The sequence below is a fragment of the Sceloporus occidentalis genome, unplaced genomic scaffold (genome assembly GCF_023333645.1).
Source record: "Sceloporus occidentalis isolate IW3139 unplaced genomic scaffold, rSceOcc1.0.p SCAF_4, whole genome shotgun sequence".
Classification (NCBI taxonomy): domain Eukaryota; kingdom Metazoa; phylum Chordata; class Lepidosauria; order Squamata; family Phrynosomatidae; genus Sceloporus; species Sceloporus occidentalis.
Window position 1 is genome coordinate 93,875,204 of NW_028316984.1, and position 119,660 is coordinate 93,994,863.

The following is a 119,660-nucleotide window of genomic DNA, read 5'->3' on the forward strand; positions in this document are numbered from 1 at the left end:
GGCCACATAGTCCAAAAAAACCCACAAAAAACTATGGATGCCGGCCATGAAAGCCTTCGACAATTGGCAATTTTGTTTCCTTAGTGGCATATAGCCTGTAGTTTCTCTAACAAAAGATGTGCCCAACCATATCTGCCCAGGAGGTCTGCCTTCTCTTGTCTTACTCCCAGTCACACCACAATACCATTATAAAAAAGAATGATTAGCATACCAGGCCAAAAGAGTCCATCTAGTGTTTACCTTGACTCTATGGAGAAGTGGGAAATCATGCATTCACTTGTTAGTGAATCCACACCTGTAGCCTGCTCAGTTCAGGAAATGCTTGATGACACAAAGATTTTGAGCAAAATTAGCTCAAATCAATGAGTCCTGTCAATAACTGACAGATGATTACATTTTACTTCCATCAAAGTGAGCAACAATTCACTAGGGAGTAGCAAAAATGCTGTATGAGAATTTTGGCTGCTTTGTTTTGTTTTGTTTTGCCTAAGTTAGTAAGTGTCAACAGGTTGAGACTTTACGATTCATCCTTTTCCAGTAATATGGAGCTCTGTTGGCAATATAATTGACTAGGTGATATGTGGTAAAAGTCCCAGTTTTTCTGAACTTCATTCTTTCAGACTAATATTTTGTGTAAGCATAATCCATCCAGTAAATTTTCCCAGAGTTGTGATTCATTACTTAGGATGTGATTGATGGCCTACACTTCACTATTATTAGGTACGGTACAAATCTTATTATTCTGCTGATTGCTGTACAATGAAAACATTATTTTTTGCACCTTGGGGAAAAAAGGGGGGGTGAGGTTTACTTTCTGTCACCTTCTCCCAGTCCAGACTGTTTCAACAACCATAAACTACTCTCTGTAAGCAAGCATATACTTTACAGGGGCTAGAGCTATTGAGTAAGTCAAAAAATTTATATAGCCAACGAGTGTAATGTCTCAGTGGGAAAACTAGCTAAAGGTTCTTAAAAGAAAAATGCTGGACTACAGACGAAAACCATCTGCATTGTTCCTAATACAATAAGACTTTCTTAAATAAGTTCCCATAAAAGGCATAGAGCTGATAAAATATTTCTGCTGTGTCATGTGGACTCCTAAAATTGTATGTGGAAAGAAGAAGTGAGGTGAGACACCCTTGAGTCAATCTCAACTCATGGTGACCCTGTGGATGAGATATCTCCAAGACTTCCTATCCTCAACTATGCCTCTTAGTTCTTGCAGATTCATACCCATGGCCTCCTTAATACAGTACATCCATCTAGTGAGTGGTTTTCCTCTTTCTGCTTCCCACCACTTTTTCTAGAATTACTGTCTTTTATAATGAGTCATGCCTTCTCATGACATGGCCAAAGTATGACAGCCTCAGTTTAATCACTTTGGCTTCCAGGGAGATTTCAGGCTCAATCTGTTCTAGGACCCATTTATTTATTAGGAAGATAGACATATACTATATACCAATATTTATGGAATACATTTATCACTTGGGTTATAGCGCAAGACTCATTTGCTGGAAATGATGAATGGAATGGAATACTAAGTGGAAATGTGAATGTTTAAGTAGGTAGAATTGTTATGTCTTCTACAGAGGAATGTTATCCCTAATACGTAACAACCATTCCTTGGAACGGGCAAGTTTTCTTCATGCTTTGCCTTCTATCACATCAAGAATCATGAAGGTACAAAGCAAGGCCTTTTGAATTGTGGAAGTTATTCTGTGATGCTCCCCATCAACAAAGGTATAACTGCTCTCCCTCCACCCCATCCCTTGTAGTTTTCAGCTTACTTGAAAAAACTCCACTTCTCTGCAGAGATATTTCTCACTATGGCTTGTGTCAGTAAAACAGCTTAATTTCTCTTTTAGATGTCAAGTGAATGGCAGTTTCACCACTCTTGATTAGTTAGGAAATTTGATGCAGATTTTTTTTAAAAAAAAATAGACTTCTTTTCTTTCTGTAGCATTTACATATCTAGGGGTGGCAAATCTACTCAGGATTTTATTGCCACTCTTCCTTTATCTGCTCCAAGTTAAACAGGAGCTCTGACATTTCCAAACTAGGGTCCAGCACTGGAAACTCAAAGTACCTGAGGGAGGAGCAGCAGTGAAATCCAGAGAGGATCTGACTATCCTGGAAATTATCATGGTCCTCCACAAGCAAAGAAAGCAACAAATATTTTCAAAAAAGATGGAAGTCTTAAATATGGAAGGTGCCATTCCCTACTCTGAAAAGGTTTTAGAAATATAATGTAAGTCTGCAATGCTCACCACACATCCCACCCTTCCCCCTGGAAGATCATTGAACTGCATCTACATCTTCTCAAAAAATAAAATAAAATAAAAGGAGGGGAACAAAATTAGCCATTGGGGGACAGATGTCATGGTTGCTTGTTCCTTCAAAGTTCCTTTAATAAGGAAAAAAGCGTAAAAATTAATACTCTCCCTAAATGCAAATATACTTGCCCAGCCCCTAACTGAGTAGAAGAGCATCATCTATTTACCTGTGTACCTGCTAAAGTTTCTGAGGCCCCACCTCTCTGGGAACTTGTGAAACAAACTGGGAACTGAGCCAAAATCCACACTCCTGCTATATAAGAGTCATCAAAAGACAGGTGCCTCCTCAGAAGCCTGTCGTTCGGTACATGCTGCCGAATTCCAGCCAAGATGGGGACAGGCAGGGGGGCACGGATACCACTATGGATACCAATTCTAGTGATTGCTTTAACATACAGCAAAGGTAGGAGTCTGTTAACAGAACTTCATTTCCTGACTGCAGCTTGTACCTGGCTTCTCCAAGATCCCAATGACTTTGCGGTGGTTTGCTTTGCTTTGCCTCATTAAATCTAATCAGGACTTAAAACACACACTGGTCCTGCATTTTCGTATCACCAGTGAGCCATTTGTCTCTCAGTGTGCTCATTTTTATTGTTGCAGTGCTCAGTAGAAATTTGATAATGTTTTTTATTCAGATAGATGGTGAGATGAGCAGACTCAACATAAAAAAGAATCAAAAATTGTTCCATTATATTCCAGGTCGCCACACCTTGGGTTGGTATAAACGAGATTTACAAAAAAATGTGCATTGAAGGTTACGAGCATGATGGGTTTGTAAGGCAAATAAAGCAAAGCAATGTGTAGATTGCTTGTGATACCATCAAACTGCAGTCAATGGCAAATCTCATGCTGACTTCAGTGAACTGAAATTCCAGCCTACATTCAGCTGAATTTATGTCCATTGCTCATAAGTGTAATAGCACCCAAATAGGAGCCCTGTGCCAACTGGGCTTCTGTTATATAGCCCTCAAAGTATACTAATATAAGAGACTTGTCCATTGTAATTTATGAAGATTATGGTAGTTGTTCTGGAAAAATGAAACAACATTTTTACTAAAGGTAGCCCCTAAAATTAGCCAGCTATAGCAGCTTCATATACAAAACTGATCCTTTTCATTTATTAGCCACTCTTATAGAGATTCATTTCAAGAGGATTTTGAACACTATATTTACAAGGTTGGTCAAATGGGTTTAAGAGGGTGTGAAGAAGAAATAAATAGATAGTGTGTTAAAATTAGCTATTCAAGACTAAACACAACCAAACCCTAATTATTCTATCAGCATTATGTGTATGTGTTTGTGTGTATTTTTGTGAATGTGTGTGTGTATTGTTCTTTGATAAATAGTTTCTTTCTCCCCACTATAAACATAATCAGCTTCCATCTGCAAATATCATGGATAGCATTTTCACAGCTGAGCACATGATGCAGCTTACATGCAATGCAGTGCATTGCTATCTTTCATTCCAAACCTGCCATAAGATACCATCTCCTGCATATTTGTACAGGAGAAGTAGCATAGAATTCGACACAGCTATTCCAGAGTGAGCTGTAAATGCTCATACAGATATAGATGTATATGAAAAAATTATAAAAATTTCCAAGGGTCCTAACCCTGGCTTCTGTTTTAACATTATTCTGCTTAAACATGACAACAGAAAGAAAAGCTTTCCTGAGAAAAATATACATGCAAATAGTTTTTAGTTTTTCATCTTTTGATTTATTGACCTTTTAGCCAGGAGTTTGTAAAAAGGTAGTGATGCAATCCAGATCCTATCAAAACCACCATCCACTGGCTTGGTAGCTCAGTGAAAATGTCAGCTCCAGATGCAGCAGCAATGAAAAAAACAACAACACTGTCATAAGGTTTATTAAGGAACAGATTAGGATGAAAATGACCCTAGATAGTATCATAATGTCTTTATATAAATCTATAATGCAGTGGCATTGCACATACTATTCTGACCCCCCCCCCCCCCCCCCCCCAATTCTCAAGGACCAGGGGAAAAGGAAAGAAAATTATTGGCAAGTTGGACCATCTTTCTGAGAAAAATCTAAGGTGGTTGAAACTTTTCAATGGGAGGTGCAAGTAAATGATGAGTGGCAGAAATAAAGAGTCCTATGGCACCTTTAAGACTTTGTTTTGTGCCATGTGAGCTCCAACTTATTGTGACACTATATAGGGTTTTCTTGGCAAGATTTCTTCAGAAGATCTATCTGTCATTGCTTTTCTTTAAGACAGAGAATCTGACTTGCTCAAGGTCATTCAGTGATTTTTTATGGCTGAGTAGAGATTTGATCACTGCTCTCCCAGAATCTTTGTCCAGCACTCGGACCATAGTATCACACTAGCAATACCATTTTAAGACTATCCAATATATTATTTCATGAGCTTTCATGGACTGTAGCCTACTTCATCTAGTAGGGAGATGGGCTGTAGTCTATGACTAGATTTAGTACTCTTTCAAGAGTCACAGGGCTCTGTTGTTTTTCTGTAAAACAGCTGAAATGCTAAGTGACAACCTTTTGTAGAGAGAGATGTTTTCTCCTCCTTTCATACTAGAAAAGGGACGTACCCTGTGAAATTCACAGGGAGTGTATTGAGGGCATACAAAAAAATGTATTTCTTTGCACAACGTATAAGTATGAATTTTGATGGTACTAGGATGGTACTCTTCCTGCAGTTGTATTAAAAGTGAAATTGAATGATAATGATGATGATGGTGATGATGATGATGATGATGATGATGATGATGATGATGATGATGATGATGATTTGGGGTATGTCTACATATGACTGGATGTAACCTGTGTGTGTGTGTGCCTGCACACCCAGAACAAGCCACTGCATACACCATTTATATATTCTTTCCAGATTGCAGAGTATGTGTATTGAGCAAAGAGTCAGAAAACAACAGTTGCCAGCACTAAATGGGAAGAGATATAGCTGTTGTACAGTATGCGCACTACATGTAAAAAGTCCCAAGTATACCTATAAGAGCAGGAAACGTTCTTTCTTTCCCCCTCTCTAGAGAATCATATACCCACTGTAAGTCCAATGCACACCCCAATTTATTGTGACAGATGACCTTTTAAAATGGAGAGAATCCCAGATAGTCCTGGTGGCATGAGATCAAATCAGACTATTGTTTGCCAGCTGCATGCCTCCAGGGTCTGAAGGAAGGATAGAGGCTTTTAATAAAGACACCTAAACTCTGGAATATCTTCACCCCAGAATTTGTTGTTTGTGGTCTTCGGGTTCTGTTAAGTCAAATGAGTAGGAAAGGTCAAAATATTTTAATTAATTCACAAATAAAAGTCTGGTGGGTGTTGGAAGCTCATGAAATGGTTGCAGATGAACTTCTTAATGAAGTCCTTAATAATTCTTTCACAGTACAAGCCCAATTTGAACAGAAGTCCCAGTATGAAGATCAACAATCCCAGTATGAAGACCAACAGTCCCAGTATGAAGACCAACAATCCCAGTATGAGGATCAGCAATCCCAGTATGAAGACCAGCAATCCCAGCAATCTAATTATGATTACCTTTTGTCTGTGCAGCCGACACAGGACTGTAAGTGTTTCTTCCCCAATTTATTTAGGTAGAAAATGGAGAAGTAAGACAGGATCATAGCAAATTGTTTCTGGTCTCCCTGGGAAGGGAGCCAAATTTTTGAGTTAATCTTTTTCTCTGTCTCTGAAGTAGGCAGAAGCAAAAGGGTGTGGCCATAATTTCTTTTATACTGAGGTGGGCATATCACAGACTTGTCGATGAGGATACATACCAGTTCAAGCACTAACTTCATTCTCGGAGGAAGCAATGAGTATTTTTTTTCCATTTGTGAGAAACTTTTCAAACACTGCAGTCTTCTAACACTATTTGTAGTTTGGGATTTATTCTGTACAAAATTCAGACACTGTTCTTGCACAAAAAACAGCTGTTTCTGTGCATGAAACATCATTTTTGCCACAGACTTTGTGCAAAGAAATTATACATGTGAACTGCAAAGATATGATTCATTCCCAGTTTCTTTTTGGCAGGGTTTCCTAACACTTCAGAAACAAATTTCCCTCCCATTTTTTGGAATATTTTTGAATATTCTTTCCATTCCTAATTGTCATTGTGGCTTCTATGGCAATAGTATGGCGAATCCACACTGGCCCCATGACATGGGAGGCATCAGCCACCACAGCATTACAGAAACCATCCTGCCATGGCTTGGCACTGAATGAGGTAGTGATAATAGAATCAAGAAGGCAGAAGTTAAGATTTTCTAGTCTTTTAGTCCACCTACCTACCAATACAGGAACGCAATACCCAAAGATAGGTAGCTTTCCATACTCTGCTTAAATATTTCTGACGAAGGAGAGTCTGCCATCTTCTGAGACAGTCTGTTCCACTGTCATATAAATCATACCACTAGGAAGATTTTCCAGAAACTTATTCAAAATCCCCTGTTCCCCCTATTGAAATCCATTATCTTTGTTCTGTGGTGGAAAAGAAAATGTAATATGCTCCATCATCAATGTGACAATCTAATACTATGTGGGTTTCGAATAGGTGTATGATTTGGAAGACTGGCAATGTGTTGTAGTGGTTTAGCATTGGACTATTACTCTGTAGGCTGGAGTTTGAATCCCCACTTGGCCATGGAAACCCACTGGGTGATCTTGGGCAAGTCAAATCTCTCAGCCTCAAAGGAAAGGTAATGGCAAACATTCTTTGAACAAATCTTGCGAAGAAAACCATATAAATTGTATAGATTTACCTTAGGGTTGCCATAAATTGGAGATGACTAGAAAGCACACTATTGCCATTATTATTCAGTATGTGAAAGAGAAAACTCATAGGTATACTGGACAGCTTTAACATAGGAATGGAGAACAAAGCAACAGCCTGTAGTAGTAACAGCTTTCAGAGTTTCAACCCCAACCTCCTATGGTCCCCAGCTAGGCAATGCCAAGTTCAAGCTTCATTGAGAAAAAGCTTACTTGATTATGATAGAGTTTCACTCTGTGTGTCTAGTGCTTGCAGGATATGTTTGCAACATCAGTTGGCCAAACCTAAGCACTCCTGCTTTCTCCATCTTCTTATGGTTTTTCATCCCAGCCACTGTGCAACCAGACTGGACAGAATTTGCTCACTTTCTATTGAATTTAGTTCATGAAGGAGCTAATGTGCATTCTGCATTTGTACTTTTCTGTTTTATAATGAATGCTGAGCCTTAGATGTTACTAACTTGGTTGCTCAAGAAAACATATAAGGTGTTACGTATCAGGTTCTCGGGTGGTGAATAGCAGATTAAATTCTATTTACATTGAGATTATATTCAATTTCATCAGTTAAGGGGTGTGCAAACACCCATACACTGTGGTATTTAATCTAGAACTATATTTGCACATTACAGATATACAAATATCTGTGAGTGCGAGTATGGGTGTACAAGTGATACGCCCATGATAGGCAGTAATATAATACAGCCTTTTGCTTTTATGCAGTTTCCGTCCCTCCCAAAGGGCTGGGGGAAATTCAGTATATGCGTAAGGTAATTTTATCACTTTGAAATGTTATAATGTGCCCCTGACTAATTAGATAAAGCTCTTTACTTTGCCTTTAAGCAGTACCACTGTTCTTGCCCCAATGCAATATGGATATGGGTGTGGGTGTGCATGTGCACTTCAAAAATTGATCCTTTTAGCAAACGTAAGAATAACAGTTTTGTTAAATATGACAGGGGAAAATCAGAGCTAAAGATATTCAAACAGGAACAAAGTATGATCCAGAGAAAGTTAAAAAAATTAAAGTTCCTTTGAATTATCTGGAAAATAACTAAACATATGCTGCACTGTGTCCTCATAATTACCAGCCCGGATAATCTACACTGGGATTCTTTCTTGCTTAAAGACTCAATATTGTATTAATTGAACTTCACAGTTTATTAGAACAGTTTATTAGAACACCATACTGTTAATCTAAATCCAAATTTCTTTAGCATATGCAACACAATATATAATCAAAATGGGCCTTAATGAGAGCTGGGGTATACATTTCTTATAATCTATTTACTGTAGGAGCAGGAAATAGTAAAAAAAACCATAATAAATTTAATCCTTTTAGGTATATGGTTCTAAATCTAATTGGTAGTCCGGGTAAAATAAATCCATTGACTCAACATCTGAAGGGTAATGCAACAATGGTTTAATGGGATTATCTTAGCTGGGACTACCAGCTGGATTTAAGGCATAAAGTCTATTTTTTTCTTTTACGTTTTGTGTCCAACATTTTTAGCAGACTGTTCATGTGTCTTATAACATTTTTCTTTCAGAAAACACAAAAAATTGGAGCTCCCTTTGAAAGGTGTATAATCTATTGGTTTTGTAGCAAACCTCTGTTTAATAATAATAAATAATAGTAATAGGATTTATTTATATGCCGCCCAATCACTGGAAATCCGGGCGGCTTACAACAGAGTTTTCGGGGGGGAGGATGCAAGGAAAGGATAGTGAAACACACAGAAGAGCACATTAAGGTTGTTCAGCATGAGTCTTTAAAAAATAGTATGAATGGACCTATTCATGTATTTTTCATCCTGATTTCTTCATCATAGAGCCAAGCTATGCCCATTCAGTTGTTGCCTTCCTCACTTGAAAAGCAACACATCTGCTGTTCCTGTTGGTATGGACGGCTTTCATATGAACATGGACTACTGATTTACAGACACTTTCTATAGAATTAAAGTGATGATATAGGAAGTGGGACTCAGCAATCTTCTATTCACACCAAGAAGAAATCCAAGTGAATAACAAGTGAATAAAATGCTTCAAATGGCAAGCATTCTTCCATAGAAAAGACCTATGCATATGACTGGGATTTTATGCACTAGTCATATACATTGGTGGTTTCCAGGAGTCAGTCAAACCTATAGGATGCTCTGCAAAGAGGAAGAAAGGATCTTTCTTCGACTGTGTAGTGCCTGATGCGTCAATACAGGTATGGCCTCATGTTACAGGGGAAGGCGAGATCGATGCTTAATATCTATCTCTCCTTCCAGCCACTCTCCTAACCAAAGAGATCTGAGGGTCAATCCAACCGTACCACAAACCCTGTCTCTGCTCCTGTGCAATGCCAGGTCCATTAAAAACAAGACCCACATTGTACACGACCTGCTGGAGGATAACAACTTTGACCTGGCTTGCATTACTGAGACCTGGCTTGGGCCTGAAGGGGAAGCTGTGTGGGCTCAGGCCCTCCCTGCCGGGTACTCAGTTAAGGACCAGTCCAGGTTAGGTGGGCAGGGGGGGGGTGTTGCCTTGATCCATAAGACCACCCTTTCCTTATCCAGGAACCATGTCCGGCAGACTACCTATATCGAGTGTATCTACTTGACCCTGAAGGCTAGAGACAGTCTGGGGATTCTGTTGGTCTATCAGCCACCTCGTGCGCTAACAGACTCCCTGGCCGAGCTGACACAGCTGGTCTCAGAGCTGATATTGGAGTCTCCCAAGCTTCTTGTCCTGGGGGACCTCAATGTCCCCTTCGTGACCAGCCAAAGTCCAACAGGTGTGGCTCGGGAGTTCATGGATACCATGGCCGCCATGGGCCTGTCTCAATTAGTCACAGGGCCAATGCATTCTGCTGGTAATACGCTCGATATGGTTTTCTGCACGGACATGGAAAGTCCGTGGGCGGAGGTTACTAATATCTCCGCCTTGTCATGGACGGACCATTTCCTGGTAGATGCGAAGATCAAGGTATCTACCCAACTCCCCCCCGGGGGTGGCGGACCTATTAGAATGGTCCACCCTCGAAGGCTGATGGAACCCATACGGTTCCAAGAAGCCCTAGAGGGGTATATGGTTGGATGTGACAGCGTTTCTGTTGATACCCTGACAAACACCTGGGACACCGATCTCTCCAGGGCTATACACAGTATCGCTCCCAAGAGCCCTCTCAGGACGGCTTCCAAAAAGAAGCCCTGGTATACAGAAGATCTTTGGGCAAGGAAGCGAGTTCTGCGACGACTAGAGCACAAATGGCGGAGACACCAGCGCTTAGCCGACAAGGCACTCCTAGCTTCCCTCTTGAAGGACTACGGAGTGGCGATAGATGCAGCAAAGAACTTGTTCTATGCTGCACGTATCGCGTCCGCGGAGTTGCGTCCAGCAGAGCTGTTCAGGGTAGTGAGGGAACTTACGCAGCTTCCCTCCTCCCTGAACCCTATTTTGGAACCATCCAAGGCCTGCTGTGACCAATTTAACAACTTCTTCGCGGATAAAACCTCTCGGATAAGGGCTGATCTCGACGCCATTGTTGGGTCAGAAACCAGTGTAGAGGTCTCCAGAGCTTCCGTGGACTCAATTAGACTGGATCACTTTGAGTCTGTAAGTACCGAGGATGTGGACAAGATCCTTAGAAGTGTTAGGAGGACAACCTGCTCTCTCGATCTCTGCCCCTCATGGCTAGCGGCTCAGGGGGGATCGGTGGTAACTACTTTGTTGCGCCGAATAATAAATACATCATTCAGGGATGGGCAATTTCCATCCAATTTGAAAACGGCTATTGTAAAACCATTGTTAAAGAAGCCCTCCCTTGACCCTCTGATGCATAGTAATTATCAGCCGGTATCGCTATTGCCATTCTTAGGAAAGGTGATCGAGAGGGCGGTTGCCATCCAACTTCAATCGATCTTGGATGATACTGATTTTCTGGACCCATTTCAAACCGGCTTCTGGGCGGGCTAAGGGGTTGAGACCGCCATGGTTGCCTTGGTCGATGATCTCCGTCTGGGCATGGACGGGGTAGCGTGTCCCTGTTAGTGCTCTTAGACATCTCAGCGGCTTTCGATACCATTGACCATAGTATCCTTCTGGGACGCCTGAGAGAGCTGGGAATCGGGGGCACTGCGCTCCAGTGGTTCCATTCCTACCTCTCGGGTCGGTCCCAGATGGTGCAGCTGGGGGACGTGTGCTCCGATAGGAGGGCACTTACATCTGGTGTCCCTCAGGGAGCCATTCTGTCCCCCATGCTATTCAACATTTACATGAAACCCCTGGGTGAGATCATCCAGAGACACGGGGCGCGGTGTTATCAGTACGCTGATGACACCCAGATAGTCTTCTCTGTGCCTCCGACTGTTGCAGTGACCAGGGATGGCATCTCTCCTCTGGATGCCTGTCTGGAGTCGGTAATGGGCTGGATGAGGGAAAACAGACTCAGTTTGAATCCAGAGAAAACGGAAGTGCTCGTGATAGGCTCTCCTGGCCCAGGAATGGTTGTTTGTCCACCTGTCCTGAACGGGATCACGCTCCCCGTGAAGGACTCAGTTCACAGTCTGGGGGTGCTTCTGGACTCGTCGCTCCATCTTACATCTCAGTTGGATGCGACGGTCAGGAGCACTTGTTATCAGCTTAGGCTGATACGCCAGCTGCGACCCTACCTGGGCCGGGGGGACCTTGAAACAGTGGTACATGCTCTGGTAACCTCTCGTTTGGATTTCTGTAATGTGCTCTACATGGGGCAACCCTTGTACCATACTCGGAAGCTTCAGTTGGTTCAAAACATGGCAGCGAGACTGGTCACTGGCTTCTCCAGGACCAGTCACATAACACCTATTCTGAAAGATCTCCATTGGCTGCCTATTCGCTTCCGGGCACAATACAAGGTGTTGGTTATTACCTATAAAGCCCTATATGGCTTGGGCCCAGGGTACTTGGAGGACTGCCTCTCCCCATACATTCCGCCCCGCACACTCAGTTCTGCTGGGAAGCAATTGTTACGAGTTCCAGAGGTAAGATATTCTACCACCACTCAGAGGGCCTTCTCTACCTCGGCCCCCAACCTCTGGAACTCGCTTCCGGACGAGCTCCGCTCAGCCACCTCCCTGGACCAGTTTAAAAAGGGGCTTAAAACTTTTCTGTTCCAGCAGGCTTACCCCTAACATTCCAATGTAACCCCCTTCTCTCTCCTCATTGTTTTTGTAAATCTGTGCTAGTTGGATAATTTTTAGCTGTATTTTAACAGTTGTTATATTTTTGTATTTCTTGTATTTTTAATTTTTTTGTTTATTGATTGTATTGTGCTTTTTGCTGTTGTAACCCGCCTTGATCCCAGGAAAGGCGGGCTAAAAATAAAGTTTTTTTTATTATTTTTTATGTCAGGAAAGCAGAAAGTTATTCCTGAAACAAGGCTAGCTGAGAGTCAGATTGTAATAATGATGTGGGAATTAAAATAATGGTCCAAAACACACTGCAGAAACAATCCTTTTGAAACCGCTTTAACTGCCCTGGCTCAGTGCTAGGGAATCCCGCAAACCATACTTTATTGTGGCACCAAGGCTCTCTGACAGAGAAGGCTAAATGTCTCACAAAACTAAAATTCCTAGAATTCCCTAGCACTGAGCCAGGGCAGTTAAAGCGGTCTCAAACTGGATTATTTCTGCAGTGTGTTTTGGACCAATGTCTCTTTCCCCCTCACACCACATTTAGTGAGCTGACATCTCAGTCCAGGAGTTGTTATTAGAGAACTGGCTGTATGTTTTCCCCTATATTACATAATTCAGTCCAAAACACTCTAAGGGTGCATCTACACTATAGAAATAATGCAATTGGTCACCACTTTAACTGCTGTGGCTTAGTCCTACAGAATCATGAGATTTGTAGTTTTGTGAGGCACCAGCACTCTTTGGCAGAGAAGAGTAAAACTACAAATCCCAGGATTCCATAGGAGAGACTGAGTTACATTACAGTCAGCATCATTTGGGTAATGTTGATAATTTGACATTAAATTGTGAAATGTCCATTTTTATACAAAAGAGCTTGGGGCATTTCATTCCTGTGGGAAATAGTAATGGGGCATTATTATTATTATTATTATTATTATTATTAGTATAGCGCTGTAGATTTTCACAGCGGCATCAACATTTCCCGTTAATGAACATTTATTTGAAGTTTTTTAAAGTTGAATTTCTTTCCCTTTGCATCTGGGAATAAATATGCTTCTTTCCAAATAAATAGACAGGTGATTGGGCTATCTACATTCTTAAAGACCACTTTGACCAAAGCGCAAAGAGAAATATAACAATATTTAGCACTGTAGAGGACTTAGCATTACCCCTATCCAGCCTGTATTATCACATTACAGAAATATTTGTATTAACTATAGTCATCTTTTTCTCTCTTTTTACTACCTTAGCTCCTCAAAGCAAAGTGACCATCATCCCTCCAATGAAAACAACACTAGCTGTCAAGGGTAAGTTTGTCAAAGATTAGATTTGTGTGTTGACCATATCCCTCATCACATCAATGGCTTGGTTTTGTTTCTGTTCATTTCAATAGATCAGCAGCAGTACTCCAGAAAATAAAAATAGAGGCTGAAAACCTAATAAGTGTAGCATATTACTTAGAAAGGGAGGCAAATCAGAGAAATGGACACTATAGGTGAATGAGTAGGTATCTGAGGTGAAATAAGGGAATATTGCATCACTGTATATTATAAGAATAGTAACTGAGGAGACCAATTCAGTGGTTCCTGGTAGCTTCCATGGTAGCTTTATAAGCTTTAGTCCAAACTTTGAAAAACCTGTCCAAGATGCTGAAATTATTTTGGGACTAGGGTTCAGTACACTAGACAGCTCCTTTAAAGTTCAAACTAAAACCCGTAGTGTATTTCATGTCTCAGTGACATGTAAGACACCAGCCACTATTGGATCAATTGGGACTTTGGCTTTTGGATGAATGAATTGATGTGGAGGAATTAAAGTAGATTCTTTACATATTTCTTTGAACCTACAGCTAAAAACCCTGCTCACAACGGGAGAGTGTGTAGCACATGGGGCAACTTCCATTTCAAGACCTTTGATGGAGATATCTACAGGTTCCCTGGGCTCTGCAATTATGTCTTTGCATCACATTGCAAATCCTCCTATGAAGACTTCAACATCCAAATAAGGCGCAATGCGGCTCATAATGTTACCATCATTGGCCACATAAGCATAAAGCTTGATGGAATGGACATTGAACTGACCCCAAACACTATTATTGTTGGTGGAGAACCGTAAGTTTACAATTGTATCCCTTTATTATTTTACTGCAACAAATTGCAGTCATATAGGAAGGTGGAATTCATGAAAGATGTTGTTCTCTGAAAGCTGAAAGCTAGAGTATTATGAATGAAAGGTTTTATATTTCTCATTTTCAACGTCTGTTGAATTTTGATTTATCTTCAGGGTCCAGCTGCCTTACAGTCATTCAGGAGTCCTGATGGAGAGAATCTCAGGTTATGTGAAAATTGCTTCCAAGTTAGGCATTGTTGTTATGTGGAACCAAGAAGATGGCCTTCTGGTAAGAACCGGATGCAGATATTACAAATTGTGGTTAAGAGAAATAGTTTAGACTTTCACTTCTCATTTATATCTACTGAGCTTGTTGTGTTATTCACAACATTGTGTTTAATGACAAATATTACATGTACAAACAAACCAGTCTTATTCAAAAATTATGAAGCTGGTTTGTTGAAACCTAGTTAATAGGAATTAGAGTTTAAGGTTAACTTACTAAATTGTGATTTACTAAATTCAGAAGCATAAACTTTTAAACTCCACTTTGAGGCTGTGTCATAGGAAGACTGAGGAAAGATGATGAGCACTAGCCTAAGATCAACACTGATTTGTTCTCATTATAGTAGTTTAGCATGACATTCTAATACAACAATTACATTTGGTCACTGTGTCACAAATATCTAAAGAAAGATTCAAAATCAGTTAGGAAACAAAATTCTCCTGTCAGCCATTAAAAATCAAACCAGTTGGGTAGTTGTCAGCTTGACTGTGAATATTTGATCCATCTATAGTTGACTAGTTAATGAATGTCATGCACATCTTGACATCAAGTGTAATCTTCTGTCATAATACTCATTGCTCTAGATGTTCACTGTTACTTTTCTCTTGTTTTAGTTGGAACTGGATGAAAAATATATTAATCAGACTTGCGGTCTTTGTGGGGACTTCAATGGAATTTCAACATACAATGAGTTCATTTCAAATGGTAAGTAATAAAAAGAATGCATGCAGTTCTGTTTTTATTGCTTTTAAACATGGGATACTTATCAGTTTATTTGTTAAAAGACAATATTTATTTTGGCAAATATGCTGCTGAAAGACTTGATCTGACAGCTGTGCAGTATTTTAAAAGGATCAACACATGTTTGTTTGAATGATCTGTTAGAAATATTTTTAGCTTGTAGAGACTTTGTTTTGATTTGTTTTCTGCCTGCTGTTTGTTTGCTTGCTTGTAACTAATCATGTAGAAATGATATGCATTTTTGAAAAGAGGATTTCTTTCTGAAATGTAGGAAGCACCAAGTTCATTTGTTCGTTCATTCATTCATTCATTCATTCATTCATTGTATTTTAAATCTGCCCAATTAACACTATTCTTCTGGTACCTGACAAAAAGGTAAAAGAATGCAATGCAATATAATACTATCAAAAAAACACAAAATATATTTAAACACAGTCTTAATTTTTTTTAAAAAAAAAAATCTAAAATGCCTGAATGAATGCTTGTCTTCATTCACCTGGCACCAAAAAGAAAGCAGTCGGACCACCCAATAACCTTCCTTGGGGAGAGTATTCCATGAATGGATGCCATGATGCAAAGAAATCTGGGATGGAATTTGTTCCAAATGGGAAGAGCCTTGGATCTGTAATGGTGGGGTAGCAAGGAGCCTACATCAGATGTTTCTATCTTGTAGCCTTCATCAAGGTTGATCTTGTTTCCTTAGCCAGTGTCACAATATGGTAATGGACTTGGAAGGAGGGACCTGGCAGAGCAGGCCTTCAGAATGGGCCAAGTTCAGGAGTATTTCAAGAAAGCATATCCAAGACTTAACATTCTGGTTTCAGTCACAGGATTCTTGTTCCCTATAACATTATGTAACATTCACTGCAGGTGTCAAACTGAATCCTGTGCAGTTTGGAAACTTGCAAAAGATGGATGGACCCACAGAACAATGTCAGGATCCTCTTCCTTCAACTACAAGCAACTGCAGCCGTCAATTTGTAAGCAACTTTGTTTTTGCTCCTTCTGTCTAAAGGAAGGTTTTCCCCCTCTTTTCATTCATTCTTCAAGGTATGCAGAAGAAAATTAAAATAATGGACTCCTGAGAATAAATTATAAGTTATCAAGAGTGTCAGTTAACTTCAGCAGTAGTTCAATACTTTGCCAGTATTTTATAAAAAACATTGTCTTATATTTCCTATTTCCAGAATGCTATCTGTGAAACCATTTTGACTGGTGAAGCATTCCTGGGATGTAATGCATTAGTGGAAATGAAAGATTATGCTGATGCTTGCATACAAGACTTGTGCAACTGTGAGGAATCTGCAACTGATGTCTGTATTTGTGACACCTTTGCTGAATACTCCAGACAATGTGCTCATGCTGGTGGACAGCCCCTTGAATGGAGAACTGAAGATTTGTGCGGTGAGTATGTCTGAAAGGGATTTTTCACCTCTCTGCACAACTCTTTAATAAGAAAATCACACAATCATAAAATCATATTGCTGGAAGGACCATGTAGTCCAATTCCCTGTTCAGTGCAAGAAATTTAGAGCTAGAGTACCCTCTACAGAGGGATCCAACCACTAACTAGGGAAAGCATATCAGTCCCTATCTTAGTTTTTCCAGTGTCAAGTTCCATTCCCATTTCAAATTTTATCCTAATAGTGAAACAAATTTACTTGGCTGTAAAGCCAACTAGATATAGTTCTGCCCTCTTAGATTTCAGAGAGTAATCCTTTGTTCCCTTTTGTGTGACAGCTCTTCAGGTGATTGAAGAGTACACATCCCATCTTAGCTTTGTCTTCTTCAGATTGGACATATTCAGCTCCTTCAGTCTTTTCATCACAGAACTTGTTTTCCATACCCCTGTTTTATGAAAAATGAAGAGGGCTAGAACATGAACCACTAACTCATATTTCTGTTTAAGTCAGTTTCACCTCAATACACACATGCTTAAACACTCACCAGCACATGGTGGTTATATATCATCATTTATTTCTATTCCCAGCCAAGTCCTGTCCTTTCAATATGGAGCACAAAGAATGTGGATCCCCCTGTTCTGATTCCTGTACAAATCCTGAACGGTCCCAGCTCTGTGAAGATCACTGTACAGATGGCTGCTTTTGTCCCTCAGGTGGGTATACACTGATGTCCTTCTGTCCTTCCTTCCTTCCATCCTTCCTTCCTTTTTTGGCATTAGGTTAACTAGATTTTCTCTGGGATGGAAGATATAGCTTTCCAAAAAAACCCTAATACAGTGAGAAATGGAGTCATCATGATAGCCTTTATTCATGCTTCTTTGATAAAAACTCAGGGATACTTATGAAATTAACCCACATACAGGTGTATAGCAGGGGAATCATCATTAGGGGTGGGTGGGGGTGCAGCCCACACTGGGTTATACCCCAGAAGAGAGGTGACACCCAGTTGATTCCCCCACACCTTCTTGCCTCACGAGGAGAAAGGGGCTGCAGCAAGGAGCAAGGCTGAGTCCATGCCCCCACCTCCTTGCTGTGGCATTGTTCTCTTCAGGCAAAAGAACACTAAATAGGAAAAAATATTTTGATCCCTCTTGCTTTCGTTTCCTATCCCATATATTTTAATACAGCTTCTCTCTATCTGTGTTGTCTTCTTTTCCTGGGAAAGGAAGTGCTTACAGTAATATGTCAATGGAATGACATCATGTGCTCTGTCCTTCATAAAACTGATGAAATCTATGACAGTAACATAATACTGGATGTATTTTTTTCAGGTACTGTGTATGATGACATTAACAACTCCGGTTGCATTCCTCTTGAGGACTGTCACTGTACTTACAATGGAGATACCTATGCTCCTGGCGCTTCCTTTGCATCCCAGTGCACTTCATGGTAAGATGCTAACTGGTTCGTTCACACTGAGGTTTTTTCCCTCCAATACAGTATTTGATAGCATTACTTGCTGGGAATTTTTGGGTATCGTTACTTAAACCAAAGATGCCATGCTATTAAAGTAAACAAAATAAGGAAACCCTCAATAGCTGTGCTACTTTTTAAGCCTTATCCTGAGAAATTAAACTAGGTAGATGTCATCACGCCACAAATGAACTGTGCAAACCCTTTATTTCATGAGCATATTAATCATGTTGACTATTATTACCATTAAATGCTATGATAGAAATGCCATTATATGTCAGCTATCAAATACTAATCTAATGCTAAACAGTCTTGCATGCTAATGATCAGATATAGTGGGTCCTTCCCATCCGCAGGGATTTGACCAGCATTGCCCTTCTGTAAAGTGAGACCTGAATTCTATTGGTTAATCCCAACTAGAACATAACTGATGAACCAGTTGTTGAATGATGAGTCACTATACAGGCAAATCCCATTGATACAATGGCTCTACTTTAGTTGCGATTAACAATAGGGTTCAGGTCTGTCCTTCCACTTGTTGGTTTTCTAGGCAGACATGTAAAATTTGCTTGTCAGATGGTGTTGTGGAAAGTCTTTCTGAAGGCAGAAAATCATTACCATTATGTAATCCATTAACAAGAGTGTGAAATACTCAGTGACTTTGCCTACCAGCTATCAAATACTGCAAAAATATCAACAATTAGATATCAAATCCTGAAAGTACAGATAGCCAATATTCACTTAATGTTCACTGTAGATAAAGAACATGTGGAGAATCTTTGACATCAGAATTTACAAAGAATTTTGGGATAATTATGGGGATCAAATTAGTTTTAGCTCTAAGGGGGGAAATGCATTAAAAATCTTTTGTACAAATACCTCAAATAATTCACTTCTATACCAGACTTAATATAAAACCCTTGGTAATTGGAATAAATTATTGAGGAATGCAGGAGTTATTATTTCATATCTATGAATGTAGGTTTCTTCTCAAAAACTTTTCTATGGCTCCTTGGGAAATATTAAAATGTAATGGAATACCTGTAAAACAAGTCTGTAGCCTACATTGAAATAAATGGGACTGCTCATATTCATATAACCTATACAAAGGGCTCTTGTAGCACCTTTGAGACTAACTGTGCAAAAGAAGTTGTATTATAAGCTTTCACAGACTTGGTATGTTTCTTCAGAGTGAAGTATGATGATACTCTATACTAAAAAGATTATCACACTAGCTGCCTTTTCCCGTGCTGGACATGGGCTGAGATTGGGCTGGGACTGTGTTTTATTTCACAGCTCCATGCCCAGATCATTACCATCCTGTCCCTCTCCCGTCCTTAAATAAAAATGCTTCTTTTCCATATTCTGATCACGAATGGGATGGTAATGATCTGGGCACAGAGCTGTGCAACAACACATGTTTCCAGCCCGGTCTCAGCCCATGCCCAGATCAGAAAAAAGGCAATGCAATGATCTCCTAACAAAGCTGTGTCTCTGAATTCTACCCTCATATAATCTAGTCTTACACATTTTATTAATTGATTGTTTTATGGGTGTGTGTCTGTCCCTATCACCTGATTATCATTTCTGTCTTTTCTTCAGCCAATGTACTGGAGGCCAGTGGGCCTGTGTCAGCCATTCCTGCCCTGGCATGTGCTCCATTGAAGGAGGTTCCCACATCTCAACATTTGATGAGAAGCGTTATTCCTTCTTTGGTGACTGTAGTTATGTTCTTACTAAGGTAATTGAAATGGAGATTTTACCTCTCGAAGTAGGTTTTCAAATGGAAAGTCTCCCCACATGTGTTACTAAGAGGCATAGTAATTGCTTGGAAGCTGCAACATGATTGGAAATGATTGATACAGGAAGAAATTGAAGATTGAATTGAATTCAAAGATTAAATTCAAACCACTGACATCATCATGATTTTTATCACTGGAAATGATAAAATATGGGATCCTGGGACTTGTAGTTTGTTCTGACACAGAAGCTCTCTGACAGAGAAGGCTAAATATCTCACAAAACTACAAATCTAATGCCCGACCATATGTTTCATGTGCAGGAGAGCCAGTGTGGGTACACTCGCTTTCAAGTCCCTTCTCAGTCATAAAGCTTAATGGGGAAGGTGTTGAAAGATTTAAAAAGGACAAAGAATAAGCAATGTTAAAGCAGTCTATCCCTTAGTAATCCTAGTGATGTACCTTTGAACAGTATTTGAATTTTGTAGATGATGAAAAATTTTGTGGCTTACCTTTTAATTGGAAAAGGCATACTCAATTTGGACTGAATTGCATTACGTGTTTGCTCTTAGTTGTAATTCAGGGTACCATGCTCCCCCCCCCCCCTTTAAAGATTTGACTGGTATGAGTCTAACATAGCTAAGAGAGCACATTTCTCCCTTGAACCAAACTCTTCTCTCCATCCTTACACAGTACACAGCTTTAACAGTGTGGGCCTCTTCTCTATACAATGCTCTTGTATTGTATTGGTTTATTTATACCTCAAAGGTGGGACTCATGATGATTTTTACAAGAAAAAAAGAAATACAAGTAAAAACAAATGTAGATAAAAATACAAAAATGCTTAAAATGGCATTAAAACTGTCTATAGAATTGAAAAAATTTAATAGATATGAATTTAAAAGATTAACAAAAACATTTTGCTTATCTTTTATCAAATGTCATTTTCAATGTTTTGAGTTGTTTTAATTGAGAGAGTACCATTATTTTCAATAAGTAATACAATGGGCTCAGGAGTGTTGTGATCATGGATACATAAGCATTCAGACAATGCAAACTGCTAAGGTTCTGTTTCTTCACTTTCAGCTCTGTGACAGCAATCTCTTCACTGTTCTTGGAGAAATTCGAAAGTGTGGCTTGACAGACACTGAGACATGCATGAAAGGCATAGCCATCAGCATCGGTGGTGGAGAGACAGTAAGTGTGAAAAACAATGATGTTGAAATGCATGTTGTGAAGAAAGATAGCACACTGACTTACAGAAGTACAGTTTTCTCCACACAACAAAGTAGGAAATATATGACCCTGTACATTATATGAAGCAGTGTGATGTAGTCGGTTGAATGTTTGACTCTGACTGTGACAATCGGGGTTGAAATCCCGGCTTACCCATGGAAATACACTGGGTGACCATGGGCGAATCACGTTCTCTCAGCCCAGAGAATGGCAATGGCAAACATCCCCCCCCCCCCGGAGAAACTTGTCAAGAAAGGGCTGCCGTAAAGCAGAAGTGACTTGAAGGCATGCAACAACAACATAGTAGATTAAATCCAACATGGCCACTGGCATAATTAACACAATGGCTTGTGCAAACTGTATCACTATACTCTTAAAGTGCTACTATTCCACTTTGACTCCTCTAGCTGCCTCCTGTTGCATTGTGGGATTTGCAGTTTTAAGGAGGGGTATTTAGAATTCTCAGGCACAGAAGTTCTCTTCCTGAGAATTCTAAATACCCCTCCTTAAAACTGCAAATCCCAGAATGCAACAGGAGGCAGCTAGAGCAGTTAAAGTGGAATAGTAGCACTTTAAGAGTATAGTGTGATAAACATCAGAGTATGGGTTCTGATACTTTGCCAAGATGAAACCGAGGTAAAAGCTTTGTGTTAGTAGAATGACACCACTGGATACAATCCTGGAATGGCATTGCTCTCAGTTCATCTCCAGTCTCAGTTCCTTTTCCTAACCTTAATATTATACTAGAAACATGCATTAAAATAACTGACAATTCACGACATGAAATTAAATCTACTCTTGGCTATAGTTTCTCCTTTAAGGTTATTTGGCAATTAGCTTTCTGTGACAAAATTTCTCTACTTAAAAAATTACAGTTGGCCCTCCGTTTTTGCGGGGATCCATTCTGGACCCCCTCCCCATGAAAACAAAGGCTTGTACATATTCAAGCACCATAGGCATATTCAAGCCCCCGGACATGCGCGCCATTGAAAATAGCGGAGGTCACCCCTTTGCAAATATTTAACGTCTCAGATCCACGAGTTAGGAGGGGTGACTCTATAGCAACCCACAACCTCAGTTCCTCCACACTTCCATTCTCATATATTATTCCCTCTTTTTGCATCCCTATTTATTTGACCTTTCTACAAGTCTTTTTCTTTTTCATTTATTTTTTGTTAATTGATTAATTAATGTCCTATCTTCCTCCCAATATGGAACCCAAAATAGTTTACAATATAATTTAACTCTCAGGGTCCTATTTTTCAGTCCATTGCTTAACTTGGCTCTGACCTCCCACCCCTTATTTTCCTTATCTTCTTCCACTTCTCCTCATTCTTCAATCTGTGCCCCAAAGTAAGAGGACCTATGTGATGACATAGGGCATAATCCCACCTAGAAATCCCACCAGGATAGATGCAGGATTGAAAAGTCAAACACGGGTGTTGTCACACCCAGCCACAGCTGGGTGAGTGCAACCTGTCTGCAGCCGAGACCCCAGTCATGCGTATCCAGTGGCTTTTCAAAAATGGGAGCTTGTTGTTTTTGAAAAGCCACTGGATAAGTGTAGCTGGGGTCCAGGCTGCATATGGGTAGCACTTGTCCAGCTCCAGCTGCGTGCGATAACACCCGTATTTGATTTTTCAATCCCGTGTCTATCCCAGCAGGATTTCTAGGTGCAATAATCTCCTTAATCCTAGTAAAGTGTTGGTTGTCCCTTCCCACATAAAAATTGTTTCAAACATTATAAAATCTTTGTTTCCTGAACAGCTGGAATTCTCTTGAACAAGTCATTCCAGACTGAACCAGTTCATGTCAGAACGCAATGACAGCTGGTGGCTCTGCTGGAAATGGAGCAGTGAATCTATTCCAGGTTTTTCTTCAAAGTTCTAAGGATCTGTCTAATGTACTGAAACTAGTTTGGAAATAGGTTTCAATACCTTGGACATCTCACTTAAATTTGGACAAAAGATTGGAATGGATTCACTCCCCTGATGTCATTGCACCACCAGAAACGTTAGAAAATTCACTGCCATAGGGGCAGTGTGATGTGGATGTTTTGTATACCTGATATATCTATTTCAAAAAGTAGGGTAAAAAGGAAGAGAGAACACATATTTTCTAAGAAGTTTATCACACTAGCAAGTTTCTGTGGGAAAACTGGAGTTAAACGGGAGCTAAACTACATTTGAATTTAAAGAAGACTTGTAAATTTGGATAGTTTTTCACAGTGAAATAATGCAATGTGCAATAATGCAAAGTTAATCTGCAGTTAAAGTCGAGGAAACCAGCAGCTTTTCAAATTTGGAACTCAACCAAATTTAAAATGCTGCTGGTTTCCTCCACTTTAACTGCGGATTAACTTCATGTTATTTCCTGTTAACTACGATGTTGTGTGAAAAACCTTAGGCATTTCCAGGTTTCCTTCATGTTATGTTGCGTTTAAATCCTGTTTGCCCACGGGATCTCACTAGTGTGATAAACTTCTTTGTTGAGTTATGAAAACCAGTGTGGCACTGAAGATTGTATTATGGTAAAATGATGCCCACCTTGAGTTATTTTGCTGTTTCTCCTTTGCCAGATAATTGTCATCAAGTCTACTGGGGTTGTGTATGTGAATATGATCCTGACCCAGCTGCCCTTCTCAGCATGTAAGTTATTCTTTTATTACTCTACTCCTACAGTTTTCAGCAGGATATAAAGTATTTACTCTACCTTATATATAAAACATCAGTGTCTGTTCTCTTCAAGGAGTTTCTGAAAGGTATTTTCTACAGAAGCCTATATGAATTAACTTGTATGCTTAAATAGACTTTCCCAGTCCATTACATCTGAAAGAAATGATCTATGCACACATTTCTTGGTGAATATTCAACTGTTATATATAATATAAATCTTGAGGGTAGAGCAGTTTAATACCACTAGGCAACTGAGAGATTGGAAAGATGGCTTAATTCAGAATTCTGTATTTTATAGCTTTGCAAACACAGCTATCATTGAAAGGAATCAAATCTGAATTTAAAACTATCTCAAAGAATAACTTTTTCTTGATCAATGAAAATGGGAAACCAGGAAAGAAAAAAAAAAGATAAGATGAAGAAATATTCCAAGTGACCACAATACTGTGCTTTCATAATGAACATGGTTAATTACTGTTGTTGTTGTTGTTGTTAGAGGTATATTCAGCTTCTGGAGCCATATGAATCATACATTGACACTCAGCGAGATCTTTTATTCAGCATTAAATGCTGTTTCATTGTGATTTCCTTCTACAGCCAATGTCACCATCTTCAGGCCTTCATCATTCTTCATCATCGTAAACACACATTGGGGGCTCCAGTTAGAAATCCAGCTTGTACCTATCATGCAGCTCTTCATACGCTTGGACCCTGTTCACAAAGAGAAGACATGTGGTAAGTGAAACCGTAAATCACTTTTCAGAACAGTGAGTACTGTTGTTAACTGCCATCAAGCCAACTTTCATTTATGGTGACCCTCTCAATGAGAGACCTCCATGTCACCCAGCCTTCATCAGATCTGTGTCTTCCTTGATTGAGTCCATCCATCTAGAATGTAGTCTTCCTCTTCTCCTACTGCTTTCGATCTTACCAAGCATTAATGTCTTTTCTAGTGAGTAATGTCTTACCATATGGCCAAAGTATGACTGTTTCAGTTTAGTATCTTGGCTTCTAGGAAGAATTCAGGCTTGATTTGCTCTTTGTGTGTTGTTTGCCTTCAAGTCATTTCTGACAAGGCAGCCCCATCACAGGGTTTTCTTGGCAAGTTTCTTCAGAGGGGGCTTGCCATTGCTATCCTCTGAGGCTGAGAGACTATGAGTTGCCCAAGGTAGGACCCATTTGTTTGCCTATTTAGCAGTCCACGATATCCATAGAATTCTTCTCCAGCATAACATTTGAAATGAGATTAATTTCTTCCCATCAGATTTCTTCACTGTCTTTTCTTCATTGTTTCACAACCTTACATAGAAATGGGAAGTACGATGGCATGGACAATCCCAACTTTAATATTCAATGATATATCTTGACCCTTTGGGATCTTTTCTAGTTCCTCCATAACTACCCTTCCAAATCCTGTTCTTCTGATTTCATTAAGTCATATGTAGCCATTATCTTCATTTTCTTAATGTTCAACTTTAAACTTGTCTTTCCACTTTCTTTCTTGACCTTCTTCAGTAAAGGTTTCACGTCTTTGCTATTTTCTGCTAGTAGTACAGCCGGCCCTTCTTATACATGGATTTTTTATACACGGATTCAAAAAAGTTCCAAAAAAGTATAAATTTCAAATATCAAACCTTGATTTTCCATTTTTTATAAGGGACACCATTTTGCTATGTCATTATATTTAACGGGACTTGAGCATCCATGGATTTTGTTATACATGGGGGATCTTGGAACTAAACACCAGCATATAACAAGGGTCCACTGTACAATCCCATCTGCATATGTTCAATGTACAAGTTAAACAGATGGAGTGATAAAATATAACCTTGCTTGACCTCCTTGTCATTTTGAAAACATTTCATTTATCTGTATTGTATCTGATGGTAGCCTCCTGCCCTGAGTACAAGTTACGTATCAAGACAGCCAAATGTTGTGGTACACCCATTTTTTTTAAAGAGCAATCCCAAGTTTTTAATCATTTGGTGTGCTTCATTATCCAATGTATTGTGCAATATGACCCTAGTGCCTCTTCCTTTCCTAAAGGACATCTTGGACAGCTGGCATTTTTCACTCCATGTATAGTAAAAGTCTTTGTTGTAGAATTTTGAGCAACACTTTGCTCAGTTAATGAGCAATGGTTCTGTGGTTACTGCAAATCCTGGTGTTCTCTTTCTTGGGGATTGAAATGTATGTTGAGCATTCTTTTGTTTTCTACATTTGTTGACAGATCTTAGTTAAACTAGAGTAGATTCTATATCTGCAGCTTGAAGCAGCTCTATTTATATACCATATCTTCCTCATGATTTATTTCTCCCAAGCACTCAAAGTGCAGCTTCCACTTCACTTACTATAATTGGAAGTACATCTTCATATGGATCTTGCTTGAATCAATCTGTTACCTTGTCATCTCTTTTATAAGTTCTTCCATGTATTGTTTCCATCATCATTTTATTTCTGCTTAGTCATGAAATGTGTTTCCCTGTTGATTGTAGAGCATTCCCATTCTTGATTTAAATATCTCTGATTTTTTCATATCTTTTGAAAACTGTCTCTTGTTCTTCCTTTTTTGTTGTCATCTTTTATTTATCTGCATTGATTATTATAGCACTTCTCCTTATGCCTGCACAGAAGTTATTGCAAAGTTACATTCAGGGTTATGACCCTTTTCTTTTTGTTTCTCACCTGTCCTTAACTGCTTGAAGAGTTCCATATGTCATTCATTGAGGATTCTCTTTATTTTAGGCTGAAAGTAGTGCCTTTTTGCATTCCTCCATGACAATGTTCCTGGCTTCAGTTCAGAGTTCTTCATACTCCTGGCTAATTAGGCTTAATAGTGCAATCTATTTTTACATTATCTTCAAATTCTACAGAATTGTTTTTCAGGTTGTATTTTGGCACAATGGTTAGTATAGAGTCCTTCTTCAGCATTACCCTGCTTTTTTGATATTCCTGCAATATGTGTTGTGAAGCTTCAGACCTTCCTTTCACCTTTGAGCATCTTTCAGCTTGAGCCTACTTTCAGCATTAGCCAAAGTGCTACTTCTAGTTGTCATCTTCTGTAGCCAAGTAGCTTGTGAATGCTTTCCAACCTGGGAGTCCCATCTTCTGGCAGTATCTCTTGTTCATTTTGGATTGTCTCATCATAAGGTTTTTATGGCAAAAGGCATCCAAAAGGGGCTTCCCATGTCTTCTTCTACACGTTTGGCACATTTACTCTGGCTTCTCAGCAAAAGCCTGTCTGACATGGGAGACACTAACAGCAGCACTGCTGCCATCAATATAGTCTCTTGCTTCACAGGAGCACACAATCTCACCACCACAGGAAAGTAATGCCATTAGTGAACACTGAGGATACATCTGTAAAAATTGTTTGATACAATATGAAGAATTTTTGTTTTTTAAAAATCTGGTTTTGTTTCAGGTCTCTGTGGAAACTTCAACAGTGCTCAGGCAGATGACTTCAAAGCCATCAGTGGAGTTGTAGAAGGAACCTCAGCGGCTTTTGCCAATACCTGGAAAACACAGGCTGATTGCCCCAGTGTCAAGAACATATTTGAAAACCCATGCACTCTCAGCATAGAAAATGGTATGTGATTTGTGGAAAATATATTGCCACTTTTGTATATGAGGCTAAGGCCAATGAACTAGTTTTCCCCTCTCTTTGTATCATTCTTCATCTACTGTAAAATAGATTGGAAGACCATGACTTGGAAGGAATATATGCAGCAGCATATGTTGACCAGCCACCCATCCCCTAAAAAGCTTGAGGTTGAGCAAGGATTTGAAACTTGGGACAGGACCCATTACTGACCTTCTGTTAGCAGAAACCGTTTCTGTCAGCAGAACCAGGAAAGGGGCCTTTCTTCAGTCACCCCATGTGTTCCAAAAATCTGCTCTTGTGGGCTAGAAAACCCCCTGGAATGGATTTTAGCCATTATGGAGGGAAATAAGGAGGGGAAGTGGGTCCTGATGCTAGTGCCAGGGCAGCATTGGAGGGAGGCCATCTCCATTGAGCATGTCTCAGAACTGGTTCACTGGAAGGAGAAAAATGTAGTTACAACTGTATAGTGTAGCCTATGAGACTATAGAGTATAGGTTATAACCAGGACATTTATTATAGATTGCTTCACATCACAGAGATCCACAGCGCATTTTAGAGAATGGAATAATGCCAGAAGGGAGTCATAGATAATAGATATGATGCAATAAAAAAAACTTAACATGCTTTAACATGGAGAACACATGTATGAATATGTGATGCAGAGGGAAAAAGGAAAATATATAAACAATGTGATCTGATTCTAATATAATATTTTTTCTCACAAGAGCACTTTTGATGTTATTATTACAAATATGCATACATGCAGAAAGCAGTTGTGAAAGTATTTGGGGTATCTGGATTCTGCCTGAGAACTAATTTGGCAAAATTAGATTTTGGATTTCACTGGACCTCTGAATCAACATTAACACAATGGTACTGGGTTGGCTTCACCAAATTCATTAGGACTGTTACAAAATGTGCTTCAAAGAAAATATGTGTGAATAATGTGTCTTGTAAGCCACCTGTCACCTCATGACAACCCCATGATTTGCATGGGGTTTTCTTAGACAATGGGTACTTAGAGGTGGTTTGCCATTATGTTCCTCTGAAATATAGCCTACTACATACTACTTCCCAAAAATAAAAGGTAATACAATGTAATTGTGTTTTGTACTCACAGAAAAATATGCTTCACACTGGTGTGGACTGCTGACAGACAGCACAGGGCCATTCCAGGAATGCCACTCTGTAGTTGATTCAGCTATTTACCACACGGTACGTAACATTTATTTCCTCTTAAAATAACTAAAAGAGGGAGGAGGAATTGCTTGCCCAACTGGATGGGGCAATTCAAAGTTTTAATTCACTATTGCCAAATTTCCCAAGTGACTTTAATGTTCAGTAGTAATCCCCATATCTTGTAATCCAACATATACATTTCTCGCTCCACTACAAAATATAAACAGCTTCTCATTCTATTCTTTGAGCTTGGCTATATCATTTACCAATTTGAAAGAAAGAGGGTGACATTTGAATGCTAACACAAAATGTCTACTTTGGCATTCCTCCACAACTGTTAAACACTTGCCAGACTAGCTGTAATTTAAAGTAGCCAATAAAGCACAATGATGCTTTTTAAATACATGCAACAATAAGCAGTAAATGTGTGAATTCCAAGTAACAATTGCTTTATAACAATATTAGGACTTAGCTAGATATTATGGGAACTGGATGGTGATCACTAGATTGCATCACCCACACATCAAATTCTAGAGATACCTAAGAAACAAAATTATAGTCTTTGTTATCAATAGCCTAAATCTTGCTGATGGTCCAATTAGAGTAGACCCACTGAATCAGAGGGATTTACATAAGTGTTGACTCACCATTCAACAATTGACTCAATGGTTCTACACCAGCTGGGATTAAATAATGGATTTCAGCCAGTCTTACCTATCACCCTACAAGGGGCAGGTAAGGAATAGAAGTGTGGTTACTGAAAAACTAAGCATGATGACACCATCATGCTTTTGTTTTGTTAGATATCATTGGGACCATGGGGAATATGACAACCCACACATCTCTCACAATGCCTGGTGCAATTGTAGTTTAGTATGTGTATAGATTACAAGCAAATTTCCACTAGACTAGTTGATATGAATGAATTGCTTTCTGTATTCACAGAACTGTATGTTTGACACCTGTAACTGTGAAAGGAGTGAGGACTGCATGTGTGCTGCTCTGTCTTCCTATGTCCGAGCCTGTGCTGCTAAGGGGGTCAAGATAAGTGGATGGAGAACCAGCATCTGCAGTAAGTTTTTGAAATATTCAAGGGCCTTTACAAGACAAAAACGTATTAGGAGAAATTTTAGAACAGTTTCAAAGTTATTCTAGGTGAGACTGGGGAAAACTGAGATGTCTGTGGGCAGGTTTCTCATCAGTTTTCTTAACAAACCTACAGTAGTATCATAAAGTCCCCCCAGATCTTGACCACATGATGTGATGGGCCTGTGCAGATGAGATGAATGTGAACTGTGGAAAAGGCAAAAGGAAATAAAGGCCTTTTTTGCTACTAGATGGCAAAGCTCAACAAAATCCTACAGTAATACAGTAACAAAGAAATAGGAGCTGTTTTATTCTCCTCAGTCACTATAATGTTGACAGTATTCAGTAGGAAATGTTAGGTAAAAAGCAGATTTTCAAGATTAGGTGGAAACATAACGCAGTACAAAATAAATGTACATATGGAATTTGCGTGACACAGTGTCATCCATTTGTGAGCTATGTTTACATTGAAACTACTACAGCCATAAGACAGAATATACATCAGTGTTTTGAAGTATGAGTATACTCTGTCTAATGTAGTGCATTATAACCCATACACAGTAGTCCTTGCATAAAATGATTGTCCCACACTCTGGAATGATTTGTCCCCCTTTTCCTTCTCTCTAGCCAAATACCAAATATGTCCCAAAACCATGGCTTACCGTTATGTAATTGATTCCTGCCAACCCACCTGTCGCTCTCTGAGTGAGCCTGATGTCACCTGTAACATTCAATTTACTGCTGTGGATGGATGCACTTGTGAAGAAGGGACATTCATGGATGAAAGTGGCAAATGTGTACCTCCCACCAGTTGCCCATGTTATTACAAGGGGTCCCCCGTACCATCTGGAGATGTTGTTCGTGAAAATGGCATCATGTGGTAAGAGATTATTTGAAGGAAACATGGTTCTGTAATGACCAGAATACTGATAACCTACTGGAGAGAATTAGGAATTAAGGGAATTATTAGGAATTATAGGAATTAGGTGTTATCAAAGGAAAAAGCAGAATATAATAGGAAGTTAATGAATCAATCTATGAAAGATTATTTAGGAATTGCATGTTATCAAAAGAAGAGGCAGAATCAAAAGAAAATAATGAGATACCTCAGGGCACCCAAAGATGAAGGGCTCACTAGGCCATTAAAATCTTTAGCACAGGTACGATGAAGTGGTATTTATGTTCATAAACTGAACAAATTAAAAATCAAAACTGAATTTCTATCCATTTATTTTGAGATGTCTGCTAACAATCAGACCTTTTTTGCCCCAACAAACCAATCTTAGTAAAACTTTGTGGTTTCCCTAGCCGATATGGCCACCAGACATGCTGGTTTAGAGATTCTGAGGTTGTCATCAAAAAAAGTCTCTTTTTCCAAAGTGTACTCCAAACATGTACCAAATGATGCACAGAAGGGTGAGGGTTAATTTGTATCTTGTTTCTGAAAATAAGGTGGGAAGTCCAGTTTTGAATAAGATAACAACTCAAGAATCATTTTTGTCTAGGAAGCGAAAAGGCTTAATGGCAAAACAGAGAAAACTGGATAGAACTTTGACTATAAAAATGAATTAATAGGACTCTAGGAGAACATACATCTGCAACCCCTTTGCAAATTTGTAAAACTTCTCCTTGACAAGCATGATAAATTGAAGGAAGAAAATCCAGGTTTTGTTATACTGATTCAAATGTGATAACTAGCAGAACAACAGTTGGTTTTAGGAATTTACACTCTCCCCAATTCTGTATGAAAATACCTTAGACCAACACAGATCAGATCAATGTGAAACAACCCCACAAGAAAAACAGCTCAGGGCCTTATTGGAAAAGTAATCTTTTTCCTTTTGGCCACAAGGTGGCATTTCAGCATTGTGTGATTTCAATGATTTATTGTTGTTGCTGCTGCTGCCTTTAACTGAGCAAGACTATATTGTACTGTACTCTTGTGTGTCTTCACGTACTTTCTGACTTTGGTGATCCTAAGGTGAACCTATCATGGGGTTTTCTTGGAAGATTTATTGAGGGGATTTGCTTTTACCTCCCTCAGAGGCTGAGATAGTGTGACTTGCCTAAGGCCACCCAGTGGGTTTTCATGGCCATGTGGGGAGTTGAATCTTGATGTCTGGGTTCCTAGTGCAGCACCAAAACCACTACACAACAATGCCTCTCTAACCAGGCAAGAGCTTCTGCTTTGGATATGATTAGTTTGGAATTGTAATATGCAAACCTTCCTTACTCTCTTACAGCACTTGCACAAAAGGAAAGCTTCAGTGCATTGGAGAAGTGATTCCCCAGCCAGGTAAAAATACCATTTTTATTTCCATAGTTGTTAGGCTAGAGAATGTATGACAATATATCTTTTACTAAAATCATAAAATAAAGTACCTTAATTAGGCAAAGTAAATCTTTATGAAAAAGTAAGCATGCTACTACTCACCCCTTTATCCATATTTAGAGCACAATACTCATCTTTTAGTGGAGACAAAAACATGCATTACTAGCTGTATGTGTAGTTGTCATGCATTAATAGCTGTATGAGTTTGGAAGTAGACTGAGACCAGAGTAGTGTGGAACTAACTGACTGGCAACTCTTGGCATAGCACTTGATATTTTTGTTCTGAAATCTGGAACATATACACACACAAACACACACGGGCTGCCATTCTGTCAGTGACATATGCATGTGTAAGTTGTGCTATGCACTATGGGCAAATTATTTACCATAGCATAACAGACACAGTCTGCTGACAGCAGCAGAAGCAGTTACGCATATACCAAAGTTGCATATTGCAGTTGTTAAGTGCACATTTATCATTGTATTTTTGCATTGTGCATTGCTCATTGTGCTTTGTGCCTTGTGCCATTGGCATGTGTTGTGCAATGTTGCTCTTCTGCATGGGAGTTGCATTATTTTAGTGTAATGTAACTTTGCAGGCAGATACTTACATTGAACTTAAGGGCTATTGGACTGCAGTCCTGCATATATAATAGACTGAAGCAATCTTTGTTCAAATTGTTCAAAGTGACAAATTTTATTAATAAATTTTACCCCAAAATTGTTCATCAGTGACAAAACTGATGAACTTTAGATGCTTCACTTTCACTTCTGTCCAATATGTGCAGGGGGGCGGGGGGGGCGGGAGTAGGGAGAGTAATATAATTAAGAACTTTAAGATTTCCTAACACTTTTGAAACTAACTGAGCAAAAGAAATTGATACATTAGCTTTCATAGATTTAGGTCTAAAACACACTGCAGAAATAATCCAGTTTATGACTGCTTTAACTGCCCTGGCTCAGTGCTAGGGAGTCCTAGGAATTGTAGTTTATTGTGGCACCAGAGCTCTCTTACAGAGAAGGCTAAATGTCTCACAGTACTAGAGAATTCCCTAGTATTGAGCCAGCGAAGTTACAGTGGTCTCAAACTGGATTATTTTTGCAATGTGTTTTGGACCTTTTGTCTACTTCCTCAGATGCATGGGGTGAACTGATGCCCAGGAAAGACCTTTATAATCAGATTGTAGAACAGTGATAGAAATGGAAGGGTTGTGGGTATGGTGATGAGGTGACAAAATTCAGTTTTAACCAGTGGCATCACCAGGGGAGGATCGGGGGGTGCTGACTACACAAGGTGACACCCTAAGGGGAGGGGGTGACTCCACGGCTCCTCAAACACCTACCTTTTGGCAGAAATGACCTGTGGCATTCATCTGCTTCCCTTTAAAATGCTTTAAGAGATGGTGGGAGTGGAGTGAAACTCAGTGGGAGAAGAAGGCGAGGCCCCAGAAATTTTTAAATTGAAAAATCAAATTTCAAAATTTTAAATTTTATTTTTTTAAAAAAATGAGATTTTAATTTTTAAAATTATTTTTAAATTTTCTTTAAAAATAAAATTTTAACCAATTTTTCACTACACACACACACACACACACACACACACTGAAGGTTGTGCATATGATATTGTAATTTGAAGGTATAATTTTAATTTTGCTAGTTGTTTTTGTCACAACTATTAGCATTACTATGGCGGTTTACAGACCGCCCTTTTGGGGCAGCCTGTTCCCGCCCCTTTCCCTGCCAGATTGGGGCCTCAGCTGCCACAGCGCAGCCTCTGAGGCCCCGATCCAGTTCTTCCCCGCGGCCTGGAAAGGGGTGTCCTTGGGGCTTCATGCCCCAAGGACACCTGACAGTGGTGGGGGCAAAGAGAAAGGGGCCGCTCAGCCCCTTTCTCATTTGTGTCGCTGGCGCAGCCATGTAAAGGCTGCGCCCAGTGACACAAACCTGGAAGGAGCTCCATTTCGGAGCTCCTTCCGGCGCCATGGAAAGGGCACCCCAGGCGCCCTCGTGCAGCACCAGGTCGGCACTTCTGCGCTGCTCCGTTTGGAGGCGGTGCAGTTGTGACATCCCAATGGTGGCACCCATGTAGAATGGGTGTCGCCATTTTGTACATACTAGGTACGTGCTAGGGTTAGGGCGTCCGGAAAGGACACCCTTTCCTAACCCTAGTACATACATAGTATGTACTTTTTGCGCGTCTGGAACGCGCCATTGCGTGGTATATGGGAAATGCTACTTATGAGTAACATTACTGCAAAAAAAATTACTAAGGATTCTGTATGGTGTGAAATAGAAGGAGGTCAATGGTGGGGTGACACCATGAGTTACTGCATCAGATGACACCAACCCTAGTGATGCCACTGGCTTTAACTGTGGTCATTGATGGACAGAGGCAGGAGGAAAGATGTTGCTTAAGGCCAGGGTGGTTGGATGACCATATGAATGGTGAGGGGAGTTTTGGAATGTGTTGGTTTCCATCAAGCAGAAACAATGCCTTCCTGGCACACTACACATATCATAATACTAGTTAACACCCCAGCCTCATGAGGACACTCTTGGCTAGTTTATTACATCTCTTTTCTGGTTCCCAGCCTGAACACAGTATATTCCCAAACTCTCTCAACCATTCATATGGCCATCTACCCACTCTGGAAGATCGTGGATCTGAGCCAATTGTTCCAACAGAACTTGTAAAAGGGAAACAAATATTGAAACAAATTTTTATTGCAAACTCTGAAAATCAGTACAAATGAGTTGTTGTTTCTCAGCCTTTAGTAATATGAAACCAAAGTGACTGGTTATTCTGAACAATATTATCTGCTGCCATTTTTAGGCAATGAGAATGAAGACTAGGTTAATTTTTGAAAGAATCCTGAAAATCCAGCCTCTGACACAAATCCTAATCTCTTTAAAGTTTTCAAGGATTGCTTTTGATAATGGCATGCCCAAATTCACAAGTAATGAGATTACTCTGCAGTGACTAATATCAGATATCTGAGAAATTTCATCTACTTTTTCTTTCTATCAGTATGTGATTCCCCCATGATCTACTTTGACTGTGACAATGCCACAGTAGGTGTCACTGGAGCTGAGTGTCAGAAAAGCTGCCAGACCCTTGACATGGGATGTGTAAGTGTCGATACCTTATAACCTTTTCTTGTCTTAATAACCAGCTCAGCTTTTGTATTAATTATGTGATACTTGTAGAATTATCGCTGCATCCTAAATATATGAAACTGCTCACAGCACTTAGGATCTCACTTCTGGCAGATACTACAAAATGAGGATCAGGTAGTAAGAGATAAGAGACAATGATGAATGCTGACCCATTGAACAGATACATCAAGATCTCATCGACAGTTGTGGGAGCCTGGGCTTGGGAGAAGGAGGAGGAGGACCAGTTATGTTTAACCAACATATGTCATGATCATGATGCAGCATGTTAGGACTTCTATGGTTTACAGGAATGTGCTAATCTAGAAACATACTGGGATAAATGTAGACATATCTCAAGGAGTATTTTCTATATCGAAGTTCTCTTTTTAAAAAAGGAAACAATTTGCACACATTTAAAATGGCAGACCTGGCTCTCAGTGGAGACTTAGCATGAATTCACCTTAAATCTTAAATAAGCTGATAATTTGTATTCACCTGCCCAGTATTTTAGAATCCCAGTATCCCATGCTGTTGATTTGCCAAGTAACATTATCTTCTGCCCTTCCTTTATTACAGTATAGCACCCAGTGTGTGTCTGGTTGTGTATGTCCTAATGAACTGATATATGATGGCAAAGGTGGATGTGTGGCTGCTGAGGAATGTCCTTGCATTCACAATGAAGCCACATACAACCCAGGGGAAACCATCAAAGTGAAATGTAACACTTGGTATGTGCAAGTACAAGCTGATCTAAAAGTATTGACCTCTCCTATCTACCTAAGAAAAAGATGTGCTAAATTCAAGTATGTTTCTATCTATGTAGTACTTGTAAGAACAGAAAATGGGAATGTTCCAATGAACCTTGCCTAGAAACCTGCTCAGTCTACGGTGATGGTCATTATGTCACCTTTGATGGCAAACGCTACAGCTTCAGTGGAGACTGTGAATATACTCTGGTCCAGGTATTCAATATTTCCCTGAGCATTTTCACTTGTATAACTCCATGTGGCAAGTATTCTCACAAACACTAAATAATTCTCTTCTCTGCAGGATCATTGTGGCAAAAACAGTACAAAGGCAGGTACTTTCCGAGTTATTACAGAGAACATCCCCTGTGGTACCACTGGGACTACCTGCTCAAAAGCCATTAAAGTATTCCTGGGGGTGAGTAGCTTCCTTAAGGGTGCATGTTTAACACAGCATGTGAACCTAGACAAAATAATAAATAAATATAAATAAATAAATTGTGATAAGGGTAGCCTACTTACAATAAGGGAAGCATGAAACAGCTATATTAGAAAGGAGGCGTTAATAATACAATGCACAGCAAAGTAAATCCAAAGTTTGGGTTAAAATCATTTCTTAACATTTCATTGGTACAATGCTGAACCAAAGGGTCTCAGGCAACATTCTGCTGAGAAATCTTTAACATTTATTTTCTTTTTTGTTTTGCTTTCTTGGGAAAGGAAACCCATTGTGCAGAACTTTTTGTGGTGGCTGCTATGTTTTCCTTCCACACAGAGCCCCAAAGTTGTATGAGACTGCAGGCAGATGGAGAATAGTAACCAGACTGCAAGAAAATTGTTGATGCTTTCACTTACAAAAGCAGTGATGGGAATCAAAGAAACACAATTGGGAGGGGGGTGTTGAATAGAAACTATAATATTGAACTGATATACTAAGTACTGGGGGGAAATTTCATCTCCAACTTTTCTGCTCTCAGACAGAATGGCAAAGTTCAAAAGGTGAATTGTCCACAATAATAAACAGCAAACACTGCAATAAATTCTGTGACTGAGATCCTATTGGCTCTGCCATCATATTTATACAGCTGGAAGAGACAAAGGTGCCAGAACTTACTGATAATGGGAAATGCCCCCTTGAATAGTTCCCTTGTGGCTAACAGTACTGGCCTACATCTGTGACTTGTTTTTCATCTTTCAGAATTATGAGTTAATACTGACTGATGGGAAATTTGAAGTGATACAGAGACAGCCTGGTGATAGTGAAGTGCCATACAAGATCAGATACATGGGCATCTATATGGTGATTGACACCACAGCTGGACTTGTCTTGCTATGGGATAAGAAAACCAGTATCTTCATCAAACTTAATGCAGAATTTAAGGTGAGTTGTGGATATCAAAAACAGTACTAACCTTTCATTTTCTTCTGAAAAATGTTGTCAAAAGAGTTGTGTGTCTGTTTGGAAATTATCACATGAGCCCCATTCTTGCCCCAATCATGCTTGTTAAAGAAAACATAAACATATCAGTTTGTGAGTAACCATTGTCACACATCCGGTCAATTGTGTGACTGGGACTTCTTCTGCCATCATAACTCTCTACACTCCTCCTTAAGCCTACCTTCCTGCCCTGGGCCCTACCCAGCATACCTTTGGGGTTTATTTTATATTATTTTTATTTTCAGTTTTGAACAGAATTCTGGAGTTCTGCTAATGCAATTTAAGTTTTAAAAAAGAAAAAGAAATTAAACGAGGTTGAATATCAAGGTGGGAACAAGGGGAGAGGAAGAGATTGTGACTGCTAGTCTTGCAATTGCCACATCAGGATTAACTGGGACTGCTATGTGATTGATATCTTGTTGATGGGGTTACCCTGTCAATGAAAAGGGATAATAAAATAAAAATAATAAAAATTTTATTTCTATACCACCCTTCCTCAGATCAGGGCGGTGTACAACATTTACAAAAAATACAATACATATTAAAAACAAGACACAGCATTAAAACAGATTACCATAAAACAGCACAAAAAGCCCCGAGTTAGCTGGTCCCTTTGCTAGAGAGGAGGGAAGGAGGCACATAGGACTCTTAATCGGGGAATGCGCTAGTAAAAAGGAAGGTCTTTAAATCCTTTTTGAATTTGGCCAGGGAGGTGGCCGAGCGGAGCTCCGTGGGCAGCGTATTCCAAAGGGCCGGGGCGGCGGTGGAAAATGTCTTCCTGGAGGTGGAGACTAGCCTGGCCCCGGGAACCCTGAGTAGCTGCTGCCCAGATGTTCTGAGGGTGCGGGACGGATGCCCTACCTACGCATTGCAGACACAGAAGCTATGGATTGGAGCTAATGTCATGTGATCAGTATTGCCAAATATGCTATTTTATAACTATGAGGCTGTACAGACAGGCCAAAATAAAGCTGCTTCGAGTCACTTTGGAGATATGCTGTTTAAGCAATGCATATGTCCCAAGAGGCCAGAAGCCATGGTAAAGCTTCACTCCAGTCCTAAGGACTGGAGCACAGCTTTGGCACAGCTTCTGGCCTCTTAAAAAGCATACCTCCAAAGTGACCTGAGGCAGCTTTATTTTGCCCTGTCTGTATGGACCCTATAATAGCAGTTTAGAAGCCGTGTGTGATTATCTCTTAAGTAACTGAAGACATTTAAATGATTGAGTAAATTGATTCATCAAACAGATCCTGTTAACTCCTCACTTCACAGTCAATTTAACAAATGCTGTTTTGCTGTATGAAGAGCAATTGGTAACTATGGGAATTTTGTCATGCTAACATGAAAGCACAACTAACATCATGTTTTGAAGGAGAATAAATGCAATTACAGTAATGCCACTGATCATTCTCTGTCCTATCATATTTTAGTTAGCATTTCTTCTGGGAAACTAGATGTTGTCATTTTGCATGCCGAGTGCACATATAGCTGGTTAAAGCATTTATATGACCCAATACAAATCGGTGCCTTGTGGCACCCTTGGGCCAAAACTAGGTCTCGGATGTGTGCAGCAACCGCACGCTCTCAAACCCTAGTTTGTGTGGAGGGCGCTATTGTTTTGCAGCGCCGCCCACACAGCACACTTATCAATGATGTCGCATGTGCGCCACGTCCAAACAGTGTGATGCATGTGTGACATCATCACGACGCCCCAGAATGCAAATGGCGCCTCGGCAGCGGATCATTGCTGCAGCCATGCAGTTGCTATGGCAATGATCAAGAGGCCATCCCTTTCTTCTCATCTGTACCAGGCCTATGTAATAGTAATAAATATTGGCCAGAAATCTGCCTGGGACATATGCACACATAAGTTTCCCTTATATGTGCAGACATCCTTCTTCAGGCACTGTGGAGGTTGGTATTCCCTTCCTCACTCCACAGTGCCCAAAGCATCACCCTCAATTTACTAACAAGCCCGCTCGTGCTTCACAGTGAACTCCTTTTAGATGGAAGAGTACCACCAGTATTTCTTCCTCTGAAATGAATCTGGCCCAATGGATTCAGTGAATATGATGAAGATATTGTGACAAAAATAACAAAACTTATGAACTCTATAGACATCAGTTTTGATAGAAGGAAAGAAAAACCTTTCAGCACCTGGGCTAATCATATAAGTTTGTATGATTATGTATAATTCTGTATATTGTGTATAATGTATAATTCTGACAACTAGAATTAGAAAGGGCTCCTGTCCTTTTAATGGCTGTGTAGAAGAGAGAATTTCAGGAGGTTTTACTTGTTACCTGGCTGTATGACAAGCAACACTTGCTGAAATTCCCTCTTCTGAACAAACATTAAAGGCACAGGAGTCCCCTCCAGTTTTCACCCTAGGAACATTATACATGGATAAAATTCCTTCTCAGACCCATCAGTCAGTCACTACCCTCTACAACAGAAACATAAAATATCGAACAGTATCAAGGTAGGTGGGATGACCGAGGTGGTCAATGACCAGGACCAAATGTGAAGCTCTTTTGTATGCTCTAAGAGTAGACCAAACAGAGACGTTTTCCCAACAAGGACTGCAAATTGGGCAATGAGGCCTGCTCCCAGAGTGTCACACAACTGCTAGTCACATTGCTGCAAGAGTAACCAGGCTTCCCTCTTTTTCCAGGCTTTATGTACTGGAAGAAGGCTCCCTGAGAATCAGAGAACTGGACTTGTTTACATGGGAAAGTTCACAATTTCATGAAATACAACAGTGTCAGAAAATAACCAATATCTTTTCAATTTTTTTTAAAAAATGCATATCTCTAATCTCAGAAAAATCACTCTTCCACTTCTTGTTTGTATGCTTGTCTCTCTATAGGGTCAGATATGTGGTCTCTGTGGAAACTTTGATGGCAATGATGCCAATGATTTCACCACCAGGAGCCAGTCAGTGGTGGGAGATGTTGTGGAGTTTGGTAACAGCTGGAAGGTGTCTCCCACTTGCCCAGGAACACCACAGACCAGGGACCCCTGTAGATCAAACCCATATCGTATGTCATGGGCCCAGAAGCAATGCAGCATCATTAACAGCCAAACATTTGCTCACTGCCACTCTCAGGTATGAACAAAAGTCATTCAGATGAACATATGGGGCATTAATAGCGCTAATCTTAGGACATTATGTGCCCACATTTAAAATGCTTGGAACAGGATGCAAAAAATCACTGTACACAGCTGTCATAAACATATAATGTCACTCTTCCATTGCCAGAACAGACCCAGTTCCAGGGCTTTCTAGTTCTCAAACAATGGAATATTCATAACTGCATGTCTTTTACTACTGCATTTACACCTGATGGTGTGTTATGTCTGGTACAACTACCATGGCGGTATGAACCTAGATGCAGTTGCTAATTTTGTCATAGGGAAACATTTCTGCAGATAGTAGGGTAGTTAGCTTCAACTTGGGCTGGTAAAGTGAAGCTCCCATTCAAATTTCCTCTAGCCCCCTTGCCAGTGCTGAAGGAATGGCCAACTCTGTGGGTTGTTTAAATCTCTAGAGAAACAACAAAGAATGTTAAAATACTAATAATTGTTCCTCTTATTGCTGGGCATACTATACCGTGAAACTTTGGAAGTAGCTGCAATCAATATAGGAATGATCTTTAAACTTAGAATAAATTTCTTTAGAACTTTTGTTCATGCCCTTAAACTAGAGTGTAATAAGCACTTTCATAGCTAATGAAACATTAGACTTAACAAATATTAATTATAATTCTCCTTCTTAGGGTATGTAAATAAAAATTGCCCTATTTCTTTTTTTAAAAAAGCACTGAAACCATTTAATCCATTAATATGTGGTGTCCCTAGGCTTGGTGTCACCCTGTGTCACGGAATCTCTTTCCTTTAATGGACATATCATTGTTGACAATATAGACTGGATCTGTATAAGATAAAGTGTTGATCCTGCAACAGAGACATAAGAGGGGGAAAGATAAAAAGACAACAAATAAGACTATACTTAAAGCCAATGCTGTTTACAGTTCTTTGTATTAATAACTTACCTGCCTAAGTTGATGCAAATGCTTTTTGTATTGTTATTTAAAAAGTAGAATCTTGAAAAAATTAAAATCTTTAAAATCTTTAGAATTTTTTAAAAAAGAAACTCCTTCCAGGATTTGTTAGAGAAAAAAGCATTACAGAGGAAAGATAGAAATGTCTTCAACTCTCTCTTTGATTGTGATATGCTAAGAGAGAGTAATACATTAGATTTATTTCTTCCCTTACAGGTTGAACCTGCTAAATATTATGATGCCTGTGTATCTGATGCCTGCGCTTGTGACACAGGAGGAGACTGTGAATGCTTCTGTACAGCTGTAGCAGCCTATGCCCAGGCATGCAATGAGGCTGGTGTCTGCGTTTCTTGGAGAACTCCATCCATGTGCCGTGAGTACAGTCCATCCATTTTGAAGGAATAAAACTTTAAAAAATGGATTGGCAGAAACAGAGTAGGGTTGGCAGAAATAAAGAGAGTTGAAGGTTTTGTTTTGTTTTTTAATTTGCAGCTTGTTCAGTTTTGAAAGAAGTTATTTTTTATGACAAATGCCAGTATCTCCAGCCAGCAAAGCTAGTCAGTATGGTGGTTGACAGATTCTGGGAGTTGTAGTCTGAAAAAAGTTTTCTTTGCTTTGCTTTTGAGGAATAGACTCACCATATTTTTGTCTGTGTTCTCCAGCTCTGTTCTGTGATTACTACAATCCAAAAGGGGAGTGCGAGTGGCACTACCAACCCTGTGGCTCTTCTTGTCTGAAGACTTGCAGAAATCCAGAAGGAAAATGCATGCATGACTTAAAGGGCTTGGAAGGTACCGTGATTATGAATCTCACCATTGATTTACCAGGGATACTTATGGGAAACAAAAAACCACATTGTATTCTTTCTTAAACACTAGGGTGGGCAACTTTCAGAGGGTTTGAGGATCAGATTGTACTTTGTGCTATGCCAGATACCAATATAAGCAAAAATGACGAAATATCAAACCCAGACATGATTGGGTGAACACTTTGAGTTTTGATTAGGCCTCCAGGAACAGAGAAAGCACTGTAGCTATATGTGGGTGGGGATACTAATGGGGGACTAGGGGTGAAGAAATAAGCTGAAGAAAGCCATGGGTCCAGACTATTTACCTCTGTCATACACATTGTGGTGTCACAAAATGAGATGTTCAACATCCTGTAAATGTGAGAAGCCTAGGAAGTATTGTGCAGGATGTTGATGAATTAAGGATAGTAAAGTTACTTGGTTTTTCTTCACTATAAATTCAGCTAAAGATGTGGTTAGACAGTAACAGTGGGAAAGGAAAGTCGACCTACATCAGCAATCCAAACATATTTAAAGAATGAGAAACCCACTTGTTTGTCTGAATTTATTTATTTATTTATTGTATTTCTATGCCGCCTTTCTCCCAAAAGGGACCCAAGGCGGCACACAATATAAAAACACATTAAAACAAAATTTTTTAAAGACAATTAAAATAATCTAGTTAAAACATACAAAGTAAGAATTTAAACATACAAAAGTTTAAAAACATAATCTAAAACACCCCCTTCCCTACAAAACCAGGGTTGCATGATTTTAAAAAGCCTTTATGTATAGAAATGTTTTTATTTGCCAGTGAAAGATCAGCAGGGAGGAGGCCAGTCTAGCCTCCTGAAGAAGGAAGTTCCACAGAGTGGGAGCAGCCACTGAGAAGGCTTTCTCTCGTGTCCTCAACAAGTGAGCCTGTCATGGGGTGCGACCGAGAGAAAGCCTTCTCCTGAGAATCTTAGGGCTGTAGCTGGACCCAATGAAATAGGATAGACCTACTGAATCAGTTAGGTTCCATTAATTCAATAGATCTACTCTATTTGGGATAAATATGTAAATTCCATTAGTTTAATATGTCTACTGTAGTTGAAACTAACAATAGGATTTAGGCTTTTATTTCCATATTAACTCAACTAGAATATTAACATTTACTTGAAGTTGATTAATGTAATTATCAAATTACTAAAGATTATTGCATGTGTTGCATGTAGTTTAGCAGATGCATAACAATAATTTGGAAATGTCTGCTGATTTAACATGGGAATCAGGAGTTTACAAACAGATATACAGTTGGCCCTCCATTTTTGTGGCGGATCCGTTCCAGACACACCCATGAAAACAAAGGCTTGTGCATATTCAAGCTTGAATGGGGTGCGCCCCTGGGCGCAGGCGCCATTGAAAATAGTGGAGGTCACCCCTATGTGTATATTCAAGATCTGTGAATTAAGAAGGGCAACTGTATTTTATCTGGCTTTTATGTAACATTTATTCTCTCAGCATTACTCTGTAAATAAACCTTTTACTAAGACTTCTACTTAGAAGTTTTATTCTAAGTATTTCATTGGACATCTTGTTTATTAGAATAGGGAAAAGGTACATATGAATCTCAAAACAATAAAAAATGCAACATATATAATTAGAAACAGAAAGGATACTTTATGATGGGATTATTAAAATGACTTTATAATCCATATGTCTCTTAGATCTTTGGTATTAGTTTATGGTGTGGCAGCAGATGGATGAAAATCTTTATGAAATTAACCAAACTCCTGTGACAGTGGTTCTCAACCTTTGGCCCTTCAGATGTCTTGGGCTTCAGTTCCCAGAATCCTTACCACTGACCAGTCCAAAACATCTGGAGAACTAAAAATTGAGAACTGCATGTCAACAAGTAATCTCCTTAATCTATGACATTTGCACAGGATACTTTAAAAGATCAAATACCATTACTTAGACTGATCTCTCTTTCCTATTACAGGTTGCTATCCAAAGTGTCCAGACCATAAGCCTTATTTCGATGAAGATGACATGGATTGTGTCCCTCGTGATCAGTGTGGCTGCTTTGATGACAAAGGAAACCATTATAAACCAGGAGAAAAAATGCCTTCAGAAAAAAGCTGTCAATCATGGTAACATTTGCCTTAAAATGCCAGGAATGTGAATTTAAAGCTGAGACAGGGCACAACTGAGAAGTGCATATTTTTCTATAATGTGATGAAAGCAATGAAATAGTATGGAATCCTGCATCAGGCATGTAGCTACGATGTTGTGGCTATACTCGGTCGTCTGATCCAGCCCCCCAAACCCACCTTAAAATTTAGGCAATCATGCCAAGACATAGAGTTCTGTGTCATTGGCTAACAGGATGCTGCCCCCTCATGCTAGAGCATGGCAGTGCAAGGAGCAGATGCAGGGACCCTTAAAATTAATACTTCTAAAGAAAACATTTGTTTTCACTTTTAAGTGATATATTCATGCTCTACAGTGTGCATAATGGTAAAATAAGCATTCTACCTTCTTCCGCACATGTGGGAATATCTCTTCTAATATAGTGGTTAGCGCCTGCCATTTTTTAAAAATAGAAATTCCTATTAAAAATAATCAAAATTTTAATTTTTCCACCTCATCAGTTACAGACATCTGCTAGCAACTTGTTTTTAACACAGCCCTAACATCTGTCTGACATAATAGATAACTATGTGTGCATCAAAGAAGCAAGATCCTCTGCTTATTCTTTTAGCTAATAGAAGAACATACTAAACCAATACATATTTAATTTGCTGTGCGTAAATCAAAATCCCAGTAAAAGAACTGGGGGGAAGTTATGAATGACCTTAGGCTGATTAGTGGCATCTTGTACCCTTACATATAATTGAAGCAATGAATCTTTTCCAAATTTTAGTCCAAAATTTAAATGAGCTTTCTAAGGTGCTGAAGCTATTTTGAAAACAGGATTCAGCACTGAAAGTAGATGCCTCATTGACATGGAAGCTACTACTGACGCACTTTGAAGTCTACTTTCTTTTGGATCAATAGGATTTTTTTTTTTTGTAACCTATACAGGGAGATGAATTGTCTGATTGCTCTCTCTCTCTCTCTCTCTCTCTATATATATATATATATATATATATATATATATATCTGTACTTTGCTATATATATTGCCATATACAGGGTGTAAGTAAAGAGGGTTTTGTTTTGGGTTTTTTGTTTTTTTTTTGCTTTCGGTGCTTTCTAAGAAATGTTAGCCACCTTCACACTTGTACTCTTTTACTTCTTCCAGCCATTGCTCAATGGAAAGCCAACAGATATGTGGACAGGATGAAGATGGTATGTTGACAATGCAGGGTTATTTTTTTACATATATGGTGTGTGATGACTTGAAGTAAACTTTTACATTTTAAAATAATGATGGTACTTATAATCTTTTGAATGACAGCATGCTACTGCATCTATGACGGAGAGAAACACAAGCCTGGGGATGTCATCTACAACACAACAGATGGTATTGGAGGATGCATCATTGCAACTTGTGCTCGTAATGGAACAATAGAGAGGAACATCTTCCAGTGTCAAACAACCACTACCACTTCTGCCCCCACTACTGTATTTGTATTCACTAGCACCTCACAAGCAACAACTACTGCAGGTACAAATTCTAATGACTCTGTTTTCCTGTTAAAAGAAACTGATCAGGAACATAAGAATCATTGTAGTGCAACAGGAATTTAAAAATGATTGCTGGTTGCTTTCAGTTGTACATTTATAGTGCATGCCCAGTACAAACTCGTGCATATCTATTACGAAAAGAGACCAAGATTAGAGCCTAAAGTCTATTGGTTATTCCTTATTAGAGTAGACCTTCTGAATCAACAGGGAAACAGTGAGTCAACACGTAAGTAAATCCTACTGATTCAGTAGTTCTGCTGTAATTGGAATTCACAGTAGAACTGAGGCCTAGAACTTTATGAGAGAATCAATGTAATGTGATGTAATTATCAGATATACCTAAAGAGAGAAACTGTCTATTCAACCAGATTTTGCTTAAAATATAGACATGCCCAAAGAGATGAAGTGCAGATAGATACAGTACAAGGAGAGCTAATCCCAACAGTGCTTGAGAGGGCACACTCTTAACCAGAAATACTAACTTCTGAAAACTTAAGTCCACCTCACATTGAAGGAAAACTCAGTTCAGTGTATACTACCAGTCTGGTGTCAGGTGAAGTATTTCTGTGTGCCTTCTTTTTCTACAGCACCTGTAGGATTGCTCCTCCTTCTTCATAATGACATAAGGAGTAGCTATATACAACCAATTGAAAATCTTCTAAAGCTGAAACAAAATAACAATATATCATTTCTTAGGACAGCAGGTTCCCTTTGTACTTCTTATACCACAGATCATTTTTGTATCCTCAGCTGTTTCAGGACATCCTTTAAAATCTTCTTTATTCATTCTAGTGTCATACATGCTGACAAAATGTGTGCCCATTTCTCTTTTTAACCTGAATGACGTACTGGCCAGAGTATTTTTGCTTTCAGAACTCTTAAATACTCGGGCCTCGCCTTCAAATATAACCTTTTGTTCTCAGCTCTTTGAAATTAACATTATGGTTTTAACTGTACATTTTGTTCTTACAGTAAAATAATAATAATAATAATAATAATAATAATAATGACTTGCTCATCAAGAAAATCAAATCAAAGTTTCAGAAAGGTCTGATTTCTTCTCCCTAAACAGCTTTGGTGAAGCCAATGAATTCCTAAATAATCCATCTTCTTGGAACTGATATCTAATTTAAATGCTTGTTTGCATAAAAATAAACTAATACCTAAAACCCCAATTGCACTAATGTATCCTTTCAATCTTCCTCCACAGCACCTGCAACTACACTTTGTATTCAGGAAGACTGCCATTGGTCAGAGTGGTATGATATGAGCCAGCCTGGTTCTGGAAATGATGATGGAGATTTTGACACTTTTGATCAGCTGAGAGCTGAAGGTTATAAAGTCTGCAAAGCTCCAAAGGAAGTTGAATGTCGGGCAGAGAAATTCCCCAATACTCCATTAAGTGAACTGGGCCAAAAAGTCGAATGCAATACTAGAATGGGACTAATATGCTACAATAAAGACCAGGATACAACTCAGTGCCACAATTATCAAATCAGAATCCGGTGTTGTAGCTTTGTGCCATGTGGTTATACTACTGCCTCCACACCCAAAACTACTACAGTGTCGATAGCTCCTACAGTGACTATAAGACCAACAACTACATTGGCTACTAAGCTCACTTCCACAAGCATCTCATCTACAACCCCAGAAACAACTTCTTTATCCGCTGGAACCACTGTCAGATCTACCACAGAAATGACATCTCCTACAACTGAAGTGACACGACAAACTCTTTGTAAACCACGATGCCAATGGACTGAATGGCAGGATGTGCATTTTCCAACACTGGACAATAAAGGGGATTTTGAAACATATGATAGAATTAGGGCTGCAGGAAAAGATATCTGCGAAAAACCTCTACGTATAGAGTGCAGGGCAGAAAAATTCCCAGAAAAAACTATTGATGAAATTGGTCAAACTGTCCAGTGCAATGTGTCATTTGGTTTTGTCTGCAAAAATGAAGATCAGTCAGGAATACTGCAAATGTGTTTTAACTATCAAATCAAAGTTTATTGCTGTGATACTGAGTGCTTGACCACTACCCCTGAGACTACATCAGCAGGCACAACAGTTTTATCAACATCTCCACTTGTTACTACAACTTCAGAAGCGACATCTTCATCAGTAGTTACAATGAAACCAAAAACTACCACAACAGGCACTACCACTTTATTAGTTCCAGAAACCACAACAATAACTACCACACCTTCGACTGCAAAAAGTACCACCACAACTATTATACCCACAACTTCCCTGACAACTCCAGAGACTACAACAGTAACAACCACACCTTCTACTACAGAAAGTACAACTACAACTACTATACCTACAACTTCCCCTACAACTCCAGAAACTACAACAATAACAACCACACCTTCTACTACAGAAAGTACAACTACAACTACGGTACCCACAACTTCCCCTACAACTCCAGAAACTACAACAGTAACAACCACACCTTCTACTACAGAAAGTACAACCACAACTACTATACCTACAACTTCTCCTACAACTCCAGAAACTACGACAGTAACAACCACACCTTCTACTACAGAAAGTACAGCCACAACTACTGTAGCCACAACTTCCCCTACAACTCCAGAAACTACAACAGTAACAACCACACCTTCTATTACAGAAAGTACAACCACAACTACTATACCTACAACTTCTCCTACAACTCCAGAAACTACGACAGTAACAACCACACCTTCTACTACAGAAAGTACAGCCACGACTACTGTAGCCACAACTTCCCCTACAACTCCAGAAACTACAACAGTAACAACCACACCCTCTACTACAGAAAGTACAACCACAACTACTATACCTATAACTTCTCCTACAACTTCAGAAACTACGACAGTAACAACCACACCTTCTACTACAGAAAGTACAGCCACAACTACTGTAGCCACAACTTCCCCTACAACTCCAGAAACTACAACAGTAACAACCACACCTTCTACTACAGAAAGTACAACCACAATTACTATACCTACAACTTCCCCTACAACTCCAGAAACTACAACTATAACAACCACAAGTGAAACATGCACTCAGGAAATCTGTGAATGGTCCCAGTGGTATGATGCAAGTTACCCAGGATCTGCACTTGATGATGGAGATTTTGATACATTTAAGAATCTAAGAGCCAAAGGATATGATGTCTGCAAAGTACCAAAGAATGTTGAATGCAGAGCAGAAAGGTATCCCAATACTCCATTGCAGGAACTAGAGCAAAAGGTTATATGTAGTAAAACAGAAGGACTCCTTTGTTATAACAAAGACCAACTTCCACCAATTTGCTACAACTATGAAATTAGAATTGAGTGCTGCAAAAAAATAATTGTACCATGCCCAACAAGCACACAGGTAACAACTACAAAACCAGCAACTTCAACCTCAAGACCTACCACAGTTGCCACAACAACAAAGAAGCCATCTACAACTGCAAAGACTACAACAGTAATAGAAAAAACGACCACACCAGCCCAAACGGTCATTACACAGATTCGTACTACTAGAGAGCCATCTACAGCACAACAAAAACAGACAACAATTAGTTCAACTAAAGTACCAGAAACAACAGCCATCACAACAAAAACACAACCACTAACTACCACTCCAGTTACAACTACCACTAAAATAGTCACTTCAGCAACATCCAAGCCAGTGAAAACAACCAAGACAAAAGAAATTGTAACCACCACCATTGCCACCACAAAAGAAACAACAACTTTGCCCACTACTACATCCTTGCCACCAATACATACAAGCAAAAAGACAACCATATCTACATCAACGCCTTGTTCACCCATCAAATGCCAATGGTCCCAGTGGTTTGATACTGACTTCCCCACCTCTGGACCCAAAGGAGGAGACATGGAAACATATAACAACATCCGAGCTGCAGGAGGCAAAATCTGTGGCAAGCCAGTGAATATTCAGTGCCGAGCTGAAAACCACCCTGACCTGAGCATTGACCAAGTAGGTCAGGTTGTTGAGTGTGATGTAAACACTGGATTGGTGTGCAAAAATGAGAACCAACTTGGGAAAATTAAGCAATGTTTCAACTATGAGATACGGGTATTGTGCTGTGAAGAAAACCCAGAGTGTCCAACCCCACCAGTCCCAACCACCACCACCACCACCAGTAAACCAGTTACAACACCCACCACAACAGTTACTCCAACAACACCCAAGCCGGTAATAACAACAACAGCTGAAACCACCACATCTACTACCAAGGTAACTACAGCACCCACAACAACTGAAACCACCACCCCTACAACTCCACGGCTGCGCACAACTTTGCCAACTACTACATCTTTGCCATCAACTACTACAACCCATGAGATAACCACACCTCCATCAACACCTTGTTCACCCATCAAATGCCAATGGTCCCAGTGGTTTGATATGGACTTCCCCACCTCCGGACCCGAAGGAGGAGATATAGAGACATACAACAACATCCGGGCTGCAGGAGGCAAAATCTGTGGCAAGCCAGTGCATATTCAGTGCCGCGCTGAAAACCACCCTGACCTGAGCATTGACCAGGTGGGTCAGGTTGTGGAGTGTGATGTCAACTTTGGACTGGTGTGCAAGAATGGAGATCAAACAGGGAAAACAAAGCAGTGTTTAAATTATGAGATACGGGTATTGTGCTGTGAAGAAAACCCAGAGTGTCCAACACCACCAGCCCCAACCACCACCACCAGTAAACCAGTTACAACACCCACCACAACAGTTACTCCAACAACACCCAAGCCGGTGATAACAACAACAGCTGAAACCACCACATCTACTACCAAGGTAACTACAGCACCCACAACAACTGAAACCACCACCCCTACAACTCCACGGCTGCGCACAACTTTGCCAACTACTACATCTTTGCCATCAACTACTACAACCCATGAGATAACCACACCTCCATCAACACCTTGTTCACCCATCAAATGCCAATGGTCCCAGTGGTTTGATATGGACTTCCCCACCTCCGGACCCGAAGGAGGAGATATAGAGACATACAACAACATCCGGGCTGCAGGAGGCAAAATCTGTGGCAAGCCAGTGCATATTCAGTGCCGCGCTGAAAACCACCCTGACCTGAGCATTGACCAGGTGGGTCAGGTTGTGGAGTGTGATGTCAACTTTGGACTGGTGTGTAAGAATGGAGATCAAACAGGGAAAACAAAGCAGTGTTTAAATTATGAGATACGGGTATTGTGCTGTGAAGAAAACCCAGAGTGTCCAACACCACCAGCCCCAACCACCACCACCAGTAAACCAGTTACAACACCCACCACAACAGTTACTCCAACAACACCCAAGCCGGTGATAACAACAACAGCTGAAACCACCACATCTACTACCAAGGTAACTACAGCACCCACAACAACTGAAACCACCACCCCTACAACTCCACGGCTGCGCACAACTTTGCCAACTACTACATCTTTGCCATCAACTACTACAACCCATGAGATAACCACACCTCCATCAACACCTTGTTCACCCATCAAATGCCAATGGTCCCAGTGGTTTGATATGGACTTCCCCACCTCCGGACCCGAAGGAGGAGATATAGAGACATACAACAACATCCGGGCTGCAGGAGGCAAAATCTGTGGCAAGCCAGTGCATATTCAGTGCCGCGCTGAAAACCACCCTGACCTGAGCATTGACCAGGTGGGTCAGGTTGTGGAGTGTGATGTCAACTTTGGACTGGTGTGTAAGAATGGAGATCAAACAGGGAAAACAAAGCAGTGTTTAAATTATGAGATACGGGTATTGTGCTGTGAAGAAAACCCAGAGTGTCCAACACCACCAGCCCCAACCACCACCACCAGTAAACCAGTTACAACACCCACCACAACAGTTACTCCAACAACACCCAAGCCGGTGATAACAACAACAGCTGAAACCACCACATCTACTACCACGGTAACTACAGCACCCACAACAACTGAAACCACCACCCCTACAACTCCACGGCTGCGCACAACTTTGCCAACTACTACATCTTTGCCATCAACTACTACAACCCATGAGATAACCACACCTCCATCAACACCTTGTTCACCCATCAAATGCCAATGGTCCCAGTGGTTTGATATGGACTTCCCCACCTCCGGACCCGAAGGAGGAGATATAGAGACATACAACAACATCCGGGCGGCAGGAGGCAAAATCTGTGGCAAGCCAGTGCATATTCAGTGCCGCGCTGAAAACCACCCTGACCTGAGCATTGACCAGGTGGGTCAGGTTGTGGAGTGTGATGTCAACTTTGGACTGGTGTGCAAGAATGGAGATCAAACAGGGAAAACAAAGCAGTGTTTAAATTATGAGATACGGGTATTGTGCTGTGAAGAAAACCCAGAGTGTCCAACCCCACCAGTCCCAGCCACCACCATTAGTAAACCAGTTCCAACACCCACCACAACAGTCACTCCAACAACACCCAAGCCAGTGATAACAACAACAGCTGAAACCACCACAACTTCTACTACCAAAGAAACCACACCAGCTACAACTAGTAAAGCCACCCCAGCTAGAACCCCAAGAGTGCGCACAACATTGCCCACTACTACATCCTTGCCATCAACTAGTACAACTCACAGGACAACCACATCTCCATCAACACCTTGTTCACCCATCAAATGCCAATGGTCCCAGTGGTTTGATACTGACTTCCCCACCTCTGGACCCAAAGGAGGAGACATAGAAACATACAACAACATCCGGGCTGCAGGAGGCAAAATCTGTGGCAAGCCAGTGAATATTCAGTGCCGAGCTGAAAACCACCCTGACCTGAGCATTGACCAAGTGGGTCAAGTTGTTGAGTGTAATGTCAACTCTGGACTGGTATGCAAAAATGAGGATCAAACTGGAAAATTTAAGCAATGTTTCAACTATGAGATACGAGTATTGTGCTGTGAAGAAAATCCAGATTGTCCAACCCCACCAGCCCCAACCACCACCACCACCACCAGTAAACCAGTTCCAACACCCACCACAACAGTTACTCCAACAACACCAAAGCCAGTCATAACAACAATAGCTGAAACCACTGCAACTACTACTACCAAAGAAACCACAACAGCCACAACTACTAAACCCACCACCCCTACAACTCCAAGGCTGCGCACAACTTTGCCAACTACTACATCTTTGCCATCAACTACTACAACCCATGAGATAACCACATCTCCATCAACAGCTTGTTCACCCATCAAATGCCAGTGGTCTCCGTGGTTTGATATTGACTTCCCCACCTCTGGCCCTAAAGGAGGAGACATAGAAACATACAACAATATCCGAGCTGCAGGAGGCAAAATCTGTGGCAAGCCAGTGAATATTCAATGTAGGGCTGAAAATCACCCTGATCTAAGTATTGACCAAGTGGGTCAGGTTATGGAGTGTGATGTCAACTTTGGACTGGTGTGCAGGAATAGAGATCAAACAGGGAAAACAAAGCAGTGTTTAAATTATGAGTTACGGGTATTGTGTTGTGAAGAAAACCCAGAGTGTCCAACCCCTCCAGTCCCAACCACCACCACCATATCAACTACCATAAAACCTACCACTCCTGTTCCAACCACCATCACAGTACTTAGTACTACTTCTATAACTACAGAAGCACCAACTCCCAGCTCTTTGGGAAGCAGTACAACTCGTTGTTTATGTCAAGTTGAAGAGAAAACGTATCATCCTGGTGTGTACTTACTTTTATTATCCCTATTATTTTGGAGATAATATCAGATTATCTATTTTCAATTTTTCACTGTATTTGAGTGACTTTCAATTATTTAATGTCATTTTTTGTATTTTTTAAAAGAAGAACAGTAAGAAAATCTCTTTCTTCAGTTTATTGCTATTAAATATTTATGGTAATAAATAGCAGTCAGCTTTGCTCACATATATTATGTATGCATCAGATATTACACTGTAATAATATTTAAGTGTTTCATTATTTGTTTGATCTTTTTTTCTTGTAGGTGACACTATTTACAACAAAACAGATAGCGATGGCTGCTTTTTTTATGCTGTTTGTAGCCAAAAATGTTCTATTGAAAGGTCTAAAGGACCATGCCCATCAACAACACCCAAGCCAACTCCAACTGTTGTGATCACAACTCCTTCTACCACAACTCCTAGCACAACTCCCTCTACCACAACTCAACTAATTGGCTGTCCTGATGCTGTTCCACACAGGGAGGTAAGAAATGCATCTTATTTGGCTTTGAAATAACATTTTTCTAGGGTTAGATTATACACCATAAGCTGTGATACCCGAACCACTTGCAAAATCAGGCTTTTTCTCTCTCCCTAACTGATGGACTGTGGATGTTGGGGCACTACTAACTTTAACAGAACAATGTTGTGGAACTGCTAATTCCTCACATGATTATAAATAGGCAGTCCTAAGCTTGAATGCTGTAATAATTATAAATGAAATTTATTTTTCAGGCGGCTTCTATGCAAGCAGCCTGAAAAATTCATTTCATTTACAGTTACAAGTCAAGTATCTCTTATCTGGAATTCTGAAATGAGAACTACTCCAAAATCAAAAATTGTCCATATAAGTGGCTGATATAGTGACATCTTTGCTTTCTGATGGTTCAGTGTACCTAAACTTTGTTTCATGTACAAAATTTAGATAACAGTACAGTTACCTAGTATTAGTATCTCAGAGGCTGCTGTTTAACTCTTAACAGGCCTTTCCCACTTGCTAATGCTGTGAGGAAATCAGACCCATATCAGTTTTTTCTTCTTCTTCCTTCTGTTAATAACTGCTAGAGCTTTCCATTTTAAAACATTTCTCAAATGTTCTCCTCCAGCAAATGGACTTAGAAGTCTTAAGATTTTTCTTTCTTTCTTTATGACCCCCGCCCCCCGCCCCGCCTTAACCTGGGGATTGCCTTGAGTATGTAGTGACTCCTGCACCATATATTGATTGCCCTGTTTTAAAGTGAACATGGCAGGTAGACTGACAGACAGACAGTTGGCCCAGTCCAATAGCTATTTTAAAGATATTTTTAAAAACTTCTCTTGATTTAGATGTTTCCACGTTGGCTGATAATCTGATTTCTCAGCTATAAATTATGTCAGTGTTTGAGTGACCCTATAGGTCCCCTTTCAATAAAGTACACTGATGTCCCCCTCCTGCAAAATGTTAGTATTGTAAATGGAAATCTGGCACACGCTTTGGTGACAGTTAAACAGGAAGGATTTATTCAAGAATCGGTTGGCCGACCCACCCAGAAAAACTGACAGGAGTCATAAGGCAGATAACTCACACCTTGGTACAAATATTTTTGGGTAATTAAGAAAGAATAGCAGCAGTATTAAGGAGAGTATTTTATAGTCTATATGCAATGCTTTTAACAATGATATTCAATAGGTGAGATTCCAACAGGATATAACATCTGATACTATCTGGAAAAAAAAAGAATGCAGTGGCCACATTTGATAAAATTCTAAAGCAATTGTATTTGAATTTTGAGGTGAATATTTGCACTTCATTAATTTCAAAGTTTTTATTAAAATTCAAATGTGAGGGAACTTAAAATATTTGAAAATATTTGACTCAACAAGGCATCAAACATCTAATGGAAAATAGCAACAGGGCAGAGAGATAAATATACTTTGCACATCACTGTTGAGCTACTTTTACCTGCTAGTTATTTATGCATCAAATAGACTGAACACTTTCATGATTGGTTTCTACATCTGATTAAGCTGCTCTTCAGAAAAGAAAAGAAAAACAGATAACAGGAAAATTTGGGTTGCTTAAATAGGATATAAAATGTATGCCATAAATGAACAGAAACCAAAACACTAAGTGCCTCTTATTAGAGAGAACAAATATATGAAACTCTTTCCTCTCAATAGTCCTAATGCATATTTATCATATTTTAATGAAACAAAAAGTGTGTATACCCTTAGTCAGGTCAGGCTGTATAATTTAATGGTAACCCATCTTTCTCTTCCCAGGTAGGCGAGACATGGACATCAAACTGCACCAGATTTACTTGTGAAGGAAACAACAAAATTGCTATAAGCCATGTCAAATGTCCAAAGGTACAGGATATTGTGTGTGAAAATGGATACCCCCCTGTGAAAGTCTTCAGTGACGATGGCTGTTGCTACCATTATGAATGTGAATGTAAGTGAATATTAATTATAAAAGTGCCACTCAAAAAATAATAGTTTTATTTCTTTTCATAGTGCAAAAGTGTTGTTATTCGATTCATTCTGGAAAAAGTCTTCGAAGTCTAGCTTAAGTGCTAATGGTTGGCATGCTTTCTTATTTACCAGGTGTTTGCAGTGGCTGGGGTGATCCTCACTACATCACATTTGATGGAACCTACTACACCTTCCTGGACAACTGTACTTATGTATTGGTGCAGCAGATTACACCTAAATATGACCACTTTAGAGTTCTTATTGATAATTACTTCTGCGATGCGGAAGATGGACTTTCCTGTCCTCAGTCTATCATTATTTACTACAAGTCTTCAAAAGTAGTACTAACCCGCAAAGACTTTAATGGTGTGGAAGCCAACAAGGTAAAAATTATGCAGAATGTTGGAAGTAGTTCTCTAAGGTTGCAATGTTTTACTAGATATGGGAGAAGCTTTGTCAGACCTGATGTTTTGGGACTATAGCTCTCCTAGCTCCTTATTACTGGACTGAATTGTTATATGTTCAATAAGGTATTTTATGTGGGGAGAAAAACTCAAACACACATTGTTTTCTCTACTGTTTGTTTCTTTAAAATCATTGTGATTTGCAAGGACAAAATCTTGAAAAAGTCCTGAAATGTGAAAAACCTGACTTGAGTCCCTATATTGGGAGAAATGTGGGATATAAGAAAATAATAATAATAACAATAAACAATAAAATACACAAAAACTCTCATAATCTCACCCACTGGGGAGAAAACTTTTTAAAATTTTCATTCATGAAAAACGCAAGAATGAAATAGGTGAAGGTTTATATTCCTTCAATATTTACCATTTACTGTAATATGCTCTAGAGGGTCAGTACACTGTAGTGGTTTGAGTGCTGGACTGTGACTTTGCAAACCAGGGCTTGAATTACTATTCAGTCATCGAAACCCTCTGGGTGCAAGTCACACTCTGTCAGCCTCAGATGAAGAAAAACAATGATACGTTCCCCTTAAGGTTACCATAAGTTCAAAATGACTTGAAGGCAAACAACAACAAACAACAGTATGCTCTTCCTGAGGCTGCTTAAGAAGTGTTCTGAAATCCCAGTTGGTCCACAATACTGCAGCCAGTTGTAGGAAGCATCAGAAACCCTTTTCACAGCTGCTTCACTGGCTACTGAACCATTTGGAGGCCCAAATCAAAACTGCTGTTATAATCTATAAAGCCAAAGGAAATAGGGTCATCTGTTTAGATGACATTTTCCCTAAACTTAGCCAGAGCTTTTTAACAAGGAAGGGGAAGATGCAGAACTTGGGTTGCATGTGGCTTCTCAAGGATGTTTTTGAGGCACCCTGGAGCTCACACCTAACACCATTCCCTTCCATGTCCCTCAAGGACCACAGTTTTTAGAGCTTTCTTTGCTGCTTTAGCCCAAGGAGAGGCCTTTTAATATAATCCAGGAGGTAAGACAGAAGTTGAATGGCCACACTTTCCCATAGGAACCTACCCAAACATATAGGACATAGCTGACTTCTGGTTTCTTTCTAGTTTTTTTAAAAGGTCCTCTTCTGAGTTTAAAACAGCTAAGAGGGATTGAAACGTAGCATATTGCCTCCTTCTTTCATGAGGACATGAGGACATTTTAGGTTGAGAAAAAGGGAGCAAGACAGGGCTTGTGTGACACTCTAAAGTCTGGTGAGGAAATTGTGCAGCCCCTGGACCTCAAGTAGTTGTCTATCTGGAGGTCCCTTCTCTCTGTTCTGAAACTATTAGTGCTCTATCTGGTGGGAAGAAAAGAAACCACCTTCTCAGCTTTTGAATGCCTTGCCAAGGCAGGCCATCTTTGTTATTTTTCCCCCACTTTTTGTTCAGATAAGTATTTCTCATTTGAGCTGACTTGATCCTGAAATAATTTTAACTTGATGGATGGCCTTCTTTCTTTTCTATGCATTTTTAACTGAAAGAGTCCTAATGATAACTTGTTATTTATTTATTTATTTATTTTATTTGTAACCACTTTTAGCATTATTTTGGTGGAAAGGCAGGATATTAATATAATAAATAGAAATAAAAGAAAAGGATTAAAGCAGTGGCATCACTAGGGTTGGTGATAGTCACTCAGTCACCATTTCCCCAACTACACCATATGGAATCCTTAGTACTGCTTTTTTGTACTAATATTACTCAAAAATCATGATTCCTATATATCATTGAATGACAGTAGTTGTCACATAAAAAACTAGTAAAATTAAATTTTACCTTTAAATTACAGTATCATAATAACAAGTTAAATGTATTTATATTCACATAGTTTCATGTGATTAAAATGAAAATTTGGTAAAATGTGATGTTTTTAAAGAAATTTTTAAAAAAGTTAACATTAAAACCCAGAGGCCTCTCCTTTCTCTGCCCACTCAGCCTCTCCCCACTCATGCCTTCTCTTCTGCTGAGCTCCAGGGTTTTGAAGGGACATTGGGGAACACCACAGTTCATTCCTGCCAAAAGGCAGACATTTGGGGACCCATTTTCCCCTCCCTCGGATGTTACCCAGTGCAACCCAAATTATCCGCAATCCTCCAGTAACACCCCTGAATTAAAACATACATTAAACAGATAGAAAGATAAGTAGATAAATTGCCTTCTTATAAAGTATACAATTTTTAAAAAAGCACTCATTGATGGAAAATTAATCCTGTATGCAGATCTACTTCAATGATAAGACTGTCAGCGCAGGTTTCCAGAAAGATGGCATTTATATTTCCACAATTGGGATCAATATGGTGGTTGAGATTCCTGAGATTGAGGCTACCATCACCTTCAGTGGATTAATTTTCTCCATCAAGCTTCCATACAGCAAATTTGGCAACAATACTGAAGGACAATGTGGTAAGAAATTTGTTTTAATCCCATGAAAATTCCCTTTTAAAACTGAGCCAAACATGACTTTTCACCATGCTATAAATCTGAATACAGGAATAATCTAGAAAGTAAGTAGGACCACATTTGGTTAATGCTTTTATGGAAGACCACAAAGGGATAACACCTATCTCCACATAAATTGTGTGAAACCCTGAAAAGCCTCTGTTTCTCCAAGTTGAAATGACTGGTCAAGATGGATCAATGATATTTCCAATGGTATTATAAGGCAGTTTCTTGCTGTCTCTGAATTACAGCCATTTTAAATCTATTTCCTGGATACTAAACATTGTGGGCATTGAGGGGAAAGCACAGCAAAAGGGAATAGATATTATATTTGCATAAAAAGAAAAGAGCATATTTCTTCAAGCAGCTCTCTATGTCACGGCTAAAATCTTCCTGTTCTCATTGATTTCATCACTGCAATTGATATGAATATGAATCACTGTATATATTATCATAGATGTAAAACCTTTTGCCTTCTACTCTGACTCCACTTTGTTCCACCCAGGCACCTGCACAAATGACAGGAAAGATGAATGTCGTTTACCAGATGGCCAGATAACTGGCTGTTCCCAAATGGCTCCCCATTGGAGAGTTCCTGATGACAAGAAAGACTACTGCTTGGGGCCACAACCTACTGTTGTACCTACTGAGGCTCCCATTGACTGTCCAGCCACACCTCTTTGCAAGATGATTTTGAGCGAGTAAGATTAAATTTACTTTTTCTATATTAATATACTGCTTCTTGCATACAGATGATGATGATGACAACGACGACAACAACAACAACAGAATCCTATGGAAGAGGAAGAGAACTAAAAATATTAAACTAAAAATATTAATCCTACTAGGAGGGTTTAAGTGTTTTATATAAAATAGCTCTTACTGTAAATACCATGAGCTTCAGACCTATACAATTATGGGTCTTGTTCTATGCTGCCAACACAAGTAGCTCCATGTTGCAATCATATGCACATTCTCTTGGAGTAAGTTCTATTGAACACAGTGGAACCTGCTTATGAACAAGGAAGGATTGCATTATACAAGATTGCAATTATATAAAAACTACTTCTGTTCACAACTGGAACATTCCTACTTGTGGCACTAATGGCTTTTAGTCTTCACTGAAAGTGGGGATGTTACACATATAGCTTCTTATTTCCTCCAGTATGCACATCAAACCCACAAGCACAAAATCACGGCCTAAATCAGAAAGTTAAAAGACTGATGTATTACAAAAATCTCTTTACTATTATTATTAAAATATCCTATTAATTAGAAACAAGGGTCCATATTCAACATTGCCTACTTAGAGGTAGAACAGATGGGCATGAAGGGGCGGCTTGAAGAAACCCACCTAAGATGCCTTGGGGCTGCGGCAAGTATATGCCTCAGCCCCAATCCACCAGAAATCCAGCCCAAATATGAGCACAAAAGATCTGCTCCTATTTGGGTCGGGGTTTAAGGGACCCCACCACAGCTTCATGGTGGCTTCCAGGTGTGTGGCATCTAAATGCCACAGCCCCTGTTAGAGGCAGTCTGTGCCTGCTCATAGTTACATATCCTGGCCTGATACCCACCCACCCCCCCATACACACACATAGTTTATTAGACAGCAGCTGTTCCAAAGCATAATGGTATGCTCTGCTAGTGATTGTGGTGCAGGAGGAGTATGTTTCCACCCACCCTTGCTCCTGCCAGTAGGTGAGTGAGGCAGCGATAATGAATTGCAACAAAAGCCCTGCTTCTGATTGTCAAAGCCTCATTTGCTGGGAAGAAGGGAGTGGAAATGTCATCCTCCTTACACACCCATCACTAGCAGAACAGACTTCCATCTCTCAGAATAGCTGTTAGCTGCTAAGTGGGCTGTGATTAAGTAGGATTAGTGAATACATAAAAGTTACATATCTGTAACTCTAGGGTACAAATCCATAACTGCAATATACAATACCACCCTTATTTTTTAAAAGTATGATTTAAGTTGTAATCTAAGTACAGTCTGTATTCCTTTAGAATCTTAAGCAGGGGTAGACAATGTGCAGTCTATAGATCATACATGGTCCACAGGTTTGTTTGTTTTTGTCTATGACCCCACAATGCCTTTTGATACCCCCAACAACAGAAGGAGGAAATAATCAGGACAGATGTGTTTTGCTATTCCTTGAAAATTTAGGAAGTATGGTTCTAGTTTTAAGCAGAGATGGAGCTCCCCAAACCCCCAAATGTTTCTCAGAACCCCAAAATAAAAACCATAGATATACATTTAGTCACTTCAGTTTCAATTTCATGCCCCCCTCATCAACATTTGTTGTTTTTGTTGCAAAGCCGTTTGTTCAGCATGTGCTGGGGTAGGCTGTTAACAAGTGTCGATGCTTGCTTTAAGAAAGTTCCACTCACCTGATTTAATGTTTGTACTGTACCTTGCAAGGATGCATCCCTTTCCTCAAGACAGAAGAACATTTTTACATGGAGACAGTGTATGTTTTATTGCTAGAAGAAATCTAGGTTGCTTCTGATATATCTTTCCACTCATTGAAAGTTCTTTTTGCCAGCAGGAACTTCTGTGGAGTGACAGGGAAAAGTCCCCCAGGTCTCAGGAGTAGATGTAGGATACATTGGGGTACCGTGGGGAAGAAGAGCCTGCCAAAATAACCCTTTCATCTTTAACATTCACAGAAGCCCCTATTGGGGTTCTTCACTATGATTCCACTTTAACTACCATGGCTCCATCCTATGGAATTCTAACATTTGTAGCCTAATGAAGCACTAGTGCTCTCTGGCTGAGAATTCTAAATATTTCACCCTCAAATGAAAGCCCCAGGATTCCTCTATAATTATGTAGTGTGAAAGTTCCCCTGAACAGAAGAGCCTTCTAGAGCAGAGGACTACAGCTATTTGCCATGCCCTGTCAATATATACTTTGCAAAAAGATGAATGTTAAATTAGCAAAAGCTAATTTGTCCTCTAGTAATATTCTACATTATGACCACTCAGTATTGAGAATTTCCAGATTTCCATCAGTGTCTCCTTCATTTTGGGCCCATTTCAAATAGTTGTGGAATCACACAGAAATGCACACCAACTGTGAAGAGAAATGTGAATGTATTTTTATCTGACATTTTTCTGGTACCGTTACAGAATCTTCTCTGAATGCCATGACATCATACCGCCTGAACCCTTCTACAAAGGTTGTATCTTTGATTCTTGCCACATGAAAAATACCTCCATGCAGTGTTCTGGATTAGAGATATATGCTTCTCTCTGTGCCTCAAGAGATGTCTGTGTTGATTGGAGAGCAAAGACTCAGGGTGAATGCCGTAAGTACCAGAGCATCAAATCAAATAGTCTGGGGGCGACAACAGAAAAAGCCCTCTGGGAGGTAGCCGAAAGCCTAGATCTTTGAGGCTGCAGCAAATTCCTCCCAGAGGACCGGAGTGTGCAGGGAGGATTATATGGGAGTAGGCGGTTCCTGAGATAGTTTGGACCCAAGCCATTTAGGGCTTTAAAGGTGATAACCAACATCTTGTACTGGGCCCAGAAACTAATTAACTAACTAGTTAAGCATTAGCATGACACATATATAAATGATATCTAGAATCTAGGCCATTAGAACTGACATGCAATTTATCTGGCTATGATAGCCTTTCATAATAATTACATGAATATGTCACCAAGCTTCCACATTCATTACAAGCAAGGGTCATGAAAACTATAAAGGAAAGGTAGCCATCTTGATCATATGAAAAAATCTAACAAACATATTAGTATAATATACTTATTAAGACAACAAAGAGGTCACAAAAATAGATAATGGCAAATTTATCTACAGCAATGGGACTCTACACTTTTGGAAAAGTGTACCTGAACCTAGAAATTTATTCTCAACAGTGTCACCCCTTCCAGCTACTAGATAAAGCTACTCACTTTAGCTTATACTGATTTTAAGTTCATCCTTCTCCAGAGTCTAAAATTATCCCCAGTGTTCATTAATGTGACTACCTAGTTTCTCTCTGTTTCCTACTGATAAGATAGCCACTGTGTGTAGCCCAGGATGGAGGAAGTTCTGAGTTTACAGCAAGATTTAGCATTTACAAAATATATTGGGAATCATATTTTCCTGCTTTTGTTTCTGAAACCTTACCTGATAGAGGCTCATTTGAATGATACTCTTCTTATTCTATCACACCTCAAGACAATATGCAGATGATATAATGCCAACATCAAGTCAGGTTTTGTCACCCCTTCCCCAACCATTTTTTTTGGGGGGGGGGGAGGAGCATCTTGCTTGATTTTTGGAAATCTTGAAAAACTCTTTCTGCATTCTTTGGAGCCAACTGTAATAAAATATTGTAAACACAATCACAATGTAAGTCCCAACATACATATTTAACAACAATATATATATACCATCTCAAAAGATGCATGCGTAGAAGAGAACTGTAATTGTTAAGTCTACAGAAATACAATGATTAATTTGTTTTACTCTTTACAGCATTTAGTTGTCCTGTAGAACAGAAACATGAACTACAACAAGATGTAAAGGGACTACGTAGCACCTTTGAGATACACCAAGAGAAAGAAGCTGGTAGCATAGGCTTTCGTAGACTTCATGCATCTGACAAAGTAGACTTAAGCCACTTCATTAAGATGAATATTTACACTACCAACCTCTTTCAGTTAGTCTCAAAAGTGCAATAAGATACTTTATCATAGTGATTCAGACTAACAGGGCTATGTCTTTGAATTATAAGTGTTTTCTAACACTTTTTCCTGTCATGGCTACCTGGATTTGGGTTTATTGTTGTTGTTGCTGCTGCTGCTGCTGCTTATTTCCTTTTCCTTTTCATGCTATTCCTCTTGAACCACCAATTCTCTTAATGTAGGAACAAATTTAAATACCGGTGCACATACAAATGAACATTTTTCCTCATAATTAATCATGTGGTCAGAAACAGGAGGAAAAGTGAAAGACTGTAGAAGAGAACTGTAATTGTTAAGTGTACAGAAATACATATTTACCTTCTCACGTTAATTCATTTGTTTTACCCTTTACAGCATTCACTTGTCCTGTAGGCAAAATATATAACCCATGTGGCCCTCTCAACCCTCCCACATGTGAAAAGAGGTAAGAAAATATCAGGAAAATGTTTTTCAAAAGTAATTAATAGCAAGTGTGATGTTATGGATAGCATGCTGGATTTGAACTGGGGAGAGATGGGTAAAAATCCTAGCTCTTCCATAAAACCGACTGTCTAATCTCAGTTGTCACCATTTTTCATTAAAGCCAGCTCACTTTTTTCACAGGGTTATTGTGAGAGTAAAATAGATGACTGAGCATATTTAGACTGCCTGAATCACTTCATGGAAGTAAAGTAAAGATAGAACTGTGTTAAATAAATTAGGGAATAACTATCTGGATGGTGTTAATATGGAAGTTACTATGATCCTGACTCCTAATTTCTTACTTAACTCTCCAACAAACTATGGCTATGATCTCACATTGCCCAGTAAAGTGTAAGCATTCCTTCACATGGAGGCACTTACCATTGCTAAAATGCCAGCAAAAACGTTTGGGGAGCATTCCTGAAGTGCGAAGATGGGATAGCCGTTCACGCTTCTTAATCATCATTGAGGCATCCTACTTCTCTCCCGTTGTCATAGTGTTAGTGGAGCAGCCATTTCTTTAATAACAGGAACTTCCATTATTAAAGAAATGGCTGCTCCACTAATGCTTTGACAATGGGAAAGAAGTGGGGGGAAGGGGGTTAGGGTTAGGCTATCCCACCTTGGCGCTTCAGGAATGCTCCAGGAACCTTTTGCCAATGGTAAGGCTCCATGTGATAAGGGCCTAAGAGTTCTATTGTTCCCCACTCCCACAGTCTCATGGTTTTCCTGAAATAGCCTCCCCTGAACAGCCATTCCTTGGTTGGTGGAGAGTGGAGGGAGAAGTGTCTGGCTGTGCTCCATAGCAAGATGTAGGTTCATAACATCTTTCACTGAGACCCGCAAGGGTCTCAAAAGATGATGTCACTGGTTTGTGCCTAACTATGAGCCAAAGCCAGAAACTTCTCTGATCTCCTCTGCTCTCTGCTAGTTGTGGAATGGCCATTTGGGGGGGATTATCACAGCAAAACCTTGAGTCTTGGGGAGGTTGATGGTTGCAAAGGATGAAAGAGGATACCAACCTCCAGAATGATTAAAAAAGACATGCACAGTCATAAAGAGGACTTACATTTGTGTCTCTAACAAGATGCTAGTCTATCTGTCCCCCATCTCTTCAGCCTCTTATTTGTAAAGGTATTTTTGTACAACCCTAATCTGTTCTTATTTTTCATTGTAGTGCTATTTATCATAATGGCAGTGGAATAGCTGAAGGTTGCTTCTGCCCTGAAGGAACCAAGCTCTTCAGCAGCTATAGAGATATCTGTGTTTCTGACTGTGGTATGTTTTTCATTTCTGGACAGAATGGATACATATTCTGAATGGCAGCTATGGCTTCAGTGTTGGGGGGGTAATAAATCTAATTAAAGGACTTGTCCAACTATTTGCATGAGAAGATTCAGCACACAGAGTAAAGCCTTTAAAGTTGAGATTAAACCCCAAAGTAGATTCCCTACCTCACTGACATGGAAGCTGCCAGTGACCTCTGTGTAATGTTAGAAACAAGTTTTTACAAAGATCAGTTGGTATATTAAATGTGACATGTTTTTTGTCAGAAATGTTATGAGTGCTTCTATGTAGATTTTTTTAAAATATACAGGATCAGATAACTGCATCCTCTGCTTCCACTCTCACTAAGAATAAATAAGCATGGTCCACAAAGATCAGTGGTAGAGCACAGTGGATATACAGTTGAACCCCTGCAATCTCCAGGTGTAAACGACAATTTCCTTATCAAGTTCAGACTCAGTGACTCCCAATGTCTTTGTCTTATCCTTTGTCTTAAAAGATAAAGGTAACTACTGTATATACTCAACTATAAGTCGACCTCATGTATAAATTGAGGGCAGATTTTGGGGCCAAAATTATGGATTTTTATATGACTCATGGATAAGTCAAGGGTAAACCATAGGGCCATATAGCAAAGGATCTAAAGGATGAAGCAAAACAAAACAGTGTCAAAGAACTTACAAAATTCTGGCAGACATAGCTCTTTGTGCTCACTCTTAAGGTTGGATGGATGAGAGAGTAGAGGGGATTAGTGCTTCCAGGACAAATTATACTCTTGCCTTTCACCTGGCAATAGGTTCTCCCCCCATTTAAATAGCAAGTTAAGATACAACACTTACATTGACCACCACCCCCCCCCCCGTGGATAAGTCGACTCAGATTTCTGGGATCGATTTTTGACCTAAATTTCTAGACTTATACATGACTATATATGGTATGCTAGATTTACACTGCTTCCTTTGTGCTAGATCTGCTAAGTTACTTTAATTAGCTCCAGGGTTCTCTAACAGCATCAATCCAGGATCTTCATTCTTATATTTCTTTCAGGTTGTACGGGACCAGATGGGCTGCCCAAGTCAGTAAGTATCAAAACTGTTATGTTTCATGGACATTTGATGGGTGATCTCTGCATGTTGAATGCTTCTTGAAAACAATGCATTTTCAAGACTAAAAGGCCTCCGAGGGCCTCATTTTAGGTAATAGGAAATGCTTTTGCTGTTATGCCAAAAACAGTCACCATAAGCCGCAGAATCCATCATGCACTATTAATCTTGCACAGAAATGAGTGGTATTAGGACACAGTGTGGTCTTTGCATAGGGTTCTTTGCTTACTCAATCTGCTTATCCAATCTGAAAGTGCAGAATTGAATGGTAGTTGTATTTTGGGCAGAACATGGTATTTTGAGAAAAATTGTATTTTATACAAAAAAATGCATTTGATTAAAAAATGTTGAATGTCAAAGAGCAACATTTTCCATAATGAAATAATATTTGCAATGTCACCCACACTACCTACTTAAAATTTTCTCCAAAAAGTCCAGAAATACGAAAATCATATTTAAAATATGCAGCAACTTTCATGTAGTACAGCAGTGAGAAAGCTCTTGAAATTTTTCATTATTACATATGGAAATAACATAGATGAATTATTTCATCCCTAGCATTGATGAAGCACTTTCTAGCATGATTTTGGACAACACTCCTAAGGGATAACTGAGTGTAATATTATTTTTAATACCCCTTTCCATAGCCTGGAGAAACCTGGATCAGCAATTGCCAGGAATGCACTTGTGAGAAATATTCTCTTGTAGTGCGGTGTAAACCAAAGGCGTGTAAAGTGTCACCTACTCCACTGAACTGTCCATTCGAAGGGTTTATACCTGTCCAAGTAATGACACCTGAAGACAAATGCTGTCCCCAGCCAGAATGTGGTAAGTATTATTTCTTGTGTGTTTTAAACATCTGTTGTGTGTCAGCATAACATCCAACCATTCTACAGCTGTTGGAGGGACTTCAGCACTCATTCAGCACAGAACTAGGCCCTTGATTTTTGTTGCCTTGGCAGTCCACAAGATAGGAACAAGAGATCATCTACTTTCCTATGGGAATATCAGAGCTCACAACTTCCCCTTCCCAATTCCTTTGGCCTAATTATGACAGCTGTGTAGGAATGGGTTTTCAGTTATGTACTTGTTCCTTTTGATGTTCCACAGTTTCTAGAATGTTGAGATAGTCTGTGTATGTTTAGAATGTTACTACATCAAGCTTTGGACATGAGCTCACGCATTGTCTCACCGTAGGGTGGGGCGCACCTCATTGTGTGCCAGTATACTGTGAGGGACTGCCAGATCCATCAGTTAAAAGGACATTCAGCACTTTCCTCTGCTTTAGACCATCTGTTGAATTGATTTATCTCCAATAAAGCAATTTTTATGCTCGCAGTTATATGCCAGCCAGAGTATCAAAAGAAACTTTTGAATGGTCTGGAACTGTGTCTGGTTCCAGCACAGAAAATAACCACTTGTAAACAGCTTAAACAAAAATTTCCAAAGTGAGACCCTTTTTCAATCTAGGAAATTCACATTAATTACATCACAACAGATTCCCCAATTTGTCTGAGACTCTATTTTCTACACATAGTTAATGTGTCCCTGTTATGACCACAGTATTAGCTGCCACAGGTATTCCTACAATATCTTACCAGATAAAAATATTGAGGACACTCCCTGAAGAATCTTGTTTAATATGGAAATGTCCTGAATTTAATTTCTCATTCTTTCTTCCACACCCTTCTTTTGTCTCAATCTGTAAAGTGTGTAACACTACCTACTGCCCAGGAACCATTGAGTCCTGTCCAGTTGGATATACATTAAAACAACAAAATCTGCCAGGAGGATGCTGCATTGCTGCCATTTGTGGTAAGAACTGGACTATAAGTAGAATAAATATTATAGACAGCTATTTACGTGGCTACTTAGTCTCAGGTCCTTCAGAGCAAGGGGAACATACCTCACATGTTGAATGTGTCATTCCTGATGCTAGCCTGTAAGCAATTCACAATTTTGAAAATGTTTTCTTTGGGAGAGGGGGGGGCTTGGGGGGGGTGGCAGCTAGATTTATTTCTTTTGTGTACATATATGTTGTGAGGTTTTCCAAAAATGAAATTAAATGAAATGTAAATGACTGATTGCCAAGAAATACACTTGTTGATTGTGTTCATGATGCCAACAAGGTTACCAATAGTACAGATTACAGATGGGTGAATCACTCTGGTTTTGATCCATGCCATTTTCAGTTAGATTTACCATAACTATCATTCATCACATTTCTGCCTTAACCTGTGATTGTTGAAAACATAATCCATTCCCAAATTTTAATTTAACAATATTTGACTGACTATGTTTTGACAATTCCCCCCTCAAAATACCTTTCTAAATAAACTTTCTCTCATAATAGCCAATGCTTATACCACTACGACTGTGTTACATTTTAAAAAGTGTGAAATCTTGCAGATAGTTAAATTCTGCTTTGCATATTAGTTTGAGAAATGATATTCTGACACATTGACAAACCATGTCAAACAATCAACAACTACCATGAGATTTTTTTACCTATATAATGATATGCTTTATTTTTATTGTTTTTAATCGTTGTCTTTACTGTTTTCACAAGAATCCCCAGCATAAAGCTGGTCTGTTTCTCTTTTGTTAAAATAAATCAAGCACAGCTGTAGATAGAATTATTGATTAAAGAGATACAAATAATCTACTCAAGACTTACCTTTTCTAAAAGTCAAGACAACAAAAGAGCAGCGAACATACATTTGTGTGAAATTAATTTGCACAATTTGCAGCAACAAATGTTTTTGCAAATAAAACGATCTTTTGCTCTCTTGCCTGGTGAGGAGGATATTTCTGTGTTTTTTGTTCCGACTCATTAGAAGAAGATAAACATGGATTTAGAGAGTCAGTGTGGTGTTGTGGCTAGCATTGGACTACGACACTGGAGGCAATGTTCAGATCCCTGGCTGGCCATGGAAATCCACTGGCCTTAGGCAAGTCAGCCTAAGAGATGGGCAAAGGCAAACCTCACCAGGACAATTCTTGTGAAGAATATCCTTGATAAGTTGTTGATTTGTTGTTGTTGTTGTATTTATTTATATCTCACTTCCACTACCCCTAAAAAAACCTAGGACTCAAAACAGTTTGCCATAAGTCAGAAATGACTTGAAAGCACACAACAACAATAACAATAACAACAACAACACATGGACTCATATCCCAAAATCAAATTCCTCAAAAATCCTGAACAGTGTATATTATGGGGGTCCAGTGCATCCTTTTTGAAAACAAACAAACAAAAACAAAACAAAAAGGCATAGCAATTTATATCAATATTTATTACCTTCCTATTCTGTTGTGATGACTCTGGAAACAATATGAAGAAATTTGAAGATTTACCTTAATATACTTTTCTTTCTCACAGTGAAATTACCAGGCTGTGTTGTTGATGACAACCTCTACAAAGTAAGTATATTCCATAATAACAAATTTTAGAAATACTAAGCAATTTAGTATTCAGAGGAATTATGATATTCTTGATTTATAGAATCAGGTTAGAAATATTAACTATTCTTTCTGTTTTGCCTGTTCTAAGCCTGGAACAATTGTTCCAAGAGGCCCATGTGAAACCTGCACATGCTCTCTAGAAGAAGACCCAGAGACCAAATCAAACAAAGTGGAATGTGTGCCAGAAGTATGTGACAGAAGTTGCCCATTGGTGAGTAAGATACTTTTTTTGTTGTTACTTCCCTCCTTTTCTTCTATTTACCCACCTATCTGTCTAGTTTGCCCTTTAGAAGAATATCCTAGACCTCATGGATTTCTTTTCATTTGTTCTCAAACAGGGCCACGAATATAGGGAAGTATCTGGACAATGCTGTGGTAACTGCACCGCAGTGGCTTGTGTCTTGAAGCAAGGACTCGATGTCAGAGTTATCAAGGTAGCTAATGTGTCCACTGTCATCCATACTGATTTTGCACATATGCTTTTATACTTATTTCACTACTCATCCCCCTCTGTTTTTTACCCCACTATATGAATATACATGTTTTTGCTTGTAAAACTGGTAGGGTTGAGCAAACTAATAAGAGCATATGGAAGTGTCTCATCAGACTGCAAATGTATGTTACTCAATACTGAAACTGTTCTCAGAGGCCCCAGTGGAGAGCCTTCCTAGTCCTGCAATAGTGAAATCTTTGAGAAATTTTAGCTACTGAAACTGGAGCTTCTGTGTGCAAAACACATGGGTTACCAATGGGCTATGGCCACTTCCACAACAGATAAATAATTAAAACTATTGTTTAAGCATCACATGTAATCAGGTTCTGCCTTCAACTATGCTAACATACAACCCATTGCTCTAGCTGAGAGATTTCCATATCTATCTGAGGCAAACCTTGGAAATATGCACAAGACATTTCCTTAATTTAAACCCCACCCCCCACCCCCACCCCCACACTAAGACAGAAGTTGAAATCCAGATGTGTCTTCTAAGTTAGGTTTTCGTAGGTTCTGTAGCCTTCCCAAGAGATTGGGGCAAAATCTGGCCCCACCACAGTTGCCCACCCATGGACTATATAAACAAACACATACACATTTGAGACAATCAGAAACTGGGGATCAGGAAGATAAGGACTACACTGACTTTAAGATGTGCAGTATGAACAATGAAAGCTTGTAGCAAAAGCAAAGGATTTTTTGTAGCAAAAGACTAAGAGGAGAAGAATGTGCACCTCCACACAATTAAGTCCTTTCTGCATTGACCTATCCATAGTAAGTTGTCCAAAATACAGATTTTTTTTCATGCTAATGTTATTATGTCAGTCAGCCTTCCACAACCTGGCACCTTCCAGTTTTGTTGGAACACAACTTCCATCATCACTAAACACAATGACTAGCTTTAGGGAAAGCTATTTTTATTGTATAAGCAAAACAAATTGTATAGGACATAAATGTGGTTTGTGACAGCTTCTAAAATGGTTGGACTATTTTTTTTCCATAGCGTGGAGAAATTGTTCACCCTCCAGGAGACAACTGTACCTTCTATGAATGTGATTTTGTTGATGGACAGTATATTCTTGTCACTACCAAGAAAACTTGCCCTCTGTTTGACCCAACTACCTGTGAGCCTGTAAGTTTGCATGAATAACCACAATCTTTGTGTCAGTTTGTTTGATTGGCTATCAAGTGAGAATAGAGTTTATCTAAAGCAAAGGGATGAATTGTTGGGCTCAATTAACTAGTTTCAAATGATTGCAGTAGGTAATGGGGTTGGATCCAGACTAAGTTAGTTGACCTTAAATCCTATTGATTGCAGTAGGAAAAAAGTAACTTATCTCAGTGATGTCAATGGGACCTGAAATTAATGGGCATGAAACACACTATTATTATTATTATTATTATTATTATTATTATTATTATTATTATTATGCTTTATTTATATAGCACTGTAGATTTAAGCAGTCATGCAAAAGCCCATCTTATCCAGGGGCCTAGTTATTGAAGAAGGTAGGAAGGGAAGGGAAGTTCCTCCTACATGTGCTGTTCTGCATAGGGCCTGGCCACTTACTTCCTAAAAGTAAGGAACAGCCACATAGTGAAGGAGGAGCTGCCAATTCAGTGGCTAATTTCCAGGTAGGCTTGAGCCTTGGAACCTCTCAATTAGACTTGAAGGCATCAGACAGCAAAGGATCTTCCTTTTCTCTAGCAAGGATGAGATCCAAATTCATCCAGTTGATTTATGGATACCGTCAGCCTGTCATTATATGCTTTTTTAAAAAATATAACTTCCAAACTTCCACATGTGATTTCAAATTGCCTGTTGATCTGTGGATTTCATAAGATTTTCTTAGGCAAGGGATATTCCGAAGTTGTTTACTAGTTCCTTCCTCTGAAATACAGCCTATAGCACCTGGTTATTTGTTGGCAGGCTCTCATCCAAGTACTAACTAGGGTTGACCCTGCATTGCTTCCAAGATCAGATAGGATCTGGTGCCTTTACATTATTTAGGCATTGCCACTCCATCTCTACCTCCTTCTAGTTTTGTTTTCAGAAAATCTGCATACTTTCTATCCTCAGAACAAAATCCAAAAAAATTAGAAGTGTGTCATTGTATGTAAATTTGTTGCGACTTGAATTTAAGTCTAGGCAACAACTGTGGTCCACAAAATATTCTTTTCAAAATCTTCTCACTAAACACTAATTGCATTCTATAAAAGCTCTGTACTGTTAATCTTGTGGATCCTGTGTACTGTGAAATAACATGCCTAGATTGTCATATAGGTAGTGAGATAAATACATACGGTACTAATAAACATAAGTACATAGAAGGGGGAAAATATAATTTAGCCTTAACAAAGGTACAGGTTATATAATTGTTGTTAATAGTTTCTTGATATTTAATTATTGTTATAATTTTTAGTAATTATAGAAGGCATTACATTCATTTTGGAGACAATTTCCTTTGGGTCTGTGGGCCCAAAGCTTATTTATCAGTCTTGGCCTGCACCTTTTTGGCATAAATCAATTTTGTTTGGAGGGTGTATATTTGGCTCTATAAATCAGTTCTAACTCATGTTATTCTTTTAGGAATATGTGGTAAAGTCTGATGATGGCTGTTGCAAGATCTGCCAACCACCATGTAAGTTATGCCAAAAATGTTAAAATACAGCTGAAAATATCTCCACTATGCACTAGAGTCTGTCTTTGGTAACATTAACTGCATTTGGAGAGGAAGTGAGCAAATAAATTACACTATCTGAGCAGAGAGTAAGTGTTAAGCTTGGTATAGGTATTAGCTTTAAAAGTAATACTGTGAAAAGAAGAATCATTGTATTAAAACTCATAAGACAAGGCAGGCTTCCTTGCTCCTAATGATACCAGTAGACAGGGAAATAGAAAAAGGCATTCTAGGGTTCCACATTTTAAGTTTAATTTTTAGTAATGGTAATAGTAATAATTTTACCTTAAACAAACAACAGGTGAAGTTATACATCACAGGTTCAAAACACACTGCAGACATCATCCAGTTTGAGACCGCTAGGGAACTGTAGTTTTATGAGACATTTGCAGAGGTTGCAACATGCCACTAGACTTAGAGTGGATGTTCCACTGGATGAGGAGATAACAGATGTGGCTGAACTCCAAACCCCACCAGTCCCAGCTAACATGGCTGGTGAAAGCTGTACCATAACAATATCTGGAAAGCTAGTTTATTCACCCATGCTCTTAAAAAAAAAAAAAGGTTTACCATACCTTTTGATTTCTTCTTTACTCTCCAAAGCATTAAGATTCAAGAGGACTGCAAGGCTCTAAAAAACCCAGATGGACTCCACTATTTCTTTTTCCCTGTCTCTTCATATATGCATATTTGTGTACATGCCATCCTGTCTTCCACAGCCTTAGTATGTAGTCATGCTGATTGTATATATATAGAGAGAGAGATAGATTAAAAACTTCTTCCCTTTACAGTGAAAATCTGTGTGCCAAAAAGCACAAGAAGTGTCATCAGATACAATGACTGTGAAGCTTCTTCACCTGTTGAGTTAACGTATTGTGAAGGCCACTGTGGCAGCTCTTCAAAGTAAGTAGCAAAAAACTATTCCTTGCTCCTCTTACAAATAATTTTTATTTGTGATTCTGTAGGTCTTGTTTATTTGAAATAGTTGGCCAGAAAATCTTGGGTTCAATTCTTTATATTTTTTTGTAGCTGATAGGCACAAAATAATTGTATTTGTTTTTGTAAGAAAAACACTAAAATTCATGGAATATAAATGCACTAGTTTTATCGTAGATCAGACTTTTAGCCTTTTGTCTTACAAAATATGAAGGTGGAAGCTATTGCAAAGGACATTTAATTCAATCCATTACATTAAGCAGTTTGTCCAGCAGATTTTTTTTATTCTTTTTTAGAACAACAAAGATTGGGTATCCATCTGACAGGGAATCTTTAGATAAGGATTTCCTTGGGGCCTCTTTCCACTCCCTAGTTCTATGATTTTAGAAGTCTACATCAAGAATCACATTGGCCTTCTTAAAATTTAAACCCACTAACAAGAAATTCATAAACCCATGGGTCAAGAAGATCCTGTAATGTGCAGCAGAGCATAATGTTCCACTTGGGCCATTCCACGTCCCACTTAGCTTTGATGGATGTTAAATCTCAGGAAGGAGCCCTGTTGGTACTTACTAGTGGGGAGGGGAGGGAGGAGGAGATAATTCAAACAAGTAGGAAGAGCTGGTCACAACTTGGAACAAGGATGAAATAAAGGCTTGTTCAGAGATGAAGTGCAACCTTCTTTTCCTTCCTCTGGAAGCCCAGGGCAGCTTTGTTTTGATCAAGTGAATTGCCTCCTTCTCTCCACTAGTACGCAGTCTTCACAACTGCCAGGGGAGAGGTTTTGAAAGGAGTGCAAAAGACTAGAGAACAGCTTTCTGCGCACAATCTAAAATTTAGAGGCATGTAAGCATGCAAGCTTCCTTTCCTACCAATGGGAGAGTGTACCTGACCCCATAGGAATTTTTTTTTACACACACGCACGGGTGGAGGCGATCTGACATCTGATGTTTCAGGAGGCATTGCCCATACACTTTCACATTTGCTTTTGGGAGGAAATGAATGTAAACATTTATTATTTTAAAGAACATCAAGGCATCACATTTGGTACTTTTTTCTGTGCTCCTATAGAATTGCAACATATACATGTGGTCCTGCTTCACAGCCTGTTCCTGGCATTGTAATCCAAAACACCTAAGTTTTCCAAGCTTGGTGGCCTCAGCATTGTAGAAGTACAATGAAGAAGTACAGCATGTGCTTATCTAGGTCCAAAACACACTCCAGAAATAATCCAGTTTGAGACTACTTTAATTTTCCTGGCTCAATGCTAGAGAATTCTGAGAACTTTAGTTTTGTGAAACATTTAGCCTTCTCTCTCAGAGAACTCTGGTGTCCCAGTAAACTACAATACCCAGGATTCCCTAGCATTGAGCCAGAGGAGTTAAAGTGGTCCCAGACTGGATTATCTCTGAAGTGTGTTTTGGAACCTAGCTACATTTCTTGATGCTACCAGCCTCAAACCCCTTTGTAAGCAGTGCTTCCTCCCTGGTGGGGTGATTTTCATGTTGTTGGAAAGAGAGGTGATCAGTGGGGATGCATCTAGCTATTCTTCTGTGGTTGGGTATGCTGGGACAGATATCTGCAGTAATCCCCATTGATCCCCTGCTCTCTGGCAATATGGCGTTGACTATGTGCTGCTCACAAGGGAGGTTTGGGGGGATTTGGGTTGTTGCATGGTCAGAATAGAATTCTGAACTCCATAACAACTAAAAAAAGTGAGTTGTGATAGTATAAGTCAGACTTACACCATCATAATTCACCAACAGGGCACCAGCCATAGTTTAATTATATAATTAAAAATCATCTGTCATTTTACTTGTTGAGACTGAAATCATTTGGGAGTATAACAGACAAGTGCAGAAACACTTTTAACTACATGAGCCAACCTGGCAACATATACTGTTTGAAATATAGACATTTTAAAACCAATTTCCTCCAATATAGACTGAAGACTTGTGAACCCTAACCGTGAGTAGGAATGGTAGTCTTGCTCCTGCCCCAGAAGTTACTCTAACCTTCTTTTGTTTTCTCTTTGTAACTCTCTAGATATTCTTATAAGGCAAACACAATGGATCATACCTGCAACTGTTGTAAGGAACTCAAGACAAGCAAGAGACAAGTGACCCTGTCATGCCCTGATGGCTCCACCCTGGATTATTCTTATATCCATGTTGATGAGTGTGACTGTATGGCCAGCCAATGTGGTCTCCAGCCCACCTCCTCTCCAGAACAGCAGCAGGAACAAGAACAAGAACAGCAGCAGCAAGAGGAGCAGCAACAAGAGGAACAGCAACAAATGGAATAGCAACAGCAGGAAGAAGAACAGTAACAAGGACAGGACTTTTTTAATGACCAAGAACAAGAATGAACCCAAAAGAAATTCAAATAAATCTTCTGTTAGGTAGAAAAATATCCAGAGCAGCATTGTGAACATACAGATGAATATTTTTTTCTAGATCTACCCAGAGGATCCCCTTTTCTTTCTTCTTATATTTGGTGTACCAAACAAGAAATGCTCAGGTTTATGCTTTCCTTGAGTGAGGCTATCTTGTCCAACTGCAAATTATGTGGGAAGGGGAAGAAGACCTTGGTGAGAATTATTAGGGTGCCGGTAGGAAGATTAAGCCTTAACTCTCCCCCGCCATGAAGTTAGGACTCTAGCATTACCCAAGCATCACATGGATAGTAATATTTCTAATATAAGCACAAGACTTTTTTCCCATTACTAGTTGGCACTAGTCAGACATTAATTTAAGTACAAGAGCTATTAGGAGAGGCCCGTTCCATTCCATTTCAACTTCATTCCTCAGTGACTATATCCACAACTAAAAATCTAGCACTTACTTTGCCAGTTTGCTCTTCCTAACTGTTGTTTCAAATTCCTGATTTCTACAAACTTCAGTCTGGTGAATGATGCAGAGCTACAATACTAGGTTAATTGTAGATTTATTCTTATGTAAAACAACGGCAATAAAAAAAACCTGATGAAGTATGGCTGCTGCTGAAGAAGACACTCTGTTTACATATCATCAGCAACATAATAATTGTATGAAGATTTTAATGTTTTTATAACTGTTTACAAAATGAATATAGATTATAGAGATGTATTTGCCAAATGGTCATATGAAGAGCTTTTGTAAACTGAGGTAACAACAAAAACAATAATATAAATTCTGTTCTAAGACAGTTAATTTTTTTTAATGTTGTATCATTACTATTTATTTGTTATGGGAAAATAGACTTTAGGGGCTATTTTCTTCTGAATTAATATCTTCTGTCAACAAAAGCCTGGTTGAGGGATAACTTCACCTTTTGCCATTTTTATTTGTTTCTTTAAAAGAACAGCTACAATGATTAATAAATTTTCAGCATTTTGCAGCTGTTGTGGTTTTTCTTTCTGATATCCTGTGCTTCTTTTGCAAGGATCATTTTGGTACACCAGACTAACATAGCTACTTACTTGTTCTCTCTAACTGTAAAGGTGGGTTTCCATCCACACCCCAGTCTCAGTTCTCATGAAGGCTACCCACCCATCTCCCTGCTCCTGTTAGCCTTAGATGAAAGACTCCTCTTGGTATAATATCTAATTTTGCCCTTAGTATTGAACAGAGGTTTGCTGTTTTGTTAGCACAACTAGGGTTTGCAGGGGACTCAGAAGAGGGCCACATTTAAGACAATCCTTATATCAATGGATAATAAGCCCCTATCTGTATTGCATACAAGACAATGTGCTAGAAGAAGGAAGGGCAAAGAGGATTTGCCTTGCTCTTCCCCAAGCAATCTTTTGTTTTTCATAGTTTCTGCTAAGTCCCAACAATAGAGGCAGTGTTGTACATTGCAATCCTGTCCATACTTCCATAATACACTCTAAACTCAATGGAACTTACTGCTGAGTCAACAAACATATTGGTTTGTAATAAGCATCCTCCTTCAGAGAAATACTAGTAAACTCATACTATCTTTTCTTTGGGACCTCTTTATCTACCCTGTTCTTCTGACTGGGAAGACATCTTCCCTATAGCCTTTTGTGCCACATTTGGCATGCCCTTAGTCAACTGACATATAATTTGTTGCTGATCCATGCAACCATCTCTGATTAAATTAGTGGGATCCTCCATAAGAGTTTATCCCCCTCAAACAGATTCTATGTATGCTACATAGACAATATTGTGAATCTGATTTTCCCAAACATGCCCCACAGACTTGGCTGAAAATACTTTTCAACTAAGGAAAGTACTGTCAAGGCATTTCAAGGAAATTTGTGGGTGCTCCCAGTCCCCCTCAAACTGGATTTTGTGTACATTATCTAGCCTATGCTTTGAGTATATCCTCCAAATGTGATGCCTATCTGCCCAGTCATTCCAAACAAATGTGACAGATGCCCCAGCAGGGATGCCCTTTATTCCTCATGGCCTATATTTTGAATCAGACAATCACAAACATACTGTTCTAATTTGTATATATCCATCAAGCCATTTTCAAGGAAAGTACTGGGGTGCCCAGTCAGGATCCCCTGCATATGTAGATTTTGTGTATACCACATTGCCCGTGTGTTTTACATCAGACCATCATAAGCATGTCCTCCACATTTGATGTAAATCACTTGGCTGCTTTTTAGGGGTAGGATGTCCCACCAGCCCTTCTCCAAATGTAGATTTTTGTATATGTCACATAGACTAGATTTTAAATCTGATAATTCCAAACATACTCTCTGAATTAATTACAAATCTGTTCAGACTTTTAAAAGGAAATTAAAGGGGTGAACCATCAATGCCCCTCCAAAGTGGATTTCACATATACCGTAAACCTTTATTCTAAGTGTGACCATCATGTACATGTACTCCAAATTTGGTACAAATCCAAATTATATCAGTTTCCTATCACACCTACCTACCTCCCCCCGCCCAAATAGATTTCACATATTCCACTTATCATATAGTGTATATCAAACCAGCCCAAGCCTTCAGATAAGGTACAGATCCATCCAGCTTTTTTTGAGGAAATTGATGAGTACCTTGTCAGGTTTTCCATTTGTGTACATATTCTAGATTATAAATCATCCCAAACATACCTTCCAAATTTAGTGAAAATCCCATTTTTTTGCATTGATACAGTAGCACATTCAGGCGGGTTATAGACCACCGCTTTGAGGCAGTCTGCCGCCGCTGCCGTTTGCTCCGTAAGGGAGCTGTCGCAGCCACACTGCGCGGCTCCCTTACGGAGCAAAAAAGAAGCTCCAAAATGGAGCTTCTTTCTGCGGCGCCCTAATGACATCGCGAGGTGCCGCTGGCGCACTTGCGACGTCATTAGCACTGCAACACGTTCGGACGCACAGCGTCCAATACATAAAGATGGCACCGGCCGTGTGGAACGGCCGGCGCCATATTGTACGGACAGAGTCCGTACTAGAGCCAGGGGCGTCTAGAAGAGACGCCCCTTTTTTAAAATGGGACGTCCTGCGGACGTCCCAAGTGGCGGTCTATAACCCGCCATAGAGACAGAAACTTAATTCTATTTGCAAAGACAAGAGAGTATCCTTTCGGGGAAAATATTTCTAGCACATGCTGAGCTAACACAAGAGGGCAGCATGTACACAGTGTATAACATTACCTGATATTGAGTCACATTACTTTTTTTAAAAATGCCCAAGATTGAAATAATGATAATGATCACCAATTAGCAGACATTAATCCTCTTTTGCATTAGCCTCCCACCCTGAGGCCTGCCATTAGCAACAGAACAATACACATGCAAATCACTCCTGCATTCCCAAGCTCACAAAAAGCTGCATATTCATTGCCACAGAAAACTGTCTCAAAGAGGCAGCAGCTTCTTGAATATTATTGTTAGACTAATTGTGAGTGGAGGGATGCAGCAACTTTATGCAGGACATCTTGATTCTCCAGATACTCTTTTTGTTGTAGAATTTATACGTAAGTAGGCCTGCCGTGAAATTCCTCTCGGGCATCCTGTAGGAAAATGCACTTCATGGGTTGCATAAAACAACCAATTCCCCCCCACCACCACCACCTTTTGGGTTCCCTCAGTCTCCCCCAGAACTCCCCCTAAAGTTCTCAGGCTCCTCCCCAAAATTAAAAATCAGATGAGAAACCACCAAAACTGTAGCTAAACTGCCCCCAAATGCAGCATGTTTATTTCTTCCACCCTCACATCCCACCCCACCCATATTAAAAATATGCTGAATTTGAAACCAGAAGTGATGTGACGTTACTTCCATGTCACTGAAAATGTGCTAACACGGCCCACCAGGATGGGGAAGAAAAATTGGCTCCTCTGGCCCAGTTGCCAACCTCTATTTTAAGCCATAATAATCTGTGCATTAGTAAACTATTTCCCTTCATTCCACCCCTTTCTACTTACAGTTTTCTTTCTATAAACAGAAAAACAGCTGGGGCACCCCTTTCAATGAAATGCTATAATAGGGGATACTTTTTGTTGCAATCAGATAATAAATAGGGGTAGAAATGTGTCTGTAAACTATGATGGAGAGACGTTCATGTGATGTCTCTAGTAAATAGTACAATAAAGCTTAAACTGCGAAAGAGAGGAACCAATCTCTATTCTGATCAATTAAACAAATAATTTTCATGTTATTTCTGTCACTGATACGAAACTTTCTGTTAAAAAAAAGTAATGCTCAGGAGCACATCTACTTTGTTAACTGTGCTATAACTGTAACCACAAAGAAAGATACCATTCCATAACCATACTGCCTAAATAATGTCTCTACTGAGATCTTTAATAGCTACAGTTTCCCAGCATATTTGAATCTGAGTGAGCATGGGAAGCACTTAATACATTGTATTAAACCAAAAGTTTTTTTAAAAATAAAAATAAAAAAGAATCTCTCTCTAATGGCTTGCCTTAGAAATGCATAACACCCACACTCCAATTTTCTGCTTCATCCATTATTTTAAGATCAACAGAGATTCACTCAGAAACTTAAGTGAAGATTAAAAGAACATACATCAATTTCCCCATGTTTGACTGGAAACAAAGTCAACACCCCCAAATGATGGCACTTGGTACATTTCAGATGCAAAGAAGAGATGTGGCTTCAGGGCAGGAGTTATATTCTCTTTATGATATCACTGAGATCTCCATATATTTTCTATACAGGAGGACAGATGAATACACTGCTGTCACTGTTTGGCTTCAGTTCTGCAACTAGGAGGAGAGCTAACACTGTATGTGTAGCACTAGATGTGTATGTGCCTTCAAGCTGTCTGTCAATATATGGCAACCCCATGAATTTCAAAAGGTTTTCTTACACAAGTACTACTCAGAGGTGGTTTTCCTTCCTCTGAAATATAGCCTACAGCACTTGATATTCATTAGCAGTCTCCCATTCACAACTTCACCTGTACTAACCTTGCTTAGCTTCTAAGATCAGATGCGATCAGATGGAATCTAGTTAGGTTATTTAGGACATTACATCTGACATTACCCTCCTAGATTTCAGTTCACAGCTAGCGATCTAGGAGGTGGGTGTCAGAGTTGCAACCAGACACTGGATGTGCACCTCCCATGCAGTCCTGGCCTCTAAGCCCTTTGAAGTTTCCCACACATACCTCAAAGGTTTGGATCCAGCAGAAGGCTCCTGTAGGTCAGAATGGCTTATTTTGTCAATGTATGTGCCTCTTGGATTCTTGGATTCCCATTATGTACCCTCCAAATTCCCCTAGGTGACCCCTAAAGCCTTCAGACCTCTGTCAAATTGATTAAACATTTTTGCAGGAAATTTCTCCTTCCCCAAACAACTAGAAGTTTTGCTCCTACAATATCCCATCTCCCTATAACCCCAAAACACACAACCAGCCCCCAAAATCAGCCAAAAATAATAAAAAAAACTTTTGGAGTTTCCCACCCATACCTCAAAATTTGGAGGGTCACAGGATACTTGCATCATACACACTGACTTTGTTTGTGAAAAATTGAAGCTCTTCTTGTCCCTCCATATTTGCAGCTTTAACTTTTGTGGATTTGACTATCCACGGATTTTATTAATAGGTTTTCTCTAGGAATATCTAGGTCCTCCAGCACAATTCTATGGTCAACTTTAACCAAAAGTCACACTCAAGCACCTAGAGATTCCTAGAGAGTACACTCCACTAGGTATTTGTAGCTCCTCCAATGCAATTCTATGGTCCATGTCTGGCAGATGTTGACCACAGAGTTGCACTGGAGGACCTAGAGATTCCTAGAGAGGTGTTCTTTCAGGTAAAAAACATAGTGTTTTTGTTGTCTGCAGTTTTTCCACATTCACAGGGGTCCTGTGCCCCTAACCCCAGTGAATATGGAGGGACGAGTGTATTAGGAATACATAACAGTAGAAAGAACAAAGCCCATTTTACTTATCTGCCAAACAGAACAAAGCTTAATGGCATTAAATATTACCATATAGCTGAGAAGGAGAGGGCAGACAGCAATCATTTCGGTTAAACATTTGGTCATGACATCAGTATAGCACTGATGCAGATGATGGAAGGATACAGGTGGATGACTGAGTCAATCCAATCCAGATTAATCTAATAAAACCTATGTTAAGACCTAGTTTTGGCATCCTTGACCTGACCCAGCAGTTGCAAAGAAATCTTACTCCTCTGCACCTATTGTGTCTGCAAATTCCTGTCTGGCAGAACTGTTTAGGGTAGTAAGGGGCTTGACCCGAAAACAGCCTGCTGTGACGCATTTAATAACTATTTTGCAGATCAAATCTTTCAAATAAGAGCCGACATGGATGCTGGTATTACAGCAGAACCAACTGTTGAGGTGTCCAGCAACTCTGATAATGAGGTTATACGGGATCAGTTTGAATCTGTGAGTACTGAAGATGTGGACAAGCTCCTTGGTAGTGTGAACAAGACAACATGTCCTCTTGATCCTTGCCCTTCATGGCTGGCCGTCCAGAGTGGAGATGCCTTGATGGCTTTTCTGATATGCGTCATCCTAAATAGCAAACGTGGCCACAGATTGAGTCCATCACTCCACTGCCTATTTTGTAACCTCATCGACTACTGTTGATTACTTTAATGGATTATTTTAATTAATCATGTGTTTAGTTGACATTTTTTTTTGGGGGGGGGGGGTTGAGATATAATGTATTATATTGTATCAAAATTTTAATTGTAAGTCACCCCGATTGTCCCTGTGACAGAGAAGCAAGATATAAATAAAGTTTTTGTTGTTGTTGTTATTGTTGTTGCCTCAAATCAGTTGATTCCTCCCCTACATTAATCTTGTAGATTTGGAAGAATAATAAGTTCAACTATAGGTACTGTGATGCAGTCAACTGTAATTGTTCCATTAACTACCTTTTAAGAAAATGATCAGTTCATTCATACTCTAACTTGACTATTACCAAAATCTTAAAAGAAGTGCCTTTTTGAGATTATGAAGTAGATGAGAGGTGACATACAATTTAAGGTGGATAACTCCCATTCATTGTTGGATGGGTAGGCCACCTTAAATGTTTTCTGTTTTCATTCCCTGTCACAGTGTCACATGAAAACTACAACAGGCAGAAAAAGAAGTATGCTTTTACATATTCTGTTCCATCTTCTAAAATTTGCATCTTTCCATTGATCACACTCTACTAATTAATCAGTTCAAGCTTGAGTTGAATACAGTAGCAAATGAACTGAATAAAAATTGAATCCCTAAGATGAAAAGTCTTTCTCACAGATACAACACTGATGACAATTACAGTGGCAGTGAGTAGGATGAAAACTAACTAAAATAACGGCATGACCCTTCTTTGCATGATCCAGAAGCCAAGAGAAACACCCAGCTTGTACTAATTTTCAAATTCTTTACTCAGCAGCAACTTGATTGTGTGCACTGCATTGCACAAACACCCAACAGTAGATGTGCCTACCCAGAGATCCAGGAATGTCTATGCTTCATTGAAAACTGAGCTCTCCCATGTTCCAGCAATGTAAGAACAGACAAATATTTACATTAATCCAAAGAAGGATTTAAAGACTGTGCCATTATACACACTTGGTTTAACTGATTTCTTTTTTTCTTTTCTTTATTGCCTTGGTTTCTATGAAAAAGCAAAACAGTCTCTTAAAAGACTTTCCCAATGAAGACATTGCCATTTAACACCCCTTTCTTATGAAAATCAAACATTTTAATACATCCAGAACACTGATTTTTGGTGAGAAAAGAATGAGCAACCTATTCTGTTTGATTAGTATTTCATGTCCTGGGACATTGCAATAATAACCATAACAAAACTGGAATGAGCAGTATAATTATAGTATTGGTATGCATTTCGTTCCTTCAAAAATAATGTCTTTGCATTGTTTTTCATAATCTGTATGCTTTTTGTGATAATGTAATAACTGTTACCTTGTATGGTACAACAAAATGTACAGCAAAAATGCCACATTAATCAGCGTTAGCAACATTATTATTATTATTATTATTATTATTATTATTATTATTTATATCCCACCCCTTAAGGTCAATCAGGGCAGCTAACAGCAATAAAATACAATACATTGTACATCAAAAAGGAAGAAGAAGGAAACGATAGGGCCACTGCATGGAGAAGATGGCAAAATGCTAACAGAAGACAGAGAAAAGGCAGAATTACTCAACACCTTCTTTGCCTCAGTCTTCTCAGAAAAGGCAAAGGGTGCTCAACCTGAAGATAATGGAGCAGAGGATAGAACAGGGGAATTTCAGCACAGAATAAGTAAAGAGATAGTAGAGGAATACCCTGTTAATCTAAATGAATTTAAGTCTCCGGGACCAGATGAACTCCATCCAAGGGTATTAAAAGAACTGGCAAAAGTAATATTGGAGCCATTGGCAATCATATTTGAAAACTCCTGGAGAACAGGAGAGATCCCAGCAGACTGGAGGAGGGCAAACGTTGTCCCTATCTTCAAAAAGGGGAAAAAAGAGGATCCCAACAATTATCGTCCAGTTAGTCTGACATCAATACCAGGAAAGATTCTAGAGCAGATCATTAAACAGAGAGTCTGTGAACATCTAGAAAGCAATGCCATAATCACAAAAAGTCAACATGGGTTTCAGAGAAACAAGTCATGCCAGACAAATCTGATCTCTTTCTTTGATAAAATTACCAGCTTGGTAGATGAAGGGAATGCTGTGGATATAGTATATCTTGATTTCAGTAAGGCCTTTGACAAGGTTTCCCATGATATTCTGCAAACAAGCTTGTAAAATGTGGGCTAGACAAAGTAACTGTTAAATGGATCTGTAATTGGTTGACCAGCCGAACCCAAAGGGTGCTCAACAATGGCTCTTTTTCCTCCTGGAGGGAAGTGACCAGTGGGGTCCCACAGGGCTCTGTCCTGGGCCCAGTGCTATTCAACATCTTTATCAATGACCTGGATGACAGAATTGGGAGCACACTTATCAAATTTGCAGATGACACCAAATAGTTAATACTCCAGAGGACAGGACCAACATTCAAAATGATCTGAATAGACTAGAAAGCTGGGCCAAAGCTAACAAAATGAAATTCAACACAGAGAAATGTAAGGTACTACACTTAGGGCAGAAAAATGAAATGCACAGATATAGGATGGGAGACACATTGGTGAATGAAAGTACATGTGAAAGATATCTAGGAGTCCAAGTAGACCATAAGTTGAACATGAGTCAACAGTGTGATGCGGCAGCTAAAAAGGCCAATGCAATTCTAGGCTGCATCAATAAAAGTATAGTGTCTAGATCAAGAGAAGTAATAGTGCCACTGTATTCTGCTCTGGTCAGGCCCCACCTGGAATATTGTGTCCAGTTCTGGGCGCCACAATTCAAAAAGGACATTGAGAAACTGGAGCGTGTCCAGAGGAGGGCGACTAAAATGGTGAAAGGTCTGGAAACCTTGCCCTATGAGGAACGACTCAGGGAGCTGGGGATGTTTAGCCTGGAGAAGAGAAGGTTAAGAGGTGATATGATAGCTCTGTTTAAATATTTGAAAGGATGTCACATTGAGGAGGGAGCAAGCTTGTTTTCTGCTGCTCCAGAGAACAGGACCCGGAACAATGGATGCAAGCTACAGGAAAAGAGATTCCACCTCAACATTAGGAAGAACTTCCTGACAGTAAGGGCTGTTCGACAGTGGAACAAACTCCCTCAGAGTGTAGTGGAGTCTCCTTCCTTGGAGGTCTTTAAGCAGAGGCTAGATGGCCATCTGTTGGGGATGCTTTGATTTGGATTTCCTGCATGGCAGGGGGTTGGACTGGATGGCCCTTGCGGTCTCTTCCAACTCTATGATTCTATGAAAATTCCCCCCCCCCTTAAAAAATTATTAAATCAATTATAATTAAAACCAACAAATTAAACAACATTAACACATACACATTATTACAAGACAAAAACAAAACAAAACAAAACGGAACAAAACAAAACAAATAAAACAGTAGCATTTCCAGGGAGGACCTTGGGGACTCTCATGAGAAGAGGGTTCCTGAGGCCGGGGTTATCTATCCCGGAAAGGCCTGCTGGAAGAGATCCATCTTGACAGCTTTTTTAAAGCTGTCTAAAGATGTCAATTGATGGAGAAAGATGTTGATCAGTGCTGACAAAATTAGGATTAGCACATGTGACCTTCCGTCATCCATTTAACAATGTCAGGTAACAGGTGACAGATACAACATGTGCCTATCACATTGGATGGAAGAATACCATATTCAGTGGCATTCTGGTACATAAAAATGCAAGTACTGCAAAATGTTGTCTTTGGTTTCCCTTTTGTGCAGTTGCAATGTGTTTTCTTTAAAAATCTATTTGAAAGGGATTGTTTATCTTCTTCAATTATCTCCATATTCTTTTTCTGAAGTCAGAAGCCTGTGACTAGCCTTCTGGATCTATATATGTGCAGGTAAAAAAAAAATCCCTAATGAAACCAAATAGCTCTACCAGACAAGTTGTAATGGATCTGTGTTCTAGCAGCCCAAGGAACTAAAATTATTCAGGTGGGAGAAACATAACAAAGAGGCCTATAACACAGGACCACTGATTCTAGTAATGCTTGAGGATATACCTTTTTTCATAATATATACATATTCATAATTTCACTCCTGCTTTAGGGGTACAAAGAACAAAGTATCCATGGGAGGATCATAGCACAAAAACTATGATTTCTGTCCATGCAGCCACTATTGGGAAAACAAGTGTAATTCTGAGCATGGATATCCTCATGGGCTCCCTCTGTTTGCAAACAACAGGAGAATCCCATACAGATGGACTTGGAGTAACTGTTGATCCATTTTTCTCATCTTCTGCATCCAGATATCAACAGATTTCCCTCTAGACAAATCTGGAAAAAAAATCTCATATCACTACAACTACCATACAAACCATATAAGTACAATAACAATGCAGCATAGTTAGAAATCAACTTTCCCCATCCCAGGATGAGCACCTCTGGCTTCATCAATGCTTGCTCACATTAAAATACATTTAATACTTGAAGCATCTTGGAAACTTCTGCATGTGGGTGTACCTGGATTTAGCCCCTCACACAGCGTATGGCTGGCATCATGCTGTCTCCCCATGCTGTAAATATGCTAGTAGGATAGATTTCTAACCACCCTGACATCTCCTCATGTTCTCCAGAAAGTACTGCAGTAAGGACTGTAGTAATCATACGTAACCTCATAAAAGATTTTTTTCAGCTTGACAACCATCTAATCTATATATGTAGGCTAAAAGAACTGGCCCTAGTGTTATGGAAGGAGCTAAAATGTAGAGAGATCTTATAGCACCTTTGAGTCTAACTGAAAAAAAGAACTTCACTTGAGGAAGTAGACTGTAGTCTATAAAAGCTCATGCTGCCAACTTCTTTCTTTCAGTTAGTCTCAGAGGTGCTACAAGATCTCTCTACATACTGATTCTACAGACTAATACAGCTATATCTTTGAATTCTACCACAATGGAAGGAGTTAAAACAACATATTCTTACATTAGAGCCATCTGTAAGGAAAAGATAGAAGTTGGTTGTAATGTTTGGGCAGGACATATTCCCATGTTAGGGCACCCTTGGGGGTGATGCATGGACAGGGCATTCTTCAAGCCATTGCTCCCACATAGCCATCTCACACACAGCATATGCTTGGGGACGGCACTCCAAAAGCAATGCATGGCTACATGGGGCATTTTATCAGCATTGCCAGTTGCGGAAGCGTGCATGTCATAGTAGATGTCACATGGGGCCACCAACTCAGCCATGTATGGCATTAAAGGACATATCTCCTGCAGTGGTCAAAATGGAGACATGCATGGCATAGCATAATTCCTGGGAAGGAACCCACAGACACATGTATGTCAGGGCATTTTGCCATCCATGGCACCCACTCACCCATTCCAGTCACAGCAACCAAGTGGCATATTTCACACAAGGGAACCCACAGACCCAATAGATGGCAGGGCAAGGCATATTTCCCATCATGGCACCCATGGAGATATGGACAGCATGGCATAGTTAAACCTTGGACACCCACCAAGGCATGGAAGGCATGGGTCATTTCATGTGAGAGTATGCACAGAGTTGTTTCTTGCCAAGACACGCCTCCCATGTCTCCCACAGACAAATGCATTTCAGTCAGATTTCCATGTTCCCTGCTTCCACAAAAATGTGATTGTGCACATCTACATTCGTTTCACACACACACACACACACTAGCCCACAACCCATCCACCCTCCGTGGACTGACCCAACGTCAGGGCAAAGTGGAAAAAGGCACCAACAGGCTGGCCTAAGAACAAAACAGCTGCACGGGGATTCAAAGGAGGTACTTTGAGTCCCCAGAAATATATCACAGAACCACCACCTGCGCATGAAAGGGGTGGGTGGGAAGCACCTTTGGTTATGTCCCATCCTTCTGCCCACCCTCTGGCTACTTGCTTTTCCCTCCCGGGTACCAGCTCCCATCACCAATCTAATGTGAACTACAGTGGTAACACAGACAAGTTTGACCATTGCAAATGTAGTGTGAACCTCACTCCTATTTCTAATCACATCATCAATTCAGTATGATCCAGTTAAGAACTTGATTTAGCCCTAAGTGTGAATGAGTCATAAGAAACCTCTAACTCTGACTTCCATTTTGATATAATTTGGATTCTCGAAGATATGGAAAACTATAGGTTCAGTGTTAGATGTTGTGATGCAATTAAATAATTTCAATTTATTTGTTATCTGTCTTTTCAGAAAATGATTCATTCATCCATACACTAAAACTATCAAATCTTAACAGAAATCCCTTTTAAAGAGATTGAAAGCAGGGTGAGAAAGTTTAAAATGAGTAGCTCCCAAACATTGTTGGAGAGGAGGCCATCTTAATTTTTTTCCCCAATTTTCATTCCACAGTGAAAACAACAGCAAACAGAAAAACAAGAGGTGTGCTCTTAATATTCAGTAGTGAGGTCATGTGTAAAATTATTTATCCCCACAAGTTAAACAAAACAAAGTAATCAGGTTTCTTACTGGAGGTAGATATCATTCAAAACTATGCAGTTTTTGAAGCAATGTTGTGTGTGGACACCCTCTGGCATCAGGGAAGGGGAAACTCCTAGCCTGCCCCACACGACATGGAGAAGATGGAGGGAAAACAGCTAAGAATCTGAAGACTGTAGCATTCCAGGATCTTTTCTTAGCTAATCCACACCCACTCACTGGGTGACATTAAGAGGTAAGTCCACTCAATGACTGGGTAGGGAGAAAACAAGAAAGGGCTTAAGAAAGATTCTCCCCATCAGGGCTCTGGAACATTTGAAAAGCCCCTTTCTTATTTTCTTTCCCCTCTTGAACACTCAAATATTCTTTCCACCCTTAATATTCAGTAACACTTATTAACAATTGAGTTTGCTAGGTAAGCACATCCTACTAGTTATTAAATTGAAGCTTAACTTGAATACGTTACTACCAGCTGGATTGATTAAAGGTTAAATTCCTAACCTGAAAAGTCCTTTTCACAGATGTCATGATGGTTATGATTACAAAAGTAGTTGAGTAGAGTGGAAACTAACTAGGATAACAGCAGAAGTCAGATGCCTAGCCTTCTCTTATTCTCAAATTCTTCAGTCAAATTCCACTTGGCTTTACATTTAGCCTTGCACAAATAGAATTCACACAAAAGAAGCAGACAGACCATCCTGTTGTGGATTGAGCTGTAGCAGCCTCTAACCTCATGTCTACCAATGTACACGAGGTGTGGCACTGGTTTGATTGCAGTGTGGCATGCACACATTACACACCATACCATTGTACTAAGGCTGCATGCATCAGCTGGGATCCACAGTAAATACTTGTCAAAATACAACTGTCAGATGAAAAGATTGTGAGATGAATTATAGCAGTGTCTTGTATGGTAAGAGCATGTTGAAAAGAAATAGGAGCAAAAAAGCAGGAGCTGGTTTTTGTTCCTTACACTCTGGTTGCATTCAGTCACAACATGCAAGCCATTTCTCATTATGTGACAAAACCATTTATTTTTTATTATTCTGGATTTTGCTCAGCCTTTTTTGTGTGTGTGTGGGGGGGGGGGAAGAATAGAGCTTGTGTAGGGCAATAAATGTAGGCTAATGGACCACACCAAAGAATTCGAGAAAAAGATCAGCATGTGTTTCATAGACTATAGCAAAGCATTTGACTGTACAGATCACGAAAGGCTATGGAACTCACTCAGAGGCATGGGGGTACCACTACATTTGATAGTCCTGAACAGAAATCTGTACCAAGAACAAGAGGCCACCATCAGAACAGAATTCAGAGAATCAGGGATCAGGCAAGGCTGCATCCTATCACCCTATTTGTTCAATTTATATGCTGAAAATATCATAAGAAAAGCCGATTTAGACTCAGAAGGAGGAGGAGTGAAGATAGGAGGAAGGAACATCACCAGCCTAATGTATGTGGATGTTACTATAATACTGGCAGAAGACATCACAGATTTGGAACATCAAATTCCGCATATGCTCAAGCCCCATTTAAATGAATGGGGCTCGTGCACGCAGCGGCACAGTGACACGGTGGCGTGTGCGCACCACAGGCACACAGCCCATCACTCCCAATGGGACGTGCCACCCCTTCCTCCCTGCATGGCTTTCAGTGTATGCTGAAAGCCGCGTAAAGCGCAACCATGTATGATGTGGGCGCACTGTACTAAGAAAGGTCAAAGATGAAAATGCAAAGGCAGGATTAATGCTGAACATAAAGAAAACAAAACAATAATGACCACAGAAGAAATACATAAATTCAGTCTAGACAATGATGAAATCAAAATAGTTTAAAAATTTCCATACCTAGGATCAAATATAGACCAGAATGGTGACTGCAATCAAGAAATAAGAAGACTAGGAATGGGAAGGGCAGCTATAAAAGAACTAGAAAAGATCCTGAAGAGTAAAGTCTGGGTAATAAAAAGAGCTCGACAGACCACCCTGAAAGGGTGGGCTGGAGCCACTGGTCTTTGCTCCTGAGGAAGCCCACAGCAACCAAAGCTCATGGGCTCCCTCCGCACCAAAAAGAACCCACTAAAAGCAGGTTCTTCTTGGTGCACACAGCCACCTCCATGAGTGCACCATTGGTGCACTGTCATGCGTCAATGATGCAAGCATAGTGCCTTGATGTGCAGATGCTGCACTGCACTTGCATCATCATGCCGGCCCCTGTGTGAACTGGAGGCTGCCATGATGGCACCACCACCGTGCGCTAGGGTTCGGGAGCGTGAGGTTGTTCCATTCTCCCAAACACCAATTTTGGCCCCAGGCCACCGCAAAGTGGTAGTCTGTTCCGGGTCAAAGTTAGAATTTGAGCATCAGTTAGAATCATGCAGGTAATTGTCTTCCCCATCACCATGTATGGATGTGAGAGCTGGACAGTAAAGGAAGCAGACAGAAAGAAAAATCAGTTCATTTTGAGATGTGGTGCTGGAGAAGAGTGGTTAGCATACCAAGGACAGCCAAAAAGACAAACAAATGGGTCCCAGTACAGATCAAGTTAGAAATCTCCTTGGAAGTCAACATGAACAAATTGAGGCTGTTGTACTTTGGCCACACAATGAGAAGACATGGATCACTAGAACATTAATGTTAGGAGAGGTAGAGAGTAATAGAAAAAGGAGAAGATTGCATGTCAGATGGACAGATTCAATTGAGGGGATTACGGTTATAGGTATACAGGACCTAAGCAGACCAGTGGAAAATAGTGGGTCTTGGAGATGGAGGAAATTATATGATGAGTCAATTATTCTGCTCCTTCTTTCCCTGTTCTTGCAGTAATATTGCTAGTTCACAGTTTAAGAATTAGTCATGAATCTTTCTAAATTTGCTGCCTGGCAAAATAAGAATAGCCCTTAAGGGAAAAGTCATCAGGTTGTTAGTATCCGTATTAGGGCACAAATTTTCAAGTTGTCCAGAATTCTTTACAAATGATATGGAAATTAGAAGTTAAGAAAAGAAACAGTAGTATAGCTAAAATCATCTTAGCTATGCTGGATTTACTGGATTGTGTCATTGTGCAACCAGTTATACAGCAGGAAGTACTGCAGTGCACTCTCCCATTTCCCCCACTTTCCCCACTCACCATGCAGGGGTGCAATTACAATAGCCCCTAGGCAACCTTTTTGAGCCGGGGGCCGGGTTGCTGTCCCTCAGACAACTGGGGGGGGGGCGAAGCCAGGGGGGTGGAGCTTCCACCCCGGGGGCGGGGCCGCATGCTGGGGGTGGAGCCTCCACCCCCAGGGGCGGAGCTTCCACCCCAGGTGGTGGGCTTCCACCCCCAGGGGGCGGGGCTTCCACCCCCAGGGGCCAGGCCACCTCCTCTTTGCCGGCCCCTGACGGGGCCCCAGGCCCTGTCAGAGGCCAGGAAAGAGCTGGCGGGGACCGCCAGCGCTGGAGGCCTCCCCATCTTTGCTGGCCCCTGACGCCAGGGGCCCGCTGCCGCTGTCGGAGCCCTCCTGGAGGACCCCTGCGATGGCAACTGGCCTCCCAAGGGCCTGCTGCCGCCGCCAGAGCCCTCATGGAGGGCCCAGGGGACAGCAACTGGCCTCCCAGGGGCCCGCTGCCGCCGTCGGAGCCCTCCTGGAGGACCCCAGCGAAGGCAATGGGCCTCCCAGAGACCTGCTGCCGCCACCGGAGCCCTCCTGGAGGACCCCAGCGAAGGCAACGGGCCTCCCAGGGGCCCACTGCCACGGCTGGAGCCCTCCTGGAGGATCCCAGCGAAGGCAACTGGCCTCCCAGGGGCCCGCTGCCGCCGCCAGACCCCTCCAGGAGGACCCCTGCGAAGACAACGGGCCTCCCAGGGCCCCCCTGCCGCCGCCGGAGCCCTCCTGGAGGAACCCAGCGAAGGCAACGGGCCTCCCAGGGGCCCGCTGCCGCCGCCGGAGCCCTCCTGGAGGGCCCCAGCGAAGGCAACTGGCCTCCCAGGCCCCCGCTGCCGCCGCCGGAGCCCTCCTGGAGGACCCCAGCGAAGGCAACGGGCCTCCCAGGGGCCCGCTGCCGCCGCCAGAGCCCTCCTGGAGGACCCCAGTGACGGCAACTGGCCTCCCAGGGGCCTGCTGCCGCCGTCGGAGCCCTCCTGGAGGAACCCAGCGAAGGCAACGGGCCTCCCAGGGGCCCGCTGCCGCCGCCGGAGCCCTCCTGGAGGGCCCCAGCGAAGGCAACTGGCCTCCCAGGCCCCCGCTGCCGCCGCCGGAGCCCTCCTGGAGGACCCCAGCGAAGGCAACGGGCCTCCCAGAGGCCCGCTGCCGCCGCCAGAGCCCTCCTGGAGGACCCCAGTGACGGCAACTGGGCTCCCAGGGGCCTGCTGCCGCCGTCGGAGCCCTCCTGGAGGGCCCCAGCGATGGCAACGGGCCTCCCAAAGGCCCGGTGCAGCCCCTGGAGCCCCGTTTCAGGGCTCCGGAGGCCGCAGCGGGCGTCCCAGAGGCCCGGTGCGGCCCCAGAAGCCCCATTCCAGGGCTCCGGAGGCCGCAGCGGGCGTCCCAGAGGCCCGGTGCGGCCCCTGGAGCCCCGTTGGAGGGCTCTGGAGGCCGCAGAGGGCCTCCCAGAGGCCCGATGCGGCCCCTGAAGGCCCGTTGCAGGGCTCCGGAGGCCGCAGCAGGCCTCCCAGAGGCCCGATGCGGCCCCTGAAGGCCCGTTGCAGGGCTCCGGAGGCCGCAGCAGGCCTCCCAGAGGCCCGGTGCGGCCCCTGAAGCCCCGTTTCAGGGCTCCGGAGGCCGCAGCGGGCCTCTTAACGGGCGCCGCCATTTTGCCCTGCAAAATGGCGGCGGAAGCGGCCGAAATCGGTGGCAATTTCGGCGGCAGGAGGGACCAGGGGCCGGCGGAAAGGCGCCCGCGGGCCGGATTCGGCCCACGGGCCGGAGGTTGCCAACCCCTGCCCTAGGCAGTGTGGCTGCTAGAACAATGGTTAATGTCAGTGCCCTGACTAGGATACCACCCTTGTTTAACTTCCAAAAAGTGAAACTGCTTGCATAATGGCATTTAGACCAACATAAAGCCACAGAAGAATTCTAGCTATAGAACACTATTTTGCAATACAAACAAACAGAAGTAGCTACGATGCAGGGGTAGCTGTCTTGGCCATTTAACAAATACAAACAAAAATTCATCAGTGATAGCTTTATTGGTCAAACAAAATGCACAATATACTTGTTGCAAGCTTTTGAAGCTCCATTGTTTCCTCATCAGGCAAGATGTTACAAACCAAACAGGAGAAAAACAAAACAATTGCTGATATTAAACAGATGCCTGCATGTTGTTTCAATCCTTAGTAAATATGTTATGATGGGAGGATATCTTTTGCAGACAGGCTCCTCCTCCTTTTGGCCATGTGGCAATAGGGAGATTTTCAAAGTCTAGGAAATGTAAAGTCCATTAGTATCTCAACAGGGACTCCTGTTTTGCAATCCAATATGTCTCCATTCCAGCGAGGTGGACTGGGATTGGGACTGAGACTGGGATTGGGACAGGGAACTTTGAAAGCTTGCAACAAGTATATTGTGCATTTCAGTTGGCCAATAGAAGCAGCTAAGGAGAAACTGTGAACACATCTGTGTCAACAGATATCTAATGGCCATGTTAAGTAGGTAGGTAGGTAGGCAAGCAGGCAGGCAGGCAGGCAGACAGACAGACAGATAGATGGGACATTTCCCCATATAAGGTATTCAAAATGGATGACAACCGACTGTTATTTCCCTTTATATCTGTTGTGTAGGTCAAGGGTGGTAGCTCTGGGTGTATCTGAAATAACATGAATTAAATGACAATTCTTCTAAGTAGACTGCTGCCACTCCTTTTGTCCAGTTCAATCGGGGCCATCAGATGCTCAGCTCTTATCCTGGTGTGAAGAAAGTACAGTCTACAAGCTTCATGTACCTCCCCGACTCAATCTTTTTTTTGTTCATGTGTGAGTGAAAAATCATTGTTAAAAATCCCCAAACCACTGCCTGGAGCATTGCTGCACTTTAAAGCACCACCAAATCACAGAAAACCTCCTCACTTTACCAAAATTGGTGAAGAATTAATGGGGAAAAAAACAAACAAACCAGGAAGTATAAAGAGAAAAGAAGTGACTCCACAACTTCCCTTCCTCTATTGCCAGAAAGGGGACAAATGTACCAAATCCTCCCATGTTCAACTACCATAGAGCCATAGAGGACATGGCAAGATTATAGAGGGATTATCGCAGTTAACATGAAATAACATGAAGCTAATCCACAGTAAAAGTGGAGAAAACCAGCAGCTTTTAAAATTCAGAACAATTAACTGTGCATTAACTTCACGTTATTTCATTTTAGCAGCAATTTATGTGATGATGATGATGATATAATTTATTTATATTCCGCTTTTTCGCAGAGGAATCAAAGTGGATTACAACAGTATAAGAATAAAACATCATAAAGTTAAAAATTACAGTTAAAAAGAACAATCCCATATCCTACCCACCCCCAAACATAATTTTTTTTAATCAAAACCTTAAAAAGAGATTAAGCAACAAGAAAGAATAAAACTTTCCAATGTGAATTCACAAAAATTATGGGTACATTTGGGTGAAAAAAATGTCTTCATCGGGGGGGGGGGGGGGACGGGATGGGGCCGATAATATCAGTAAGGGGAGACTAGTCTAGCAAAGCTAAACTGTAAAGGCATGCCGAAAGAGATCATTGCAAGTTTAAATTCGAATTTAACTTAACTCTCGTTTAACTTCCATTTTCTTTCAGGATCTCACTAGTGTGATAAAGCTATGATAAAGTCTATGATTCCCAGAAGAAAGTCCTTGTGTAGTCTCAAGCCAAGATCTCCTTTTCTTTTATACCACCTGCGGATACAATAACTACTTCCTTATTAAGGCCCGGTACAGATGGGCCTTTGTGACGCCCTCGTCACATGCTAGGGTTTGCCTGGGGGCGGAGCGCCCACATGCCCCGCAACCCTCGCATGTGACGAGGGCATAACAATGGTGGCACCCTGTATACATGGGTGCTGCCATTGTTACGTAAGTGGCACGCAGCACTTACATAATGAATGCACCAGTGGCACACATGTTACGCCACTGCCAGGGTTTCAAAAGAACCCGCTTTTTGTGGGTTCTTTTTCCACCGGCAGGAAGCCACGCAGTTTGGTGGCTGTGGCTTCCCGCCAGCGGAAATACAAGCATCAGCAGGCTGCCCTTTTGGGACAGTCTGTACTGCGCCAATACTTGCTTCACTGTGTATCCCATTACAGTACCTTTGTATAACAATTACCATTACCCTGACTAAAATCATGGCAGGCATGATGCACAATGTAGCTCTTGACAGCAGCTGAGGTACCCACCAGATAAATCCATGCCATGTCTGCAGGGAAATGTCTAATTAACAAATTGTAAGCCGCTCTGGTAGCCTTGGCTGAAGAGCGGGATATAAATAAATAATAATTATTATTATTATTACTATTACTATGTCAAGAACTTTCTTAAACTTAAACCAGTAAAAGTTGCAATCATTTATAACTGAAAAATGGGCTTAAACATCACTTTCCATCAGCTGCTATATTTTCTAATATTGTTGAAAGCCAAATGACTCCCAAGCAACTTACTTTTGATCTCTTGTCTGTCACAATTTCTAGGCAAGACAGCTTTCTTCTGGTTTGGTGGGATCAAGAAAGAAGAATTCCAATTGCAAACAGAATCTTTATTTTAGCCACCAACAACAATAAAGCAATGTCAATTCAAAAAAGTCTCTGAGATACAAGGATGTCAGTGCACCACCTCCAAGATAAATAAGATCCACCTGCATGACATTTCATTTTCTACTCCCTTTCCAGAATGATAATACAACACAAACTCTTCAGAGAAGGATGTACAAGAAGACATGGGGTGAATCCCTATGAAACAAGGCACTGTGGAGAAACAATTAGGCTGGGTATTCTGTAGCAATTATTTTATTACTTGCACCATGCTACATTTCTCAAGAGCACAGTGGCTCTCAAATGATTGATGGGGCTCAGCAGGGATCAGATTATTCACTATCAAGTATTAACTATCTCTTCTATGAAATAATGAATCACAACTCATGACAGGGTTAAACTACACATTACTTTAAGGTTTCTCTTTTGTTGCCATCATCATCATCATCATCATCATCATCATTATTATTATTATTATTATTTTATCCTGTCTTTCCCCTTGCATGTTTGTTTTTTAATTTTATATGAAGCCAGCATGGATTGGGGAAAGGATCCAGGTCAGGACCCTAGCATAGGGACTGGGGGGCTTTAGCACTTTGTCCTACATGAGGGATCCTATCTATGTTCACTGCCATCCCGACATCCCCTGGCTGGCTGTGAAAGGAAAATCTCTTGCTACTCAAGGGCAAAATATGTGTTTAATGTCATTTTTAATCTGTTCTCTGTGTAAACTTTTGCTTGCAGGAGAACTGATAACATCAACTATGGGCATGACTAATTTCTTGTTACCCATTGTGATGAAGAACCGATGAAGGAGGTTGAGAAAGGAGGTTGAGAAAGATAAAAGGAGCTAAGGTTTAAATTCTATAAACTCTTGGGAGGTGCTGATCATCTGCCTAATAATCTAATCTGTAGATGTCAGCTATTCATTGAAGTGTTTTGGGCTGTGACTTTGATCTAACGTACACTGTAGAAATAACGCAGTCTGACATGGCTTTAACTGTCATGGCTCAATGCTACAGAATTCTAGGATTTATAGTTTTGTGAGAAATTTAGCCTTTTCTGTCAGAGCTCTGGTGTCACAACAAACTACAAATCCCAGGATTTCATACCACTGAGCTATTAAAGTGGTGTTAAATGCCATTATTTCTGCAGTGCAGATTAGACCTCTATTTGTACTCAACATATACAACACACATACATACTAAGTACAAAATACCATTGCTCTCTAAATAATCTCCAAACAAAACTACCCTGAGAAACTCCTTTGCCCTTTCAGAACTTGTAAAAATTACTTTTGGGGAGTATGGCTCCTACAATGCCCTAACCACCATGACCAGTAGCCTTGTTAGCTGGAAGATTCCAGGAGTAGTAGTTTTCCACTCTTAGGACTTTTCATTGCTCAGAAAAATTAAGAGTGTATTTAATGTCCTCCTGATAAAATGCAGCGTTGTTGAGGACTCAAAGTGGTTTTATAATACTTGGAACATCACAACTTCATTGTTATACAACACTTGCAGAGGGATAATTAGGGCTAAGACATTGTCATCTCATGAGCTTGAACTAACTCTGTTTCAGCCATAAGGGCCTGGTTTGCCTAGATTACATGACCAAGCCAGTAGCAACTTATAACTATTAGAATTCCTAACAGTGAAGATTATCACACAGAGGAGGCAAGTGTCCTCCTCCCATCATTAAATCACCATTAAAGCCTGTTAATAGCATGATTGGGGGAAAGATTATCACACCCCCACGTGCTTCTCCTGGTCTTGTCCCATAATAATAATTGAGGTGTCACTTGGTGTTAATGGGAGTTTCCATTTATACCATATAACGCCTCCATTATTGTTTACAGATGGGACAAGACCAGGAGAAGCACATGGGGGTGTGATACTCTTCCCTCTGATCATGCTAGTAACAGGTTTTGATGGTGATTTAATGATGGGACAAGGATGCTTGCCTCCCATGTGATAAAGTCCTGTGCTATTCTGCACTCTGGTATAACGTATGTCATCTTTTTAAATGATTTATTGTTTTAACTTTCATCATACAAGTAAATGTCAGTACAAAATGAATTAACCAGAATAAAATCAGTTCAGGCATGTAACCAAAAGTGTAATCTATATTTAATTAGCATTTCTGAACAGTGTGAGGACACACTGACTCTCTTTTATATACATTTAAATAAATAAATAAATAAATAAATAAATAAATAAATAATTTGCCAAATTTTCAGTAAACATGCCTATGACTCCATAGCGTACCTCCATTTCCCTCTCCCAGCCTGTGTTTATCTGCATGTTTGGTTGGAGACATAAACATCTCCCACACAGCAGAAGGTTCCCTTCTGGCTGCAGGATACATTTATCCACTGGAGCTTGGTTTAAGTGTTGTATTACAACCCTGGAGATCAGGATGGCCAGGGCCCTTGCAGGGCTATTGCAGCTGTCCCCCCGCAGGCCTGACCTGGCGCAAACATAGTGGGAACCACGTTCACTGCTTGAACCGAATCCATGATTCGATTCAGCAGCGATTTAAAAGTTAAATGGGAATGGGCCTCTGAAGTCTTTAGAGCAACGCTCCTAGCATTGTTAGAGCTCGTTCTGTTTTGCTTCATCTTTCTAGTTGTAGGGAAATATATAGAATTAAAAAAAAAAAGCAAGGATAGGCATAAACACATGGCCTGTGGATATCAGAGTAGCTGGATCTTAACACATCTTTGATGGAAGCAACAATCCCCTGACCCTTTATTCAAAGGCAGCTGCTAAACAAGCAGGCTTTCTCATACTCAGTATAAGTAGCAGATTTCTGGTCTTCTTAGCCTCAAGTCAAGGGGAAAAGTTTTGAGACACCTAGATCTCTGGTTTTAGTGAAGCATGAAAAAGCAGCCCAGCAAATACATTTATAAATATGGTGCTCTTTTTGTTTGTTTGTTTGTTTGTTTGTTTTCACTATTTATAGGGCTCCCAGATCTCAGAGTGTGAACTGAAGTCTCAGGGATTGGACTCTCTTCTCTAGTTTTCAGTGAGAGAGAGGAATTTCAGAATGAGAACATTGCTTTAAAAAGTGTATGTGTATGTTTTCCTTTATTTAATTTTTTTAATTGCATGCTCTGTGCAAATGCACTTGATGACATCACCAGAGAGATACCCCTTGTAACATTTTCATGTTCTTATCTTGGCATGAATGCCATGTTTTTCCAAGTTCTTGTTCAGGTGAGTGTGTGACCCTGGCTTGCAGCTAAAACAAAGTTTTGATTATGCTGAGTGCTATTGCCACAAATTGAATTCTTCTGCAGCAATTGTTCATCTAATACTTAATGTGTTACTTTTTAGCTGAGAAAGGCTCACCTTTCTAGGGAATCTAGGCATTACTTGGCAATGATAGCACAGAACATTTATCCACTTCATGGGATAGTTTCATAATCCTACAAGGTAACGCAAACATAGCAACATACATATATGCACACCCATTTCATTCCTCATTAATGTGCAAATATTAGTTAAAATGTGGCCAACATAATGGTTACACCCACACACAAAAAATCACCTGGTAGCAAGAATATTCTGAATAGTACTATTTTGTTTTCCCCCCACATCTGTTTCTTAATACTATTTTCATTTTATTAAGACATATTTTCAACAAGCCAATATTCCAGTCTGGAACAATGTTTCACATGAGCATCAGGAATAAACTCTTCTAGAACATGGCCACATAGCCCAAAAAACTCACAAACAACTATGGATGCTGGCCATGAAAGCCTTCAACTTTACATCATAAAGGAACTTATTTAAAATGGATTCATTTTATGATTTGCCTCTTGGATTTTGAAATGAGTAAAACTGAAGATGGTTAAGCAAGAAAGTAAATCAGTAATAAAAAGCTGATCCAGCTCTCATTCTAGCACCCACAAAAAACTTCCTTTACCTTTTGCAAAAGTAGGTACTTAAAGGGTATTAGAAAAGAGTGATAAACCCACAAGCCAGATGAATCAAGATGGGACTGCATTGATAATCAGGAGTGTAAGAAGGAAGTAGATATGTCAACCAGAAGTCCATACAGTGCAGATGGAAGTCAATCCATGTTTGTCTTTATAAACAAAAAAACAAGTAAACCATTGTAAGGAGTTAAGCAAAATAACCTATTCCAAAAGACACAGGGAAAAGGCAAACATAGGGAGGATTAGGTTAAGCCTTGCTGGATGAGGATGGGGAAACTGGCTTAAAATTCAGGAAACTGGATTTCCTAATCATTCTCAGGATGCATGACTATGGATTGCTTTGATAGAGCTTCCTCAGTAGGTGTGAGAATGTAATCTGCGATGTTACATATTTTCAAAGTCTTTGATGTACAGAAAGAAAGGTGACCTTTTCATGGCATTTTGTTAAAATAACAATCTAGATCTCTTGAACTAAAATACCTACTCTGAGAAGGCCCTTCCCTCAGTCCCACCACTGTCTCAAGTACGCTTGGTGCTTGGATACAAGAGAGGGCCTCCTTGGTGGTTGCCCCTAGACTCCAGAACTCCTCTCCCAGGGAGGCTAGAATGGATTCCTCTTTAGGTGCATCTATACAGTAGAAATAATGCAGTTTTCACCACTTTAAGTGCTGTAGTGCCATCCTATGGAACCCTGGAGTTCATAGTTTTACAATGTCTTCAGCTTTCTCTGCCAAAGTGTTCTGTGCCTCACAAAACTACAAATCCCACCGTTCTGCAGGATAGAGCCATCACAATTAAGGTGGTGTCAAACTGTATTATTTATACAGGACAAATACACCCCTTCTTGTCCTCTCATCAGCAGTAAAACCTTTTTATTCAGACAGGCTTTTAAAACATAAAGTTTTAAAAGAATGGGCTAGGAGGGTGCTGTACTATTTTAATTGTACTGTTTTGAAGAGCATTTACCTTTTGAAGTTCAATTTATTATTTTAATGTGTGCTGTGTTTTAATACTGCAATGGTTTAATTCTATTTTAGTGCTAAGTTTTTGGTATATTTTTAATTGTATTTTATTTTAAATTGTGAGCTGCTTCAAGTCCTAATTTTGGGGGAAAGATGAGTAATAATTAAATGTAATGATGATGATAATAAAATAATGTAAATGCACAATAGATGCTAATGGCTCTGATATCAGTGGAGTGGTGAATTCACTCTGGGTTTTAGTTTGAACTTTAAAGGAGGTATTCATGGTGCTGTACCCTGTCTCCAAAATACAAAAGCACCCCAAAGTGTTCTTCTAAAGTTCAGATTCAAACTCAGTCTGGATTCACCATCATCAGAGTAACATCAGAGCCACTACTAGCTTCCACTGAACAGTTCACAATGAGATTTTTAAATGACTTTAACAGAATGTAGAACTGAGCCAAAAGCAACCAAAGGAAATTAAACAGTGCCAAAATCAAAGTTGTGCAGTTAAACAAATTTAAAAATACAGAGGTATAGGACTGGAGATATCTAATTCAGCAGAATGACACATGAAAATGATTTCAGGATTTGTCTGCAGTAAGGAAATGTTCTGGGTTTCAGTGGAAACAAACTGTTTCTTAAGAAGCTAACATTGCTTTATTTGAATAGGTATAAGGGAATGGTAGAGGGGGCTGGAAATTTAAACTATAACCACACTTTTCAAGCAAAACTCAACACACAATAACAAGGGGTTCTTCTACCCATGACGCATCAAAAGGCAGGTGAAGCAAACAGCATCTTGACTTTTGAATTTTCTTTAGCATTTAGCATACAGTTAAATATAAATTGAACATCACTCAGCAGTATGACGCAGCTGCAAAACATGCCAGTCCAGGTTAGCCTACACTACTAGAACCATAGCTGACAAATTTCAAGAACTCTGTCTTATCTTAGTGCGATGTGTTCTGGAGTAGTGACTCATTCTAGGTACATTATCACAATTTAAAAGTGATCCAAAGCAGGCAGGGACATTCATAGAATCATAGAATCGTAGAGTTGGAAGAGACCACAAGGGCCACCCAGTCCAACCCCCTGCCATGCAGGAAATCTCAATCAAAGCATCCCCGACAGATGGCCATCCAGCCTCACTTAAAGACCTTCAAAGAAGGAGACTCCACTACACTCTGAGGGGGTTTGTTCCACTGTCGAACAGCCCTTACTGTCAGCAAGTTCCTCCTAATGTTGAGTTGGAATCTCTTTTCCTGTCACTTGCATCCATTGTTCCGGGTCCTGTTCTCTGGAGCAGCAGAAAAGAAGCTTGTTCCCTCCTCAATATGACATCCCTTCAAATATTTAAATAGGGCTATCATATCATCTCTTAACCTTCTTTTCTCCAGGCTTAACATCCCCAGCTCCCTAAGTTGTTCCTCATAGGACATGGTTTCCAGATCCTTCACCATTTTAGTCGCCCTCCTTTGGACACGCTACAGTTTCTCAATGTCCTTTTTAAATTGTGATGCCCAGAACTGGACACAATATTCCAATTGGGGCCTGACCAGATCAGAATAGAGTGGCACTATTACTTCCCTTGATCTAGACACTATACTTTTATTGATGCAGCCTAAAATTGAATTGGCTTTTTTAGTTGCCACATCACACTGTTGATTCATGTTCAACTTGTGGTCTACTTATGGTTTATTCATAAGGAAACACTGAAGGAAGAATAAGGTTCATGTGACTGGATTTCTCAAGTATCTGAATAGTGATTCTCAACCCTTAGTCTAGATGTTTTGGACTTCAACCATCAAAATCCCAGACTCTTTGCAGTGCTAGCTGGTGATTCTGGGAGTTGATGTCAAAAACACTGGGAAAACCAAATGTTGAGAGCTAATGACACAGAAGAAGAAAATATGTGTGCCTTGCTGTGCCAGAGGACAGGACTAGATCTCTTCCAGGAAAACTTCAAAAACATTTTAAAAAAATAAATCTGAGTATGAGAAAAAGCATAATTAACAGATTCGCTCATCAAGGCAGAATGCTGTGAGTGCTTCACTCTTAAAAGTCTGGAGTTGCATTCCTACACATTCAACTATGTTTGTGGTGATAAATTATGGCTGTTCACTCTTTCTCCTCCTTACCCCCACCAAAAAAAAAAAAGCAGGCTTCTCATCTGGAATAGGTACAGGGCGGGCAGGTGCACCATTACCATTTCCATACTAAGCATACTTCCTGAATTTGGCCAATGCAGATTGTTGGGAATTTTGTTCTGTTCATTTTTCATAAGAACTTTATCCAAGATTCACACAGTTCATCATAAATATAACAGAAAGAACTCAAGGTTGGATTTCCTGCATGGCAGGGGGTTGGACTGGATGGCCCATGCGGTTTCTTCCAACTCTATGATTCTATGATTCTATGAGATTTTTAAAATTGGAGAGACTAAAACTGAGATGTTTGCCAATCCTTTCTGGCACCTTCCCAATGGAGGGGGACAAGGAGCAGGTATCAGAGAGGTCACAGTGGTGGCTGCTGGTACTAACGCCAGTGGGGCCATTAATCTGCTCTATGTTTTAGTGTCAATTTTAAAGGCACTATTAATGAGCTGATTCTGTTTTGGAGAGAAGGTTCAGCACCCCAGGTAGATCCTTTAAAATTCAGTCTAAACCCCAGAGTGGATCTACCACTGTACCAACTACCATTAGTAATCCACCTTGAGCCACTTTCATCCCAGCACTGGAAAGATAATGGCTAGTAGACATATCCACAGCAATTGCCATTATCTTCCTTATCCCAATGGTTCTGTTCCCCATGTTTTATAGTGTATATTGGAGGGGAAAGGAACAAAAGGTTATGTAGGTAGAGAGGAAGATGGCAGTGGCTTCAACAGTCTAGCCTTCTCTTGACAACACTGATCTGTTAGAAGGTCTCTCTTCCTTTTTTAAGGAGATGACTGGCCTCTATTGCAGTGGGCCCCATGGACCTGAGGACTCCAGCATTCTCTGACACTAGGCCTTGGTGGCAGATATCATCAAGCATTTGGGTCAAGCAGTCATTTATTAGGGAGGCTCTTATTCTATGTTTCTGGACCAAGTGATGGGTTTGACCAGATAGCCAGCAAGAGACCCTCCATCTGTATCATCCTGTGCAGAGAAATATAGGTTTAGGGTTTCTTGGTTGTAGGGAATTTGGAAATCTAAGTAAAACAGTGATTTCCCCAACTGCAAGAATTATTTGCTCCTGTGGTTTGTAATGCAATCATTTCTAGTTATACTAATAGAACAGCATTTGTACGCACGCACATAAAGAAAGGTTAAGGTAAGCAAATATTAAACAGAATAAAGGGTAGTTTATAGTTCCACCCAAAAGCAAAACTTGTTCGTGTGAGATCCTGTTGACACACTGCTATACTTTGATCAGGCTTTAAATCAGAACATGGATCATATGAATTTACTGGAAGTAATAGCTGCTAGGAATGTGCTGGAATTATTCAAAATTCAAGCCCATAATTAGTAAGGCTTTTTAAAAGCTATACTGAAGGATAAAAAGTCTAATGAGGTGAAACTGTAGCAATTGCTTACTATGATATTTACAAAGCCTTATGTAAGGTGTGTGTAGGAAACTCACATGCAGAAGGTGGAGTGGAGCCACATTCCATGTTGAATGCCTTGGATACCCATCTGGCATCTGAAGACAGAGGCCTGAATCGTGTTCATGTTTCTTGCTGGTGTAAGGGTCCATTATATTTGTAAGACATTTTTTTTACCATTCCATATTACAAGTACCCTACAGGTAAACCATACTACCAACATGGAAAGAGTCAGTTGAAGGGACCATCCTTCTCCTACATGAGCAGCTTTCCCATCTGATATTTGGGGCTGATCTTGGATTGGAAAGTTTTTTTTAAAAGTAATTTATTACCATTTTAGTTCCAAGGCCCAAATATAATTAGTTACCATTATAGTTACAATTGTATAATGCTGTTTCTTGTAAATAACTAAAATAATTTCTTTTTACTAGTTTAGAAAAATATATGATTGCTATAAGAATGTGATGTAGAACACTCTTCACCACCCACCTCATTGTCAGATCTACACACACAACAAAGCATTAAGCATAGCACAAGCTGGTATTTGAATCATAGCATAATCCTCTTCCACTATTTACTGAAGTCACAGTTAATATAAAAATATAAAAAAGTTACAGATGTATTGCAAAAAGAAATGAAATTGCAATTATAATAACTATAACAACTATATAAATTAGTTGTTCCTTTTATATTTGGGGTGGGGGTAAATTGAATACAAGTAATTTGTTATTAACAACTAGTTACTTTGAAGCTCTGGAACTGACAGAGGCTTCAGGTGATAACATGGAAACAGCTAACTTTGCAGTTAGATGGTCTCTGCTGTAATGGAATGATCTGCTGCATATGCTCTGAAAAACTTCCCTCTTGCAAAAATTCATTTGGTGAGTTGGACTCATCAGAGAATTGACTTTTGAAGTATATGCTGCTACTTCAATTCCTCAACACCTACAGAGCATGGAACAATATCTGTCTTTGTGTTTAAGTGACTGATTTGTACATTACTGTCATATTATTAATATTTAGTTTCTACTTTTATTAGCAGCTGCAATCTCTAAGAATGTGATCAGTTTTATTACTTTATACTTATTCATCTATTATTTAAATATATAGCCCACCCGCCACCTTATAATCTTAGCAATCAGCTGAATGTGTCAGCAACCAGCATGATCACATGCTGTGCCCTGTGCCACAGTGATGGTCTGTGCTGCTACAATGAAAATATCAGTGACATTTTAACAGGTTATAACTACATACCAAGGGCATGGTATGGTAATAGACACTGAGGAGAGGAGAGGAGAGGAAAGGAGAGGAGAGGAGAGGGATTTTGCCCTTTTCCAAAAAACAAACTGCTGCAGCTTCTCCTACCTTTTCGCCACACTCTGACATTGCTTCACCACATGTGTCCCAGTTTTCCTCTGTGAAAAGTTGGAGGGTATGTGAAAATACACACACACACATTCACACACACTGAAGGGCTTTAAGAGCTGCCCCCTCAAACCAGGCTGAATCTTCATAGGTTGTCTTCTTCACTTCAGACCATTTTGAGGAAGATTCACTTTGGGCCATAACAGTCCAGCAAAAAACACCGGCTTTGGGCTGGTGTAGGATTATGGTGTACTCACGATACATGTCCTGACACCTCCCCCAAGCCAGCATCATGCCGGCCCGCTGACTACACAGCAGGCAGCATCACATGCTGTGCTGAAGAAATGCTGGAAAGTCACTGCCACAGTGGAAAGCGGACCTTTTTCCTGTGCCCAAAAGGACAGCATTTTGCTGATTCTTTTGGGGACCGGAAAAAACACCGGATCAGGGCCACAGCATACAGTTGCCACAGCCCCAATTCAGCACTCAGAGGGGCAGCGTAGAGCCAGACTTTCAGGGCCGTCTGTTTCGCCCCTTCATTTCAGAAGAGGCTTAAATGTCTTTTAAGCATCCCATGCTAATGTGGCAGATGGGCTTTGGATAAAATAGACCTCTGTTATTACCACAAGCAGTAGGTTTACTGATAAAAGCAAAAATGAATGGGTGCATTTCTGAGGGACTTGTGTTCCCTCTCATACTATTTAATGTTTGAGCCAACTTTTAAAAGAGCAGATGGAACACAGGCATTCCCTTGGCCAGTGCATGGTTCAGAAAAACACAAAATTGGGACCTGACGTAACAGCAGTCAAAGACAAGGCTGCATGAAATCCTCTCCTAAATTAATCCTAGGGTGCATCTACACTGTTGAATAATGCAGTTTGACACCATGTAAAGTGATGTAACTTCATCTTACGGAATCCTAGGCTCTGTAGTTTTACAAGGTGTTTAGCCTTCTCTGCCAAAGCATGCTGGTGTCTCACAAAACTACAAATCCCGTGATTCTGTGGGATGAAGCCATGGCAGTTAAAGTGGGGTCAAACTGCATTATTTTGACAGTTCAGATGCACCTCTAGTTGAGTTAGCTTTAATGGAATTTTCAGTGTGTCAAGGAGATAAAAATACTGATTTAACTGGCTGTCTCTCAACTTGACAGAAAAGTCAAAAACTAATCTTGGAAGCAGAGTTCTTACAAGTCTGGAAGAAAAAAAATAAAGAATTTTTCAGACATAGGAATTTTTATTCTTGAGTCAATATATCATAAAACCAGTTTGCAACATTTCAAGTCACTCCCAATATGTCTCATACCAGTGTGGACTGGGCATCATTGCTCCAGATGAATCCATGTAGCTGGGAACACGCTTAATTCTTCACAGCTAAAAATCCTAAGCCCAGTGGTTTCCCTTCATTTTCCCCCATATACTTGAATAGCTGACTTCTATTCCTATGGAGAAAAGTAAAACATATACAGTATAGGGATATTGTAGTGGATGATAAAAGTTTTTTGCCCAACCAACCTCCATCATCAGGCATGCAAAAATTAGAGAACAATGTTCCTCCTTTCCATTCTATAGGGCAATCCTTGATTGTGGTGGAAGAGCACAATGTTTAAGCTACTCTCCCCCAACTAATATTTATACAAGTGTATTAAACATTTAGGACCTATAAATGTTTGTGATCCTCTCCACTAATTTTCTGCCAAGTTATTTAAGCATAACTTTTGTATTTTTGAAACTTTCTGTTAACAATTCTCCCTCTTTTCCCTTTTTTTAAAAAGAAAAAGGTTATTTGTGTAGCTGTTGCCTTTAACTAAAATATTATCAAGATTTACTGACCTCAAGGGTAAATAGATTCTACAGGAAACAAAAGGTCAATCTGTCCCTTGAAATACAATAACTCTTTGTTGAAATAGGAAGTGAACTTAAAATACATACACAATAAAAAGTCTAAGCAATTCAGAATCCAACAGAGTTGTAGTTTATCATCTATTTGTATGGTCAATGAGACAATACCCTTCCAGACACAAGAAAACAAGAGAGATCTGCACAATCTTCACTTTGATAAGGCCTGTGCAGTTTGGAAATTGGCAGATGTCTACCATTCTGTTTTGTTTTTTGGCATGCCAGTACTTTCAGTACCTGATATGTCAAGATTCTCACAAGAAACAATTAAATTATCAAGTTGCATGTCTAACATATATCCCATTATTTCTTTGACAGAAAAATTGGTACCAAAGATAGAAAAAACATGGAAAGAATAGGCATAGATTCCTACTCCACAAAGAAGAGGAGGAGGAAGAAGAAGAACAGGAGGAGAAGGAGGAGGAGGAGGAGGAGGAGCAGTTCAACATATTTGGGCAAGCCTTAACACTACGTAGATGTGAAAGGAAGCAACCAAATCCAGTAACCCTTGATTAACTAAACAACATTTTGAACTCTCTAGACAACACCAGAAGATTTTTTCCAAATTGCATCCAGGGATTTTTTATTTTGCCCCCCTGAATTTTGCTTATAATTTCCATTTTGGTGGACAAATGTATGGACCTATGCTTTTTTTTTTTTAACATGGGAGGTAGCTGGTGAAGCAAGCTTATCTGCTTTTCTCTCTGTTTTGCTATTCTTGCATACTTGGTAAGGAATTCTGGGAGCAGCTGCTGTTTACCTTGCCTATTGTAAGGAAGCAAATATAGCTACAGTTAGGTTCATCTAGAGCAGAATTCCAGTCTTTCCTAGCTCAAACTTTAGTGCATTGTTTAATGCAGACACACAGCTGCACCCCAACACTGAAAATTTGTGTTTCTGTAGCCCTCCTGCACCATCCTCCCAATGCCAATACTTCTATTTTAAAAAAAGAAAGTTCCAAATAGGCAGAGGAGTGGGAGGAAAAGCCAGGACTGGACATGCATAAAGAAGACTATGTAAAAAGAAGTTCTGTTAACTGAAGTGAGCCTGTATACAAATTCAGCAAATTACTTGTTACATTTTTTGCTGCCACTTTTTAAAATGTTGGATTTGGAACATAAAGAGTTCCAAGTTCAAATCCCTGCTTGGTCATGCAATATACCATCATTCTTTCTCAAGGAAAGAGCCATGTGAAGTGGCCAGGTCTCATAACAACAATGCCACATTTTGTCATGCACAGTTATTTGTAATGGTAGTTTCTTCAAATCACTATATTATTGGGGGAGGAGGGGTTATGAGTTTTTGTTTTGTTCTGTTTTTCTGAAGGCAAAAGGTAAGGAATCATGAAAATATCACAAGACGCTCCTGAGAATGACTGACATTTGATTCACAGAGTGAAATGCAGAGGGAAAGAAAGGCAAGCATATAAAACATATAACATTTGTTTGCATTTTGCCTCAGTTTGTGCCTTCTTCTCTTGTTCCTTGAACTCCCTGTTGCACTTCTCTCCTGTTCATTCCTTCTTTTCTTCCATTACCTCATCCACCCAGTCCTCCTCTCTTCAAGGTGCAACTCTTTCTCCCTTCCTTGCCTTCACCTGCTCCTTCTCCATGCAACCTTCTCTTTCTTGCTTCCAGTCACTTAGATTCCTCACTCTCCTTTTCCTCCTTGTCTCACTTTGTACATTACTTTCCCCTGTTTCCACCTTCTGACACTCTATACCTATCTCTTTTTCTCCTTGGACTCTATCACTGCACTCTCTCCTTGCACTCTATTTCTCACTCACCTTTGGTTCCTTCCCCTTCTCTTTCCTCATATGGCCATAGTTCACGCCACTGCTTCTTGCACTCAACCACTGGCAGATCTCATCTTCCTTTCCATCCTTCCTCTCATTTTCCCCTCACCTCATGCTGCCACGCCTCCCCTCTTTTGAACCTTGCACTCGCTTGTTGCCCCTCTCCATTTCTTACCCTTGATTCCCCTTGCCCCCCACATGAGGCTTTCTCCCCTTGTGACCTCTACTACATCTCCAACCCTCTCTTCCAACCTGCTGCTTGCTTCACTTCATGCTGTTGATTGCTCTCCTGCAGTGATTCCCAAAGTTTGGTCCTCCAGATGCTTTGAACTTCAATTCCCTGAAACTTCAGCAGACTTGCCCAGCAGGAATTCTTGGAGCTGAAGTCCAAAACTTTTGGAAGACTAAAGTTTGGGAATCACTGTTATAGAAAGCAGGGGCAGAAGAAGGCAGGTGAAGGCAGGAGTGTCAGGGATGATGGGAGTTGTAGCTCTTCACCTCTGGCTCGAACTCACCACCTTGTTACGCACCGGCGCTGACCAGTTTTGGCCAGTGGTTAAAGCTTTGCTCTAAAGCAGCAGAGTTACAGAGAATAGGCTGAAGACCCTGACAAACTCTCCAAGCCTTCTCACTCTTGCTTCCACAGAAGTCTTCCCACTTCTTCAGGATCCAGCTGGCTCTTGTACCTTCACCCAAGACACCAGACAACTCAGTAGTCTTATATAAAAGATCTACTTTATTCTACTATATACAGCTCCAAAACTATCCAATACAACAATACTCCTCACTACTATCCACTACTACCCACAAAATACATTAGGATTCATAGCCATTATTATAGTCCTTGGATCATACCACCCACTCTTGTCAGTATCCACCCAGTGGGCGTGTGCATCCACTCTCATTGGTTCTCTTGTTTCTACCCAGAATTAATGATTTCATCATCTCAGCCTTGACCATTTAACAATTCTCAGGTGTGTTCAATTATCCACTTTTCATTTCTGTCCTTGGCATTTAGGACTTGCTAATTCCATTACCTTATACACCTGTGTGGCTCTTAATTGCTTCTGCTGAGTCACCCTGACTCTCACATACATGTTTTATTTAATTCACTGTATATCCCATGTTGCTTTTTCCTTAACAGGAGTGCTTCTGCTGCTGAAAGACAAGGACAGGGGAAGAGCAAATAAACCAAAGTGGAAAAAAGTTGTCGCTGGAGTAGAAGTGGTTGAGAAGGCAAAGTAAGATGGAGAGAAGGTGGCAACGGGAAATCCTAGCTGCTTCTCATAAAATGGAACTTGAGTTTGTTTGTTTTTCATGGACATGTAATAAAAGTGTGTGATTTTGATACATGAAGCAAGTCATCAGAAACAAATGGACTCCACCTTGAATACTGAGAACTGTTTGGCAGCTTTTTACTCTGCTTTGTTACATCCAACCTCCTTCACCCCAATGGTTCCAAAGGCTTTGCAGTCTTTGCAGGTTCTGTGAAACATATGTCAGCTAGACTTTTCTCAAAAGTCAGACTTGCCTACATAGCTGGAACACTGACCTGGGGAAAAAGAAATTGGAATTGAGTCCACTGTTAAGAGTTGCTTCTCCCCTGTTCTTGTAACTATTGTAAAACCATAAGCATGAGACTTCAGTCATTGCTCTAACACATTTCACTTCACTTAAGAACAACTGGAAAGAACACTGACTGCACCTTTTACCCCACTGCTTCTACCAGTGGCATCTTTAGGAGGGTGCAGTGATGCGGTCTGCACCAGATAACACCCCATCAGGCTGTCCTCCCACTGGAGGAGGAGAGGCAAGGAGCCACTGTCCTGCTTCCCCACAGTGGTGGTTGTTCCTCAGGTGTAGGGTTGCCATAATTGTCCACTTTTACCAGGGACAAAATGTGGAACAAATTCAAGACCAAACTGTAGGACAACTGCAGGACAAAACTCAGCCCAAAATGTAGGACATTGAAGAAAAATGGTGGACCTTAAATGTCCTACATTTTGAGCTGAGTTTTGTCCTGCAGTTGCCCTACAGTTTGGTCTTGAATTTGTCCTACATTTTGTCCCTGGTAAAAGTGGACAATTATGGCAGCCCTACTCAGGTGGAGCTCTCACCACTCCGAGGAATGACAAGGCTAAGGGCACCCAGATTGCTTCTCTGCAGTAGTGGCAGTTCCTCAGGAGGCACCATCACCACCACGAGGAAGGACAAGACCAAGGGCACCCAGCCCTGCTTCCCCACTACAGTGGTGGTCCCTCAGGAGGAACCGCTGCCACCGAGAGGAAGGATAAAGCTGAGGGCACCCAGACCTATTTTCCACCTGCCATGGCAGTGCCTCACATGGAGCCACCACCATGGCAGGGAACAAGAAGGGAAAGCACCCCTGGCCCTGCATCTCTGCCACAGCGGCTGTCTCCTGATGAAGAAGCCCCTGCCACCATGGCAAAGGAGAAGAGATGAGTGATGCCTTTTGGGCACATCCCCTGCCAGCCCCACCCCTTGCACCGGATGACACCAGGGCTGGCAACGCTACTGTTTCTACAAGGTCTGAAGACTAGCTTGCAATGTGGGCCACATGACGGCTTAAACAGGCACACAGTGGCATGCCTAGAAACATCTTGAAACTAGGCTGTGGTTGCTGCTGCTGCTGCTACTGCTTCGATTTATTGTGACCCTGTGTTTCTTTTGCACAATAGACATTTACTGGGAAGTAAGCCCCACTAGGCTCAGTAGTCTTCTTTTCATTTTTTAAAGTAAATATACATGGAATTGTGTTCTTAGCTGCTTGTAACTAACTCTCTGTTTATTGGAAGAAATTCCTACAGCAGATATTTGGTCTACAGACTAATACAAGTATGGCTGGTATCCATTGCTAGAAGCAGGAATGTTGGAAAATTCTTATCCAAAATCTTTTTATACATGCATTTTCATATTCCACTCATATGGATTCTGTGGCAGGAACATATAAAATCTGCATGGTGTTGGAGGTTTTTTTGTTGGATGTGGAAATTTTTGCAAACATAAACACAAGGAAATTATTCAAAAATGTTTGAAAAACATTTTTCTCAAGTGTAGGGAAACACTGATAAGAAAAATCTGGGACTGACAAGAATTGTTGCAGTTTGGGACTTAATTTGTGCAAAATTTGTTTGTGCTTTTATGTGCAGGAAATAACATTTTCTCTGCGTGAAATAAATTTTTCTACCCAGAAAATATTATTTATTTTATATTATTTTATAATGTTATAATAATATTACATTATTTATTTTAAATTATTCTATAATATTCTATTTTATTTTCTGTATAGGAAACGCTATTTCCTGTACAGAAGGTGCTGATTTCTGTTTTAAAAAACACATGCAATTTTTTCACGGAATACGTTTTAAACTGTGAGCAGTTTTCAAAGACTGCAAATACACTCATGAGAAATCCTTATGGAAATGTCGTTCTGAGTTGGAAACTATGTTATTCATGGAGTAGTCCAGAAAGGATGTTAAAATACACAATACTTTTGATTTACGGTTTTAAAAATTGCTTAGACATGCCGAGAAATTAATTCACAACCCAATCAATATAAATATTTAGTCTTCTAGTGTGTTCCTACATTAGGAACCAACATTTAATGATACCACATACACCAATTTCTACACATATGCCAGAATGCTATGAAGTGTACACACACACACACACACAATCTATTCATAACAAAAATAGGTTATTCCTTTATATAGATGAAAGACATCACTTCACCATGAGTGACAAATTCTCCAAGATACCAAATGTTGTGATTTCTGATCCCCTCCTAATTTTTTGAAAAGGCTGCTTCCTTCTCCAAGAGATGTCAGCCTTAGCCACAGGTTTTGGGAGTCTTTGGTTGTTTCAGTATCTGTGTAATTTTTAAGGGAGGAATCAGTCCATGAACAGATGGTGCTCTGAACACTTTCATAGTATTTACAACTCTTGTAAAACCCACTTTGGTCTGGATACCAATGATTTTGTCCTCAGAAAGCTTCACAAATCCACCACAAAGTCAATTTTCAGAGAAGATCGTATCTATCTTGTCACCCTGTGAAAGCTCTCTGGGGCAATTTGCTGAGTTTGCAGTTTGCTGAGTTTGAGTCTTCACTGCCTCTACTGACCTAAGAAAGACATGATGGTTTGCTCCCATCCCTATTACATCATATTCAGATCAAATATATATATAACCTGCAATCTAACCAACAACCACTCCATTTCATTGCCTCAAGTTTCTCAGAAATCCGGGGAGCTTTCCAAGTTCCACACCACTGGAGATGGCACTCTGGAGAGATTATATTCATAGTCCTGCTCAGTCCACTATTCCACAAGACCAGGACACAGAGCTCAGCTGGAAAATTCCCTAGAGTAAAGAGCTCTGCTACATGTTGACCAGGGGATTGCTGAGACAAGTGAATGGCCTCTACCAGAGTACCAAAAGAAAATATCTTCAACATGTGACCAAAACAATCCTGCGGAGGAAAAAGCACACATACAACAGCACAGCAACTTTTTAAAATAATGTCTTTAAAAGAAAATCCACTTGTACTGTGGCAAGGGATACATTTATTCAGGAATAACACTCAGGGGGAAGAAACAAGGATATATTGAACCTCTGGACTAAAGACCTCATTTCTGAAGTGTTCATGTAACTTAGTTCTTTTCCCTATTTATTAACTATGACGAATTATCTATAATGTGAACAGGATTCAAAAATCTATTTAAGCTGATAAGCATGTGGCTTCAAGAAAACATATAAAACTAAAATGTGTTATGTTTTATGCCATTATAGAAGTTTACATAGGAAAACAGGTCTTAAAGAGAAAACTTGAAAAACACTTCAAACACTGTATTAGGAGCAAGCTGGAGAGAAGCTCACTAAATTGCACAACTCCAAAGGACCTGACAGCACTATTTCACCCTTCCATGGGACATCTAAACCAACATTGGTATACATAAACCAGAAAAATCTCCCAGCACATTAAGGAAACTTTTAAATAAGTGAAGTCTTCTGGGACATACTATCATAAACATGCATAAAAGAGAAGGTACCATTCATCTGAAAGTCACCACTATTCATGAAAGAACTATTATCAAAATGTTTTCAAGAAATGTATGGTCTTTTATTAAAAGTACGAGAAATCTATGAAAAACTCAATTAAACCTCTATAACATGACTGAGGATGCATTCTTTGACAGCTGCCTATCTATCTTGTCATCCTGTAGTTAAGTCAAGGGACATAGATCAAAATAAGCGTCTCAAGTATATTTACTTGAACTATCTAACTCATTCCAAGAGTCCTGCTGTTGAGGGTCCAAGTGCTTTGTACAGTCCAAGTGCATGTACAGAAATATTTGCATTCCTTTTTAGGTGCTGATACATAGACAAAAATGTGACAGGCAGGAAGTCCAAACCTTTCTCTTTTATTCATTCTGCTTTTCAAGTTTATTGAACCATGATGATGTAAACATGGAATGTGTAAACAGCTAACCACTGATTCAGAAGGAGCCTCATCAAACATCCTGGACTGGTCGATAAGGATCACATAACATGGTATAATGAGAAGGTAAACGTGTTGACCGAATGATTAAGCCTCTTGATTTCAACCATGAGTCTTCCAGCAAGCTCTCCAATGGAGTGAAGCTCAAGAATGAACAGTGCAGGAACAGATTTATTCCATGTCTAAAGAAGACAATTCACTTCTATAGGGTCACTCTAGTTCATCCATGCTTTCTTCAAAAATCTACAACAAACATAATCTTTAGACACATTATTAGAGTTCATAAAATGTTGCAATTAAAACATGACCAACTCTCTGAATCATTTCAAACAAGCCTGCAAAGCAAGATCCAGCATGAGACATACTAACCTCCATGAAGCAAAATAATGATAGATTTGACACCGTAAATATTTTTGAGTCATAACTTCTGCTTTAAGAGAAGGATTTTGACAGAGATAAGAATGGAATTGTCTGACATAAAAAGCAATCTTGATATCTGTATATTATTATTATTATTAACCTTTATTTATAAAGCGCTGTAAATTTACACAGCACTGTACATACAATCTTTTTAATTGAACGGTTCCCTGCCCTCAGGCTTACAATCTAAAAAGACACGACACAAAGGCTGCAGACTCGGACCACTAGAACACATGTGTATGGAGTTGCCCAAACATCATCAAAATGGGGTGGAAGCATCATGGTGTGATCATGACTGGTGCTTCTAAACTGAAACAGAAGCATTATTGCCATGGAATCATCAGCAGAGAAGCCCTTTTCTTATTATTAACAGATTAATCCATTAATAAGAAAAAGGCTGCTTCCCTGACGATTCTCAGATGTTTCCATGATGATGACACTTCCATTTCAGTTTAGAAATGGGGCCGCTCTGACTTACCAAGGCCAGCCTGGTTGCTGCCGGGGGAAGCCGCTTCTTCCAGGGTCTGGTAGGTCCACTTGGGTTCCCAGCATACCTTGGCAGGTGGGCCTGCCATTGGCCGTTTTGGAGGATTGGCTGTCATGGTCTCCCAGGCGCAGCTGATTGGTTCAGGGAGCCAGGTAGGTGGTGCCTCCTCCTTTTCCCGGCCCCTGATTGGTAGTAGGGCCTATATAAGGCTATGTGGCATCTTGCCTGGATGCCATTCTTGCTCAGCTCTCCCACCCTTCCTCCCTTGGTTCAGGGTGCTGTATTGTCACAACTTTATGGAGTGGTTGCATAGGTCCTGGATCTGGTGGGCAGTTTCCAGGTCTGCATAGCACTGGATTGGGAGTCCTTCAGGACCTGAGAGCACTGATGGCATGTAGTGTGGCCATTGCGGGGGCCACATCGATTCAACATCTCCCGGCGACTAGGGGCTCAACTGTGAACATGCAATCAAACCAGTTGCATGTCTTGAGAGGGCATTTTCGTTGTCCCTATGTCATCCTGAAGCTTGGCCATGACCAAGCAATTTGGTTCATCGACCAACCAGGGGTTGATTGATGTCAGATCCAGATCTTATGCTTTGGGGCCAACCTTACCCCTGTTCTGTTTGGTTGAATAAAGTTGTGGCCTTTCCTCCAACCCTGTGTTTTGGTTTTCACTGGCGACTTCCCTCCTAAGCAAGAGCCAGGCATGATCACACCATGATGCTTCTGCCCCATTTTGATGATGTTTGGGCAATGATGGCGATGCGTGTGATAATCTCCTATGTGTGCATTACCAATAGGCCTGTAAAAGACTGCACAATGTAGGGGCAGAGATAAAGTATTCATAAAGTAAAGGAGTCAATGCCACCAAACATCCCAGTGAGAATTGGATATGATAACTGGGCATGAAATGTTAACTATTAACTGGGTGGAAAAGAAAAAACCTGGGGAAGGGGGCAATAGAATGAAGGGGAGAAAGTCATAATAGACTGACAAGAATCTTAAACCTGAGAATTTCACACCACAAGTAGTTTGTTACAAGTCTCACATATTGTTTTTATTGTTCAGTCATGAAAGAAAGCCTTCTTGGTGACTGATCTCAAGCTGTGGAAGACCATTCCCAAGAAACATTGTGTTGTCCCATCTGTACTTTTCTTCAGTTGAAGTCCAAAAGACCCTCCTTCCATTCCAACTGCCATTCCAACCGAGGGAGAGAAGAACAATCAGGCAAAGCTCCATCATGCCTTAGCCCCAGCAACTGTTGTGTGGCTCAGTCCACGTTCCAGCTGCCATTGCTCTGCCCTTTGAAGAAGAGAAGAGCAACCAAACACACCTCCATCGTGCCTTAGCACAGCAGCACATGGCCCTAAAATGTATAAGATTCTGTTGCAAGAATTGTATAGGCCCTAAAATATATGAGATTATGTTGCAAGAATTGTATAATCCCTTCAGAAAATGAGTAATGTTTTACCATTTTCAAGATATGGGCTGGAGCTGAATGTCAAATATGATTACAAACACAGAAAATGAGGCAGGTTAGATCTCATACAGAGACAGTAAGTGAAAAGCTAGGAGGATGACTTAACTTCAGGAGTTTATCGCACAGCTTTAAAAAGTGGCTTACCACTCCCAAATTCTAATTCTAATTCGGGCTGCACCCACTGCCACCGCTGCCGGGCAGGTGCAGCCCAGGTAACTTCTGGTTAGAATCCAAGTTCAAATGGCCTCTTTTCAAAGCTGGGAGCTTCCCAGCTTTGCAAATTGTCTGGCTGAACTCAGATTCTAGCTGTAAGTTACCCAGGCTGCTCCAGCCCGGAGGCATCAGTGGCAAAAATTCATGTGATAGTATCCGGATGCAGCCTGAATTAGAATTCCAATTTGGGAGCAGTAAGCCGCTTTTTAAAGCTGTGCAATAAGCTCCTCAGTCTGTGTTAGGAAAATAGAAGCATATATATGCGGAACAGGCAAACAAGCACACTCCACGCTTACCTTTTAGGCTCATCTGAACAAAGAGTTCAGTTGTCAACTCCAAAATCACATTTGAGGCAAACTGGAAGAAGCCATTTTGATTTAAGCACAATAACAAAACTCAGTACTGATATTTCCATAGGAGTTATCAACTATAGGGGTACCAGTAACGTTGTAAAAGGAGAAGGTAATAATGGTATTTAATGGAGTGTAAAATGGAGACAAGCTGCAGTGTGATAGTTTATGTCAGAAGGGATGTTATACAATGGAAAACATTATGATCTGAGGGAAAGTATCTTAATTTATCA

General features: G+C 40.3%; 1 protein-coding gene across 2 annotated transcripts; it reads left to right on the forward strand.

Annotated features, from left to right (window-relative positions):
• The first annotated feature begins 2,638 nt into the window (after positions 1-2,638).
• MUC5AC (mucin 5AC, oligomeric mucus/gel-forming) lies at positions 2,639-77,613 on the forward strand. 2 transcript variants are annotated; one of them, XM_089520930.1, is made up of 49 exons: positions 2,639-2,736; positions 5,727-5,906; positions 13,524-13,580; positions 14,123-14,384; positions 14,557-14,671; positions 15,283-15,373; positions 16,280-16,389; positions 16,597-16,813; positions 17,400-17,525; positions 18,144-18,261; positions 19,888-20,026; positions 21,111-21,221; positions 23,839-23,908; positions 24,533-24,670; positions 27,360-27,524; positions 28,660-28,754; positions 29,664-29,790; positions 30,432-30,684; positions 32,048-32,100; positions 35,165-35,265; positions 35,869-36,020; positions 36,116-36,254; positions 36,343-36,456; positions 37,237-37,419; positions 40,346-40,585; positions 41,757-41,913; positions 42,203-42,331; positions 44,312-44,462; positions 45,616-45,662; positions 45,772-45,981; positions 47,212-53,727; positions 54,011-54,231; positions 56,010-56,181; positions 56,334-56,584; positions 58,891-59,074; positions 59,616-59,811; positions 62,246-62,424; positions 64,163-64,232; positions 65,448-65,548; positions 66,605-66,636; positions 67,308-67,488; positions 68,371-68,475; positions 70,043-70,083; positions 70,214-70,336; positions 70,464-70,559; positions 71,622-71,750; positions 73,209-73,260; positions 74,091-74,202; positions 76,282-77,613. In XM_089520930.1, exons 1-49 carry the CDS (start codon positions 2,664-2,666, stop codon positions 76,538-76,540), a joined length of 13,143 nt encoding a protein of 4,380 aa, XP_089377056.1. In that variant the 5' UTR covers positions 2,639-2,663; the 3' UTR covers positions 76,541-77,613. The 2 variants fall into 2 exon arrangements, with proteins under 2 accessions (XP_089377056.1, XP_089377057.1); XM_089520931.1 differs by lacking the exons at positions 58,891-59,074; positions 62,246-62,424; positions 64,163-64,232; ... (9 more) ...; positions 74,091-74,202; positions 76,282-77,613 and having other exon boundaries at positions 59,616-59,761.
• Positions 77,614-119,660: the final 42,047 nt, after the last annotated feature.

Bases quoted from the DNA above. Each gene is read 5' to 3' on its own strand.
- MUC5AC (XM_089520930.1), top strand. From the start codon at position 2,664: ATGGGGACAGGCAGGGGGGCACGGATACCACTATGGATACCAATTCTA. The intron at 23,909-24,532 runs GTAAGTTATTCT...TTCCTTCTACAG, and splicing joins CCAGCTGCCCTTCTCAGCAT to CCAATGTCACCATCTTCAGG. The intron at 45,982-47,211 runs GTACAAATTCTA...CTTCCTCCACAG, and splicing joins ACAAGCAACAACTACTGCAG to CACCTGCAACTACACTTTGT.